The sequence below is a fragment of the Pezoporus flaviventris genome, unplaced genomic scaffold (assembly GCF_033815535.1).
Source record: "Pezoporus flaviventris isolate CSIRO_AGI_PZ_B2104156 unplaced genomic scaffold, CSIRO_AGI_Pfla_v1 ptg000013l, whole genome shotgun sequence".
Classification (NCBI taxonomy): domain Eukaryota; kingdom Metazoa; phylum Chordata; class Aves; order Psittaciformes; family Psittacidae; genus Pezoporus; species Pezoporus flaviventris.
Genome location: NW_026892561.1, coordinates 15,133,371 through 15,277,549, shown reverse-complemented (window position 1 = coordinate 15,277,549; position 144,179 = coordinate 15,133,371). Strand labels below are relative to the sequence as shown.

Below are 144,179 nucleotides of genomic sequence, written 5' to 3'. Positions count from 1 at the left end.
TTTCTAGACTACTGCAATTTTGGTATTACTGTCTGGAACACAAAAGAAATTTGTTCCAGTTAAAAATATGTATGAATATAGAGCATGTGAGATCTGGGAACTGGATTGCCTTGCACTGAACAAAAATATCATGGACAGTGCTGGGCAAGAAATGCTTGTGCACTGGCTCTGGCTGACTGTATAGACCTGTTTCAGGGAGACACAGAGCATGAGATTGAGGTGGGAGGTAAGATAATTGGGATAAGTATGGGCACTGATCATTTCTTAGGAAAATAGAAGTGTACCTTTTCATCCAAATCAGTTTGGGTTGTTTGTTGGCTTTCTTTTTTGTTCTCCTGGAATTAGTCCACACCCCCCAAAAAAGAAAAAAAAAAATTGTACAAGAAATAGGCGGGCATGAAAAACTAAAGCAAGACCTGAACAAGTTTGGGGCCCATTTTTTATCTCTTTCAAGGATGCTTACCTTTTGCATTCCAGCTACTGAAGGAAACACGTAAATCTACAGTTCGTGTTTTATTTGGAAGCCAATAGGGGTTTGTGGGAATGCCTTCCAATGTGAAAGACTGTCATTTCTATCATTAACATCTGCTTAGAGTAAACCCTGTTCAATTAACTCTTTCCATGCTTCTGTTTTTATTAATGTATCCCAAGTTTTTGTTTTAATCCTCTCACGTTCTTGACTTATTCTTCAGTTAAGAATCAAAGTCTGGAGTGAAACTAAGGTGAAAAGAGGGACTTTACATAAAGGTTAATGAGTGAGGACACCTGTTCACTTCATCATTCTGCATCACAGCTAGGTTTCTCTCAGGTAGGCCTCTGCTTTGCAAATTCTTTGTCAGTTGCCTGTATTATAATGTGGGTATAGGGCACCTGAACACTTCTTGGTAAGTGGTAAACATCAATTTGTTACAAAACGAGAGAGAAAAAGAATACAAGAATTGCTTATTAATAACAGCTAAAATTTAAAATCTCCACCTTATCCAGAGAAAGGTTGAACTCTGTTTTGGGAGGTGGCAAGACATGAATTCACATTATGTTAAATGAAAGTAATGAATGAAGCTTCAGCAGAATGGCTTCCAGAATTGTGTTTTGTTTTTCAATGAAGCGTATTAGACAATATTATTCTTTTCCTCATTTGCAAACTTGGTAGTCACAAATTCAGTCCTGCCTGACTAGTTCCTGAAAAACAAGCCCCAAATGACTTAAACTCAGCTCAAAGCGTTCTAGGATGAACTTTTTCCAAGGAGTATAGACGAATGGAGTATGAAGGACAACATTTTTATCCCATATGATAGTTTGAGGCAGAGGCAGAGGCTGACTCTGAAAATTTCATCCTAGCTGCTACCTGTCCCACTTTTTTAGGCAGCAAGACTTTTTATTAATTTTTATGGTGACTTTAAAGGAAAAGGCCACAAACAAGCTGTTAGTTTGTCAGCCATGCTCTGGATCAGATATATGGATTTTTTTTTTTCTTTAAAAGAATTGTTCAGAGACCTTGTTCGAATACACTCATCTGTGAGATTTTCTTCCTATTTGAACTTAGAATGGAAAATATTTTTCATTATTACTTGACTGAAGAAAACCAAGTTTTCTTTATTGGCAGCTGGCTACCAAACTTAAACTGTGAACTCCGCTATTGTGATTCAGTTCTCTGGGATTCCTTTTTTTAGTAGAGCCCTTGTTTTTTTTTTTCCCATGCAGCCTCAATATGTTCTTCATTTCTTATGTAGACATTTGATCACAGTTAGCTCTGAAAAACACGTCATGGGATTTTGTAACTGCTTTACAGAAAGAAGCATCAGCTGACATTTTATCTGCTTTTTATCTTCTCACAAAATGTCTGTAACTCATATTAGGGTAATTGCTTCTGTTATGCCTTTTATAATAAGCATTGTATATCAAAACAATCAAAAGGCTATCTTTCTGTGGAAAACCTCCACAGAAAATCTGTCCATACAGAGATTTGCAAATATTATGTTCCTCATTGCAGATGCTGGAATTTTCTGTTAACTACTTCCTGCTTAACTTTTAGCAAATTCTGTCATCCAGTCTCACACTCTTTTGTTCTGCAGCTGAAAGTTGGCTTGCTGTTATGCAGCTAATATCATGCTTTGTAATTTTCCATTGCTTTCCAGCAGGAGGATTTGAACTGGATAAAGGAAACAGAAAATTGTTATCTCATAATGCTTTTTTACATAAAACACCTCTTAGGGTACTGAAGTTTATTTAGTTTTATTCGTTAGTCCCTTTTCTCATTCAGCTTACAGAAAGTAAAGCATAATTTCTGTAAAAAAAGAGATTTACTTTTTTTCCTACAAAAGCATTTACCAGATCAATTTACAACAGTGAAAAAACTGCTGTTCCATCTAGTAAGCTCTACTTAGCAGGGTTTTGTAATGTTTTGTGAGAACGCATCATTTCATAAGGTGAGATGCCTTTAGTCACTACAAGAAGTCCACAGATCCTGCAGATACAACATACGTTTGTATCAAATGCTTAAATACAGGACCTGAACCCAGGATGTGATACAAATGCTCCTTTGTCATGTAGTCAAAACTCAGTCTTTTGTTATGGCGATGCATATCATACCTCAGATACAATCACTTCTCAAAGGAGAAAAAAGGAAAAAAAAACAACCCAGCAGCACTTTGGCATAAAATGCGTAAAACAAACTGTAATAGGGTTTACTGAAGAGAAGATTGAATCTAAGGCCACTTAAAACATTTATCCACATATGTAACTACATGCAGTGTATATAGTTATATGTTGTCCACATATATAACCATATATAATGATAAATTAACTGTATTCACAGATTACCAAGTGCTCAAAAGAAAAGAAAAAAATGATGCTGCACAAAATTAGCACTGCCTAAGTGCAGCTCATGTACTTCTAATGAAGACGTTTATCTGATGGGATGCTACGTTGTTTCCTGGAAGGCTTTGATATGCGAGGCTATGCAGATGTATAAAGTTCTGTGGGCAGTTACATCTATGAAGGTAGTATCTGAAGGGGGCCTATAGGGATGCTGAAGAGGGACTCTTCATTAGAGACTGTAGTAACAGGACAAGGGGTAATGGGTTAAAACTTAAACAGGGGAAGTTTAGGTTGGATATAAGGAGGAAATTCTTTCCTGTTAGGGTGGTGAGGCACTGGAATGGGTTGCCCAGGGAGGTTGTGAATGCTTCATCCCTGGCAGTGATCAAGGCCAGGTTGGACGAGGCCTTGGGTGATATGATTTAGCATAGGGTGTCCCTGCCCATTGCAGGGGGTTGGAACTAGATGATCTTAAGGTCCTTTCCAACCCTAACGATTCTATGATTCTATGTGATTCCAGTGATTAGGCAGAGATGGATTTATTAACTCAGACAGTTCACTGTAAGCTTCTGTCCTTAAGACAATGCTTAATAGAAGTATGGAGATATTTTTTAATGTGAGGCACACAACTATAACATTTCATCATTTTTTACTCTCTTAGCTATTGATGAGTTTTCATCAAGGTCTAATATATTACAATAAATTTTCTATGTGCAAAACTCACATGTGAAAAATAATTGTGAAAGTGCATGTGTACAGTGCAGTAAGAATTCGTTAGGGCTTTTACATTTTCAGTACATAATGGGATTCTGATGTTTAACAGCAGGATCTCACGAGGTGGATATACCCACCATGTGTATAGTAATATTCAGTGGAGATTTATTTTGGTGCAAATAAATGGATGCATGGACTGTCTTCAACTTGTCCTCCAGTTTTCAAATGCTGCTTTTAGTTGCTGTGTTGGTTGCTGTGATGCTGCTGTATTACTGTGATCAGCAAATTAATTTTAAAGTAACTCAATTGGGGGTTATAGTATGATCAAATACTAGTTAAGTAATAATATTCAGAGAAGAGGGCAGCTCCACTCTGTAACTTCTTGTTGTGAGCCTTCACTCAGTGCCTACAGAGGAAGATGCCAGCACAGTACATTCTTCAAGGACTAGATGTGGATTAAAGTGTTGATATTAAGATGTTGAGTTCACTAAAACTGGCTTTAGCTTTTCACAGCTGAGAGGCTGGAGGATTCATCTGGTGTCAAACCAACAAAAACATTCCATGACACAGATCCATGGCAGCCCTTTGGGGTGAACAGTGGACTGTGCCTTCACAAATTGTAGTAATAGTTTGAGCTGGGGTGGGGAGGTTCCTGGAGCATGTTGGGTCCAGTGCAGGCTACGCAAACTCCCAAGTCTCCTCTCTAGTTATTTCCATTTCCAGATGTAAATTGTGAGTGTTTTCCAATATTCTTGTAATGGCTTGCTCTTCTGCTACACTTCCAACACGCTCTTAACAATTGAAAAAAAAAAAAAAAAAAGGAAGAAATTAAGAAATAAAAAGGACGAAATTATATTAAATGAGCTGATTACTGGTGAGTGAAATGGACTCAGAGACCAGATAAAAAACTGTTGCCCATGATCCTTTTCCTTAAAAGGCCTTGAGAAAATCAATCAAGTGGATAACTTGGTGTAATTATTTGTAGTTACCAGTAGGAATTGAAGGCACTTTAAAACATTGCAAATTAAACCATTCAGGTTGTAACGAGTTTTAATCCAGGAAGATTCTGTCAAGAAAATGTACATCTCAGAAGAGAAAATCTGGAGAAATTCCTGCTGTTTTTCAAAGTGAAATTAGATGATTGCGAAGGAGACATCACATCATGTTATGTCTTGCCAAGACATATGACTCTACACAAAGACAAATAGTTTAGAGATTGTTCAAATGCTTTTATACTTTTTGAGACAGCCAATTATGTAATGACATAAAAAACTGGCTGGCTCACTGCGCTTAAAACTGAGCCTCTGAGGGAAATAATGCCATCACAATACTTATCAGGAAATAAAGTCTCACGGGTTTTAATTTCTTTTCCCTAGAATTTTCAATTAAGGAAAATATATAATGATCAAACATATAAAAATAGAAAATAATTAAGGAGATACAAACACTGCAGTGGATGTAAGAAATCAAGCCCACAGCTCAGCTAGTTTAGTATGTGCCAGGGAAAATATCTGACATTTCCTTTTAGTGCTTGAGCTGTTACAGGTTTCAGCCTGTGTGCTGTGAGCGGAATGTCATCCACTTATCGTTTCTATCTGTGTATATTAGGGAACCAGAACCTGGCAAACCGCAACACTGCAGAGTACCTTTTGCCCGTAGGAAACCCCCTTTACAAAAAGCAAAATAAGGGATTATCTATTGAAAGGCTGTTTTTTCAGAAAATGATATGTGTTAATTTGATCCTGAATTGTCAGAATACAGGTTAAAGGACTAACTGATTTCCAGCCTAACATTTCGGTACTGTTTGTAATAGCAATGCATATGATCTTGTGAACAATTTTTATTATTGCATTCCACATGATTCATCTTTTATCATGACTTTTGACGGCATTTCTTTGTGGAGGAATTGTAAACTTAGTTTAATATTGACATGACTCTCTTCCACTATTTTTCTGTTTATCCAGTGGTGGTCTCTAATCTAGTTTTGGGTTTATTTTTCATCTTAACACTCAGTGAAGACAAGATAAATCATACAAATCCAACTGAAAACATTTCAGCTTTCCTTGTTAGTTTTTTTTTTTTTTTTGCATCAGCTGTGGAAAGTCTGTGCTGGTGCCACTCTGTACCTTGCTGTGCGCTCCTTATAGGTAGTTCATTAAGTCAATGAGGGCTTTGCAACATGTTCTGGCAATGCATGTTATTTTGGGTTTTCATTTCACATGACAGTTTTCCTGGGATTGTTTTGGGGAGAGTTGCCAGAGACCTCAGGCCAGTCAGCCCTCAGCTTTGGCTTGAGGACAGGTTTGGCTGGAAATAGCAGAGTATGTTGCACCATTACAGGGTTCTGTCTGGGGAGCTTATTTTGTGCTGGTGCCCCCACAGAGCCATTGTTTCTTTGCACCACCCCTAGTTCCTTTGAAGCAACCGGTTCCAGACCATTGCAAAGGCTATCATTTTCTTGTGATAAGCCTTCAAGTGGTTTCTATTTCACCAGATGGTGACAGGGCCAATGGGGATTACTATTCCCTTTTGGCTCCCTGAGAGCTTTCCTTCTTTGCCTGCAGCTCCCTAAGAATTTCAGCTGCTGCTGAGTAAAAAAAACTGCCTGACATGGTGCAGTGTGTGCCTTTCCTCTTGACTTGACTTTTGTAGGGAAGGGCCATAGCTCCTATGCAAATAGCTCCCCCATGGCTCGTTCTAACCACAAACTCAACTCTCAAAAAGGCTCCTCCACCCCCTTTCCTGGACTCGGTAAACTCAGATGATTGGGAGTCAGGCCCATGGGCATCTTGGGGTAGCTGTTAATGGCAGTGTGGATGTGGCAAGCAAGACTTTGTGAACTTCCTCTTGGTGAACTCATTTTAAATAGCTGGCACTCCTGCCCATATCAATTAAATATGGAGCATTTCATGCAAAGTAGTTCTTAGGTGTTGTAACGTAGCTCTTGGGGATTTTTAAATGTTTATGGACTTTCCAGAGGGTAGGAAAGGGAAAATATTTATGTGTAGAACATTTTGTTGTTTCACTTGGCTGGTAAGAATGATTAGCCCCCTTGCCCAAGGCTCCTTGTCCCCTGCTCTTTAACACTAATGAATGTAAATTACATAAAGGCAGTACTGTGAGAAGTCATTTATTATTGTCACACTATGAGCAATACTGAATGGGGAAGAAAAAACCCCAACAAATGCAAAGCACTTCGCACAGCAGGAATTACTAGGTAATCTGGGTAACATCCTTTTTCTGTTGCTGTACTTCACATACTGCATTATGGTATCATTTGATTTGTTATCCACTCCCAAATAAGTCTCTGCAGCTCCACAGAGATTTACGTTGCAATGTTTTGGATAATCTATGAGTCTTATCCTGGGGATGGAATATTTTAGTGATTGTCAATTTTCACAGTTACCTAGAAGTCCTCCTCAGCACATGGCAGTGTAAGATTAATGTGAAAGAACTTACACAACATCAGAATTTAGACAGTGAAAATGTTTGTGGTGAATAGGAATGAAACAAGCTTCTAAGCAGAAATCAAATTCAAATCCAAAACATTTCTTACACTGATACAAGCCTATCAACTGGATAACACTAACCTGGGACCAGTTCCTATGCAAAAACTGTGACTTGAGGCATCAGAAGTAGGGTTGATTGGGATAATGTGTTTCATTTTACTCCCTAAACCTATTTGTATTTCATACAGGTGAAAATTTCAAAACTTCCACTTCCCAGGTTGTTCTGATTCCAGCTTAATTAGGATTGTAGTTCTAATTTTCCTCTTGCTAAACTGTTCCTTTTTCTTAGATGCTTAACCAAAATATTAACAAATTGTTAATCTCCTGAGGATTAAAAACAGGCTTTTTCACCTGGCATAGCTATTTCCTTGTCTTAAGGTGAATCTGTATCTCTCGCTTTGAATTTCACATTTCATACAGACATTTTAAACCATCTTCTAAAATTACTAGTGTCTAGCGTCAATAGTATCACTCCAGATACTGGGACTGTGTGCTGAGCCCTGAGTTCTAATCCTATTGGGTTTTTTTGCCCATGATCAAGCACTCATGAACAGGAACACTATTTGGAAGTCTGCCGTTAGCATATCCATATTCATATCCAGGTCTAAAAGAGTACATTTGAAGCTTGCAGAAAAACAGTGTATTCCTCATTTGCATAATTTTTGTTTAAAATACAGCACAGTGCTTTTTTCAAAACAAAGCACTTTGTTCTGACAAGAGCTGAAAGTGTGTTAGTCCAGCCTGATATACAGACTCACCCCTCTGCTCATTCCATGCCTCTGTCGTAGCTGAGAAGCATGGCTCCCTAGAGAGGTTTTTTAGGAGTCTGGTTTATGTTTTTTTGGTTGTTTGAATTGATGATGGAAGACAACGGGCAGTTAGGAAAACATGAAACCCAGAAACTGTACAGACAGATTTGGAAGAAAACTTGCCATTATTTTATGTCCAAGAGCACATTTAGAGTAGGAGAACTATTCCGGTATGGTAGTGCTCCATGGCTTTTCAGACACAAGCTGAACTGTGGCTGAAGAGCTTCCAAACTGACTTTCATGGATTTGTGTAAGGACTCACATAACGCATTTCATTATGTTTTGCACTGAATGGAGGATTTGAAGGATTTCTCTTGTCCTGTGCTCACAAAAGTTATGGAACAAGAAGCTGCTAGCATATTTGATGATAATTTGTGCCTGATTCCTTTGACGGATTTCATTGGCGAAGAGCTGGTTTATTTGCTGAATTAAGAACTTCAAAATTGAAGTTCTCTGTTCCTGCTACTTTGAGAACAAGTCATAATTTTGTTGAGTTCTGTACAAAATGGAATAGATAACCAATCTCCTTTTTTTTACAGCCTTCTAGGTTGTACCCTTATCTTTCTCCAGTGAGAAAAAGAGGAAAATAATGATTTTGAGAGTTAGCATACCTGCTGGGTGTTGCAGCTGAGGGGGAAGATACATATAAAAACCTGTAGGGGAAAAATAAAAAGCAAGCAAACTTTATTTAGGTAATTCAAAAGCCGAAAGATAATAATTAACATGAACAACACTAACAGAAATAAATGTGTTTTTTTTTGTTACTGAATAAAATAGCATTAGGCAAATCGGATTACAAATTTTAATTGACATGAAATTGCAGTAATGTTAGCCAACTTTCTTGTTCTTTGAATTCACACCACCTCCTTTTGCCCATATAACATGACATGGCATTGGAGTTGTGTGAAAGACGACTGTCTGCCTTCTCTAGTTACAAAGAGTGTTTAACTCGGAGGTTACCAAAATCCCCACCTCTTGAAAAGCTTGGGGATTATGGTGAGCTGCAAGCTCTGCAACAGCAGAGAGCTGGGGTAGTGTCATCAGCTCAGAGACGGTACTTAATAAAATATGGGCATGGCTAGCTGATAATTTTTGGCTTGCTGTTGGTCTTTGTCTGTTTCAGAGCCCAGAGAATAAGGGTGAAAATTTGGTAAGACCAAAAATTATCATCTGTTTGCAGGTCTTCTGCTTTTGTCTTCCCATTTCTTTTTAAAAAAGAAATATGTTGGTTTTCAAAATATCTGTGAACTGAAAGTACACAACAAGTTGCTTTTGGCTAGGTTTGTACACAGATGTGATTCAGGTCCCTTTTTGATGAAGTTCACAAGAGTGTACAAGTGTTGAATAGCAATGTGTATACATGCCCTCTTCAAACTCCTGTCTCTGGTTCTGACCTCAACAATCTCCTTTCTAGGTTTCCATTTTTTCATGTTTTATGAACTCTACTAGGCAAATATGTGTAAATTATTAAAAATGTATTTTTTTTTTCATTATCTTCATGCGTAACCTGGTGAGAATTGTTCAGGCTCCTGTGCTAAACTCCTAAGCAGAACAGGACTTGTCACCTTTGCCTTGTCTTCTGGGCAGGGGCACTCTTCGAAGTTCCTACAGAATTAAGCAGCACTAGGTGGCACACACAGTCAGGTCAGAGCACCTCACCTCAACAGCCAGGGTTTACCTGCTCTCTTGGCTAACCAGTTGAAATGACTGCACTGAGCCTGTGGCTTGCAGTCCAAGGCCCCTTGCCCAAGTCTTTCAGCTTACTGCAAAGAGCCAGAGATGCTGAAGCTGTTCTTGATGACAGCTGCATTTATGTGCAATAGCCATTTGCCACACCTGGAAGTTCTGTGCTACCTTCCTACAAGCACAGTTAATTCTACTCAAATTTTAAAATGAAAAGTCACCTTAGAGTGAGGTGCATATAATCAATAAAAAGCACTCTCAACGTGGAAGTTCATGCATTCTTAATTCTCATCACTTGGAAGATGAAGACTTGGTGGTCTGTGGAGTTGCTTAGATGCTGGAGGGTTCTTGCTAAGAGAAAGCTGTGCACAGTCTGTGCAGTGAACTGCTGCTGTAGCTAGGTGTGTGCAATCAAGGTGAGATCCTGGTGGGGAAGATCATTAAGGGATCACAAGTTAACACCACCACTTTGACAGAAGCTGTTTTCTGGCTCCATTACATGACATTTGCATTGTTTTCTTGTACCTTAGTTTACTAGTGCCAGTCTTGTAGCATACTTCAAAATAAATCCTAAAATCAACTAGGTTGGAAAAGACCTTTAAGATCATCAAGTTCAACATTTACCCAGGTGGGTAACAGTTGGGTAACTGCCAAGTTCACCACTAAACTGTCACTGAGGGCCTCGTCTGCACAGTTTTTGAACACTTTCAGGGATGTTGATTCCACCTCTTCCCTGGGCAGCTGTTCCAATACCTGGTCACCCTTTTGGTGAAGAATTTTTTCCTAATATCCATCCGAAACCTCCCCTGGTGCAACTTGAGGCCATTACCTCTTGTTCTATCATTTGTTGCTTGTCAGAAGAAACCAGCCATCTCCTGTGTCTGTCTCCCTTCAGGAAGTTGTAGAGAACAATAAGGTCCACCCTGAGCCTTCTTTTCTTCAGACTAAACAACCCCAGTTCCCTCAGCCATTCTTTGTATGACTTGTTGCATTTCTACTGAGTTTAGCTATAAAGACTTTTTTTTTGGCCTCACTATCTTTGTGAAGATGTGTATATTTTTGTTTTATACTGGTTGCTGCTGAGAAACTTGCAAAGAAACTCCCCAAAACTCCCGCACTCACCCTACCTCAGTGCAAAAGGGTGATCAGCATGAATCCAACAACTGCCAGCCAAATTTGCTGGGGGCTCAACATACTTCATTACTCATGAACAAAAGGATGGACCTAAAGGGGTGAAGAGCCAAGGTCTGCATTTTTCTTGGTTACTCAGATCAGTTGAATCTAAAGCTGAATGTAAAGTTGCAAATGAGTTTCTGATTATTGACAGCCTTGGCAAGATCTGGTACATGAAATTCAAAATAATACGTCTAAAGAGAATCTATCTTAACTGTACTTAGTGGCTCTCTCTGAGGCAGACACTATGGAGTTCCCATACTCTGAATATTTGAAGCCATAGGAAAAATTTAAGAATGTTTTTAAACTTAATGTAAGTGCCCTACCTGTGAAAGTATTACACTAATGTTTGTTCAGGTACATCTGTACTCAAACCCAGCTTGGTTTTTCAGACATATATACACATGACATTCATCCTTCCAGGATGACTGTTTGCTTACCTATGCTTACCCTGCTGCTTGACATGTTTTTGACAGAGTATGACCTCTGTTTTTTCAGTTCTGATTCATAGCCAACATATTTCCATCTGAATTTTTATGATCCTGATATTGATACCTAACTATTGACTTACGTATGTCTCACTTCCAGCAAATGTTTTAGCTGTGTCTTGTATCTTTTTTAGTGATAAACACAATGCAATGGCATTTGTGTCTCCAGTACGTGCCTGTCACTACCCAAAAGATCAGATTTCCCCAGTCCTTTAGGCAAATAGAGACAAAGGGGTGGCTGAGAGGGTCACAGCTAGGAAGCTATGAGATGTCAAGGTAGGTCAGCAGATAAATCGTCTGAGAGAAAAGCAAAGAATAAAGCTGATAACCTACTCAAGCCATCTTTCCACATGGTGAAGAGCTGGACAAGACTTTGTCTTGGGGAAATACCCAAAGATTGCAGGCTGGTGAACATTAGCAAGGTGAAAGTTAAATCCAGAATCAACAAGGACTCAGAGAATGATGAGTAAGCTGATGTGGAGACCTCTTTGTTATACAGAAGAGCAGCTTTACATTACCATTTTTTTAAATTGTGGTCATCTCAATTTAGATGTAGATTATTTGAAGCTAATAAACCAAGTGATCTATGTGGATGCAGAGGCTTTGTATGGTGCCAATAGTTTCAGAGTGTCACCATGCTCTGTGGATCCCATTTGTACCAGGTGTCTGTTGCACTCAAAGAAGGTAAAAGTAATGATGGCAAATCGATTCCCTGGCCTTGCTTCTCACCCTTTCCTCCGCATTTCATCCAATCACTTCAGTCTGTGGATGAGAAAATGGTACAGATATTTCTCTAATTTGGGAAGGAAGTGTAAGATATATCTGTGTGTGCTGGGAAGCATAATTGGAGGCATTGCAGAATGACATTTAAAACATACAGAGCTGCTCTGGAATTGCCAAAGTTGGCATCAAAGATAAACAGTGTGCTTTGCTAGAACAAACAGTTCCCTATTAAGACACAGTGTAAGCATAGGGATGTCCTCCTCCTTGAGATTCTTTCAATTCTGTGGAGCATTTATCACTGTGCTAAATTTAAATTGGAAATATAATTTCCATTTAATTATTAGGGAAGGAACAGTTAGGTTTTTCTACATAATCTTTCCTTGCTAATGACCCTCTGTGTCTGCTGGACTACTTGGTGTTTTCTCTGAGTTATTGTGCCTGTCTGGCAGATGAATAAAATATACCGCGTATGTATAAAATTTAAAAATCTACTGATAATGGGTATTCCTAGCATGAAATAAGGAATTTTGTGGGGGGTAGGAGTTAGTTATTTCCATGCAAGATTTTCCTAAATTTCAGCAAGCACATCAGGAAAAGTGGATTCCTGTTGGCAACCAGTGTTTTCTGACAAGAAAAGCAAGCACTATGAACCTGGATTTAAAAACTAAACTCAGTTTGAACTGTAACAGTTAGGACCTTCAAAAATGTTAGAATTATTGTTCAGTTCTTGGAAACACTTAAACAAATGGATGTTTTACACTGAAGAGTAAACATTTCAAAAGAAAAATGTTTAGATCAAAGGGGTCTGGATTCAGGATATATTTTTAAGACTTGAAAAGTGAATCAAAATTTCAAAACTTCTGATATTGTGTGGTTCAAACCTTTCTTCTTATGGGAGTTTTACAAAACTAGTAGATGAAGAGATGACAGCATATGACTGAAACAATGTTTGAGTGAAATATTGTCAAATGAAATAAAAATTAAATCTTGACATCTCAACTGCAAAACTCCTTGAAATTTCCAGTGGACTGATTATAGGCTAATGAACAGTAAATTAAAGATAATAAAAAATAACTGTTTTCTTACAGAAGTAACTACCTAGTCAGTTGTTATTAGTAAGTTAATTGTCTATAAGTGATTACAAATTAAATTTTGGGCATCTAGGAAAAAAAAAGTAGTAAAGATTGAACTGCTTTGATGAGTGTGGTTTTTCTTAAACTCATAAACTTCTTACTTGGTGGCTTCCTAAGAAGATGTTGTCCTTGTTTGAATTTTTGGTAATATAAAAAAGGGCAGAAACTGTAAAAATATCATAATATTTCATTATGGTTTCCTGCTACTTCTGGTTTTAAGCTTCAAATAGCTAAAGTGTTACAAATGTCTGTACATGGAGAAGCCTGAAATGACACGAAATGGCAGGAGCCTTCAAGACAGAAAGGCATAGAAGTAAACATGCTGTGGTGAATACTGGAGACATCATGACAAGAACATTAAAAATAAATATAGGATGAGAAATACAAAGATTTTCAGACAAAAGAATATTATTTGAAAAGTATAGAAAAAATAGGGAAAGAATTATTCCACTGAAATTATAGTGTAACAATTCAGAGCAAGATTCTCACAAATCCCCAGAGAAACCCAGTATGATTTTTAGGTTGGTCCCATTGCATACCAGAATGGGAGATAGTAATTTTTAGTGCAATTACACTTAGATCATGGCTTTCCTTCTGAGCAGAGGAGAGCTGGAAGAAGTTAAGAGCAGATGCAGAAATAAAAAAGGTAAGTGGCTGGAAGGTTTGGGTTATGAGAAGTTATTGAAGTAGATAAATATACTGCATAACTTGGCTAAGTGACAACTCACTGGATAGCTAACTATCTATGGACATTGGAAGGGTATATACAACAAGATGAAAGAACAGTTTCAGGTGTCTTCAAAAATAGCAGGCAACGTAACAGGGGAAACGTTCATCTTGCTAAAAGGTAATGTCTTGCTAAAACAGTAACGTCTTGTAGGCCATTCACAGTGGTGGAAACATAGGAGGGTGCTGAACAGCACATGGGGGACAAGGAATGGGAAGGAGATGGCCTGGAAGTGAGAAGTAAAGCAGGCATAAACAACAGGCAGGAGTGGTGGGAGAAATGTCCTGTTCTTTCCTCTTCCTAACCATGCTTGTCCTGTCCTGTTACTGCACTGGAACTGACTTCTAGAGGACAAATGTTCTGCTGAGCAGAAGGGGTTTAATCTGTTAGAGCCCTTCCAGGTCCAGCTTATTTGAGCATTTTATCTCAGTGACTGAGAGTTCATTGAGTCCTGCTTAGAACATACATTCCATATGAATGACAGTGGATATTTAGTTAGCAGCAGCCACCTTAATTGCCTTTTTTTTCAAGTGACTGGTAGCAAGGAGCTCTGATCTTAAGACAGCCTGAACTCAAGGTTGGCATGGGACCAGAGGGGATGCATGCCCATCCAGAGTAGTGAAAGCAAGAAATTCTCATTATGTACAGTGGAGAAGGACTTGGAGCTGTTAGAGCAAGTCCAGAGAAAGGCCATGAGCATGCTCAGAGGGCTGGAGTGTGTCTCCTCTGAAGACAGGCTGAGAGAGTTTTGTTTGTTCAGCCCGGGGAAAAGAAAGTTTAGGGGAGACCTTACAGCAGCTTTCCGGTATCTAAAAGGGCCCTACAAGTAAGCTGGTGAGAGACTTTATATAAGGGCATATAGTGATAGGACAAGAGGGAATGGCTTTTAAGATTGAAGACCAGAGATTTAAAATAGATATTAGCAAGAAGTTCTTAATTGTGAGGTTGGTAGGACACTGGAACAGGTTGTCCAGAGAAGTTGTGCATGCTCCATCTCTGGAAGAGTTCAAGGCCAGACTGGATGGAGCTTTAAGCAACCTGGTGTAGTGGGATGTGCCCCTGTCTGTGACAGGGCGGTTGGAAATAGATGATCTTTAATGTCCCTTTCAACCCAAACAATTCTATGATTCTATGATACAGTGACAGCAACTAACTGGGTAATTGTTTCAGAAATTATAATATTCCATGTCTGTTCTTTAATGATGTTTTATGGGCCAACAGAAAAGAAACCAGAAGGCTTGAGAACATAACTGGTAAGAAGGAATATGAGTGGGAGAGGTTTATGGCAGAAGGATTTGTTTGCTGACCTTTAGCCACTGGTAGTGTTAAAATAAATTCTAAGGAAATACACCTAGGAAATTGGTGTCTGAAACAATGGCCTGAAAGAGCAGTTTGCTGCCTTAGGCAAAGCTTAAAACCAAAGACGTAGTAAATTAATCATTAACCACAGTAATGATTTGTTTTCGACAGTTTATTATAAGAAAAACTATTTTAATGTCATGTCTGAGAATTATTACTCAAGATTTTAAAATTTCTCCTAATTAGGCTTAGGATAGTTTACACATACAGAATGGAGAAAGGATTTTGTCTTGAAAAATGAATGTGTGAGCACGAGAATTAATTCCCCTGAGGGAAATGCAAGATCCCATAGGATTTTGAACAAATGTAGGAGGTGGCCATCTGTGACCCATTTCACACTAGCCTTTAAGCATACAAGTAAAAAAAAAGCATATGCTTAAATTTCTTTGACGTCAGTGGGACTTCAACAAGGCTTAAATGATGTCCTGATTAGAGAAGCTTCCATCACCTGTGATTTCTGCTGATTTAAAACAGGACTGAAACGAAAGTTCTTCGAGCCTATGTGCCCTCTTATGGGTATTAAAGTTCTATTTGCAAATATATGCACAATAGAATAAAAATGCAGCTAGAAGTCATATTCAGAAACAGAGGTAGCTGGATTATTTATTGCAATTTTTTTTATCTAGCAGTTCACAAATTTCAACACAGGAAGCTTCATTTGGAGATGTAGAGAAAGGTGTTTCCTTAGGGGAGAGGCAGTAGGAAAGATATTTTACATTCATTGAATTAGATGCTGTCCTGCCACATGAGAAAGGAGGGAAGAGGTGAAGAGGTAGCCAGTAAGGAAAGAAGTTTTATTCTGATAAGCAGATAACCAGTGATAGGCTGGTTTGTCTTGCTGAAACATTTCACTGTCACATATTAACAAAAAACGTAGTTTATAATTCATAGACTCATAGAATCATAGAATCGTTAGGGTTGGAAAGGACCTTAAGGTCATCTAGTTCCAACCTCCCTGCCGTGGGCAGGGACACCTCACACTAAACCATATCACCCAAGGCCTCATCCAACCTGGCCTTGAACACTGCCAGGGATGGAGCATTCACAACCTCCCTGGGCAACCCATTCCAGTGTCTCACCACCCTAACAGGAAAGAATTTCCTTCTTATATCCAATCTAAACTTCCCCTGTTTAAGTTTTAACCCATTACCCCTTGTTCTATCACTACAGTCTCTAATGAAGCGTCCCTCTCCAGCATCCCTATAGGCCCCCTTCAGATAATGGAAGGCTGCTATAAGGTCTCCACGCAGCCTTCTCTTCTCCAGGCTGAGCAGCCACAACTTCCTCAGCCTGTCTTCATATGGGAGGTGCTCCATTCCCCTGATCATCCTCGTGGCCCTCCTCTGGACTTGTTCCAACAGTTCCATGTCCTTTTTATGTTGAGGACACCAGAACTGCACACAGTACACCAGGTGAGGTCTCACGAGAGCAGAGTAGAGGGTCAGGATCACCTCCTTCAACCTGCTGGTCATGATCCTTTTGATGCAGCCCAGGATACGGTTGGCTTTCTGGGCTGCAAGCGCACACTGCAGTCGGCTCATGTACATTTTCTCATCAACCAACACCCCCAATTCCTTCTCCGCAGAGCTGCTCTCAATCTCTTCTCTGCCCAACCTGTAGCTGTGCCTGGGATTGTTCCCACCCAGGTGCAGGACCTTGCAGCTGTCATGGTTAAACTTCATGAGGTTGGCATCAGCCCACCTCACAAGCGTGTCAAGGTCCCTCTGGATGGCATTCCTTCCCTCCAGCGTATCAACCGAACCACACAGCTTGGTGTCATCGGCAAACTTGCTGAGGGCGCACTCAATCCCACTGTCCATGTCAGCGACAAAGATGTTGAACAAGACCGGTCCCAACACTGATCCCTGAGGGACACCACTCATTACTGGTCTCCAGCCGGACATTGAGCCATTGACCACAACTCTTTCCATGCGGCCATCCAGCCAGTTCTTTATCCACCGAGTGGTCCATCCATCAAATCGATGTCTCTCCAATTTAGAGACAAGGATGTTGTGTGGGACAGTGTCGAACGCTTTGCACAAGTCCAGGTAGATGACATCAACAGCTCTACCCCTGTCCATCAGTTCTGTAGCCCCATCATAGAAGGCCACCAAATTGGTCAGGCAGGATTTCCCCTGAGTGAAGCCATGCTGGCTGTCACCAAGCTTCTTGTTGATTTTCATGTGCTTTAGCATGCCTTCCAGGAGAATCTGCTCCAAGATTTTGCCAGGCCCAGAGGTGAGACTGACTGGTCTGTAATTCCCTGGCTCATCCATTTTCCCCTTCTTGAAAATGGGGGTTATATTTCCCTTTTTCCAGTTGTTGGGAACTTCACCTGACTGCCATGATTTCTCAAATATGATGGCCAGCGGCTTAGCAACTTCATTCGCCAGCTCCTTCAGGACCCGTGGATGGATTTCATCAGGTCCCGTGGACTTGTGCATGTTCAGATTTTTAAGATGGTCTCGAACCAGCTCCTCTCCTACAGTGGGCGCAAGGTCTTCATTCTCACAGTCCCTGCATCTACCTTCCAAGACTTGGGTGGTTTGTTCAGAGCCATTGCCAATGAAGACCGAGGCAAAGAAGTAATTCAGAACCTCAGCCTTCTCCAAATCCCATGTAGCCAGTTCTCCTGAGAGCTTCCTGAGGGGGCCTACATTGTCCCTACTCTGTTTTTTATTTGCTGTGTACCTGTAGAATTCCTTCCTGTTATCTTTAATACCTCTAGCTAAGTTTAATTCTAACTGAGCCTTAGCTTTCCTATTCACTCTCCAATTATTTTTATTTCAGCTGCTTTACTTGGCAACTTCACAGGAGTAAGCCTTATTGTATTCATGGTAAATATGGAGCTATGTCCTTTAGGAGAATTTAGTTTGGGCATATCAGGGATATAAAGAATTATAATCATTGAGGACTAACCTGTGGCACCCATATAGGATTATGCTCTATCAAATAACAACATCCTCTACTAATTCATGTATAAGGTTTGTTTTATTTGGCAAAGTACTGTATATTCTTTTCCACTAGATAGTGATACTTGCAAGGGGCAAGTAGATTAAACGGGAAGTTATAATGTGTTTCAAAAATTGCAAGACTATCCTCTGATACATTCAGTCTGTATTTACTGAATTGGAGGTTTGCAGTCTTGTTCTTTTCCAGGCAAGAAAGCTGTTTCTCTGGTCTTCTGCATTATGAGTTTTTGTTCTCCCCCCAGACAGTGAGACTTGCAGTTTAAAAGAAGGATTATGGAAGGAGGCCCTCCCAGAAGAGTGAGAGACACTCCCTGGTGGGGTCAGGAAGCCACTGTATTCTATGAGGTTGTGGTGCCTTTGTTCACTGCCACCTCATTGGATTGGTCAGTAATATACGCCAGAGAAAAGAAAGTAAGAAAAGGTAGAATATCGTGTCCAGCATTCAGCAAGCAATGTTTTAAGAACTTACTGAGGCTGAGGTAATTCCTGTGACAAAGCATTTAGTGTCTGCACATGGACGTACCTTTCATATACTTCTCTAAACTCTTGAGTTTGCTTAGTATTTGGACCTTTGCAGTATCTTCTGTTAGGGATCTCCAAAATTTTCTTATGTGACAAAAAACTACCTCATTCTAATAGGATACAGTTCATTAGTATAAGATATAATAAGTGAAAAGCACAACCAGTGTTTATTTAGGAATCACCCATCTCAGAGATTTTAATTCTGTATTAATTTAGCTACAATAGTTTCCACCTGATCACTTTATCCCAGTGCAGAGCATGCATCTTTAGAGCTGCAGAACAAGGTTTGTAGGGCTGAAAGGCTTGTCTTGTGTTATACAGACATGAGCTGCAGCATTAGGGATGCAAAAGTGGGGTGTGGTGACCCACTTTTTGCTGTTACTGATGTATTGTTACAGTCTGAGGTCAGTCTGCATTCCACACTGCACAGCACTCCTCCCCGTTCTTGCCTCGTTAGACTAGATTATTTGAGGAAACACATCTGCTAGCTGTGTTTTTGGATGTCAGTCACACTGGGGCCTTACGCTTGGTGAAAGCCTAACAACTCAAATAACAACACAATAATAATAGAAATGACAACTTTTTAGAGGAAATATATATACATATATATATAAAAATTAATTTGACTCCAGAAACTTTCAGTCTGCTCTAGTATTGCATCAATGGCACAATGCACATGTTGTGTCAGTCTGCCTGCAGGTTGAAATAGCCTCTGCTGTATAGGTTCATGCTTTAGAGATTATCTCTAGAATTAAAAAATTAAATAGAAGTTTAAGAGAATGAGGAAAGCTATAGGAAAATTATCCAGAGTGTATTTGTAACTCAGCTGTGCAAAACAGCAAATCAAGATATTCCCAAGCCTCAGCTTCTGAGCCATGCAGTGCAGCCTTTTTCTTCCTATATTGGGTTGCCCAGGTTTGTCTGTAGGATTGTAAAAAAAATATTTCTGAACATATCATGTGTTTATCAGCTCTTCTGTGTTGGTCTCTGTTGCTTTGCATATTTCCAGGTTTTACTTTCATTTCTTAACTTCTACTTTATTTTGAGGAAAGTGACAGATTGCCACTGGGGTGATGTTGGTGATGTTTGTTTAGTTTTAATATTTTCCAGCCATTTATGGGAAGAGATGTCTTTAATCATTAGGATACTTTGCTTCAGAAATAAGTAACAGAAGTATTCATAACAGTACATATAATTAATTGCCAGGGTCAATTTGATAAGTAATAGCAACTCAAAAATTCAGCTTTCAAACAGTAAGAAGTCTTTGGGTTTACTCTTATTCTGGAGTGCCTTTGACCATTTATAAAGACAGGATTTCTTGGGTTCTCAGGAGAGATGTGCAAGTCTATATAATCTCTGAGAAACAGCTGGCTCCTGAAGTTCTTAGTTTTATTTATATATTAAGACAAACATCTGAGACATGTTTAACTTACAAATGATCTATTCCTAGTGGTGCAAAACAGAAACAAAGCCAGAAAAAGATACAATTTTCTCATTTTGCAAGTGTAAAAATTGATTACATCTGAGTGTATTCTACAAATTTGGACTCTATTCTTCCCAAGCTTTAAAAATTGCAGGTTGAGAGATTGTTCCATACAAGACTTATTTTGATTATTTGACACCTGTTACCAGATAGCATTTGTACATTGAAGTTCAGCTGTCCTAGAAGTATTTTGAAAATTCACATTCAGCCTCAGTACACCAAAACGCTTGGTTTCCTTGTAATGGAAAAGTAGTGCAGGTCCATAACTCTTACAGGTAGAACAATCTCCTATTTGAGTTTAACTTCTTTTATAGAATGCTTCTTCATGGTTAGAGAATATTCTTATGTGCTTTGCTATTGCCATAAGAGTATAATATATTTAGGGCATAAGGTTTTCTGATAGCTGAAGATTCTTTGATGGTATCTGGAATCTTTACTGAATATTAGAACGTATTCAAAAATAAAGACACCACTCTGCCTTGTGCAGTTTCTCATGTTGGTCTTTGGTGCAGGTTTTTTACGCCTAACTTACTTTATGGATATGAGAAAAAGTAATACTCAGGAGAATGAATGCAAACTAACTCAAATTGATTAAAGCAGAATGCATCAGCTGAAGATTCAATACTTAGCAAACACATTTCTCAAGAGCTTCTTAATTGATCTTGCATACCTGGATTCCTGGGCGGTGAGCAGTCCCTAGAGATGTCTCTGCTCTTTAGCAGCAGAAGGCACATTTTGGAAATAGCACCTGAGATTTTCACTACTCATGGGTTATGGTTATAAATTCTGATATAGTTGTAGAGTGTCTTCTTGTGGTCACACTAAAACTCAGATTGGTTTTAGTCAAAGAAGCAGCGGAAGAGTAATGGACATTTGGGGGTAGGGGGCAGGAGGAATCCCCTAAAAATCACTTTCTTAAATGCCTGAGCAAATAATTCCACTAAAACCATAATTGTATTAATCTGAATAAGAAATAAATTTCTGGAGTATTTAAAATGTTTAAATGAAACAAAGTATTGCAGAAGAAGAAACACTTAAAAAAAAAGAAAAGTCAGAAGAAAAATTAATGCCAAAATGAGACATTGGAGATTTTCTTACAGTGCAAAGTTACAGTAGTGGAAATTTTGCTGTAAATAACACAATGAGAATCTTTGCCATCAGAAAAAAAAAAAAAAAAAAGCAGAAAGGGAAAAAGGAAAAAGGCCATTATAATAGAAATGCACTCATTTAAAAGGGGAAATGTGCAAGTTACCCTTTAACTGGAGTGTTTCTTTGAAGAACCTGAATGAAATATGCAGAAAACCAGTGACCTGTGATGTTAATAATAGTGTCAAGAGAATGTTTATTATGCAATAATTCTCAAAAGGACAAACAAGGTTGTCCAAACACTGCTTTCAACTCTTTAGCAGAAATATTTTATCTCCTGAAAAGTGTTTCTCAAATATAAACTATGGATTTCTTTCAGGTTTTTGGTGATACTTATGTGAGTTCTTTGGAGAAATCATAATTTGCTTGATTGAAGCCTTAGCCCTCTCCAGTACTATCTGCTCAAGCACAGGAAGTGTTCAACCTGCTCCATTTTTTCGAAGTCAGAAACTTATTTTTAAAACTTCCTTTTTTTTTTTAAATCATACATTTTTTCCATAAATCCTCTTTGCACACAAAACACTTAAAAAAGTAGAATAGCAAATACATCCTGCAAATACCTATTGCCAAGAGTAGTAGCATTTTCTTTATTTGAATGAATTCCATAGGAAAGGTTTGTGATAAAGAACATGACTGTAAAGGACGGGACATAATGAAGTTGATTTGTATTCTTGTTATGCTGTGACAAAGAGAGTACAGCCCCTATGTGTACTTCTCTGCTTTTCACTGATGTGGCCTTCCACACTCCTGGATATTTTTCTTTGAATATTTTGAACCACTCTGCTGCTTAGTAGTGAGGTTGACTTAACTTCTTTTGATTTCTGTGTTGATGCAGGTTTTTTCAGATCACAAAGTCTTCATTAGTTACTGATTTTTTTATGTATTTCATATAGTTTTCTGCTTGCACTGTCTTTTTTAATTCTTTTAGATGCGTACAAGGTGTAATAGGAGCACTCAAGGATGATGGCAAATTGTAGGAAATCTAACTAAATTTAAAGCTCTGTCCACCATACAGCAGAAGTCAATGAGATTCCCACAGTGGAGTCATTATTCATGGGATGGGGTTAGAGGGAAGATCTTAGGAGATGAATTTTGGAACAGATTGATAGCAGAACTATAAGCGTAGCTCATGTAGCAAAATTACAAACTGCTAATTTGGACGTCACTCGATTCAGTTTCACCATGAAGCCAGTAACTGGTGTACTACTCATTTTTTTAACAATGGTTGTAAGGTAGAGCCACAAGATTTCAAGGGGAAATCATCCTTACAAATACACTTTGAAGATGTCAGCCACCTTTTAGGTGATCCAATTTGATAAACTGGGCTTTTTGAAAAGAAGGTAGAACATTCACAGTCTTCTTATGGGTTAATAACTGGTTAAAAGAAGGAAAAAAAGCATAGGAAGGAGTGTTGACTTTTTGTAACAGAGCGATAACCAGTGGAATCTCTTGCTGCAGCCCATGCTATTTACTGTATTCATTCAGGGGAAAAGAAAGTTTTAATAGTGAAGGAGTCAGCTTCATAGCAACCAGAATTATTCTCTGTGGCTAGAACAGCAGCACATATACACAGATGAATATTTAAATTCAGTATTATTATTTAGGAAGGAGAGCTGGTAATCACTGTGGCTAGCTCACCAGTCAGCAAAAGGAAAGCAGGAAGTTAAAAATAGGAAGGGAACTGAAAACAAACAAAGCCATTGTTATTGTATGAACTCACAGCTAGCCCATGTTTTGAATGACACACGTCATTCTACTCCACTGTTTAACAAAGAATATAGAAGAGAGAAAATGTAAATGGAAGACCAGTGATTTACACGCCTCAAGAAAAAAACAAAACATAGATTCTTCAGATGGAAAAGAGGTAACAGTCATAAGTCTGTAAGTGATTGGTGATTTGGAAAAAATGTATAAGAAATTACTTGCTGTTAATTGCAGCATGACAACTCAGCTTCCGCTAATAAACCTGTACACAAGCAAGGAAAAGAAAGTAAGCTTTCTATCAACTCAAGCTGTGGAATTTCTAGACATAGGAAGGTATAGAGATTGAAGGTATTCCATCAAAAAGATTAGATGGGTATGATAAGAGTAATGTCCACAGACAGATATTTAAAAATAAGGGTCCTGGTGCAACACAAAGGGGAGTAAGTCCTTAGGCTGCACTGTCACTGTCAGAGAAAGGAGCACGTTACATCTTTTCTCATTCCTACAGTTTTTCTTTAAGTCCCACCACTGGTCACAGTTGAAGATAAGGTACTGGAAAAGAAGGAAGGTTGGAAATTATAATAAGGACAGCAGATTTTCAGAGTAATGAACTCCATACCACTCATGTTATTAAAATGATTTTTTTTTGTTTATTTCTTCTTTTTTGTGACTGATTTTTGTTTAGATGGAGGTAACTTTATTTACTTCTATAACATAAATGGTACTCCATGGTATAATTTAATAAAATATTTGGTGGTGTTCTCATCTCCTTTAAAATGAATAGTCCTAGTATAAATAAAATCAGCCTTAGTGTATAATTATTCTAATTTTTTGGAAAGTCACATGATTTTCCTGTCAGGCATGTGGCAAAGAACCATGTATGAATTTTAAATAATATAAAACTACCTTGAAATATTAACTGCTTTGAGATTACTTAAACGGACCTGGTAACTCACAAACTGGCTACGTGCTCCATTCAGCTGGCCCTTTGGGTTCCACTGATTTGGGGGAATGCAAGTGATGTGTCACTTTGTGATAGACACAGCTGTTCACCAGCTCAGGATCTGATGTGAAGTAGAATAGCTCTGCCTGCTGGAAGGTGATTGGGAAGATGGAGCCAGGTCCTGGGTGGAGCCAGGTCCTTCACAGATACATGACTGGGAGACCTTAGATAGTGGGTGTGAGCAGAAACAAGAGGAGTATGTAATGGATTTGAAGAGAAACTTTTTCTCCAGAGATATTACAGCTATGGCACAGGTTGCCAAAAAAGGTTGTCAACCCCAACCAACCTTGTCTGACTTCAGAGATGCCCCTGCTTTGATCAGGAAGTTGGACCTGAAGACCCTTCCAGACAGAGTTATCCTACGATCCCATCATTTTATGAGGTCAGAAGTTACAGATATAATAGCAGACAATTACAGAGGCTAACTTCTTCCTTAATATGGAGGTTTCACCCGACGTGCTGTACTTCAGGCTCTCAGAAGATATTTCAGGATCGCGGGATTGTGTCTGAAAGTTGTGTTATTTTAGCCCTTCATGTTTGTTTCCATAACTGCCATGGGTGACTTGGCCACAACCCCAGAAAACCACCATGTAGGTGGAAGGAGAGACAGAAAGAAGGGGCTTGCCAAGGAATCAGATACCTGAGCAGAATTCCCTTAGAATTCAAACTCACCTCATTCACAGTGGAAAATCCTCCAGAACAGTTATTTTTTAAGTGATAGGAAAAATGTTTGTGTGTGGATGCAAGGGGCTAAATGCAGAAGTAAGCTCGCTTAAAGGAAATTTTACTTTTCTGCTGTACCCATATGCCTGATAAATCATCTTAGAGGAAAAAAATGGAAATTAAGAGAGCATTTATTCCGCCAAAATTTCAGTGATAGGAGATACTGGACAGCTGCTGTAAGCTGAAAATCCAGCTTTGGCCAGGGCCCCAGCAACACCATTTGAAGTTATGCAACTGATAAGCAAATGGCTATTTTTTACTAGAAACAATCTCAATAGTAAGATTTACAATTCCCCCTGTGGAGTTTGTAAGCTAGAGATCAGAGTGGTTTTTTTTTCTGATACAGTGTGAAATGTCTGTGCTTAAAAATGACTTGAAGAAAATACTGGATTTGTGCTAAGCATCTGACAAAATACCTCTGTTTACTTAGTTGCTTGTTTGTCCTGGTATGCCCAGTCTCACTATTCTATGGTTTCCCTGAAGCTGCATCTGAGCTTTGATGCTCTTGAGCAGCACAGTAAAACAGCCTCTGCAATTTCTCATATCTTCCCTTACAAATCTGCTTCAGAAAAGACCTTTGTCTGCTTTGTACTTCTCAATGTCATTTTCCACCCCCTCTAATCTGCAGTTTCCTCACTGCAGTTCATGGCTTGTTTCCATAGTGGACCAGTCACTGTCAGGGAGGCAGCTCATGGTCTGGGGCTTCTGGCAGATCAGAACATATGGAGCACATCTTGATCAGTGAAGGGCAGAAATGACATCTCACACCATGGGAGAAGGTCTTTAGTGGGTTGAAACTGCCTGAAATAAAAAAAGCAAAGCAAAACAAAACTTCACATAAAAGAGAATGGAAGGAGGATTCTGAACCCTTATCCTTCACAGATTAGTTGTTGAAGCACCCCACAAAATCTTACACAGGCACAATGAGTTAAGTAAGGACCTGCAGTGTGCTGGGAAGAATGAGAGATGGGGAAAGGCATCCGCTAAACTTGTTTTGTCATAGGAAAAAAGATATCATAAAACTCTACCCATAATTTTCTTGAAGACATAGTATTAGCACCAAAAATAACTTTCATAATATTATATGAAACAGCAGGAACAGTCATAATGTAAAAGAAAACTTTATTTCTTCTTGCATCAAAAGGGAAGAGGAATTTTTGCTCACTAGCTAGTCAGCTTCTTATCAGGAGTCTGTGTTATTTCTTTGGACAGGGAAAAATTATAGTTTGGCTACTCAGAACTTAAGTTAGGGAGTTTTAACAGAAATACTGGAGTTCCCCTATTTGTTGGGGTTTGTGTTTATTTTTTGTATTTGCTATCTGTAAAACTACAAAGAATATAAGCAGAGACATACCCTGGGGATTATGCTTTACATAAATTTAAAATGTCAAGAAAGAGAGTTGGAGATTAGCTTTGGTTTACAGACAACCCTTCCTTGGCACAGTTCAGGGACAGATAAATGTGCCTGTGAGCAAGATGTAGCTCCACGGAAGTTTGCGTGTGGCTGGAGCAGGACTGTGCCAGAGTGGAGATGCCCGAGACAAGGTCGAGCAACAAGACCCCTGGGAACACAGCTCATATCTGTGCTGGAGTGGTGGGTGCTTAAGGTCACCTCTGGGACAAAAGCAGCTTCTGGGAACTCTGCTTTTCCAGCACTCAGCAGTATGTAGTACATGTCTTGGACACTTCACAGTAAGAAAATCTGGGGGATTTAGAGCACAGGAAAGGTGATCATACCCTCTACCTTGCCAATCAATCACCAGTCAAAGGGAAGAAAGTAACTAACTTCCTAAGAAGCAATCAAACCCATGCCTCTTGTCATTTCTACATGTCTCAAGACCATTGTTGAGCTCTTCTGACACATGTTAAAGAGTACTTTCCTACCAAAACATGAGTTGACGGTGTTCTTCAGACAGTAGTTTACGTGGAAGTCAAAAAGGCCTGAATAATGACACCGCGATGGTTTTGCTGCATTTTTCTGGTTGATGTTCCCTCAAATAGGCACGATGAGGAAGTGGGTGAAGAGGTTGTCCACATCAGATAAGTGCTTTCTGAGCTGGCAGTCCTAGTTTTGTTTTCTAAACATAAACTTGCCCTTCTTTGTGTCGGTACTTACAGGACAGCACTTTCTTACCATGCCTGTTTTCCTTACAAGATTAGATGGAAAAATTGGTTGAAAGTAATGGGTAGAGTTGCTCAGCTCTTGCAGTGCATCATAGCAGGAGACCAGTAAATGGTGGAGAAAATGAGGTTTCTGGCTTGCATTGGTTTGCACGGAGGAGTGGCTTGCTGTCTTCTAATTGTGGCTACAGTTTAGTGCACATTAAGGAACCTCATTAAAAGAATGTGAATTGCCACTTATTTATCTCTCACTTGTGGAGATGTGCCCTTTGTTTTTCTTTGCTTTGAGGAGGTCCTAGTTGAGTCATTTAAACAATTTCCTTTATTTTTCCTTTATCTTTGCTTTTTTTATGGCCACATTTTCAAATTAGTTCCTATTTAGATAATAAGTATGTGCAAAGCCCCAGCAAATTCCCAGCAATTTCAAAAGAGCTCGATGTCAATATCAAAGTGAAACTCAGTCTTGTCTTTTGGTACATCTAGAGAACTAGCTTCTTTGAGTACACAAAGAGTTGTGGTCAATGGCCCAATGTCCAGCTGGAGACCGGTAAAGAGTGGAGTCCCTCAGGGATCTGTGTTGAGACCAGTCATGTTCATCTCTTTGTCGGTGACATGGACAGTGGGATTGAGTGCATTCCCAGCAAGTTTGCAGATGACACCAATCTGTGTGGTTTGGTTGACACGCTGGAGGGAAGGAATGCCATCCAGAGGGACCTTGACACGCTTGTGAGGTGGGCTGAAGGCAACCTCATGAAGTTTAACCATGCCAAGTGCAAGGTCCTACACCTGGGTTGGAGCAATCCCAGGCACAGCTACAGGTTGGGCAGAGAAGAAATTCAGAGCAGCCCTGCAAAGGGGGAGTTGGGGGTATTGGTTGATGAGAAAATGAACATGAGCCGGCTGCAGTGTGCATTTGCAGCCCAGAAAGCCAACCGTATCCTGGGCTGCATCAAAAGGAGCTTGACCAGATGGTCGAAGGAGGTGATCCTGCCCCTCTACTCTGCTCTCGTGAGACCTCACTTGGAGTATTGTGTGCAGTTCTGGTGTCCTCAACATAAAAAGGACATGGAACTGTTGGAACAAGTCCAGAGAAGGGCCACGAGGATGATCAGGGGACTGGAGCACCTCCCATATGAAGATAGGCTGAGGAAGTTGTGGCTGCTCAGCCTGGAGAAGAGAAGGCTGCGTGGAGACCTCATAGCAGCCTTCCAGTATCTGAAGGGGAGCTATAAGGATGCTGGGAAGGGACTCTTTGTTGGGAACTGTAGTGACAGGACAAGGGGTAACGGGTTAAAACTTAAACAGAGGAAGTTTAGATTGATTATAAGGAAGCAATTCTTTCCTGTTAGGGTGGTGAGACACTGGAATGGGTTGCCCAAGGAACTTGTGAATGCTCCATCCCTGGCGGTGTTCACAGCCAGGTTGGAGAGAGCCTTGGGTGACATGGTTTAGCGTGAGGTGTCCCTGCCCATGGCAGGGGGGTTGGAACTAGATGACCTTAAGGTCCTTTCCAACCTTAACTATGCTATGATTCTATGTTTCTAAGTTGAGAGTGCTAGATATGGGCAAGCAGCAGCTGAGGTTCCAGCCTGCCAGGTTCTCTGACTGACTCACTGTGAAGTCCACACACCCAGGTGGGAAATATTTTTTTTAATGTTAATGATGCAGCAAATAATACAATACTTCAATTTATAAATATGCTTCAGTATATTTCAAAATACTCCAATTTTAAATTCTTTAAGGAAAACAGAAAATGCAGACAGAAACTTAAAGGTCATCTTAATTGTTCACAAAGGGCAAAAAGTGATAGAATTAATAAATATTAATGTGTTGTAGTAAAAACAAGCAAAACCAGACAGCTGCTTTTCTTAATCCCCTCCTTTGCAATTCCCATTCCTCCAGGAAAAACCATTGCACGTAGCCAAAATCTTCAACTTTTAATTTTGCATGTACCACGTGGGAAGCCAGTGGCATAATTTGAATAAGGTGTGATGGGAGTGTTGTTCAGACTGAAATCTTTAATAATGCTGAAGTGTGAAGGGAAGCAGTAGCCTGACAGTGAAAAGACTTACAGTGTCAAGGAATGACTTCCATGTGTACAAGCTCACGTGCTTTGCGCTGGTAAACCTTAGGGTGGTGAAATGCTACCTTGAAAGTCAGATTCTGCACTGTAGAGGCTTTCTTATCACTGAACTGAAGGATTTCCATGTGGACCAAAACACAGAGACTTTGCTGGTAGCCAGCAAGCCCATGTGCATGGCTCACTGCAGAGCCATGCAGGTACATTAGGCTGGGAAGTATAGCCCTGAGTATGGGGGACTGATACCAAAATAATACACTGTGTCTCTGGTTGCTAGCATACACTCTTGATATACAGCTTCTGAATTCAAACTCCCTGCTTACTGATTTACCAGTTTAGGTACCTCTGCATGAAAGTGGGCATAATTTCATTCTGTTGGTCTCCCACTTTTGATGCCTTTTTTTTTGTAATTTAGGTCTGTGGAAGGGAGGGGAAGCATCACCTGACAGTTTTAAAAGGAGATTGTGATGAGGCCCTGCAGCAGGTTGCCCAAGGACATGGTCAGTGCTCCATCCCTGTCAGTGTTCAAGGCCAGGTTGGACAGTCGTGGGTGACATGGCCTAGTGTGAAGTGTCTCTGCCCATGGAAGGGGGGGTTGAACTACATATCTTAAAGTCTTTTCCAACCCTAACCATTCTATGATTCTATGTTGTGCTTGATGGACAGAATTGCCATTCCTGTCCATACCTCTGAGGATTCCGGATGCTTTTTGAACCCTGATAAATCCCTGGCGTAAGGCCTGAAACATATTGCTGGCTCATGGACAAGAGGGCTTGGGATCCTCCACCTGCATTGTGAAGCAGTCACAGGCTGAGGCGCTAGAAGATTTTCACTTGGGCACTCCAGCCTTTGCGGCACTGCTGAGGCAGGTACCACTGCCCTAATGCACTGGGACTGGCTGCTCAGCAGGGGCTTGCAGTGCCTGCTCCCACAGCAGCCAATGCAGTGCTGCGGCAGGTGCTTGGGGAAGCAAACAAATGCAGTATTGAATTAACACCTATTTATTTCCACAGGAATAGCCACAAGAACAACGAAAGTCGTGGACTTTTATTTTTTTTTTAGTTATTTCAATGCAAACTTCCATTCAGCCACCTCTTCGATATTCTTTTTCTTGGGGAGGGGGAGTGGAGGGGGGGGGGGGGGGGGAGGGTGGTGTTTGGCCACACTCGGTACCTGGTGGCTTTCTACGACTTCACCTTCACACTGCTCGTGAAAAGCCCCGTGGAGAAGCCAGTAATCTCCTGCCGGAGGACTGGCTGCTTCCCCTCTTTTCACGGGAGCGCGGCCTTTGGGCAGGCAAGTCGCCTTTAAGGCTGCCCGCCTGCCCTCGGGGTTGCCTTCCCATCCCCGGGGCAGTGACCACCGCCACCGCCCCGCCATGGTCCAAGCTTGCGTCCTACCCGGCCCAGGCACGGAGACGGAACCGAACCCAAACCCGCCTCGCAGCCATCCCGGCCAGCCGGCCGGTGCTTCGTGCCTCCTTAAGAGGCGGTGGTCAGCTGACGGCTGGCACCTCCCTCCCCGCGCGCTGAAAAGTGCCGAATGCCTGCAATGGGGACCGCGACCGTGCCTTAGCTGAGAGGGCTGGCTGGGCCCGCCGGACCTCAGGCAATTGTAAGCGCGGTGTCTTTTTCTTATGCGCTCCGCTCAACAGCGGCTCCTCCGCGGAGCGAGAGGGGAGGGATGGGGGCGTGCGGCTGCTGCGTCTGGCCCCGCGGGCAGGCAGGGTGCGGATGACCCGGGCTGAGGCGGTTGGAGCAGTTGCAGGGGAGGGCCAGAGCTCGGCGGTGAGGAGGGGTGCTCTCCGCCCTCTCTCGTCCAGGGCGGACGGCTGGTAAGACCCCTTCAGTGAGGGGCGCCGGGGAGGGCGTCTGGGGCCGGGGGACATCAGGACTCCGTGTCCAGCACCTGCCGCCGTCGTCTTGCCCATCCGGCAGCTCCGGGGGGCGAGGCTGTGGCTGCTGAGGAAGGCGCGCTACCCGCTGGCTTCCCTATCAGGAACGCAGTCGCTGTACGGCGTGCGCCCTGCCCAAGAAATTGCGCACTTAAAACGAAGCCTTCATAAGATGAAACAAAGGGAGCAAGGGGTAAAAAAGCGTTTGCAACGCTCAGGATGGGTGCCAGAGCAGTGCAAACGTGTGCAGCGAGGGGTACGAGGGCATGCTGTTGGTGATCGTGCAGCAAATGGAAAGAGAGACTGCCGAAGTTGCATAAACTGCATTACTCACGATGAGTCCCTCTTGAGGTGGTATGTTCACGCTTGCCTTGGTCCAGTGTGTCACTGGGACTGATTTTGGCAATGAGTATTGCAAACTCTCTCTTTTTCTTACCCTTGCGTAGTATGCATGATGAAGCAATCAATTTTGAAATGTATAGGAAGTAAAACTATACATCTGTTGAGGAAAAAAATTCATAAAATGCCTGCAATAGCAGATTTTCATTTGAGTCTGAAATGAAAAAAAAAAAAGTGCATAAGCTCCTGTACATGCCCTGTTATCATCGTGTATTTTAAGTATGATCACATGCTGTAATCCCTTGTTTTCATGGGGTTCATCTTTCTCTTTGGAACCAAACTTGAACACTTGCTGGTAGAGGTTAATTTGTTGTCCTGATTGACCTGTGGTCAGTTCTGCTGCATCAGTTGGAGAAGCTGCTGTCTCAGTGGTATGACCGTTCCCTCTGCTGGTGGTTGTGTTTCTCCTCTGCAGTAGTTTAGGGGTTTGTATTGGTGCAAAGTATGTCAGCTTCCCTTGAGCAGCCACTGACAGTGAGTTTGAACTACCGTGAAATGAAACTGCTGAGGCTCCGGCACCTGCTGGCTGTATGGCTCCTGCAGAGCTGGGGAAGAGCTGGTCTGTTGGTACCTTGTGTCATACCTTTGAAGAAAATTACTTTGTCTACCTTCGCTGTAGAGTGTGAACCTTTCAATTTGGAGCCTTCTTGCGATGAAGGCACGCAGACTGTGAAAACGGATAAAGATCTAATCCCAAGTGAGGAAACATGGTGCAGGTAGGACTTCTAATGGCAGTGGATGTTCCTGCAGAAAGATGGTTTTCTGCCCTTCAGTAGGCTCAGATGCTTACTGTAAGAAACAATCGATTGATAGGATCAGCTTCTTTGTGGTTACCAACATCAGCCTACTAAGAAATTTCAGAGAGAAAATGTGAACCTAAACCTGATGCCCTTATTTTTTCTTTCTGTTAGTGGGAGGTTTTGGATACAGTACTGTACATAGTACAGTATAGACTTAAGTGCTCCTCTGCCATTGTTGTTTCTCAAAATCTCCACATTGTCCCTTTACGACAACCTGTCTGCACTCTCTTGTTCTGCTATGGCAGGGATACATAATAAAAGAGAAATGGAAATATTTATTCTTGAATCACGTAATTTAATCTCCTCCTGCCTGGCCAGTTAAACTGCACTGGAAAAATATCAGTGTGACTCTTGGCACCAAGTGCTGCTTATGACTTGTTCCTCTTAGAAGAATTAGAGGAAAAAGAAAATAGAAACTCAGTGTGGTTGCATACTTGATTTCATCTTAACCTGAATTTGTTTTATTGAACATAGTTATCATAAGGTGCCCTCCTTGTACTTTCATGATCCTTTGACTAATTACTTTTGTCAGCTGGCTTAAAATAGCTAGAATGGGAAATGTTTCAGCCAATCTGGCTTTGCCTTGGTATACTTCACACCTTTTAGTCATACGTAGGGGAAAAATAATCAGTGTGGCTGAGTACTGTTTCCTTCAGAGCTATTCCTGCAAAGCCATTGAGCAAGCTTCATTGACATTTTGGATAACTTCTACTCTTCCCTGGCATGTATTCCTGACAATACCAAAGGACTCAATCCAATGCAATGTAGCAATGACTTTGCAGGTGCACATTACTTCAGGAGCAATAAGAATGGCTCTATTTGAGTCTATTTGAATTGACATGTCATATTTGGGTATATGACAACTTTGATGACTTCCCCATAGGTTGGAAAATATGGCATTGGCAGTAGCACTGACACCATTCTAGAAACTTGGGAACTATGAATTCAAATTGAATTAAGTAAATTGAATAGCTTGGGCTGGAAAATATCAGGGAGAGACTCATATAGCAGTGAGAGAAGGAGGTGTTTCCTGCTTGTACCCTGAAGTTCAAGCATATGAAAACTTAGTACAAAATATGAGAAAATACTTAGTTTTCTGTGGAAACTTTCTAGCACAACAGGTAGAAGCTCAGAGTACTGTATGCCCTGTGGTTAGTGTGTGGAGTTGAGAGACTGGAGATTAAATTCAACTTCATTCTTTACCTGATATAAAATACTAGTGTGGATCAAAGTCTCCTTATCGTAAGGGCAGTATCTGGGGAAGGGTAGTGACCTTGAGGCAGTAAAACTGAATTCTTGACTAATTCCTTACTTGACATTGTTGGGGAAGCCCATGTTTCAGTGGTTGCTTTAAAGACAAGTACATGTCAAAAAAATGTGACTTACAGTCTGGAGATGATTTAAGCAATAAAATCAAGTACTTTCCTGCAGCTCTGGTTCAGCTGGTGTTTCAGCTCCCAGATAAAGCCTGGGGGACCGGTCACAAGACATGCTTTTAAACTGAGTTTATAACTGATCTGTTTTTGTTTCATTTGCCTCTTTCTAAACAGAAGCTCCATGTAATCTGTGAAAGAATTTTGCTTTGACTTCATGGGTAGTGGCAGCAGAATTGGCTATCATCTTCCTGAGAGGTGATGAACTCTTGCATGTGTTTGCTATGCCTCAGTGATATAACTGCATCTTTCTCAGTAGTCTGAAAAACAAATCCCAGAACCTGTCTTAGTAATGGAAATGATCTCATCACTGCCCTGGGTTATAATAATGTGATGTAGTAACAGCATACTTTCAAAAGAACTCTCTTTTGTTTCTTTATTTAAAAAAAGGCCAACAAAATCAACAAACCAAGAAAAACCACCTCAACCCACCCTAGTATTCAGACTTTCCTGAGGGCTTTCATCTGCTGTTTACCTCAGAGAATTTATATGAATTTCCTGACTGTACCAGTTTCCAGTAGCCTGTGTGTCAATGTCTGGAGCAGGATTACTCAGCCCATGGTGCAGGAATGGGAGGTGGTCTCTAAGACATCTGAAATTGTCCCACAAGGTGAGAGCAAACAAAGCACCAAAAACCTAGAAGGAATGATTTTTTTTTTTTCTTTTTTAAGCAGGTTTTGAGAAAGTAAAAGGAACTAATGAACATTTAAACCTTAGCCTAACTTTTTGGAAATGGAATATATTGTGGCAATACTGCATGTGAGAATTGGTGGACTTCCCTTAGGAATATCAATTAATTCTTTATCATGAAAATATTGTGTAGAATGAGATGATTTCTATAAGAAAGACCACAGTGTTGGTGAGAGGGGAAAATATCAGATACATATTTATAGATGATGGGGCTATCACTGTACAAATTTTATTCCTTATTTTTGGTGTTCATAATGAAATCCATGGGCTGTCACCAGTGGGAACTCTGAAGCTTGTGTTGGTCCTGTATCAGCTGGCGGGTGTGGTGGGGTGCACAGACACTGAAGGCTTTCTCCCAGTATGTTTTCGTTTCCTGGAAAGATCATTGCTGGGATGACACCTCCCATCTCAGCTCATGCTTTTGCTGTGTGCTGGGGCTTCCCAGACTGTCAGCTTGTGTAGTGACAGAAGCTTCTGAGATCTGGATTGACAAATACAGATGTTGTAGAAGTTGACACGCGAGTTGTCCAGGTAATCCCTAGAGGAAAACCAGGGACTTCCAGGATGAAATTAGTGTGATACTTACAGCAGATATCTAAGAGGTCACATAAATATGTGCTAGGAATGCTTCTTTCGCAGCTAGCTAAGCACTTTGCATTTGAGGTTAAGTGAGGCGAATCCTACCTTGGGTGTCTGTGAGTGTGCTTTACACATCTCTTCCCAAGCTCTTTTTAAATTTCGATATGTAAGCTCCTCTCAAAAGAGTGTTACTGTTGGCAGTGATGCATCCTAGAACTTACAGCAAAGAATACAAAGCTTCTTTTTGTCTGCTGATAACAAAATTACTTTGGCAGATGCTTATAGGCTGGATTACTAAGGTAAATATTGCTTATTATTTATTTTCACCACTTTAGGATGCTGAAATGTTTTTCAAAATATAAAGCAGGCTGTTTGCAAACACGAATCATTGTCTCTCCATCGCTGCAGCTTCCATCCCTAAATATGCAGATTTAGGAAGGATATAGAAAATACGAGGTCAAACGCTTCCATATAGACAAGTTCAGAGCTATACATAGTTTGACTCAGTCACATTTGTGTTTTTTGTGGTTATCTGATAGTAAAACCACTGAACTGACTCATCTTTGATATTTATCTAATATTTTCCTTAAAATGATCTCAGCATAAATTAGTAAAACTTTTATTCCTTTTTCGACTAGTATTATCAGTCAGTTATAAGAATGCTTATATATTTAGCCAAGATCTGTAGGAATGTGTACTTTTATAATAAATTATCCTTTCATGTTTACAATGATTATAAAGCTATATGTTTGTATACACAGAGATTGTAAGATCATCTGTACAAATATGTATTTTCTGTCATAAGTGACAGTTGCAGCCCCTAAGTGATTGCATTTCTGAAGACATGCATGATGAACAAGACTGATAAGTGGAATGCCGGGTTAGATGGAGATTATGGAGTAAGCAGCACAGTGAATGTATAGACTATGTCATCCTGTCTAGTCCCTTGCATTGACCAGACTATTAAATGCAAAAATCTGGGTTTTGGAAAGACTTGCAGATTAAATGTATGGTTTTGGTTTCTTTTTGAATTTTATATATGTGTGTGTATATGTATAAATATTTATATTATAATTATATTTTTATAAATAATATATAGATTTATTTTTTAATATTTTTATTTTCTCCTCCCTGTCCATGTCTCAAGGTTATAGATTATATATGGGTCTTAACTACTAGAACTGTATTTTTAATGCATTTAACTTACTGGATGCTAAAAATAAATGCTCTGAAGTACAGGATTCATTTTGGCCTATTCCAAACTTCATTAGCACCAGTGGAAAAACAGCACCTGTGGGCAGTTGTACCAAACATGAAGAAGCTTTCCCTGTTGCCTGAACCATTGCTTTGCATACTCCGTCAGAGAAATTGTGTCTTTGTACTCAGCATGGAAAAGTATAACTTTATGCAAAATCAGCAGCCGCTGCCTAATGTTGTAGTCCTGTTAGGGGAAAAAGAACCCACAGAGCTACAAATCATTTTGAAGAGTAGGTGACTGTCTAGACCTGTGGAATATAACTAATTTGAAACTTTCTGATTGTTACTGTTGTATAATATCTTTTAAGAATAACCCATAATGGATAATTGTAAAAGATAATGTGTTTTTAGAGGCACTTCTATTTAAAGATTCATAAATATGGATGCCTGCTTAAATGAACATCTGGCAACCTAGGCAATTCTGTAAAATATGGAACTAGCCAGTCTTATGCTGCTTTTTTGTTTAAATATCTTTTTCCTCCTAATCCAAAGAGAATTGATAATGAGGTTTTAATCATAGCACTAAGTGCAACACCCCATTTTCTTTTGGTAAAGGCATGAATCTGCTAAGATTTCACAACCATGGTGTTTTTGGCTGTTGTCTTATGTGGAAAAATACTTCATGTAACCAAAACCCTGCAGCTACAAATCAAGGACCCTGTGAAAACGCTGTGTGTGTTCAGTGATGATACTGGCAGACTTGTTTTTTTTTTTTTTTCACCAGGCAGTTAAGGTTCTTAGAGGATGTTGGCAAGATGTCTGTGCCGACATTAATAATAGCCAGTTCTTTACTAATTGCAAAATCTTCCAACATCTTGCATTTCTCTGGCATTTTCCGCTTTGAATAGCACATACCTTCCTGGTAAATGACTGATTACATTTAACTATGACATACTTCCAGTATTACTTGGCTTTTTATGCTTAAATTGCTTTTTCAAAGAATCCCAAATTTATTAATTTAATGAGCTCTTCAAATTTCTTGTGGCCTAGTAAATATAGGTTTAATTTTTATAACGGTGTTTTTGATATAGAGAAATTAAATAGCTTCTTCCTAGTCATTAAATTAAAAAAAAATAAAAAAATATGTATAAAACACTGAAACCACTTTTCATAGTCTTCTCTTATGCATTCTCCCCTTCCAGAAACCACGCTGTTGTGAAAAAATAGCCACTATGATTACAATGAATTTTGTTAGGTGGTGTTGTCTGGAAAAAAATAAGATGTGGGGTTTTGTTTTTTGTTCTTTGTTTTTTGTTTTTTTTTCTTGGCTTATCTTTTATATGCTTCTGAGGATTATCTCTTGTAATTTAGGAACTAAAATAATGCAAGTATGAAGATGTTTGGTATGCTAAAGCTAAAGAAAAACAGGTTTTGTTGCCTGTAAAACTTTTTTCACCAGTGAGTGCAAAGTAAGAAGGATCATATGAACCCAGTCTAGCTTCTCTCTCCAGTTCCATCTCCTTTTTAAAATTGCTATTTTACATAGGCTTATGATCAGCTATAATGTATAAATGTTTCTGATAGAAACTGATGGATGATGAAGGAGCTAAGTAGACCAGAGCAGGTGAATGCTGTTTGTGACTCCTTATTGGATTGTTTGTATTGCATTCCAAGGCCACATTTAAGGTCTGGGTAGCTAGCAGTTATTGCTTTTTTTGTCAGTTTTACGGGTTTTGATTGTATGTAACCACTGGTGTAGCTAATCTCTTACTACTGGTAGAATCAGATTACAGTAAGGTTTGTTATACCTTCTTATTTATGATCAATTGAAAAATTTCCAATAACTGTATTAAATCAAAATGTTATTTTCAGTTTTAACACATGCCCAAAGCCATAGTTGGTAATGTTAATAGTAGCTTATATCCTTCCCCTTGTCCCCTCAGGGATTGACTTGCGTTGGTAACATTAGCTCTGGAGAGAGTTCTCTAAAAATTAAGAGTCACCCCATTCAAAGCTTTCTGACTAAATCGGCTGAGAGATTGCAAAAGAGCTCTTGCAGCAGCTTGGCATTTTTGCTGTTGTTATTCTGAACTCGGCCAAAATGGTGGAGCAGAAAACTCAAGTCCTTTCAACACTGCCACTATAGTCCTGTGAGGAGAGCAGGTACAGGCACTTGTTGGCTGGAGCACAGATGGCAGAGGTGACCAGGGAACTGAGAGCCTCAGAGAAGTAATGAGGGCATGGTGAAGAAAGAGGAAGCTCAAGAAGGGCCAGAATAATGTGCCACTCCCTTGTGCAGTCTCAGAACAAAAAGCTAGCCTGCTGCTTACCCTCTCCAGCTGGGAGAGGAGGGCTGTGGAGGAGCTGCAACAAAGTCTCACTTGAATTCTTAGACAAAATCCCTGAGCAAAGGCTTTGGTGGTGTATGTTTGGCTTCAAACACAACCTGGTAACTCCAAAGCTTTTTTGTAACTGCCTCAGATTCTAGATTGAAGGTCTCTCTGTCTAGAGACTCAGCTGTGTGGGGTCAGGCAGGCTTTGCCCCAGGCTGTTTGACTGTGTGGAGCGTGGGAGTTAGATGAAGACCACTGGTATTGATGCACTTTCTATTGCAAAAGCATTCAGCCACAGACTTCTTAAAACAGTTAGGACAGTTGGACTATCCTGCTAGGTCTAGTATTTATTTATTAAATCAGCTGATTATAAAATTACTTGTAGATGAAAAATGCAAAGTATATTCTCATAGTATAAGTTTACCACTTAGTCTTTCCGCTCAAGAGTATAATATATGGAGGAAGGATGCCTATAGTTGCCTTTGTGTCTGTGCTTGTGTGTGAAACATACATTTATATTACTCAAACTCCAGCTGGCAGTAGCCATAAAGTATTTCCATGTAAATTTTACTCACATAACTTAAAAGGCTGAAAAATCTCAGCATCAGGAGTTTATTCATGACTACTTTTACTAGAAAGTCCTGACAAATTTCCTTGAGTCACTCTCCTTTGTCATGCTTTATAATGTTATGACCATATAGACCAAAGGAAGTGTAGCACAATTATCCTCTTTATTGCAGACAGTGACCAGAGCTCATATTTTGAGTAAATGGTTCAAAACCAGAACATGAAAGTTTTGGTGGTGACTCATGTTGTACAGACATGATGAGTGTGAGATGGTGAAACAGACCTTCTGTGTGCAGTCCTTTATCCATCCCTGCAGAGCCAGCAAGGCAGTAGCTTGTGTGTGCTGGCTGGTGTTACAGTTGGCACTGAAATGGCAGGAAGTTCAGAAGAAAAGAACAGTTTGGATAGCTTACTCTGGATCTGGTTAAATTAAAGACCTTTAAAAGCTATTTAAAGAAAATGTAGCTGAAAGGCAAACATTTGTTTTATTGTAGACGTGTTACCTGAACAGAAGCCAGCTGTTAATTTCACCAGCTCCTTGCAATTTTTAGCTATTATTGAAGTTGTTCTGTGTATAACCACAGCATAACTGTAATGCAGAAGGATTGTCATCTGCAGTTGAAGCTTGAGAGCATTGGGCAGCTCTGTTTGCTTGTCTCTTCCCCAGAAGTCAAACATAAATACTTACATTAAAATTTATTCTAGTATTTTCCTAAAGTTTTGAGTGTTTTTTTGTTTTTTTTTTTTTTGTTTTATTTTATGCCATCCCTGTTTTACAACAGGGAAGCAATAAAAGAAATGAAGGAATAGCTAAGTTCAAGATATGTAAGAAGCAAAAATCTTTTACAGGCATTAACCTAGAGATATTAGAAGTTGGATGACCTCCCTGTTGTCACCAAGGAAGAGTGAGGGGTTTGGACTGAGATCTTTGGAGTCTAAATCTAGTGCCCTAAGACATTCAGCAACAATTCTTTACACAGTACCAATAAGGCTTCTTTTTGGCAGGCAACAGTTCTTGACCAGCACAGTAGAGAAAGTGAAAAGTTTTGCCAAAGGTCCAGGTAAGAATTAAATGCATTGGAGGTTTTTCTTCCATTCATGTAAGTGTTAAAGGAATATATTCAACAAGCAACTCTGTTCAGTTAGGTGTTGCACTGGAGAGGTATATGATTTAATTTTAGAAGTTGTTCTTTAAGTGTTTGCATTTTTTGCAATTCTTTTAAAGCTCCCACTGGTATCAAGCTTCTCTGTTTCTGAGAACTTAGCTTGAACTCTCAAATGTGCTAGGTACTTGGGGCACCTATTATCTTTAAACATGAGGTTTTGTTCTCTACTGCCTTATGCTGGCCTTCCTAAAGTAAGAATGCCTTTAAATGGATTCCTGTCATACATGAAATTCTGAAACCCTAATATATGTAAATGCTGGATACGTTTCAATCTTCCTTTTGCTTAATAGCAGAGTGCATATAACAAATAGCCTGCATGGACGATCTTTTCAAAATGGTTTCAATAATAGGTGGACTTGACTAGTGTACTGTAATTGTTTTGACAGGGAATATATCCTAATAATTCTTCTTTTTTCATGGAAATTCCACCAGATTTTTCACATTCTTCTTTGTGTTTTGGCTTTCTTGATGGAAAAACAAGCTAGCTGCTTCCCACATACTCTACAGGGAGTCGGACCCACGCAGTGGGGATTTACTGATCAGCTGCTTGAGGTTTTTTAACGAACTTTGAGGCTCTGCTATGTGAACTGTCTTGTGGCTTGGATTTCTGTAGCAAAAGACAGTGATCTTTGCCACTTTTAAAGAATACTCTTGGAGTCCCTCAGATGAACTTTTTTTGTTGTTTTTGTTTTTACTATTCAAGGGTGGTGGTGTTTTTTTTGTTTGTTTTTTTTTATTTTTTTTATTTCTAATTTTATTTCAAGACAAGTAAAATATAAGATGTTGGAGAAAAGCTAATTTGACTGTGTTAACTCAAGGAACTCATTTTCAAATAAAGTCCTTACCTTGAATTTATTCAGATCCACCTTCGCAGAATCACTCAATTCCCTCATCCAAATTATCAGTGAAGATGTTAACACTGGCCCTAACATCGAATGCTGAAGGGTGTCACTAGTGACTCATCGCCAACTAGAAGTGCTACCATTTACCACCACTCTTTGGGCTCTGCCATCCAGCCAGTTTCCAACCCAGTGCATAATACACCTATCCAGGCCATAAGCAGCCAATTTGTCCAGGTGAACACTGTGGGAGACAGTGTCAAATACTTTACTTAAGTCCAAATAGCCAATGTTCACAGCCTTTCCCTCAACCAGGTGGGTCACCTTTTTGTAGAAGGTGATCAGGTTGATCAGGCAGGACCTGCCCTTCATGAACCTATGGTGACTGGGCCTGATCCCAAATGTTAATATTCCTCTTGGTAAAGTCATTCCTTCAAGAATGTAAGATAGAGATTTTTATTTATTTCTGCTCTTTTAGGCTAAATTCAGCTTAATGAAGTGTATTACAGGAGTGTGTCTGACTTCCTCTGACTCACCAGTCTTGCCTCCTGTTATGGGAGGTTACTCTAATGTGGAGTTCTCCAGGAGGTGGTGGACAGCTTTATATAGAGAGCTAGCCTGATTGTGGGTTGTTTTTTGTGTTTGGGGTTTTGTTTGTTTGTTTGTTTGGGGTTTTTTGCTGCTTTTGTCTTCCTCACTTTTGGTCTCTAAAGTAGCCTCCAGCACTAGATGATAGGGTTGAAATTTATCTTGCTTCTGGCTTCTGCAATGTTTCCAGACTTTCAGCCCTGCTAGGGTATTTTATGGCACTTTCTCTTTACTGAAAGGAAATCTTAGTTACTCTGTATCCCATACTTTTAGTAATTGGTTACAGGCTAAGAGGTCATCTTTCAAGAAGAGATTCACAATCTCCTTCATCTACTACATCCTCTTTAGCAGGAAATCAAATGTGGTTTCCCAATCTCAAAATCTCCTGTCTTGCTATTTATGTTGTACCAACTTCCTTGCCAAACTTCACCCCAGAATGTGCTTAGAATCCTTCCTGCCACCCATGCTCTCTTAGCAAGGCATGGGAAGAGCAATCACTGCACATCAGCGAAGCATATACTTTTTAATTTGTGATGAAAATGGGGCAATGGGAGCTCTACACAGAGTTAAGAGGTGAACCTTGTTTCTTGTGTGGAAAGACCTAAATTAAGAAATATCATTGCAGTGATTTTCCAGGATGCTGGGTAAAATCATGTAGAAACAGATTATTTATTATTTCTGTTAAACAAACAAAGTTTCAATCTAACCAAATAAAATTGTGTTATCTGATATGATAAAAATGGATGGTGACATTCATACCAAAAGCCTGAGTCAATACTTAATTTATCCTGTACCCCTTATTCTTATCATATTAGATTAAGCATTAATGACTGTACCAGTGAGTCACACTTATTCATTTTTTTTTTTTTTAATTATCCAGGTCTTTTGATTTTCAAGAATTGGCCAGCTGGATATAACCAATCTCCTTATGATTTTTCCTCTTACAATATTGAGGATTTACCCTGGTGGTGATATTGTGCTTTACCTATTTTGAGAGCTCTTCCCCTTGGTGAGACTTAACTGTTGAGTAAGCTCATGCTCAGCATGAAATGGGAAAATCTCATTATTCTTCTTGTCCTTTTTCCTGGGCATATCCTATAAAACTGAAGTATCTGCAGGAATTTACTGAATCGACACAAAGGATGAAAATGTTGCAGTAATAATCTCTGTGTGTGTGTAACTCTTTGTGGAACTGCTCTGTTATTTGTTGGTGTTTTTAGAGACAATAATCTCTTACTCATTTCAGTCTGTCATCTCAAGTAAAAATGAACCAAGTTCACAGAAGTTTCTTGATTTCAAACAGCAATTCACCTATCCACTAATAGCTTGTTCCTGTTGATGTCTGAAACTGAAATTAAATGCTCTTTGATAAAAGTAGAGGTCACATTTGGATGAAAAGGAGATTTAGAAATTTAACAGAAAGTTGTCTCTGTATTACATGCCAAGCTAAATTGTAACCCTTCAAGAGGTGTGTTTGCCATGGTATTTTGTAAGCTTTGACATTTGTAAAAAAAAAATCAAGAAATTGATCCTCAGTCAGTCTGGCCAGCTTAGTTAATTTTGGTGATACTACATGAATTGACAGAAGTTATGCTTCTGTCATTGCAGAGGCACTGCCTGCAAGGTACTTCTGTTAGTGTTTTAGGAAAGAATTCTATAAGACCTGGCAACAGCATAGTTCACAGATGCTGCAGTATTACCAGATATCAGAGAAACAAAACAATGCATGTTAATAATGTTAAAATGTCTTTGGCGACTTGCTTAGAACTGCTGCTTCACCTGAAATCTGTCAAGGGCTGGTCTGCCACCAGCTTCAACTGGAGTTCAGCTCTTTGTGCTGGTGATATAGTCCTTAATTAGTTGACGATTTTTCTATTCGGCTTTGTGGAATGCACAGTGTATAGTAGTAGTGTTAGGTGAGATAATTTTGAGGTCGCAGCTCTTCTTACTGCAGACGTTTGAAGTAAACATTCCTCAAGACTTTCTTTGTGGTGCTTGATGAGTGTAATAGCATTTTCGCTCCTCTGCCACACTAAGATTTTTAGATGCAGAAATCATTAGTGTGCTACACTGAAATTCCGTTGATAATGTAGTACAAGCTTGTAAAAGGTATGGTGTAATTATATTAGGGTCATGTAATTCTGATTTTGGTTAAATCCACTGTAATGGACATAAGTATTCAGGTCACTCAAACATAGATGTCTGCTTCTACTTCAAATGTCCTGCTGGCTTCTGGCAGAGCATGGATACCTGTCTATTTGCCAGCCTCGGGGTGCCTCAGTGACACTTGCATGTCTGAAATAGCACTGAATGCCTGTCTTTGCCTCTGTATATCACATGTGAAAGACTGTAATTAAGACAGCAAACCAAAAGCTCCAATTTGGAATAATACCAGCATGTCTAGGGCTGGCATCTGTTACACTGTTGGTTAGAGCTGTATGGAAACCCAAGATACCAAGCTTTATGTACCACACCATGATCTACTTGCTCCCTGACCCTTTTCAGAGACTCTGGCCATAAATCTTTAGCTTGCTGTTTGTGCATGTATGTTTGTGATACAGTTGTTAATTATGTGATTGCATATTTGTCTGCTTGGAAACAGTTCTGAAGTTTAAGGCCTCTGGTACCCCCTGATTTCAGTAGAAATCTTCACAAAGTGTTGGGAAAACAGTGGCCCAGGAAGAACCTGTTTTAACTCCTCCCGGCTGGTTTGCAGTTTGCCCATCAAAGCGTCTTATGAATCTGTTGACAGCTGGGATGTCCAGTGAGGTTATACACAGCTTCTGTTGAATTCCCTTCCGAGGTTTACAGAGGGCACCATTGCTGCCTGTTTGTAGTTAAATGGGCAGCTGCCAAATGAACTCTCCCTTGCTGTTGCTGTGGATTAGACGCTGGAATTTGTTTTCTGTTATTTTCTTAGGTGCAGTTGGGTGTGACTTTGGGAATTTGCTCTTTGTGGAAAAAGCTTTCAAAGTGAACGTGATATGAAAAGCTGCGTTAAAAATGGCTAAACAGACCCTTACTATGGAGGGTTGCAGTTGTCTGGTGTAAGTTGCTAACTATTGTGTTTATGCTGTCTAACTGGCTTTTTAGTTCTAAAATTCATGTCCCTTGGGGTGAGTGCAGGACATAGCCTTGTACCTCACCTTGTACAGAACAGAGGATAAAAAGTGGACCTTTATCTTTGTCCTGACCGTGTGAGCACTTTAATACATGAGCAAAGCATGGGAACCAGGAATTTGTCGCTACTGTAAAAGGGCTAATTAATTAAACAGTGATTATTTTTTTTTCTTTCCCCCACAGGGATTGTAGTGTATGAAAGCATATACATTTGAATGTATGTAATAAATATAATTGCCCTATTCTTTTGTTTATCTGTAGAGCTGCTAAAAACACTTGGATGACTGGAATTCAAGACAATTGGTTCATGGTCTTATACCGAGGTAGAGAAAATAAGCACAGGAAATTTCTCTAGTTCAGGCAAGTAAGTATCTATACCTCTGTAGCTTACATTAAATTAAGTTCTTGGTAAACAAATAAATTGTGGAACCTTCTTAATGTCAGAGAACTAATTTGTTACAAAATATGTACAAAATATTTTGTTACAAAATATGACTTAAAGAGAACATAAGAATTTTGATTTTTTTTTTTTTTTTTTTTTTCCTTTATTTAACAGTTAAAGGATCTGTCATACTGAAGCCTGCTTTGACAAACAAGAAGCTTCTTCTGTGTTGGATTGAAATAGACGTTTGTCAGTTCTGAATAAAAGCTAAAGCAAAAATGGCTGTCATTGATCCTTATCAACATATAGTGGTGAGTAGCTTTGAATCTTACCTGTATTCTGTCTTGTATATACTGTCTGGTATAATGTACCATATGAGAACTTGCTTGAAAAATGCATGCAGCATTAGAGTTATTAATTCCTTAGAGAAATGGTAAGTGAAGTTAGAGTATAATGGAAGCGTGGTTAGAGAAAATTTCTTCAGGAATTTGATTGAAATTGGAAAGATTCAAGTTAGCCTTTTGAAAGCATGCCGTGGTTTTGAGTGTCACTGCTCATGTGTAAGTCAAAATAGAATACTGGCTCCTAGCAACCACCTCATGGATACGATGTTGTAGGATATTGTTCTAAAGGACATGCCTGTTCAAAGTGTTTCATCAAAGGTCCTGCAGCTGTCTATTTCACACAAGTTTTTGCATATGCATAATATACTATTTGTCAAACTGAAATGTGATCTACAAAAGAAACATCATGTGTCTTTCTCCCTTACAGTACAATTTTTTTCTTTTGTATAATTCTAATTATCAAATAACTATTTTTCTCTTTTCATTGGTCAGAGCTAAGTTAGAAATTTTGGGTATTTAAATTTTAAACTAGTGTGTATCAGTGATGTTGATTCAAAGAGAATTTTCAAACTATAGCCTGCAATCTCTTCAGTATCAGTGGAATGGCCTGTGCCACTCAACATCATACTGCTCCCAAAAGCTGCTGCTCCCCACTTCCCGCTTTATTCTGGTGTTCCTGCTGCATCCCTTGTACCAGCTATCAAATGCATGTTATTTGTGTGAGCTGAATTTGTGGAAAAAGTTGGCAAAGTTTCATTCTCTGCTGTCAGAACTGGCTTGAAGAAAGAATACATCCATGCGAGAACAATCTGCATAAATAGAGAAGTAGGGGCAAGGAAAAGAGAAGTGTGAGCAGAACTGCCCTTTGCATGGCAAGCCAGTGCAGTGGCTCAGCAGCTAGTTGAATGTTGGTTTCTGGCTGTAATATTCACACATATCTTTGCTTGAGTGGCTTTCCAAAGTAAACAGTGAAATTCAATTCCTACTCAAACTGAAATCTTGAAACAAGCTGGGTGTGTTCATGTGAAGCACTTTTCCTAACAGTCACATAATCTCACATCAGGAAAAGCGATATGTACTCAAAGTTACCATGCATTTGTTGTAATGTTGAACTTTTACACTGCTAAAAATACAGTGTATACTTCCTTGAACTGATCCCTTATCAATTATGTGGTTTTTGCCCCACACAGTCATATACTTTGCATGAATTTGTAGCCAGCAGATGTCAAACTGTTGTTTTACTCACTCCATAGTTCTGTGGATGCTGCTGTAAAGACCAGTTTCAGGTCGATGTCTGTATTTTAAGTGTTAGAACAGTATTCTTGCTCCTTTCTGCAGCAGTGCCCTCTTGTGGATGGAATGCTTCATTTGCTCTGTACTTCTATGGGTGCTCTGTGGCACTTATATTTCCTTGAATCATTCACAAAGATCTTTTTTTGCTACCAATGTATATATATACAATAATGAAGAAAATGGAACATACACACTGCCATATACTCTGGCAATGTTGAACTCTTGCTGTGGGAATGTTGTTAATGCCGGAACACTGCTAATGCAAGAGTTGATCCTATAATTGCTTGAAAAGTGAATGGAAATTTTCTTCATTTGAAAATTGAAATTGCTTATGAAAGACTTGGAGGAATAAAATAAAGCATTCATAAAGCTACTGCAGGTGCAGACAGAACTGACTGTATCAGAAATGTTTTTAGATTCAGAGAATTAAGAATAAGATGTGTAATATGCAAGTAACATTGATATGGGAGATAAATATTGTAGCGATGGGAAAAATCACTTGAAGACAAAATTTATGTGTGCATGCACGAACGTTTGTCTTAATTGTCTTACCTTGTGAAAGAAGACCATGGAATTCATGACAGTTTCTTACTTAAGAAAGCAAGGCAGTTGTCAGCTCAAGTGTCCTTAATGTTAACTCTAAGCAGTAAATACTTCTTACACAATCTTATCTATACCAGACCTTCCTGAATGGTATTTTGTGTGCAAGTATATCTCCTGATTGGGTTACATTTTGTGACTCAGCATTCTGGGGTATGAAAAATATTATATTAATGCATGCAAATCCCTTGCTTTCTCAGTAAGCACGGAAAGTTCATAGGTAAAACCTGATTGTGTCACAAGCGATCTTAGTGCATTGTTCTGTTTCCCAGTCCTGTTGTGGGGAAGGCGGTGGCATTTATGTACATACAAATAAAGTGAGATGTAAAATAGAGGAAACCAGAGAGTTAGGGAAATTCTACTGGGAGGAAAAAAAACAGGCAAAGGTGGGAAAGGAGCAAATGAGGCAGAGGGAGGAGTAAGAAGAGATGAAGAGGTGTGGTATGAGAACAGGAGATACCGAATCATGGCCGTGCAGGATACTAGGAAATTGAACCAGTAAAGGGTGAATACTGTCCATAGGAGTTTCCATAATTCAGAAAATCCATGTTCAGAGAGGGCATATTTTTATTTTTCCTCCTTCTCAAAATTTATGGAGAAAGAGGAATTGAAGCACATATGGAAAGCTAGAATACTTTGGGTGTTAGAAGTTAGGTTTCTGATTATGTTGTGAGCTTCTGAAATTTTTAATCTGGTTTAGATTTTTAAAGGTATGCAGATGTTGCTCCACTCAGTGTTGCAACATTTAAGTGATTTATGTACTATCATCTATTTTTTCAGGATAATTGAGGAGTTGCCAATGTACAGATTTTTATCAAGGCTTAAGGTGAAGTCACTTTACAAAATGCAGCTTTGTCATCTAAACTAGCAAGGGCTGGATTTCTACAAGTATCCATAGTCAGTACATTTCTTGAGGTATTTCCAGGGGGCATCTGACTTCTTTAGAACTCAGTCTTTCCAAAAACTAAAAAAAACCCAACTTTTGAAAGTTGTTCTAGCTGTTAATTTAGGCCTTGAGATACTTTCGGAAACTGGATCCTAAGTGGAAAATTGTCTTAATTTCCGTTCGCTTTTAAATTGCATGAAAAATGTTTATTTTGGTGTAAGAAAAGATCTAGACTCTGAGCTCCCTGTATATCTCTGTGTACATAGGTGGGTTTTTTTTTTGTTGTTGTTGTTTTACCAAGAGGGGGATCATTTATTTTAGTAGTGGCAGATTTCTTCCAAGTGCGTGATTATGGCCAAATATTAATATCTCTACTTATAAACCTCAATGTGTTATTTTAGGTGAGGCATTGGGAAAGAAGATACTGTTTTTCTGTTTTGCCAGACCTCTGTGTACTCGCATTCAGATTGGAGGATACCAGATCTTAAACTAGACTTAACTTTTTTGGCAAAACAACAGCTAGAATGATGGAGTTTGCTGCTTAAGTGAATAAAAAGCAGTTCTCACCATAGCGTTAGCAAAACTGTTATTGACCTGTAATAGAAGGTAGTGATGGTAGGCATTTTTATTAGTCATGTGAATTTCCTAAGTAGGACTAGAAGATGCAAGAAGTGCTTTTTGTCAGTGAGCATCTTGTAGTATCCTCATTTTATAGTCAGGACTGTAAAATGGGGATACTACACCACAACTGCATGAGTTCAACCTAAGAGCTAAGAAATAAATCCAGCACGCCAATGTCCCATACTTGTAACTTAATTGTAACCCTGTCCTCCTCCTTGTTGCTAAATGTTCAGTGATCTCTGATTTGTGGCCTCTAGTGAGGACAGGTTCTTTCTTAACAGCAAAGAATGAGGAGGGTGGTGTGTTAGTACTTTGGGCTATTTCTTTTAATTATAAGGTTGTATATGACAAAGGAACTACATCAGTCTGTGTGAACAAACTGAGGGCAGTGCTGCATTGTGAAACGGGCACTTCAGCGATTTGACATGCTTGTGCAGGTGTTGCACACTGATAAAAAAGCTTTGAGCACTTTCAAGAAGTGTCTGAGTTCCAGCTGTACTGCGGTTGATGAACCACTTGCTGTGCAATGACGATTTCAGTATACCACTTGTAATAGTTTCATTGCCACAGTTTCCCCTCTGCCTGCTTACTTGTTCTTTGAACCAGACAACTCCTACAGCTTACAACTTATGGCTATGTAGGTAAAGTGAAAAAGATGTGAGTTACTGATCTCTTCATTAAAGTTTTAACATGTGTTTCTTAATTTCATGTCTTTTTTACTTCCCTAGTTCATTCAGGTCAGATCTGCAGTTAGAAAGGCAGCTTCTGCTATGTGCTTATGCTTTGCAGGAAACAGGAAGCTCTAGAAGCTGCTTGAAATTTGCTTGTGAATGTTTTAACAGCCTGATTTTTTTCACCTTGCCTCCATTGTCTTAAGGACACTTGCACTTTGAATATGGGTGTGTACCGAAAGGTATATTCTTTGTATTACTAACTATATCCCTTGTGTGTGCAGTATGCATATATCTTTTCCAGAACATATGCTTTGAAATAATTGCACCCATTCTTTATACTGGGGGAAGGTAATTACAAAACCAAGTACACTCTAAAAAAAAAAAACCCTTTTAATTTTTTTTTTGATTACTATACTACATTGTCCCTGACTGACTAAATGCCTTAAAGCAGGCTCTGTAGAGAGGAGGAGTGTTACTCATTAAGATTAGTAGGTGTGGCTGCAGGAAAAACAAGCACTGACCTTTCAGTAAAGCTACAGGGTGCAGTTCAGCTTTAAGATGCTCTATCCAGTATGAGTTTCACTTACATTTTGACTGGGTGATTTCTCCGAGTTTTTGGACAAAATGAAACCTATTTTGGTAGGTTGTTTTTTGTTCTGGAGCTTAACCTTTTCTAACTTTCTGACTTCCAGGTAGAACACCAGTATTCACACATATTCACTGTGACAGTAAGGAAAGCCACAAATGTCACAAAAGGAACGATTGGTGACATGCGTGAGTATTTCTATTTTGTCTCTTTCTTCTTAGCAGACTGTTGCTATAGGCAGGGGGAGATGACACATCAAGCTTGTCATACATTAAATGATTGTTAGTGGGTTGGTGTTTTTTTTTTCTTGCTTGTTAAAGCTCGGGCAATGTACCCATGTCATTGCTCACTCACTCTAACTCAGAAAGCAGATTTGCCACTCCTTCTTTCCATTGATCCAAAAAGCTGAGCGAGTTGTAAACAATTTGCCTACAAGCAAGCAACACCTACATTTAGTCTTTTGGCTCAGTTGGAAGAGCTATTTTAACTATAGTGAAACTGGCAATTGCTGTATCTTCAAAAGACTGTGGTTTGGTGGTGGGAACACAAAAGAAAGAAATAAAAGCCCACAGCTCTGCTGAGTCAATGCAGAGCAAGAAGAAAAAAACAAAAGTCCCAAATGGGTAAGGATAAGCAGATCTCATGGTAGAGAGCTGTATAGGACACTAGCTGAATCTGTAAAGAGAATATTCTTGCTTCCTAGATTATGATAGTTTTGATGTCAGGTCATCTCTCCCTTTTGCTGATGCTTTATGCAAAGTGTTTCATAGCCCAAAATATGCAGGCTAGATCTGGGAGGATGAATGTGGTGCTACACTCCTGATCTCTCCTCAGGCTTGTCTGATGTGCAAGTGTTTCTCTCCCAGCATGATCCTGGTAACTGCTTTTAGTTCAAGCTACAGCAACTTCTCTGACACACAGCTTTGGTTCAGTGTGTTAACAGTTTTGGTTTTGGGGGGGTTTGTTTGGTTTGGTGGTTGTTTTTTTTTCCATAGTTAGTGTCAACTTGGGGATGGGGGGTTGGGGGGGGTAAGCAGGAGGGACAGTTGGAAGGGGAATGGTGAAAAACCAAAAGTATATGGAGAAGAGAGGAGAGCCCTGGCAGGAGGGGAGAAGGAAGCATCTACTGCAGGGTGAAGGAAAGGAGCATTCAGGCAAGATGCATGGGGTGCTATTCTGGTGGTCTCTGAGAGGGTCTTTATGTAAGATGATCTCAGAAAAAGGGCTGTGAAGAACAGAATAAGGCCCCACAGGTGTGCATGTGTAAGAAGATGGGTTAAATGGAAAAAGCACAGGTTCTCAGACACAGAGGTCGCTGTCATGAGACAGTGTGGGGAACATGGGAAGGAGAAATAAAGGGGCTGAAATGGGGGTGACATGGTATGATGTTAAAGGGAGTATGGAAAGGGTGAAGCAAGCTGGAAGACCATGGCTTTACCCCCAACCTCACAAGAAAAGTATGGTCCAGTGTAAATCCCATATATTGTCTATCAATACAATTGGATATTTTTTTCCAGACAAAATTCTTGCCTTACCAAATCAACAAAACCAAAAAAGCTACTCAGGAAGAACTTGTTGTTTTGATAAAATCTGACAGAACTATGCTCAAGAGCCACATAAACCTGCTTGGTTTCCTGTCTGAAGCAGCTAGGAGTGCTCCATAGCCTGAGGCACCTGCAGCCTGGGGCTTCTCTGAATGATTTTCTAAGTTTCTGGGGCTTGTTCATGGAGTACTGGCAAATCCCCTGAATTTTTTAAAAAACAAACAACTAAAACATTGCTTCTGGTTTTATTTGAGGGAAATGAAAAATGTGTATACGCATAGGAAATAAGAAGTTTGTGTTGAAGTCTGGAGTCTATTTGATAAAATCAGTAATCATGTTAATTCATACTGATTAAAGAGGTATAAAGCTGTGAGTGGTTGAGGGTCTTTACGTTTGATGGTGCCAGCTGATTTTTTTTTTCTTTTTTTCATTTGCTTTGCCAAAACTGTAACCTGTTAAAGGAATTTCTGAATTTTACGTTAGATTTTTGACCTCAAGGATAGGATTCACATAGGATTCACCCTCCCACCAGGGAGGGTGGCTGTAATACATAATTAGGTGTCTTGGGCAGAGTGGGTACCTGTGTGTTGCTCTCCCATGATGGACTCTACCAAACTATTGACTCTTCTGATGAGTTTCTCCTAATTTATTCTGTTGTTGCTCAAGTTTGTGTAGACAGTGACTGCTCTGTGGGCAAGAGAGATAATTTTACATTGTGGTGGTGATGGAGGTCCTGGGGAACATGAGAGATTTTGTATAATATTTTGCTTTTCATTTTTCCATATCAATCTTTCCAGGACTTTCTGGAATAGCTGTGAAAGACCTGAGTAAATCTAAGTATTAAATATGTGGAAGTGCTTATTATTTGGCTGTTTGTGTGGAGCATTTTGCATTTTAAGTGTTTCAGATCTACCTCTGCTCAAGGAGTTTTAGATTAGAGATCTAGTATGCATGGTGCCCCAACTCTAGGTGGGCACAGAGGGCCTAAATGGCATAGTTATCCACACCTCCATCTCCTCAAGCCTAGGCTTGGGACATCTGCAGTATTTTCAACAAGTTTTTTGAGATTTTTTGAGCTCTTCGTTAATGGAGAGTATAAATGGTTACATCATCCTTAAAACTAGGTATTGGTTGCTACAACTGTACTGCACTACACTGTAACTTCCACAGTAATACACAGTAACTTCCACAGGCAGTGTTTTTCCTCAAGTGGCAGACAGTTCACACAGAACACTGCTGATTCAAGACATATTTTTAGGCCTTGCTGATCTGGATGACTGGAACAATAGAGAAAGCTGGAGCCAGGATAGCTTCCCACCCTCCCTTTTTATTTTATTTGGCTGAGATTTTGTAAGCGGCGAGGAGAAGCAAGACAGGCCAACCCAATACGGGTGGTAAGCAAACTTCTACTTTATCTACTTCGCTTATATCTGTGTGGTGTTTAGCCACACCTACTAGTCAGAACAGTATTGGTCAGTTCTACACAGCTTCCTTCACACTTTCCTCCCACCTCTGGTATCTGGTTACCTGTGAGGCCTACCCCTTGCCTTGCTCGCACAAGGCCTCTAAGGCTCCATGGCCTGGCTCTTAGAGCCATTCTGCAACAAGATTTCCCATTGTCTCTTTAAGCTTTAAAATTTTTGTGAAGTGATCTGACTAAGACAAGCACTCAAATCTGTATCTGGGTCATACCAGAATCTGAGTAGCTAAGCTACAGTAGCTGCTTTTGTTTCTCGCTGATAAAACACATCAGAATAAACTAAATGGCAATAATTGCATCACAGAATGTTTCCCTGCAAATGCTTTTCATATATGAAGGAAGTTAGGTACTTATGCCAGTTTCTCATTCTGTGAATGTGGGGATGATAAATGAGAATTACTGTAAGAATCTCTACTCCACCCATGGTCCTCCATGGGCTTGCAGGGAGACAAGCTCTGTCACTATGGGGGAATTTCTGTGCTGGCACTTGGAGCATGTCTGCTCCCTCCTTCTTTACTGACTTGTTATCTACATATTTGCTTCTTTTACATTTTCTACTTTTTCCTCACATCTGCTGTGACGTGTGGCTTTTTTGGTGTTTTTGTGTGGTTGTTTTTTTTTTTTATTTATTTTTTTAATGCTTTCTTAAATACATTATCACAGAGGTACCAGCAGTGCTGCTGCTGTGCTCAGCCTTGGCTAGCAGTTGGTCTGTCTTGGAGACAGCTAAAACTGGCTTGATATGACATGGGGGCAGCTTCTGGCATCTTCTTACAGCAGGCACACTTGCAGCCCTGCTGCTGCTGAAAACCTACCACATAAATGCAATACAGGATGGAATATCTCAAAATTTGTATGATTTTGGTGAGGATTTAATTATCTAATTGGTTACCTTTCCCATGGTTGCAGGGGTCAATAGATATTTTAAAATCACTTCGCTGGAGGTTTTGGAAAAGAGCTTACTTATTAGAATAATAATCTAAACTTCATTATTAGAATAGTTAGGGTTGGAAAGGACCTTAAGATCATCCAGTTCCAATCCCCCTGCCATGGGCAGGGACACCTCAGACTCACATTGTTTCCATTGTTTAGTTTTGAATCTACTCCAGATACCATGCCATACTGTAGAGCCTTTCCTTAGTTGCATGTCAGTATAAGAACATATAGAAAAAGACCAGAATCCCAAACTGCAACATTCTGGAAGAGAAAGACTTGCAGGTTGTGGGATTTTTTTTTTTTTTTTTTTTTTCCTGAAGCATCTCTTCTTCTGCATTTTGAGGGGGCTTGGTGGAAACCGAGGCCAAAGGAAGCATCCTAATATTTGTCATAGATCTTTAAAGATCTATTTTTCTCCCAGTATACTGGCTTTCAAAGCAATTGCTGACATCTACAAAGGAAACCAGTTGTATGACTCTACTCTTAGTGATTGCTAAACTTGTTTAATCCTGCTTTGGACTTGCAGCTTTCATTTGCTTCATCTACTTTTGATGCTATAATGATAAACAGTCTAATTCTGGGCACTTTAAGGAAAAAAGTGTTTTCTTAAAAATAAAAACTTTTAAACTTTGGATAGCTAATGGAACTAGTACTCAGCTGCTATCCCATTTTCTTTCCACCCAGTTGGGATTAAGGATACGTTTCCTTAGTTGGGCTGCTCAGATAAACAAGTTACAGTACTGGGAGCAGTCCAGTCAACAAAGCTCAACCCAGATTGCAAAACTTGCCAGCAAGGATGGAAAACAGCTTCTGTAAGTGGCTTTTGGCACAATTAGCCCTTACTGCTGCAACCAGCAATAGATGTCCCCTCCAAAGTCAAGGAAGACATCCTTCTGCTGGGGCAGTGTTGCTGACATGCTTCCTGTTTGCCTTCTGCCTTATCCAAAGGAAACTAGGAATTGTGGCATTGCATAGGACAGGTATGCACGTTTCCCTGCCTGCAGCACCAGCTTGGTCCTGGCTGTAGGATCTGCTTTAGCATTGTGGAGGAAGGGAGGAGGTGATGTCCAGTGCAGTTCCAGTCCCTCCATTGGCCTTTGCCCTGGAGTTGTGTTCATCATGAGCCATAGGTCTTAATGTTGGCACTGGCTTATTTTAAGGCATACTCACAGTAGCCTAAGTGCAGTTTAGGCATATGTATGAGGTAGCTGAAAGGGAAGGAATTGGAGATTTGCCTGTTTTTATTGGAGCAGGGACACAAGAGTTTGTGTTACAGCAGCGCATTCAGGATTAATCCAGCTGTTCTCTGTATCACAGCTGGCCAGTCTTGTACCCTGACTTAGCTATGGTATACCTGAACTGAACTGTTGATGTGTTATCAGATAATGCTCTTCCTGCAAGGCCCTGGAGGAAAACAAGCCACACTCCTCCCCTTTGCCAGCTTAACAGGCTGGAAAAAGTAGGTCAGAGGTGGCCAATCTTTCAAGTCCTGCAGGCTGCACATGCAGATCTGCATGTGGCCAGGACCTGTAAGATGTACTGTATGCTTTACAGAGAAATGTTCCCATTTGGACCCATGCTGCTCCAGTCTGTGCTAGGGTGGCCTGGATGGGCATCAGAGTCCCAGGTTGACCAAGGTCTGTGGGCCTCAGCAACCTGTTTTGATTTGACTCTTTCTGGCAGCCCTTGTACCAGCCCTGCTGTTAGTCATGTCCTGTAGTGGTCCATCACCAAACATAGCAGCTGACTGTGGCTGTAGAGCCATAGGCTTGTAATGAAGCAGTGCTGGGAGGTGAAAATTTTGTGGGAAACAAACTCATGCGTTCCACAGTCAAACAACTGGTCCAGAAAATGCTGCTTTTTCCAGTTGCAAAAATACCTTTTCAATAAGAAACAAATTCTGTCTCTGAATACTTACCATGTAGTTACTGAGGCAGGGACTGTCTGTAAAACGTTAGTGCAAACTTGCCTTCATCCTAGAGGAAGGCTCTGCTGTTACTCTGTTACACTGCAATAACATTAAAGCAATTGTGCTGGCTTAGACCAAGGATCCGTGTTGCCTGATACTCTGAAGGATCTTCTTGTCTCTCTGCTTGAGGCTTTTGCCATGCAGTGACCAACTGTAGCCCCAGGAGAATGGCGCTTGATGGTGACTGGAATCTGGTTTTGTTTAATGTGCTATCATGTCTCCAGGTAGAACTTTGTGGTGGGGCTCTTCTCCAGAGAGTTGTGGACACCAGTTTCTCTAGTTTGAGCCTTTCTCTGCCTCCATTTAGGATGGGCCTCCCTCCTTTTATTCCATTTGTCCTCTGTAACAGTTTGAGTTCATCCTGTTCCCTTCCTTTCCCCCTCCCTCCTTTCCCCCTCCCTTTTTTTTTTTCTTCTTTTCTTCATCTCTCTCATCCCCCTTCCCAGGGAGGGCTTTGAAGTTGTTGTAGGGTTGGGCCAATCCCTGGTCCTAAGGGAGAATTGGGAACAGCATCAGTCATAGTCAGATGCAAAGGAAAACTATTGTGAGCATGTGATATTTTCCTCTGATAGTCTCCAAGCACTCAGCTGTCTTCAGTAAGGGACTCCCTGAGCTGGATATGCTTTTGATGTAACTAGCAGCCCTCACTGAAGTTTTCTTGCATTAACTTGACTGCTTTTACATGAATCCACATAAATCTTCTCATCCATAGCTCCTTTGATGACAAGAAGTTATGCAGATTGCTGTCTGCTGTATGGAGATGACTTCTTAAATTTGTTTTGAAATTATTTTGTTTTTCTTTAAGTGTGATTTGAAGCATCTTCTGGTTACTGCCTTGCATTTGCAGGATGCTAACTGTCCCACATATTAGTCTGTATCAAAGGAAACTTCTTACAAATAAATAAATGCTTTCATTTATGTATTTCTAAGTGAATGTGTTCTGAAAGGGAAGAGGAAAAAAAAAAGGCATCAGTCGTCTTCATCCCTACTGTAGAAAGGAACACTTTTAAAGTCTGGTAGTAGAAAATGATGCTCTATCAAATCACCCAGCTGACAGTGTTACAGGACAGTTGAAATACAGGGAATGTCTGCTTAATGCTAGGTTGTGCTGTGCTTATTAGGACAGATTAACTCACATGCACAACCATCCCTTTCCCTTTATGAACATTGATATCCATACGCTGTTCTGACTCAGTGCTTCACAATCCATCCTTCAGGCCTGTAAATGAAATACCTGTAATAACCTGACTGAGCAGTGAGGCTGAGGCAGAAATAATTCCCAGGTGTCACTTTATGGTTTGATTTCCTGTAATTGCTTGCAGTAGCAATGATGATGGTTTTACTAAGATGTGATGTTTATATAGTGAAACTGAGCCTATACTTATCTACTGTTCTGCCCAGTTAGGACAGCTCCAGGTTTTTAAAATGTTTCTGATGACTGCCTGAATTAAAAAGTTAAGGGAAGGACCTCTTCTCACTCAAAGGCTTTCAGGCTCTATTTCAGCAGTATAGTAAATCAAGCTCTAGGGCTGCTGCTAGAGGACTAAAAGCTCTGAAACCTCATGATACCAAACAGCTCCAGTATAAACTTGTTCTGTGGCTTCAGGAAGCATTGCCAGTTTAAATTTGTATTAGCAGACTTTTTGCCAGACTAGAAATAATCTATACTCCATCAACTAACATAAATCTGGAATAAAAGTCATATTGTGGGTTTTGACTAATTTACCAGGAATGTGATGATACACCTAAACCTGCTCTAGATCAGTTTATCACTGCCCAGATCTGGCATTACTGTGGACCTACAGTCATAGCTGAACTGAGCAGCCACTCCACTTGTTCCTTCTCTCCTGCTTGTGTCTTTGTTGGCGCAGTGAGACATTTCACAAGCAAAATACCAAAACTTTTAAGAGCTAGGCATTTAAATTAATTAAAACCAACCAAACAAAGCCAGTCCAAAATCCAAACCCCTTAGATTTTGACATGCTACTAGAAAAGCAGATTTTTCTCTGGGATATTGGAAACTAATGTTTCAGTCACTTTTCACTGCTGTCTGTCTGTCTGTCTGCAAAGGGACTGTATGGATAACCTACAGAAGTGAATAATTTTTTCATCTTGGCATTTCTACAGGTTTGGGACCTATGAAGGGTTCAGCTGACTTATTTGTTTGGGTTTTTATTTCCTTTCAAGTCTGGATCAGTGAAACTGCTAGTGGTGTCCCACCCCAGTAAACGGGGTGGTGTTGCAGTGCCAGTGCTGGGAGGTCATTTCTTTTCCTTCACTTAAGTAACACAGGAGATGAAAAGCGTCATAACAAAAGGCACTAATAATCTCTAATAAATATATTATGCAATCATCACAGGATTTCTCATAGCATAGCTGCTGCTTTAGGAGCTGCCTTACTCTGCTTGTAATCACCTTCCACTCTTGACATCTCACATTGCATCATCCTCTTTGCAAAATCCCTCTTGAAGGCCAAAATCCCTGGCATTCCCTGTACTATGTTAACCACAGGCAGCAAATAACCTGTCACCTCTTCCTTGGGACCCTCTACTGGTGATCTCTGTGGGTACTCCTGGATAGATTAGGTTCCCTGTGGCTTTCTGGCATGGGAGGCCAGAATTGATAGTGGACTCACCTCTGTAAAAATGGAAATTCAGAACAAATCTAAAAAGACAGATTGAAAGTTTGGCCTTGTTGCTGCAGTATCTTACGGTATTGAATTGAGGGCTTGTGATTGTGCAGCTGCCTCAGTTTTTAATGTAAAAATTATCTAAGGGTGTGAGGGGATGCTTTTGTATGTGGCAGCCTGACACAGCCAGTTCTGCTCCTGACATTCCCAGGCTCCACTTCTTCAGGCTGGAGAGCAACTTGGTTTCCAAAATCACACCACCAGCCTCCGCAGCAAGGACTCTACATACTTGTTTGTTGTCTGTGAATTGGCAGGGAGGGTACACACACCAAGCTGATGCCCTATGCTGAGCACCTAGCAGCCTAGTCGAACTGTTTACCATTGCATCTTATGGCCAGGTAGCACTGCTGGCTGCTATATGGAGAACCTTGCAGCTCTGCCTTTTTTCCATTTGTCCTTGCCTGTCTGATACTGAATTAATTAATCAATTACTGGTGCTTGTGTTTTCTCCTGAACACAGGAGACATCATTTTTTAGGCCCTTGATTTATGTTGTGGTTTAAGCCCAGACAGAAACTAAGCATCACGCAGCTGCTCACTCACTCCCCACTACTCCCCAGTGAGATTGGGAGGAGAATCGAAAAAAAAAAAATAATGTAAAAACCAGTGGCTTGAGATAAGAACAGTTTAATAATTGAAATAAAATTTTCTGTAAGTACTGTTTATAATAATTCCTTTTTTTAAAAATAGAAAATTGCATTGATCTGGGAAAACCCATAACTTATAGCAATATCTTAATCACAACACAGTTTCCAGTATTTTTCCTCTTCAGCTGAAGAAGGAAGTTATAAAAGAATAGATTTTCACTTTCGTAATTGAAAATGGCACAAAATAAACTTTCAAACATGAAAGGACAGATTAATTCTTTGCCTCAGGTTAAAAACGTAATGAATGCAGAGAGTGAGGGGGCAGCTTGGCAATAGGAATTTACAAAGAGTGATTTTTCTAAGTTTAGTTGTTCCATGCCTTGGGTTTAGTTTCTGTTTGAACACTTACTTGGAGTCTGTTAGAGAGGAAGTTAGTAATGGCATCTGTATGCCAGCTGTGCAGTGATACGGGGTTTCCACATGCTTCAGGATTTTGAGTACAGATAGAAAACCATTTGTTTTTTGTGTTTAAAAGGAAAAAAAAAAGAGTTTTGTAACTTATATTTAGGGCTGATCACATAGTCACATAAACAGTTGAATGGAAAGGGAAGTCATGATGTTTTGGCCAGAGCGCTGTTCAGTGCCAGTAATTCTGGTTAAAACCCAAGCTTTTGTAGGCATGTTCAGTCTTTTGGCAGAGCAAGTCTGTAGTGCTGTTTGCCAAAGTATCGCTCAATATCCAGACTTAACAGATGAGATCTTGTCAATTCTGATTTCAGAAGATATTCTGTTTAGTTTCAAGGGGCCTTGATTCCCTTCATTCTGGCATGATTTTGTCTAGTAATTCAAGGGAGTTAATGTATTCAGTAAAAAATTGGCAATTAGTTATATCTGCAAGTGGGAAACAGATTTAAATAGCACTTGGGGCTTGATCTCCCTGTTCCCCTTGCTTTAAATAAGAGACAAGATCAGACATAAATTCTTAGTAGCTAATAAAGATGGCTGTTTAAAGGCTTTCCACACTGATTCCCAACTTCAAATAGCTACTTGTTAATTACGCAGGTAACAGTGTGACCTGCCAAATTGTAGCAGCTAGCTAAGCCCCCCAGATAATGAAGCAAGGTCTAGAACTCCCTAAGAAATTCTGTGGTATTGTAGCAGTCCAAGGAAATTCTCACACAGTGAAATCTTTGAATCATAAAGTCATACATACAAAATTTTAATTGAGGGAGCCCCAGTCTGAGAGATTTGTTTAATGTCCCTAAAGTTTCCCTAGCTAGAAGAATACTTAATTCAAAGCTCTTGCTTGTTATTCTGCATCTCCAGAGATATGTGAAGTACTTTGTGGGCAAGTTCGGTATCTTTTATATTTGGTGATGGCATCAGAAGGCACATTAGGGCTGTCTGATGTTCCCCACTAGAATTTCTGGGAGGCCAAGTTTTGCTTCCATTCTGCCCTGATACTCATGCAGAACCTCCTGAGTGGTTTCAAACCTCCATTTTTGTTGTTGTTTCTTTTCCAAAATACAGTTGATTCCTATTTGAAACATCAGACTTTTTTGGTCTGCTCTTTTCCTCTTTCTCCCAGCTGAAATGAGTTATTAAAAATAATTTCCACTAACTGGTAGAAGCATATATATTTCAATAAACTTGAATCAGTCCAGTGCCATTCTGTTTGTTAAAGGCTTTTTTCCTCCCCTTTAAAGCCATGATGTCTCTTTCTTTTGGGGAGATTGTTAATATCATTTTATCATTCATGTCATTGTATTTGTTACATTTATAGTTGAATACTTTATGTCATAGACCATGAGGTGATCTGTAGATTTGCATAGTTGCATTCATTATTGCAACCCAAACTTGAGTTATACCTAACTTGAACATGTGTTTTGCTTTGTAGTTGACACTCCAGATCCTTATGTGGAACTGTTCATCCCATCTGCCCCTGATTGCAGGAAGAGAACAAAACATTTCAATAATGATGTGAATCCCATGTGGAACGAGACCTTTGAGTTCATTTTGGATCCTAACCAAGAGAATGTTCTTGAGGTAAATGACATGGCTGAGCTGCATCTTTGAAAATGGAAATTGAGCAAAGTCTGGAAGATTAACATAACAGTAGCTTGTAGTGCATGGCATTTGTTGTCTCAAGATTACAACTTTTTTAAAACATTAAAGGCTGATTTTTGCCTTAAGGCATGGTGTAAGAAAGAGGTGTTGTATAAATTATTCAAGGAGTAGCCTTGAGAGTCCTTATAAGATATGCCTCTGAGTCATCTCTTGGACTGCTCCTGAGGGCTAGTAGCTTAGAATTCTTTACATCAGCCATAAATTATTTTCTCCCTGCTTCCTACACTGATTCAACAATTAAGGACAGCAATTAGGTGGGGTAAGTCAAGTCTCTGCTCATTCCCTCCTTCTCCCTAAGGAGACAGAAAGTAGAAGCATGGTTCTGCTGTCTCCTCTATGCCTGGAGCCAAGGGCTGAGTAGCCCACCCAGTGATGTTTTGGGTACTCTTACTTCAATTGTTTCAATTTTGTCTGATAAAAACCTTTGTGAATTCTAACAGAAGTCCTGGGGCAGACTGTTTTACCTGTCTATTCGCAGATCTTGTGCTTCTTTGGAAGATCTGCAGGAGCAGCTGGCTAAATAGTTGATGTGATCTATGGTAGCTCTCATGAACCTCAAAAGATGAGTGGAATGGTAAACTCAGGAATAGCAAATCATACTTAAAATACAGTCCCTTGGGTTTCCTGGCGTTATATAGACTGGGTCTGAGTCTGCTTGCAGTTACAATTTAGCAGCTTCACTAGTAATATATGAATTTGTTGAGCACAGATTTTGGTTCAAGGATTTTTAAAGGATAAATTATTAAAATCACAAACAGCAGTGGCCGCTGGCTTATCTGCTGCCTTCTTGGGAACATTACTACCTCTTATACTCTTATCTCTATGTATTCTGATGTGAAGAAGCCAAGATGCTGGCAAGCCATTAGTTTCTTACTGCTACATGATCTCAGATATTTTTGACCACATGGAGACCTGACTCATTTGGTTCCTTCTGTGGTAACAATGTGACTAGCTCATTTCCCACCAGGGTGAGACACCCCAGCTACTAAAACATCTCTTGTAATTTAGCTAACATTTTGTGAGGTATTTATCAGGTTTTATCATGGTTTTATGCAGTCATTATGAAAATTTTATGAGCTGGCACGCTGCTGATTTCCAGCGCAGTATGGCCACAGCATGCTGCCAGGTTCTGCAAGGCTCACGTCCCCACCCAAAATCTCTTTGCAAATTCCCAAGCTCAGACAGACTCCACAATCCTCAACTCCTCACATTATTTAATCTAAATCTTTAACTCCATCCCAAGTACAGTTTTGACTCTGAAGTGTCAGATGCTTCTCAAAACCCATTAAGAAGTTTTTGCTATTGGTTTTAAAAGACAGCCCTCATGGACTGCAGCATGGGCATAAGGTTCTACAAGGAAATAGAAGAATGTAGATGCTATTAACATTGTCCAGAAAAGTTGTGGCTGCCCTGTCCCCAGAAGTGTTCGAGGCCAGGTTGAATGGGGCTTTGAGTAACTTGGTCTAGTGGAAGGCCCCTTCCAACCCAAACTATTTTATGATCCTATGAAAATAATGAGTTCTGTGCTAAAATACAGTTCATTGTTTCAAAGGGTTGCTTGTGGCACAGGATGAAGAAGATTCTTCACAGCTGAGAAGAGGCTGAACCCAGATGTAGGAACTAGTTATTCAAGTGATTGTATCTTTGTTCTATTTGTTTTCTGCAAAATATATGGCCCAAACCACAAACATGGTATTTTAGAAGACACAATTCTACCAAGTGGAAAAAAATTTGTAAGCCAAATGAGTTTGCAGAACTTATTTGATACAAACCATCTAAACAGTAACTTGAAATTCTTTCTGTATATTTTACTTGGGAACTTGGAAGGATGTCACTGAGAAAAAACCTGCTAGTGTAGATCCACACGAATAAAATAAAAGCAGTGAAGAATGTTCTGTGGTATCCACATACATCTTTGGATAATATTGCATTTTGAAAAGGTATGCTCTGACATGGAGAATATGAGAAGAGACTTGAAGATCTGGCTGGATACAGAGAAAATCTTTGTGTAATTTGGAATGCTGTGCTTTTTTCCAAATCATTGCTATAAAGATCTAAGTCTAAGATGTATGGATTCCCTCTCCACAGAAAAGTTGCTGTATGTTTTTTGGCATATCACAGTTAAAACTATGTAAGTTTCTCCGTAGAGAAGTTCTGATAACTGGAAATTTGAGGTAATTGTATATTTTATATGTCATTTTTGAAGTTATTATGTCTGCTTAGAAAGATAGTGAGATTTACTGACAGGAAGATGCTCAAATAAAAAACCTTTCCTAGATGGTATTGTCATACTCATGCAATTGAATGCCTTGAAGGTGCTACCTACACTATACATGAGCATATCCTGTTTTAAAAGAACACGTCTATTGGCACTGGGTGTTGACTGGGTTGGGTTAGGCCTATTCCTTTCCATATTTTTTTTTATATTACTTTCGGCATAGACTATGGAACTTAAAAGGGATTTATCAAAGTAAAATTGAATACCCATGTATCTTTTCTAGGTTACTTTAATGGATGCCAACTATGTTATGGATGAGACTCTTGGCACATCCACATTTCCTATATCTTCTTTGAAACTGGGAGAGAAGAAGGAGGTCCAGTTAACTTTCAATGATGTAAGTTGCAACATTCATAGCTTTGCCTGTATTGGTGCAGTTTTGAACATGATGGACATTTCTTGAAAAAACACCTGAACTGAGAGACCTAAACTGTTGTGTAAACCAGGATGTACCACAGGATGTGTCACATTTTAGTCTTTTATTGGGTGTCTGCATTTTATCTGTGCCACATTCTTGTTAGATAAAGCTTCTTCACAAATCACTAGAGGATGGTGCTTATAAAGACAAAGTTATGCGTCCTCATGACTCTCACTGTCTGATCTTGCTCAAGTATTCCTGTTGTCATTTTGTTGAATCATAAGAAAAGCATTTGGCCTACTCCTCAGAAGTACATGTTCCTAGATGAAAGGAAATCCAAGACTATTTCTGATCCCATCAGGCTACCTGTTTTCTTAATATAGAGCTAAGTTTTGAATTCAAGAAGGGATTGGAGGATATCATAGCAGGGATAAGGTTGGTGACCTTTCAGTCAGGAAATAGCTGAATATCTGGGGGCACAAGAGGGAGTATCTCAGGTGAGGATTGTTCTCTGCACACCCTGTTCTGAAGCTTAACTGTATATATGTTCTTACAGTCCTGCTGAGGGGAGAATTAAGAAAAAAAGCGTCACTGAATGCCTTAGTGTCCTTGTTGAGAGAATCCTCTAGAAAAGTCTAATTTCAGACTTTTGCTTGCTAAACCAGTTTCTGCCCTATTTGATTCAATTTAGTTTAATAGTCTTTGACTGACCTTTGAGGGGTTACACAAGTTTGCTGGTCAGTATGTTGCTTGTACTACTGATGTCTGTTGGTTCTGGAAAGCTAGCAGAAATTATTTTACTATTATATGTTTCCCTTTCAATAAATGGTTTGTTGTAATACAGCCCTGGTTAACATGAAATAATACATTTATTGGATTATTCTCTTTAAACATGTATACAAAACAGATGGACTCAGTTTAATGGTTATTGTTTGCCTGCATGTGACTCCTGGAAACTGTTGTTAAAGCTATGTGTAATTGAGCTTGTTCTGCTCATATTAGCATATCATCCTTTATTGGAGTAACATATCACAGGCCATTATGAACATACCCCTCATGTCTTGTCTGATGGAAGGTGTTACTGCCTGTGGCAGGGGTATTGGGGACTAGATGATCTTTAAGGTCACTTCCAACACAAACCAATCTATGATTCTATGATATACGTATATATTGAATGCACATAATATGTAGAATCATAGAATGATTTGGTTTGGAAAGGATCTTAAGATCATCTGGTTCCAAACCCCTTGCCTTGGGCAGGGACATTTCACGCTAAATCATGTCACCCAAGGCTCTGTCCAACCTGGCCTTGGACACCGCCAGGGATGGAGCATTTACTATTCTCTCGGCAAGCCATTCCAGTGCCTCACCAGGCCCACAGTAAAGAACTTCTTCCTTATATCCAATCTAAACTTTCTGTTTAAGTTTTAACCTGTTCCCCCTTGTCCTATTACTACAGTCCCTAATGAAGAGTCCCTCCCCAGCATCCTTGTATGCCCCGTTCAGGTATTGGAAGGATGCTATGAGGTCTCCATGCGGTTTCTCTTCTCCAGTCTGAACAACCCCAATTTTCTTAGCCCGTCTTCATACGGGAGGTGCTCCAGCCCCCTCATCATCCCTGTGCTTTGTCAGAAGCACTCGTCTGTCGGCCTGACCCAGTCTCAAGGGAGGTGTGTTGCCTGCCGGGGGAACAGATCAGGGATGTTGCAGAGAGGCTGCCTGCTCTAGTAAGTCCCGCAGACTATTACCCACTTCTAGTGGTACATGTGGGTGCTAGGGATATAGTAGTAGTAGATTGGGGAACATAAAGAAGGACTACAGAGCCCTGCGAGAGGTGGTTAGGGGCTCTGGAGCTCAGATAGTCTTTTTGTCAATTCTCCAGGATACAGGGGAGGACCTAAAAAAAGCTAGGAGGATTAGACAGGTTAACAAATGGTTAAAAGAGTGGTGTCATAGTCAGGGGTTTGGGTGTCTTGAACACGGGACCCAAATTTGTAGGCCAGGTCTAGTGGGGGCTGGTGGAGCTGGTCTGATAAAGAAAGGAAAGACCAGTTACAGTAGGAGGCTTGCCAGACTGGTCAAGGAGGCTTTAAACTAGATGTGCTGGGGGAGGGGGGCATCATTCCATCCCAACACACCAAGTCAGTTGCCAGCACTTATAATAAATGCTCAGAGCAATGTAGAGATATTCCAGCCACTCCAGCCAATGAGCTGGCTTCGTTTGGAGCTCGGCTCAGATGCCTCTGTACAAACTCCCATAGCATGGGGAACAAACAAGAGGAATTAGAGATGTGTGCACATCCATGGGAGTATGATATGATAGACATCGCAGAAATGTGGTGGGATGGATCCTATGACTGGAGTGTTGGAATGGAAGGTTACAGGCTCTTTAGAAAAGACAGGCCTGGCAGGTGGGGAGGGGGAGTTGCCCTTTATGTTAGGGATAGGCTGGAGAGTATGGGACTCTGTCTGGGGACAGGTGAGCAGTCAACAGAGAGTTTGTGGGTCAGGGTTAAAGGGAAAACAGCTATGGGAGACGTTACCGTGGGGATCTGTTACAGACCACCTGATCAAGGAGAACCTGCGGATGAAGCACAGATAGGAAAAGCCTCACGCTCACAGTCCCTTGTTCTCATGGGTGACTTCAACCACCCTGACATCTGTTGGAAGGACGGTACGGCCCGGCACAAGCAATCCAGGAGGTTCCCAGATTGTGTGGAAGACAACTTCCTTCTGCAAGTAATAGAGGAGCTGACAAGGAGAGGTGCCATGCTTGACCTCGTGCTCACCAACAGGGAAGGGCTGGTTGGAAATGTGACACTCCAGGGCAGCCTTGGATGCAGCAACCATGAGACGGTCGAGTTCGAGATCCTCAGGACAGTGAGAAGAGCGTGCAGCAAGCTCACTGCCCTGGCCTTTAAAAGAGCAGACTTTGGCCTCTTCAGGAACCTGCTTTGTAAGGTTCCATGGGATACAGCCCTAGAGGGCAGGGGGGCCCAAGACTGTTGGTTGATACTCAAGGATCACCTGCTACAAGCTCAGAAGTGTTGCATCCCAACCAGAAGGAAGTGCAGCAGGAGGGCCAGGAGACCTCCTTGGATGGATAAGGAGCTCCTGAGAAAAATTCAAATGAAAAAAGAGGCTTATAATAAGTGGAAGCAAGGACAGGCGGCCTGGTACAGGGATGTTGTCCAGGAAACTAGGGACCAGGTTAGGAAAGCTAAGGCCCAGTTAGAATTAAACTTGGCTAGGGATGTGTCGTGGTTTAAACCCAGTCAGGTAACTTGTTCACTCACTCCCCCCCTTCTTTCCCTCCCCCTACTCCCAGAGGGACGGAGAGGAGAATCGAAAAGAATGCAACTCCCACGGGTTGAGGTAAGAACAGTTTAGTAACTAAGGTATAACACAGATCACTACTGCTACCACCAGTGATAATAATGATAAAGGAAATAACAAGGGAAGAGAATACAACACCTCAGCACCAGCTGACCGATCACTCGCCCCCCAAGCCCGACCAAGCTCCGACCGATACCTCCTCCAACCCTGCAGTCTCCCAGCCCTTCCGGCTAACTCCCAGTTACATCCTGGGCATGACGTGCTGTGGTATGGAATACCTCTTTGGTCAGATTGGGTCAGGTGTCCTGTCTCTGCTTCCTCCTGGCTTCCCCTGCTCCCTGGCAGAGCATGAGGCTCACAAAGTCCTTGGCCAAACCAAAACATCGCTATCAGCTCTGTTCCCAGGCCAAAAGTCAAAACACTGCACTGCACCAGCTACCAAGAAGGAGAAAAATGACTGCTACTGCTGAACCCAGGACATTATCCACCCCTTATTCCATACCATTCACATCATGCTCAGATCCCACATTTTCAATATACCATCACTCTTATCTCAGTGCACTCTTATCTTAGTGCATGGGCCAGTCCCTATAAAGCTGCTGAGTCCATCTGGTCCATGATGCCAGGCTCCACCTCTTGTAACAGTCTTCCAGAGCAGGAGAGACTGTGTGCAGTGTTCACACTCGTGAATAACCTGGGCAATAGTGTCCATTGCTAAGTCCACCCCTCGATCATGAGTCCATCTCTATGTTGCATCTCTGCTCTGATGGCCTGAAGTGCCATGGGTCCACCAGGCTTAAAATAATTCACTGTCCCCTTCAGCAGTTTCTGCAGCTTGTTGCTGGGGACTCCATACAGCTGCCTTCCATCTCCGATGCTTCCAAAGCACTGGAGGGGCCCTGTGGACTAGATACTTGCCCATACTGTCCCACACACCCTGCCACTCATGACTGTCCAGCTTTGGGGAAAATCTCTTGGTCACCCTATATTGTCGTCTAACCCCAGACAAGACCCAAACCTGACTCTGCTTAACTTTTGTGATCAGACAAAATGGTTGTGGGTAGAACACAGTGTGTGTGTGTGCCAACATGCCGATCCCCATCACAATAAGCAGGCAGGTCCCAAGGGTACCCAAAGGCCATTCAAAACCTTCAGAACTCTCACACGATGCTGCTGTGCTTGTCACTGGGGCTGGTGTAGCTGCTGTGCTTGCCGGCTCTCCCACCACCAGCTTCTCTTTTCCTGAGTCCAGCTCTTCCTCCTCTGCCTTGCTGGGAAATGCTGCGTGGTCTCCTGCATCCTCCTGGGGCTCGGCGGGTGGCTGCCGAGGAATGCTCTCGGCCGTCTCAGGGCGGGGCTCGGCCGCCGGACTCGGCACCTCCGCGGGGCTCAGCTCCTCCGCGGGGCTCGGCTCTTCCGCCGCCTTCTCCCGCTGCTCGGCAGCCGCCTCCTTCCTCTCCTCGACCGCCCCGACCTCCTCCACCGGCAGCCGTCCCCTCGCGGCCTCCGGCCCCGCTCCCGCCGCCGCTTGGTCCCCAGGGCCGCTCCCCCTCGGCTCCCCGCAGACTCACGAAGATGGAGAGTAGGGTGAGGGCCAGGACGGTGAAGAGCAGCTGGACGGCCAGGTACAAGTCCACGGCCACGTCCGTCCCGCCCTGCTGCTGGAGCCCGCCCGTATTACAAGCCATTGCCATAAAGCACAGTGAGACGAGAACCTTAGCCCAGGCCCCACACTTGATAAACTCTATCACAGCAAATACCGGCTCTACGTAAGTTACAACGGTCTGAAGCTGTGAGATCAAGAAGAACAACTGTGATGCCCAATAAATCAGCATTGTGACGAGTGACTATTAATCCAGTCAAATCTGTCGTTATCTCAACCCTTCATGCCCCACGTTGGGCGCCAAAAAGAACTGTCGTGGTTTAAACCCAGTCAGGTAATTCGTTCACTCACTTCCCCCCCTTTCTTGCCCTCCCCCTACTCCTGGAGGGAAGGAGAGGAGAATCGAAAAGAATGCAACTCCCACGGGTTGAGATAAGAACAGTTTAGTAACTAAGGTATAACACAAATCACTACTGCTACCCCCAGTGATAATAATGATAAAGGAAATTACAAGGGAACAGAATACAACACCTCAGCACCAGCCGACCGATCACTCGCCCCCCAAGCCCGACCAAGCTCCGACCGATACCTCCTCCAACCCTGCAGTCTCCCAGCCCTTCCGGCCAACTCCCAGTTACATCCTGGGCATGACGTGCTGTGGTATGGAATACCTCTTTAGTCAGATTGGGTCAGGTGTCCTGTCTCTGCTTCCTCCTGGCTTCCCCTCCTCCCTGGCAGAGCATGAGGCTCACAAAGTCCTTGGCCAAACCAAAACATCGCTATCAGCTCTGTTCCCAGGCTGAAAGTCAAAACACTGCACTACACCAGCTACCAAGAAGGAGAAAAATGACTGCTACTGCTGAACCCAGGACATTATGTTAAGGATAACAGGAAGGGTTTCTACAGGTACATAGCAAATAAAAAACAGAGTAGGGACAATGTATGCCCCCTCAGGAAGCTCTCAGGAGAACTGGCTACGCAGGATTTGGAGAAGGCTACAGTTCTGAATGACTTCTTTGCCTCGGTCTTCACTGGCAAAGGCTCTGACTGCACCACCCAAGTCTTGGAAGGTAGATGCAGGGACTGTGAGAATGAAGACCTTGCGCCCACTGTAGGAGAGGATCTGGTTCGAGACCATCTTAAAAATCTGAACATGCACAAGTCCACAGGACCTGATGAGATCCATCCGCGGGTCCTGAAGGAGCTGGCGAATGAAGCAGCTAAGCCAGTGGCCATCATATTTGAAAAATCATGGCAGTCAGGTGAAGTTCCCAATGACTGGAAAAAGGGAAATATAACCCCCATTTTCAAGAAGGTGAAAATGGATGACCCGGGGAATTACAGACCAGTCAGTCTCACCTCTGTGCCTGGCAAAATCTTGGAGCAGATTCTCCTGGAAGGCATGCTAATGTACATGAAAAACAACAAGGTGCTTGGTGACAGCCAGCATGGCTTCACTAAGGGGAAATCCTGCCTGACCAATTTGGTGGCCTTCTATGATGGGGCTACGGAACTGATGGACAGGGATAGAGCAGTTGATGTCATCTGCCTGGAACTGTGTAAAGCGTTTGACACTGTCCCACACGACATCCTTGTCTCTAAATTGGAGAGACATCAATTTGATGGATGGACCACTCAGTGGATAAAGAACTGGCTGGATGGCTGCACACAAAGAGTTGTGGTCAACGGCTCAATGTCCGGCTGGAGACCAGTAACGAGTGGTGTCCCTCAGGGATCGGTGTTGGGACCGGTCTTGTTCAACATCTTTGTCGCTGACATGGACAGTGGGATTGAGTGCACCCTCAGCAAGTTTGCCAATGACACCAAGCTGTGTGGTTCAGTTGATACGCTGGAGGGAAGGAATGCCATCCAGAGGGACCTTGACACGCTTGTGAGGTGGGCTGATGCCAACCTCATGAAGTTTTAACCATGACAAGTGCAAGGTTCTACACCTTGGTGGGAGCAATCCCAGGCACAGCTACAGGTTGGGCAGAGAAGAGATTGAGAGCAGCCCTGTGGAGAAGGACTTGGGGGTGTTGACCGATGAGAAACTTAACATGAGCAGGCTGCAGTGTGCACTCAGAAAAGCCAACCATATCCTGGGCTATATCAAAAGGAGCATGACCAGCAGGTCGATGGAGGTGATCCTGCCCCTGTACTCTGCTCTCGTGAGACCTCACCTGGAGTATTGTGTGCAGTTCTGGTGTCCTCAGCATAAAAAGGACATGGAACTGTTGGAACAAGTCCAGAGGAGGGCCACGAGGATGATCAGGGGACTGGAGCACCTCCCATATGAAGACAGGCTGAGGAAATTGGGGCTGTTCAGCGTGGAGAAGAGAAGGCTGCGTGGAGACCTCCTAGCAGCCTTCCAGTATTTGAAGGGGGCCTATAGGGATGCTGGGGAGGGACTCTTCATTAGGCACTATAGTGATCGGACAAGGGGTAATGGGTTAAAACTTAAACAGGGGAAATTTAGATTGGATATAAGGAGGAAATTCTTTCCTGTTAGGGTGGTGAGGCACTGGAATAGGTTGGCCAGGGAAATTGTGCATGCTCCATCCCTGGCAGTGTTCAAGGCCAGGTTAGACGAGGCCTTGGGTGATATGGTTTAGTGTGAGGTGTCCCTGCCCACGGCAGGGGGGATTGGAACTAGATGATCTTCAGGTCGTTTCCAACCCTTACTATTTTATGATTCTATGATTCTAAGAGCTGTCTGACACAATCCTGAGCAGTGTGCTCTTCTTCATTACCCTGCTTGAGCAGGGAGATTGGACTAGATGACACCCAGTGGTCCCTTCCAACCTCAACCATTCCTTGATTCTGTGATATGTAAGATATAGGTATTAATTAGGGAAGTTGGAGTTTTGCAACAGTATGGGCTGAGTGCAGTTGCCTGGTTCTGCCAGGCACAGTGTGAGGTAGAGAGATAGAGCTGAGGAATAAGCTTTGAGAGCACAGTTTACAAAGCTCATGCCTATAATACGAGGCATTGCCACGTTACAGGTATGCTTTAACTTCTCATCAGCACCAAGCAAAGCTTTGTAGAGAATGTAGAATGGGATAAAAATTCAGTAAAAAAGGCCAAATACACTGAAATTTATAAGCAAATAGTGAGGGAACACTAAGTCAGGTTGAGCCCAATGTAGTCAATTTGTGTGCGCAACATGTATTCCTGAGATTTCTGTGGCAGTCTGTATAACATGTAGAAAATAGCATGCTGGTTCCCTATTGGAACATTTCACTTGAAGGGTTTATTTAGTACTCTGTGTGTACATTTTTTTTTCAACCATTGGATCACTGGATGATTTCTGAAGTGGTTTCTAAATTAGTAATATCAGGTGCTAGAATAATGTAATTGCCGCCCTGTCTTTGAAGTATTTCCATAAATGACTCTTCACTCTGTTTCTTCATGTTCTCCTTTTGTTATTTTTCTGCCTTTTCCTTTTTCCACCACCCTGTTAATTCACTGCCTCATTTACCATTTCCATTCCAGAGAGCAGTAGCAGAGTGCCAGGTTTACCTGGCCTGTTGGCAGGTTTGTGAGGTGTGGGAGGCCAGAGGCACCTTTGCAATTTTATATCCTTAACTATTCTAAGTGTCAAGCAAATGTTCAGCCTGAGGTGTTCTATCTCCATTCCTAGTGATCACATACCACAAACAAGGAGGATATTCCGCTTATAGCTACAGGCAGTAAAACAAGACACTGTGTGTGAGTCTGTTATGCTCCTAGAAGGCTGTACCAATGTGTAGATGGCCATTGCATGTGAGAGAGCTTCGGGAGATGAAAATGACTGTCCATTTTAGCAGGCTCCTACTCTTGGGTTTTGCCTAAATGCACTTGGTGGTTTAACCATATTTTTTTTAACCTTTGCCTGAGGCAGCCCCTTAAATTGCTCTATGAAAGGCAGAGGAGATCAGCCCGTAGCTTATGGGTCAGGTGGATCTGTGTGGTCTGCAAGTGAAATCATTTTATAGTGGCATTTATTAGTTTACTTGCATCTTTCAGAAACCTGAAAGAAATCACTCTTCCTGATTGATAATTTATTATATTAAACTGCAGGAAGACACTTGGTGACTCATACGGAGCACAGAGAATTCATTCCCTTACAAGTCTTTGTGTCAGATAGAAGTTGAGTATGAAGTTTATCCAGTGAACTGGGAAGCAAGTGGCAGAAAGACTGTGGCTGGTGGTAGAAGCAAAGGAACATAAGTGCGTGAAGACAATTAGATCCCTTCAGGCCAAAGATGAATCACGCTGTCAAAAACTGATTGTCAGTGGAAGAAAGCCAAAACAATGGGATTTGATGAATGAAAGTCAGGACCTAGCAGCATTTTTGACTGTATTCAGTGTTAGTGGTGAATTTTGGAATCACATTGTGTGCTGTAAAAAAAATAGATAAATAGAAAAGAAATTCATTCATGTATTTCAGAAATGTCTTCCTTTTTAGAAAAAATGGTCTAAATAAAAATCCTAACAGTAGTAGTTTCTGTTCCTGGTGTGTTGATGTTTTTCCCTCTCTAAATGGTGTAACCATATTTCAATATTTCTTGTTTAGGTCACAGAAATGACTTTGGAATTGTCACTCGAAGTATGGTAAGTGTCTCATATTAATTAAAAACAAAAAAGGGGGCAAAAATATGTTAGCAGCAAAGGTATTTTCTTATTTTACTCCATTAGAGTTTTCTTAAAATTGTATCAGGTAGACTACAAAGCTTCTTGTTTTAACACAGAAATACCATGTACTGTAATCAGGAGATTTTAAAATTGAAGGTTATTTTCACATTTTAATTCTATTGTTGACTTAAATACCATTACTTGTACTAACAACTGTGTCCTTTCCAAATATTTGCAGGAACAAGGCCATCATATATGAATTTCTTGTCCTGATTTATGTTAAGTGCTTTCATTTTCAAGGGCCTTTTCTCTAATAAAGTCATGGTTTAGCTGTTATCCTCATTATTTTACCTTCTGTGGTAACTTTGCATCTCACGTTAACTTTTAGCAAATATGGATATCATTATAAAGCTTCCCCTGAAATGTATTTGAATGTTAAGACCATGCAGTACTAAAGTCAAAGGTGAAGATCTCAGTAGAGGCAGGATTTCACCCTGTGTAAAGCTAAGCAGATGCCTACCTTTTTTCTTCCTCTCTAGCTGTCTTTCTCCCTCTTTCTTAGCCTGTCTAGGTGAAAGACCAAAATCATCTTGAGGCATAATAAGAAAAATAACTTTAGACTTAAAGTCTAAAAATTAATTGCTGAGAACAAGGCATTTAAAGAGTCCTTTTATTGTCTGTAACTGTAAATAGCAGTGCTGAGCACTGTAACTGTAAACGTAGAAGTCTTTTGTAATGATTCTGGTGACTGACAAACATCCCTTAGGGATAATTTCTCCTCGTTATTTTGTACTAGGAAAGATGCATATGTGGGTGGTCCTTGAGACCACCCCTAAACCTTGCAGGGTTTGTATATTGCAGGTATTTCATATCTTTGACATTAAATAAACAGAAGATGCTTGGCTATGTTTTGCTGTTCTTAGGCAGTAGGCTTTGAAATATGTTAAACTAAAGGATCTGATCAAGTTCTGCTCTATTACTCTCGGATGGCTGCACAGATTTTGGAATCTGAATGGACCTCTTGTTTATAGTTATCATACACACCTTTATGGAACATTGCTTCTAGGCAGTCTTTTCCCCCCTTTTCTTAATCCTATTATTTCATTGGATAATTTTATTTATTTATTTTTTTAATCTGAAGAATTATTCTCTGTGCCTAAATAGATCCATTTCACTGTTTTCATAAAGGACTCTTAAAACTGCTGCCTTGTAACTAACATGTCAAAGTATCCACAAACATTTTTACCCCATCTTTGTGAATATGGGAATGGCAATGAGGTGGATGGATAGCAGGTTGAATTTGTACACTCCTCACTGTGGTCTTCTGGAGGCAGTGCTGCTGGGAGCTGTTTTAGTTCCAGCCCTCCAAATGACATACAGGCTCAGTGAGTCCAAATGAGCCGACAGTTCAAACTATTTATCCTGCCATGATGCCTGAAATAAGAAATGGGAACTGAAGTTGTAGCTTCTAAGTACAGTATTGACATCTTTATGCAGCCCTATGTACATTTTTGATTGCACAATATGGAGAGAAAGCTAGATAAAAAGCCTTAGTTTTTCCTGTGGTCAGCCAGTTGAGATCCATAGTTTTTGATTGTAGGACTGAATGGATACAGAGTTAAAATTGTACTCTCCTCCCTAAACATGAACCTCAAACTTACAAAGAGTATGTTTTAGTAGGAATGTATGAAATTTTTTTGTTACAGTTCTTTGCAGGGAATTCAAATTTCTACACTGCAGATTCATAATTATATGAGTGGTGAACTCATTTGCTACATTTTAATTTAGTTTTTTTGAAGACCACATTATATAGCACTGAAGCTGCAAATTTTGCATTTAGTTTTCACTAGTATGAGAACAATGCATTTTCTAGATAAAATGCATAAAATGTCTTATAGATGCATAAAATGTCTTAAAGATGTAAAGATGCAGTGTGCCATTGTTCTTCATGTCCATCACCATAGAATTAGCTGATGCAATTGTGTCAAATCAATAATAATGATTTAATTTAATTTTATTTTATTCTATTTTATGTTATTTTATTGTATTTTTTATTTTTATCTGTTTCAGCTTATGTAAGTTTATTAGGATTTACTCTTACTTCCACTTATTTCCCCAGGTGTTATTTTGAATTCTCTTTTTAATTATGCCTTTTGTTAAAGCTTGTCTTTTTTGCAAAATAGCTCTTCAACTGATCTCCGGTTCAGCATGGCTCTGTGTGATGAAGAGAAGAAATTTCGGCACCAGCGAAAAGATAATATCATGCACAGTATGAAATCATTTCTAGGAGAGGAAAAAAGCAAGAACTTGACCACTTCCCGTGATGTAAGTTTGGAGAGTTCCCATCAGGAACCTTTGGAGTCCTGCATTTGTCTCTTAAAGGGATGCATAACACGTTAGGTAAAAAGGTTCAGTGTAAACACAGATGGCAGAACCGAAAAAATTTCTTTTTTTTTCAGTGCATACACCATTTAGGCTGGAGAATAATTTTTCTTGGGCTCTAAATTTGTAGCTTAAAGTTTACGGAGGCAAAATCCTGTGCCAAAATGAAGCTGCACTTATATAATAAGATATGCCCATTATGGACAAAAGGACAATATGTGTAAATGCCATCGTAAGATTGAAATCACAGCTTTTCATTTGCACTGCCACCTTAAATAAACTGTTGTGTCTTTTATCTGGTTCTTCATTGTTTATACACTAGCAGGCTGTGTCTAGGTAAAAATTGGGCAAAGGAGATTAGTCCATGGTTTTCATTTTGCTCTGTGTTCCATACTTTGTTAAGGTGTTGGTTCTGGGCTGAGATTGTCATCTGAAAAATGCCTAAGGGGTGTGCAAAATACCTGCTGCCCAAGAAGCATGTGGTGGCTCTGGGCACATGCCCAACTGCAGAATCTGCCCTTGCATGTTTGATATCCAGCCTGGGCTTTTAAAATGGCCCTGCTGTTTGGCCTTTGTGTCTAAAAGATGAGGCAGGAAATGAGGTGTTTCAATGTAAAGTAATTTTTAAATTCTTTTTTGTTTCCCTTTATCCCATTTTACATGATTAGGATTATGAAGTTTATTTCTTAGAGAATGTGAGAAGCTGCAGCTTTCATTAGCTTGCTGATGCTTTATACCAAGCCAACAGAAAGTTAAGACACTGCATTATTACAAGTTAATTAAGAATACACTTAGTACAGATCCACTTGTTTTGTAGTAGCTTTTCCATTCTCTTTCTTCCCTGCTTGTTCCCTTTCTAGTTCTGCTCCCAGAATTGTGACAGGAAGACTTGTGTGTAATGTGAGGGGTGTCGAGCAATGAACACTCAGTGAATTAATCTGGGTTGATTAATTCATGGATATTGATTTGTTTTGTACATTTTTAGTATAAGCAGAATGTGACAGTCTTTTGCAGAAGCTGGAACCAATACTGAAGGAATTTCTTTTAAATTTCTATGAAGTTTTGAGCAGGTGGTAGATGTGTTCATAGAATGCTTTAGGTTGGAAGGGATCTTAATGATCTTTTCATTTCATGCCCCTTGTCATGGGCCAGGACACCTTCCACTAGACAAGGTTGCTCAAAGCCCCATCCAACCTTGTCTTGAACGCTGCCAGGTATGGGGCAGCCACAGCTTCTGTGGCCAACCTGTGCCAGTGCCTCACCACCCTCACAATAAGTAACTTCTTCCTAATGGCTAATCTAAATCTCCCCTTTCTCAGTTTAAAGCCATTGCCCCTTGTCCTATCCCTAAATGCCCTTGAAAAAGTGTGTTATTATTGTATGCTTTTGAACTCTTGCCTAATAAAATGTGCTTGAGTGAGCTTTCTGAGGAAGATGAATGAATTTGATAAGTATAATACCTGTTTTATTTGTACTGTTCTAAATTGTACACATTGTAAAGGAACATTTTTAAGTTTTTTTTTCAGTTTGGATGTTCTAATCTTAACAAATGCAAATCTCTCAGAGTAGATATCTGTGAATATGACATTGGTTTGATCTTCTACAGCAGAATAATATCTTTCCCAGAAAGAATGCAGGTATTCTGCCAAGATCCAGTTAGAACTGGAGTGCACTCAGTGCCTGAAGTATCAGTTCTATGCAGGTGACGTGTGCATGAATTATTGTAAATACTAGGTAAGGTGCCATATTCTTTTTGTCATCATCTTCCCTTGGTATCCCTCACTGTCTCAAATACTGAAATATTATTAGTTAAAATGAATATTCCAAGACCAGACAGTAATCTCTAATTGTAAGCTTACCAACCCTAGGAAGGATTGAGGTAATGTGATCCTCTTGTTTTTCGTATGTCAGGTGTGTATTTCTGAGCTGACTTGTCAGAATTTTTAGCTGCTTCTAGTGACGAAAAAACCCTTTTTGTTCAATTTAAAATATAATTTAGTCTTTCCAGCCTGTCATTTTTACTTTTATTGCTGCAGATGAAAGATAGCAGGAGGATTTATAGGATATTTGTAGTCTTAACATGGCATCAGAAGTCAGGAGACATTATGAGTATTCTTAGCTGGCTATGAGTCGTTTAATCTTAGACAAGTCACTTACTCAAAGTTCATCTAAATTTCTTCATCTGTGAACAGCAACATGCATGCCTTGCAGGGATGCTATGAGACTTTAATGCCTGTGAGATAATTATATGTCCCTGGAAGGGGAAGTGAGTACTTCCAAATTTCCATATTTACTGTCAAGATATATTCTGAAAACACAGGATGAGATTTCTTGTACCTGTGTCATTGCTCAGTTTATTTTTTTTTTTTTGTTGCTTTAAACAATTTTCTAAAAATATTGTCATCAGTGAAAGAAAGCATACAATTCTCTAAGGCTGGATTTGAAGAACAATTTTCAAATAATCATCTGTGTACCCCATGGCAACATTTTTTTCTACCACAGGTACTCTTGTCCAGATTTTATGCACTGTGTTTCCAGGGCATTTGGATAGAACCATCTATACTACTCATTTCCAAACCAAGATTTAACATATTTTAGCTTTTTTATTTTTTCCCCAGATTGCTGGAAAATATGACTGATGCATTTTTCAGAGCTAACTTTTCTTAAAACATGTTTTGTTTCCCAAATCCTTTTCATTTGCATGCCTTGTTTGATGATGAAGCAATCAGCTCTTGCTGAGGGGAGGAGTTCATTGATTGAAGTGGAACTGTGTGGAGCCAAGCTTGTACACTGCCTCAATGGAGTTTGTTCATATGATATCTAAGCTGAGTCGCTCAGCATTGTGATGTGCAGACGGGCCATAGGAAGAAGAAAGTCATGCTAGCACAGCCTTTTGATTGTTCAGAACTGGGCACAACCATACAGAACTGAGTGTGGCAGTTTGGACAGGGATTAGAGCATTGGGCTTTTGTCTCCAAGACTTTTGAGTTCAATTCACATTTTTGCCATTGACTCCCTGCATCACTTTCTTGTGAGTCACTTACCCTTTGGTCTAAGTTTGTAAATCTGCTTGAATGGGTTTAGTACCTCTACCCCACTTTTACTGGGATTCAGAGGACTTGGGGTTCAGAGTACCTCAAAGAGTGGAATGTGTTAGCCCCAGCATGTGTACATGGAGAAGTGTGCACACCTTGGTATTCTGCCTTTTCTCCATTGTTTCTCAGTCGTGAGATGGCTTCTTGGTTCTTTTCCCTATCTACTCTGCTGCAGCTGTTTCCCCTCTCTCTGCCCTATTCGTCCTATAGGGAACCTGTCAGATGGGTGTGTGTAGCTTCAGATTTTACCATTTCTTGCCCTTAAACGTGACAAGAAAATTTGGAAACTGAATTGCAGATGAAAAGCTGGTTTAACAGACCTACCTGCTTGGAAATGTGCTCTACCTTCCTGTGCAAAGCTGGAAAGGGCTCTTAACCTTCACCCCCTGACAACTTGTATTCAGTTAACTGAAATAAATGAATGTAAATATGCAAGAGATGCTTCTCTTGAGTTAATTTTTCACAACTTAACAGCTTTATTTACCATGGGTAGCTTACTTAAGCTGCAGCCTCTGCTTTAGAGCTCTTTAGTTGAATTAATTTCTGGAACTGAAAGCAGTGATTGCAGCTCTTTGTACTTAGCTTTGGTATGAAGTGGAAATGAAGAGGTACTGTATATCCACCTAACTCTCCATATGCCCATGCTTCCCCAGTATAGGAATCTATGATTCCTAAAATGTCTGTGGATAAAGTATACAGGAAACATTTATAGTCAGGATGCTAGTGACTCCTCGACATTCTTTGTTGGTCCTTCGTACGGATTTTTCTGCATCCCAAAGAAAACTCAGATTTTCCCTTGTGCTCATGACACTTCACTGATGAATAGATTTGTTGAATAGTGGTGCTTTGGAAGTGTTCTCAGGCTTGCAAACCGCCATCTTCATCCTGTTGGGATTTGTCTGTGTAGGTTAATTAGGTGGTGTTTGTAAAGAGCTTTCAAAGCCTAACGTACATTATTAAATTTGTGATTAGTAATACGGCTCTTCTCTTCAAAGCAACTGCTCCGTTACTGGGGTGTTGGCTTAACAAAACAGGCATGTGCTAAATCTTTACCTTTGTTTTGTCATTTTTTTGATAGATAGCTATCTCTGGAGGTGCCTGATGAATACTAATGCCAGTAAATACCTGTGGTTTCTATTACTAAAGCTTAACACTTACGAAGAAGATAATAAAATAATCTTATTGCATCAAGAATCAGCAGTTTTTGTGAACTGGAAGCCTCAAGAAATGTCTCAACTTAACTCGTCATTGTGCATGTTTATTTCCATGTGATGGTGTTTTCAGTCCACAAGAATGTTTCATGGCTTGGAGTGTGGAATCTGAAGAAAGAAACTGAAACTCAGTAGTAACATGGTTTCTTTTCTTATAACTAATGCAATCCATTGGCACCTTAAATTGCCTTTTAGTGAAAATTTTGACTGGTTGGTTACCAGTTTGATCAGATAGGGGCTTTCTGCACAACTGTGTAATTCTTTTTATACTTAGTAACAACCAAGGGGTTGTTACCTTATCACCACTGAACAGTGGAACATTCTTCTAGTTTTTGGAAACGGAGCCAGATGGTACTTTCCTTAGTCTAAAACACTTGAGGATGGTAGCAAGTGAATTTTTGTTTCATTTTATTTCACTTATTTTATTTCTAGATACTTGAGGAAAATATGCAGTGGAAGGGAACAGCTTTGAAGTCAGGGCTGGGAAGTAAGAAGGAAATAAGTATAAAATAAAACCCCTGTAGATACATTTTCAATATGTAACTAGATCTGGTTTTGCTGACTTTGCTGTCTCTTGGTAGCTGAATCGGTGTGCAGGGTACACATACATTCTCCTTATCGCTCCTGTAGTTTTTGCAAGCTAGTTGTAAATTTAACACTGTTTTCATGCTATGTAGTAATATCAAATGGTTTTATTATAAAATGTGTTTTTAAACTCCTAATCAAATGTCCTGGGTTTAGCAGTAGCAGTCAGTTTTTCTCCTTGGTAGCTGGTGCAGCGCTGTGTTTTGACTTTCAGCCTGGGAACGGTGCTGATAACACCGATGTTTTTAGTTGTTGCTAAGTGATGTTTACCCTGACCAAGGACTTTGTGAGTATCATGCTCTGCCAGGGAGGAGGGGAAGCCATGAGGAAGCAGAGACAGGACACCTGACCCAAGCTAGCCAAAGAGGTATTCCATACCACAGCACATCATGCCTAGGGAGGTAACTGGGAGTTACCTGGAAGGACACAGGGTCTTCTGGGTCAGACTCGTTTCGGCAAGTGATATCGTATTCTCTTCCCTTGTTATTTTCTCTTATTGTTGTCGTTGGTGATAGCAGTGGTGATTTGTGTTGTACATTGGTTGCTGGACTGTTCTTATCTCAACCTGTGGGAGTTACATTCTTTCGATTCTCCTCCCCATCCCTCCAGGACTGGGGAAGTGGGGGTGGGGGGGAAGAAAAGAAAGAGGGAGGAAAGGGGGGGGAGTGAGTGAATGAGCTGTCTGGCTGGGTTTAAACCATGACAGTTCTTTTTGGTGCCCAATGTGGGGCACGAAGGCTTGAGATAATGACAGATCTGCCCGGATTAATAGTCAGTCGTCACAATGCTGATTTATTGGCTGTCAAAGTTGTTCCTCTTAATCTCACAGTTTCAGTATATTCAGTACCTTACTTTGAGCCGGTATTTGCTGTATTGGTGTTTTTCAAGTGTGGGGCTTGGGCTAAGGTTCTTGTCTCATTGTACTTTATGGTAATGACTTGTAATACAATAGAATCATTGATCATGAAACTGATCTGGCTTATGTTCCCAGTGTGGTCACCACCTTTATACTTTGGGAGGTATATAATAAAAGTGCTTAGCAATTACACATATTTTTTCTCCTTCTTGGGTGGTCAACCTGTGAAGGAGACATTCTTTTACCTTTCCAGTCCCACCCCCCCATACTGTTTACAGCATCATTTGAGAGTTTTGAAGTTTCTGAATGGCTTTTTAATACTGTTGAGACTTGTTTGCTGATTGTGAAGGGGATCACCATGTTGACACACATACAGAGTGTATTTTGCCCATGACCATTTCGTCTGATTTCAAGAGTTAAGCAGAGTCAAGTTTGGGTCTTGTCTGGGGTCAAATGACGATATAGGAGGACCGAGAGATTTTCCCCGAGGCTGGACAGTCATGAGTGGTAGGGTGTGTGGGATAGTATGGGCAAGTATCTAGGTCAGTGGGCCCCTCCAGTACTTTGGAATTTCACTACCGAACAACTGCAAAATCCAGAAGAATTAGTAAAACACTTAAATGAGGTGTGCGGTCATTCTGGCCATACCAGAGATGGACAAATCATGGCGACGTGCTGGGGCTTGGCCTATGCTTACAGGGCCTTGTTCAACATTATCCAGCACCTTCAAAAGGAAAAAAATGTTGGTGGATCTGAGGGCAAAGCAACAGTCAGCGCAGCTACTCCAGCTCCAGGCACAGCAGCTTCACCACCCCCAGCGACAAGTACAGTCGCTACTCAAACTTTGGCTGCAATGAGCAGCACAGCCACCCCAGCGGCAAGTACAGCAGCTACTCAAACTTCAACTGCAACAGACAGTGTGGCTACCCCAGCTCCAAGCACAGCAGCTACACCACCCCCGGTCCATCCATGAAGGTGTTTCCCACTCTGTTTGTCTGCTGGATTCCTTGTTTTCCCATGGACCGTCTTCATCAGCAAGCAAGGCTTCTTGGTCAAGTAGGCAGCAGTTTCGCTAGTGGTGCCACTTGACCCTGATAGCATCTGCTTGAACCATTCATCTTCCAGACTAGAAAAATCAAGTCCACAGGCATTAGATGCTTATGCCCCTCATTATTGCTCAAAAATGGGGCAAAGCACCTCTCATTTGCTTAGGGTCTTCTCTGTTTGTGTCACTGTTACCCACATGGATGAGCAGCAAGGAGCAGCATCTAGAAGGCCAGGTGAGACTCAGCCATTTCTACTGCTATCATGGATCTGGAGTCTGGGCAAGCAGCAGACCTCCCTGAATAATCAGTCTGACTGGACTGTGTCCCGTAGAAGAGGAAGTTATTGGCTACTGTTGCTTGTAGCACTGTTTCCTATCCAGTACCCTGAGGTATCTGGTCCAGAATCCTCCCTGACAGCATTCGTTCCTTCTCTGTCACCAGGGCTCTGAACTGAAGCTAAAAGCTGCAGGTGAAAAGGGAGACTTCTCTTACTGCCTGTAAGCCGTAGCAAGCTTTCAGCTCTCCCTCTTCTGGGAATTCATGCTGTCTTCCTGCTCTTATGTTGTCTCAGTCATATCTTCCTTCTTGCCTGCATGATTTTAAATTCCTTAAAATTCCCTTTATATCCCTGCATGCCAGGTGCTTTGTTATATGCCGTCTGTTTGCACCTCCTGGTTGCTAATGGTCCCAGGCTACAAGATAAATAGAAAGCTGGAAGAAAGTCTGCTCTGCCCTTCTGTGAGTGTTCCACCTTGGCAAAACCTCTCATGGTGCTGGCTGGTTCCAGGCTTCCGTTGACTGTGTTCAGCAGTGCTCTCCTCCCATGTCACAGTCCAGAAGTACTCCTGCCATCCAGCTCTGGATGGCAGAAGGGTACTGAGTATGACATACAAATATTGTACATCACTATTGGGCTTAGACAGCCTAGGGGGGACTGCTAACTTCATGGGTAGGATTACGATACTGTTCTGTTCTATGTACAGTGTTTAAAACTCATATCTCAAAGTGTTTCATTAAGGTATTTTGCCATTCTTTTACATACATACTGCTGAAAACATGCAGAATAGCTTCTTCTTGTCTTGCTTAGATCTCTTGTGCAGAGGTTTGGAAAAGCACATGTTTTTTCACTGTGGTGAGGATCTCTGGATGGTGACCTATTAATTGCTCAAGGCTGGTATGTTTGGCCAGTGATTGATGAATAGTGTTTATTTACTACTTTTAAGCCTTTATCAAAATTATTGTGGTGATTTGCTGTTCTTCTCATTTATGCAGGTACCAGTGATAGCGATATTGGGTTCAGGAGGTGGATTTCGTGCCATGGTAGGGTTTGCTGGAGTGATGAAAGCACTTTATGAATCAGGAATTTTAGACTGTGCAACTTACATTGCTGGTCTCTCGGGATCCACATGGTAAGGGGTTTTCTTTTGTTTTTCTACAGGTTTTTTTCGGTAGGTTCAAGAATGACTTTTCATTAGACTTGGCTTATTTCTAAGGTTATAATTCACAGGAAATTTTAGGCATACAGAGTCAGTATGAGAAAGACAGAAGGAGGCAGCTATCTTGCAGCATAGCAGGTCATTGGAGCAAGTCTGCTGGTGGAGGTGTTTTGGAATATTTCAAAGAGGGAGAGCAGCTCTATCTCCAGGTGATATTCCTAGGAGATTTGAGAGCAATAATGGATGAAAAGATGTGTTACATGTACGAGCCTACATTTCTGTATTAACCGCCAGTACTGTATGTATTAGGATTGTGTAACTGATTCTTTCATCTTGGTAATCAAAAATTAAGAATTCAAGCTGTTGATATAAATCCAAAATACTTTCTTGTGTTGTTTTATTTTCCTGAAATAAAAAAAAAAGTCTTTGCTATTTGAGGATGATGACTCATTCAGTCAAAAATTTTATACTCTTGGGGGACTTTTCAGAAATTCTCAAAATCACTGAAAAATCTTTTGGTCTGTCATAGAATCTGTAGTCCTTTTCTTAATAGATTTATTGGGGATGTCTATGACCTGTTCACTGATTCCTTCTTAAGGTAAGGAGATTTGAGCAGATACATTCCAGCTTTTAGGAAAAAATACTGACTGCCTGCCATGCTTCAGGGCATCTTGCTATGGATTGCCTTATATGAATCCTACTGTCACTGTTTAATTTGGAATCATAGAATCATAGAATCGTTAGGGTTGGAAAGGACCTTAAGATCATCCAGTTCCAACCCCCCTGCCATGGTCAGGGACACCTCACACTAAACCATCTCACCCAAGGCTTCGTCCAACCTGGTCTTGAACACTGCCAGGGATGGAGCATTCACAACCTCCCTGGACAGCCTATTCCAGTGCCTCACCACCCTAACAGGAAAGAATTTCCTCCTTATATCCAATCTAAACTTCCCCTGTTTAAGTTTTAACCCGTTACCCCTTGTTCTGTCACTACAGTCCCTAATGAAGAGTCCCTCCCCAGCATCTCTATAGGCCCCCTTCAGATACTGGAAGGCTGCTATGAGGTCTCCATGCAGCCTTCTCCAGGCTGAACAGCCCCAACTTTCTCAGCCTGGGAGGTGCTCCAGTCCCCTCATCGTCCTCGTGGCCCTTCTCTGGACTTGTTCCAACAGTTCCATGTCCTTTTTATGCTGAGGACACCAGAACTGCACACAATACTCCAGGTGAGGTCTCACGAGAGCAGAGTAGAGGGGCAGGATCACCTCTTTCAACCTGCTGGTCACGCTCCTTTCGATGCAGCCCAGGATACGGTTGGCTTTCTAAACTGCAAGCGCACACTGCAGCTGGCTCATGTTCATTTTCTCATTGACCAGCACCCCCAAGTCTAATATTTTTTGTCTAACTTTAAAACTTGATTTTCATGTCAGGGGGATAGGGTTTCAGTCGGGGATGTTACATCTTAAGAAAATGTTGAACTTTGCAAGGGAGTATCTCAAATGTTCCAAAATATGATTTTATCATAACTGTACCAGTTTGAATATCAGAGGATCTGAATCCCGTTTAGGGCCATCTAGTACAATAAAAGTTTTGACAAACTGGATTAATTCTATCAGAGTACCACCTAGGCAATCAGGGGATTAGAGCGCATGAGAAAGTGAGGTAGCTGTATTTGTTTAGCCTTGAGGAATAGGCAAAGATAGTGGTAGGGGAGGTCTCAATGTTATCTTTAGCTACCTACTGAGTAGATGTAAAGAAAACTCTTTTTGAAGATGCAGAGAGAAAGGACAACATGCAATGACCATAAGTTACAGCAAGAGAAATGTAATTAGCTATTAGGAAAGTTATTTTGCAGTGAGAGTGGTCAAGCAGTGGAATGTATTGCCTCACCTTTACTTGACTAGGCTGGGTAAAGTCATTCTTTCTCTGACTCAGTGAATACTTCATGTGAAAGCAGACCTTGACTGAACAAAGCCCTGGGCAACCTGATCTGACTTTTAATTTGGATCTGCATTGAGCAGGAGGTTGGAATAGAAATCTTGAGATTCCTTTAAGTCTAAATTGTAAGATTATGTGAATGTCTTATTTCTTCAGGAGTAAGGGAAAATGACTTTTGTTGGAATAGCTAAATATAAATGAGCAGAGAATCTGCCTGGGATGAGTTTTATCCTCTGGTTTAGCTCTAAGGAGCCACATGAATGTTGGTTCTACGTTTCTAAGGAAATACTCTAACCCTAAAGCTGTTGCCTCTTCTGAAACAGATAATGTACTTTTCTATTCCTTGTGTTTTGTTTTTTTTTCTATTATTTTTCACTTGTGTGAAGCTTGCTTCTCCACTTGCAGACTAGATAGAAAGCTCCCAAAATGCCAGAAGGTTTTGAAATGCCAGAAGGTGTCTATGATCCAGATTCAGAATGGACTACAGAATACTGGCATTTCTGGAACCTCGGTTTTCTATCACTAGTAGTTGGGGGGGGGGGGGTGTCAGATTTATGAAAATTATGAAAAGTAGACGATGTCGTTTGTCTGGATGAAGAGCAGTTGGATAGTGTAATGTAATGTGAAAAATTTTCACTGTGTTTCTAGCGAAGGATAGGTAGACTGCATTCTGAAAACAGCTGGCCATGAGTCCTTTTTTTCAGAAACCCCAGGTGTGAATACATACCTGATCTAATGTAAACCTATAAAATCTGTATTAAAAGAGCAAGATTATCTGAACTGGTTCAGTCAGAAACATATATTGGGAACAATTGTATTATAACAAATTTGCTTATGCTGTTTTGGTGATGTCACCTATTCAGACTTTCCTTGCCTGATGAATAAATAAATTGACACTTTGGCACTCCTTTTCTTCTCTGTTTTTTTCCATGCAGTCTATTACTTGGGAATAATGCTCTTTTATTTTTTTTTTCTTCTGAAGGGTGGAGAATTCCTTTCCTGGCGGTAGAGGCAGGTTTTCACTTGTTCCCTCAGAGGCATGTCTAACCTTATAGCAATGCATTTACCTCCCTGATTGCTTCTGTGATCTTGCTTCAACCTTGTACTGAATTCCTCATCCTGCATTTCCCTTTCTCTGCTCACGTGGAAGCTTGCTGCTGTGTTTGTACCACCTGTGAGCTGACTTGCATGCTAAGCTTTAGAGACTGCACGAGGACTAATGAATCAAGTTCTTAAACCATGCATGTAACAGGGTTCATCACACTGTCAAGTAAATTGCCAGGCAGTGGTCTCAGGGCCGAGCTTACAGAGTGTATATTTCACTGCTGTGCAAAGTCGTACCTGCAGTATGGAATTGTATACGTGAGCCAGTTAATTGAATAAATAATACTGAAATGGGCATCTAGTAGATTAGGACTGCCTATCTTGAGTCTTCACCAATAGTGAATAAGCCAGTCAAGAGCAGACCACATTTGTCTGGATCTGTGTCTAACTTTTGTTTTGGGTAAACAAAGCTTCAGTTTCCAGAGTTACTACTCAGTGACAAAATCAAGATTTGCCTCATAGGCCTCTTCTGAATCCTTACAGTCAATTAAATCTCTGCATGGGTTGTAATTATAGTGCTTCATCTTATTATGAAAGCGCCTAGATCCTGGAAAGCATACCGGATACTAATGTACTTCAGGAATTTTTGAATAGTGATAATGAACTGGAGAGTGACAGACAGAGATCCATTCTAGACTGAAATAACTGCATGTATGCTTATAGGACCTCCAGTCTAAGTATGCTCTGACAAGTTGAGAGGCTCTTTTTTCAGCTTATGATGATTCTGTCCATTATCCCTTAAACAGATAAATGAGGAGCACTTTACTTTTTTTGCATCGTACACATTCTGGAAATTTATGTTGAGTGTTTGATTGTATGCTTACATTTAGAACAAATTGTTTAGCTTTCTATGCCTTGAGGAAAAGGAAATGACAGTTTACTGTATAAATGTTGAGTAAATTAATCTGATTTAGTCAGTAATTGTATCAAATTATTTATGAGCTTATTGTACATTTCAGGCAGCTGACATTGAACCAGGCTTTGATACTTACAGATCCTATTTTCCATTGCAGGTACATGTCAACTTTGTATTCACATCCAGATTTTCCAGAAAAAGGACCAAAGGAGATTAATCAAGAATTGATGAACTCTGTCAGTCACAACCCACTTCTGCTGCTCACTCCTCAGAAAGTCAAACGCTACATTGAAGCACTGTGGAATAAGAAAAGCTCAGGGCAGCCTGTCACCTTCACAGATATCTTTGGAATGCTAATAGGTGAAACACTTATCCATAATGTAAGTTTATTTTTTTATGATTATGACAATTGTGAAACTATTGCACACTAAACCACTATCTTTTTGAAATGACTTTGGTAGCATTTAACAAGCCATGTTTAGTAGTAGGAATACTTGAAGTTACAAGTGAACAGATACTGGATAAAAAACTTGTAAAATGCTTTCCTTGCTCTGGGATATGTTTTTGAATGGTTCTTATTTCTTTAAGACCTAGGAAAACATCATGCATGTTTCGTGCAACAGAAATGAGCTCAGTCAGTAGGTACTTGCAGCAAGCTCTTAACATTGTTTATCATCCATTAAAACTGCTGCTCAAGCAATTTAAAAAAAAAATTACAAAGTGGTTGTCCTGGTTTTGGCTGGGATAGGGTTAATTTTCTTACTCGTAGCTGGTGCAGTGCTGTGTTTTGGCTTTAGTCTGAGAACAATGCTGATAACACACCAGTGTTTTAATTGTTGCTCAGTAGCACTTACCCTGATCAAGGACTTTCCAGTCTTATTCTCTGCCAGCGAGGAGGGGCACAAGAAGCTGGGAGGGAGCAGAGGCAGGACACCTGACCCAAACTAGCCAAAGGGGTATTCCATACCTCAGCATGTCATGCCCAGTATATAAATTTAGGGGTATTACCTGGAAGGGACTTATCACTGCTCAGGTCCAGCTGTGTATCAGTCAGTGGCTGGTGAGCAATTGTATTGTGCATCACTGCTGTTTGTTGTTTTTTTTTTATAGTTTTCTCTCTCTTTGTAATTTCCCTTTTCATTATTATTATTAGTAGTAGCAGCAGCATTAAATTGTACTTTATGTTAATTATTAAACTGTTCTTATCTCAACCCATGGGTTTTGTCTTTTTTCTGATTCTCCTCCCCATCCCACTGCAGGGGAGGGAGGGATCAAGCAGCTGCATGGTGCTTAGTTGCCATTCTTGGGTTAAACCATGATAGTGATGCAACCTCTTTATGCACATTTTGCTGTAAGACAGGCAGCATTTACTTAACAAAATACTAATTTCCATGTGAAAGATCCACATCTCTATTATTACTTGTTGTTTTTGAGAAACAAGACCATAGGAGAGCTTTGTACGTTTGTGTTTTATTACTGAATAATTGTATTGACTGAATCAGACACAAAGACTGCAAGTTCAAATGCATCAGGAGAGCAGAATTTGGATTTGATCTGATGGTAAGATTGAAATGTATTAACAGATTCACAGACATGTTTTATACATTTGTATCTTCCATGAGCATATATTGCCATTGGTTTTAACATTCTAAAATACTGAAAAACGGGCAACACAGCTTTTAGTAACTGGTATATCGAGTAAGTTTCCGACAATGAAGGGATATTAATGATTGTGAGAGGTTGATTAGAAGTCCCAGTTAAGAGGTTAAACAAATGCACAAATGTTTAGCTTACACCTGAACAATGGGTGAAAAATGGAAAAAAGTTTCTTGGGTACTCACTGATAAGACATCTTAGTACTGTAATGTCATGATGACTCTCATTCTTTCTTGATTGTAGACTCCAGAATATTTTCTGCAGGGAAATGCAGATCCTTGTTTAACAAGTGTAAGCCTCTTAAGAGTCCATTTGCTTTTCATAGTTATCTTTGCTGCCTTTTCAGAAAAGTAGTTGTCTCCCAGATATCAGCAGGACTTGATAGGATCCATTTAGATACCGTGTCTTTATTTTCATTCAGAGAATGGACACCACTTTGAGCAACATGAAAGAGAAAGTCAGTAATGCGCAATGTGCTCTCCCACTCTTTACATGTCTCCATGTCAAACCAGATGTCTCAGAGCTGATGTTTGCAGGTATGTTTTCAATCTGTGTATTGAGTCACTTGTGAAAAGAAGAGTGAAGTGTGTGACTGACAGAACAGCCTACTTTTTTAATACTTCTGAGAATAATTGTGTTCTGCAATTTGGCACACTTAGAAATTATTAGTCTTATGGCAAGGTTTAGGAAGGAATTTGCCATGATATAGAACATTCTTCAGGGCTTAACAAAATTCACATTGCTGTAAATTAAGTACAGGGAGATTTTAATTTGTAAAAAGAATAGGAAGTTGTGATGTTGAAGGATATACTGATCAGGCACATCATAAGGACTGTTCTGGTGGGTTTTAAAAGATGATTGGAAAATGGATGCATTTGTGTTCAGTGGCTTCTAGGAATCTGACAGTAGAGTCTGTTAATAAGAACTGACTTGGGGATAAGTGATCACATACTTAAGTAGGTGGATACTTATTCAATCAGTGTAGTATTTGCACCAAGATTACAGGGCTATGGAGAGCACCATCAAATGGTTGTATTCTTCATGGTATATAATGGAACTGAGCCATTTATTGGCTTTTAAGATGCATTTTTTCCTGTCCATTGAAAGGCAAACAGACTATTTTAAGTCAATGCCTTTTGTTTCTCCATCATTCTTGGGTTTGGAGACTTATTCTCAGACCATTTTGAAGCTTAAATTTATATTTATATTATAAATTTATATTTTAAATTTATATTTATTAATTTTTTTTTTAACTTGGAATTAAGTCTAACAACCTAACAGCCTCTTTAGGTTTCTGTGAAATGTTAAGTGATAGCCAAGTTTTATTCCCTATATGTTGCAAAACGAATTGTTTCCTACCAATTGACAAGAACATTGCTTATCCTTGAAGTATCTTAGTATTCTGTAAGAGTCAAGGTGTCTCTTCAGCAACAGAAAGCTGCTTAACACTAGTATATCAGATAGGTAAAGGGAAATGTCTTCAGCTGTACAGGATAATTACTCTGAGTGAAATCAGAATTGAACAAACAAATTAGATATATTATCTTTTTTACTTCTCGCACAGTGTAAAGTCCTGTGGGCTTTTGCTTTTATTTATTCCATGGGTTTTAATCCCATCTAGTAGCACCAGTTGAGAGTTGGTCCAGTTGTGCTAAATGCTGTACAAAGGATATGTATATGTACGTAGTTGCATATAAGACTGAGAATAGAAACACCAAGTGGCTTGCCCAAGGTTTATAAGTCAGACGTATCCATAGTTCCTAAAAAGATTATTTGGAAAATTTGTTGTCAAAACTTTGTGTGTAATGAAAAATGAGGTAGTAAATTAGGTTATTTTTTTCACAGGAGAATGTGAAACTTTCTGCCTTAGGAAACTGAAACCTTTTTGTTTGAGAAGTATTGTGGTTTTTGATATGCTTCTGTTCACTGATAAATTTTATTTGGGTTACTTATTTACCATTTTAAAGGCAAAATTATCTTTAGTTAATAATAGCCTTCTGTAAGCAAGACCAGAAGGCTGGTCTAATTTCTGTAGCTTTAGCAGTAGGCCTAAAATGTATTGACTCTGCCAAGGGATCTTGGTTTTGCTTTTTGAAGGCTATCACCTGTATCATTATATAGGATGCTAGATCTTGATAATTTCTATTGTAAGTTTTTGTTGGGTTGTTTGTTTTTTTTCTTTTAGAGCTGAACAGCTATTCTTGATGTGAAATATTTAGTAAATTTTGAATAGAAATATTTATACTTTCTTATTTACAGGGTTATAGATAGAGGTGAGCACTTTCATGTTGTTTCAAGTTGAAATATATTAATTATATCAGATAACATTCCTTCTGCGATGGTGCAAGATTTCATGCAGCTGCTAATAGCTTTGATGCCCCAGGCTCTGCATGTGTTTCCTACCAATAGCATTTCTGACCCAGGTGGTGCCGGCATACCCAAACCTGCAGTAATCATTTTGACTGAGCATAATTACTGTGATTTAAAGACAGTGGTTTTTGTTTTTTTTTATTATGATAGCTTCCTTAATGGTAAGAAATTACCTGAAGATACTGATATCCAGTGTTAAGGAGGGGAGTGGAATTTAATGTTTGGCTTTGGTATTGCATGCTCCCATCCCTTAACAGCCTTGTTCACCATCTTTATTGCTGCTGCAATGACAGACCAGTCAAAATTTGGATTTGGCAGTTTTGCTCTTGAATGTCACTATAAAAAGCTTATGTCTGCAAGAGGGTGAGTGTGTGTCTTGCTTTGTACCAATAAGTGCTACAGAATTTCTTTGGAAGCAGAGCTGCCTTGAAATATGGATTAATAGCACTGGGATCCCTCAATTGGTGCTTGGCTAGCCATGATCATCACACATACCAGATCATGCATGTGGTTTTAATTTGCCTGCACTCAGCAAGGCTGGAATTTGGTCTCAGTGTGTGAGTACAGGCCATGCATTTATGTGCCCAATCCTGAATCTACCAAATGCTTAATGTTAGCAAAAGATTCCATCTCTGTCTTCCCTCCTGAGAATGGGAAAAATCTGTTGCACCTTCAGCTGGTATGAAGCAGTTAGAATTATGATCTAAGTTAAATCAAGGCCACATCCAAGATGCAGTGAACACATATGAGAGGTGTTACTTTAGTATATTTTGGATTAAGCCAGACCCAGGAAACTAGCCTGATTTGCTGTGATCTAAACACTTAAGTATTTTGGTTGGTATAGAGTTCTTGTCTCTCAGGACATTCAAGTCCTGCTCATTTAAACGGCCACTGTCTCAAGGAACTTCTGGAATGGCCGAAGATAATGCTGAAGCCCTTTAATTTTAAGGCAGAGACCTTATTTCCCTAAGCAGGATATGTGATTTGAGAAATCATCTTCTTCAGTGCAAATATAAAATGAAAGTGGAAATTAATTCTAATTCTAAATTCAGGTTTTCTGTCAACATGGTTCTGAACAGTTATCTGACAGTTCCTGTTTATATATCTCAATGGAAATGCCACTAAATTTCTGGACTGGGTTTTCAAAGGAATATCCTTCTGCAATAAATGTGAAGTGTCTGAAAAGTAAGATGTTGCATTTGAGTTAGCATAGATAAGCATTGCCCCATGAAATAAAACTCTCAGCAGTCATGATTAAAACTTTCCTTTCGGAAAAAGTGATAACCTTATGCTTAACATTTCAACAGAAGCACTGAACATCTTGAGTAGTAGACAGCATCCTCTGACTTGTGGGGATTTTTCAATTCTGTTTCTTTTGCCATTCTATTTCAGAATTATTTCTAATTTGTTTAAAGAAGTAGTCAAATCTATCGCCAATAAAATACAGAAGATAAAATAGATGAATGAGTGAAATACTAGAAACAGGGTTTTTGTTTGCTGTTGCTCCCTTTCTGAAATGAATTCTCTGATGTAAGCAGCTCCACCAGTATCAAAGAAAATATTTCAAAACCAGCTCAACTCCAATTTCTAAAAATGTATGCATCATAGAGTGTAAATAACTTCTGAAATTTTTCTGCTAAGATTAGAAAATGTATTTAAATATTTTATTCTGTATTTTATTGAGCTCTCTATTCAGCGAAATGGCATATATTTTAAAAAATATGTTTGGCATTGTTTGCTATGGGTAAGTCTCTCAGCTGACTCTCAGCTTTACCCTTTTCATATGGGATTTCACTAGAAACTTTAGGTTTTGGTGCAATACAAATGCCTCTTGCAGAATATTTCATTTTGTGATATTAAATGAGTTTTCTGCCACTTCTGCCACTGCCCTTTGCATTTTGGTAGGGTCATTGTGAAAGAAAAGAAACTTGGAACTTTGTGACCCATGTTGCATTTCACATGACAGGGAATCATATTAAAGCATGAGATGAAAACCAGATGTCATTTTGTTTTTCTCACTTGTGAGTGCTAATTTTATACTTCTGGTTTTACAACCTCATATTTTTTCAGCAAAGTTTTTATAAGAGAGAATGAGAATTCTTCTCTGCTGAGACATTAGGCTGTCCTTCATTTAACATCAAAATTTTGACTTCTGCATAACCTAAGAGATATTTCTGTTGGGTATTTAACTTCCCATTTACCTAGGATATTTTTGCTTGGACAGAGATTTCATTAATTTATGTATTTTCACCCTCTGTTTCTATTCAGGTTGAGATTGCTTACTAAGTACAATTTGGTTTCTTATTTTGCAGACTGGGTGGAATTCAGTCCCTATGAGATTGGTATGGCAAAGTATGGCACTTTCATGTCTCCTGATTTGTTTGGAAGCAAATTTTTTATGGGGACAGTGGTGAAGAAGTATAATGAAAATCCTTTACATTTCTTGATGGGTGAGTATGTGGTTTATTTTAAAATACACCAAATTTCAGTAGTTCATGGACAAGGGTTTTTAAATGCAGCCACAGAAAGAGTGAGATGAGGAGTAGAGAAGACATCCATTTGTAAGATTTCAGACATGGACTGGCATTCTCTATTTTTTGGTTTCTGGTATTTACCTCTGATCTTACAGCTTAACATGTTCCAAAATCAGAGGTGTGTTCAGAAAGCAAGCAACTGCTTAAATAGTGCATTCTATGGGGGCTTGTTTTCCTTCTACCAGCCTCCATTCATTGTTTACTTTTTCCTTTTCAGGTGTCTGGGGCAGTGCATTTTCTATATTATTTAACAGAGTGCTTGGTGTCTCCAATTCTCAGAATAAAGGTCCCACCATGGAAGAAGAATTAGGTAATATTAGTAAATAATTCTTCTACTATGCAAGAGAGTTACTAGCAAGAATCAGTGCATACTCAGTCTGTGGAAGGATGGCACTCTGCTAATAGTCATTTTAAAAATCTGGAATTCAAGCAACTTTAATTGCTGACATTGCTAGATGGTGATGAGGTCAGAGAAAGAGAGTTAACAATTTTCTTTTACTTTTGTTTCTGATCAGTATCTAAGGTACTGAAAGTCACATGCATATATCCAACTGTTTTCATGAAGTTAGTAGAATCCAACTCCCTTTTTTATGTCATTATGCTAGTTTCTGGAGATCAGAAGTTGACAGATCCTTCATAATTCCTATGAATTCAGAAGGCAGCATTTCAGGGAAATAGATAACCAACAAATACGTTGTACTAGACACCAAATCTTTCTGAAGAGGATAGACAGAAAATGCAGATTGAGTTGATTTAAAAAACAAACAAACAAAAAAAAACCAAAACCCCAAGTTCCTTAGCTGCCTCCATCTCCTTTTTGGTCACTAATTTTGATTTTGACCTGTGTCCTGTGTCATTGCTCAACAATTTGTACACATTTGTCTTTGGTTCGTGTTTTCCCCTGATGGTATTTTAATGGTGATTGAGGACCCACTGAGTATTAAAAAAGGAAAATACGTGATGACTAAGCTCTCCCATCTCTGTCGTTATTTTTACAGTGTTGTACATAAGTCTAAGAGGGCTTAGTCCTCTTTAGGAAAAAAGCAATAGTAGTGGTCATCTGTACCCAGTATTCATTGCCAAGTGTAATGAAGCAGTGTTTTTTTACACTTTATACCATGGTGAATCTCTTCAATCTTCTCTTTCAGCCAGGCCTGCTTATAGGAATTAAATTTAGACTTAAATAAAAAGTGCAAAGTATAATTGCTATGTTTTGATACTGCATGTATAGAAATTACAGCATTTGTTGGAAATCACAGTCCAATGCAGGGTGTGCCACCAGAGACCAACACCTACATTATCATTCTATTAGAAAAAGATGTTAATTTTCATTTTGTTAATGATAAAAACAGTTAGTCGATAATATGTCCAAGTTCACTAGGAAAACCCCTCATTCAGTTTATTTTAACTGGCTTCAAATTTTAATTAGAGATGATTCTTGGCATACATTTTACTAGGGAATAAAGGGGTTTCGTTTTCTGAAGTCTCTCGGGTACATTTGCATCACTGAAATTCAGTGCCTGTCTCTAGTCTTTGTAGGATATAAGCTTCCAAGATGAGACTGCTCATAAAACACTGGAAATCTACAGTATTTCAAGAAAAGCTTCCCCCCCCCCCAATTAGCAAAAATAATGTAGTTAGCATATAATCCATTCTCACATGAGTTTACCTCCATTAGAAACCTTACCTTAGGAGTGGAATGTGTTGCTTTTTCAGTATCCATCTTGACTTTGAAATGTTTTAAGTTAGTAATGATTGATTAATGATTATTTCGTGGCTGTTTTGGAAACAAAGCAGTTACCCTAACAAAATGCGGATTTTTGACATAAAAGTTCACTCATTTCTGGTTTTACTTCTCTCATTCAATGTTATGAGATGAAAACCATTGTCTTTTCTACCCATGTAACTGTATTGGCCTTTATTTTTCACACATACTCTAGTAGAAGTTTCATAACTATCTTGGCTTTTTTTCCCCACAATATTTCTAAGGGTACCCACTCATAAATGTATGAATGAAGTGAAGGGTTCCTATTATTAAAAAAAAGAAAAATTAGCAGGTAATTAACAGAAATTAATGTTGTCTTCCTAGTTTACTAGGAGTTACTGAGAAGACAGAAGCTATATATCTAAATTTTAATCAAGGTGAATGAAATGTGTCAGATATGTGGTGCAGAGGTGAGTGGTAGGTACTACTTTAGTATTACATTTTGTTTTCTCAGCTCTTTCACTAATCTGCTTAGTGCAGAAGCTTTGCAAAAATTGCAAGCTAAAGCAAATGCATTCTGATCAGATACTGAACATAGAGATGTCCACAGCAAATCAAATTTCTTCTAGCTGTATTTTCTATTATGAAGACTATGATAAATTTATGACTCAAATTGTTTTGAAATTCTTAGCTGTTCTGGCAATTAAACCCTGGCAGTTTAAAGTAATTTTCTATTTCTTTCAACAGAAAATATTAGGCTAAAGCACCTTGTAAGTAATGACAGTTCAGACAGTGAAGATGAATCACAGCACCCAAAAGGTAAGGAAATCTTCACATTTTATTTCATAATTTACTTTTTTCATCAGCTTTTGTGTATTATGGTGAAGTTTGTGGATGTTGGAAATTAGCCTTAGCCAGTTTTCCTGAGTCTTACCAATAGTCTCTTATAACTGAGAACTCTGCTTTCATTTATATCAATGGTAAACTTAATTGCCTAGCTCAAGGATCCTAAAGGAGCCAGTGGCTCAGCAAAACAGAGAAACCTTGAAAAAGAGACCTCAGGAGGTCCTTTGGCTTGACTTCATGACTCCCACTCAAGCTGATGATCAAATGATTCTCTCACGTATCTTCAGTCTTGGTGTCAGCCCAATAGGGCTTCACAGAGGTCTGCAATATCACATACACCTCAAATGAGTTTTGCTGAGCCAGTGATATCCATAAGTCTGTTCCCATCAAACTGCTGAGCTCAGGGGCATGTTCAAATTACCAGCCAAGTAAACTAATGCTATCCATTGTTTTCAAGGGTTCTTTTAGGAAATATTTGCCTGAGAATAGTTTAATTTGTGTTTCTAGCATTCATATATGTCTTCCAGCACCTTTACAAATGACATCTGATACAGGAAATTCCTACTGTTTGGAACAATGTTTTAAACAATGCCTAAATCCCTGAAGAGGTACAACCACAAGGGGAGCACTGGGCAGTGGGAAGAAAAAATCCCATTGAAAATTATCTTTAGCTGCCTAAGCCACGTCAGGATTTCTGTGATTTTAGTCAGGATCTCTGTCTTATTCTAATAATGCTTTGTATTTGATGGTACATTTGGGAACAACAGTGATTTTCACATGAAGAAATTGGTTATTTTTTAAAAATGCAAGCAAAGATGAAAGTGCTATACCCAGTTTCTTTTATTTTAATAGTCCTTTATTTTAGTAGACCCAGAAATCTTGGGTTTATACTTTATATATTAACTATCTTACCATTGGTTACTTTAATTTTCCTTCTCAGGCACTGAAAATGCTGAGGCACATCAAGAATATCAGAACAGCAGCCAGGAAAGCTGGGTGCAGCGAATGCTGATGGCTTTGGTGGGTGATAGCACCCTTTTCAACACCAGGGAAGGGCGTGCTGGGAAAGTACACAACTTCATGCTGGGATTGAACCTCAACAGTTGTTACCCACTGTCTCCTCTGGCAGACCTCCTTACGCAGGAGTCCGTGGAGGAAGATGAATTAGATGCTGCTGTTGCAGGTTAGTTCACAGAAGGTCTACATTTCTGCATATTCATTAGTAAAACCAGATACAGCTATTCTCAGTGAGGCTCACAACAGCATGTACTCCTCCAAAGGCAGAACATGCTTGTCTCTTGATGAAGTGTGAGAAGTAGACATTGTCTACCTTGATTTCTATAAAGTCTTTCAATATGGTTTCCTACAGCCTCCTCCTAGAGAAACTGATGTGTTAGACTCTTGAGAAGTTGTCGGTGTGGTGGTTAGGGAACTGGTTGACTGTCTGCACCCAGAGGATGGTGTATAGCTCCTTTTCCAGCTGGTGACCTGTCATTAGCAGGGTCCCCCAGGGATCAATATAGGGTTCAGTTCTGTTCATAAGTAATCTGGATGGATCAAATGTACCCTGATAAAATTTGCCAATGATAGCAAACTGAGTGGGGAAGTGGACTGTTTGGGAGGGAGAGCCACCCTGCGGGATGAGCTGGATAGGCTGGAAGAGTGGGATAACAAGAACCTTATGAAGTTCAGCAAGAGGAAGTTGTGCTCCTTCCATGTTCTTGTGTAGTGGCACAGCACTACCAACAGCCCCTCACAGTAACGGTAATCACTTCAGCCGTCTATTCAGAGGAAAGAGATTGTCCTAGCTGATTATTATGCAATAGTAAATACCAGATGTCATTTAAAAGCTTAAGTAGCAGACGCTCTCTAATGTGTATTTGTTAATGTAGCAAATCCCTTTGAGAGGTTGTATAGTAATTTCCATCTGTACTCCACTTTCTAAATATTTTTATCATCTTAGAGGTGTTTACAACTGGATAATCTTAATATTTATAATAGTTGTAAAAGAGGCAGGAAAGCGGGTAGTAAATTTATGGTTGGAAAAAATGACAGTTGATGAGAATTTTGCATAATTAAGATGTGGGTAATCTTCAGAATCAACTATCAACTTTCTGAGGTTTAATTTCAATTGAAATTAAGTGCTGGTTTGACAGAATGAGCCTGTCCTTCTGAGAAAATTGCTTTTGAGTACCTGAAATTTCTTTGGGTAAAATGTCTGGCAAAAATTTGATATAACTGCAATTTTTTTTTAATGTTAGCTTAAGCCCACACTCATAAACTGGAGCTAACAATTCGAACCTAACAGCTATGAGTATTTGCAATATTATGGGCAAGAATAGCTAAAAAAAACCCTTGAAATTTCAATTGATAATATAAAATTTAATCATTCAGTAGTGTTAGAAGTGTATCCACATTTTGATGCTGTGAATTTTGCTACTATATGTAACAGCCTAGTTGATCAGAAGAGTAGATAGAAAGGAAACTTTAGTGTAAATTTAAAACACCGTATATTACCAAGGCACTGAATGCATTTAATCTTTGCGTATTTATTCCTACCACCAGTTTACCTATCAGCTTCAGTACAGAGAGAATTCTGAATTGCTTTATAACTTAACTCTCTTTTTCTTGCAAAATGCTCCAAAGTAGAAATAAATGGATCAAAAAGGATATAAATATTTCACATCTCCAGTTGTCTCAAACCTTTTGTAGACCCATTAAGTTGCACTGCAGAGGATGAGCTGTGGCAGGCCTAGGCCAGTGTTACAGTCATTACAAAGGGTTGAATTTAGGGTTTGCAGTGCGTACAGCAGAGATCCCAGAAAGATCTGAGAGGAATATGCTTGGCTTTACTTTACTATCGATTCTATTTGTGCTGAGCATTTTCTTAATTGGTCTCAAATATGCCTTAAAATTTTATATCCCTTGAATGATTTCATTGTGAACTCGGAGTTGTTCAACTGTTCAGTTTTCTGTTGTTCAGTTTACAACACACCAAAATCAGTTGAGAAAATGCCAAGTGAATAACAATAGGGAAAAAATAACTCATAATCTCTGCTTCCTTATTTCAGTATTTATGGAAACTGCTATAGTAGACACACGTCAGTAACAAATGCGCTTTTCATCTCCCATACTTCCATTGAAGCTGCCGTCTGTGACAAATTTTGGTCTCTAGAACGTGTTTTCTTTTTTATTTCCAAACAATTCTTAATTTCTATTTGTGTATCTGATTGCTGCAGATCAGATAGGCATGCTGTGCTGTACTTGGAAACATCTTGTGCTTCTTCCAGTTTGCAGTTTGATGGACTGAAAGCTTCTTGTAATACTTCATAGAAGCATTCCACATGGGCTGAAAATTAATGTCTCCGAGGCTCTCAGACATAAATACTCCATTCAGTCTCCATACTGTTTGATGAATAATGATCGATTCACTTAACAAAGCTGTTAGAGTATATAGAATGATTGTCCTGGATTCATGTGTTGTAAAGTATAAAAAGAACAAAGCTTCTTATTCAGTCCTTTAGAATAACTACAGCACAGATTATAGAGTATGTGATGCTTCTTTTATCACTGGGGTACTTATTGTACATTACAACTCTGCCAGGAGCAATTGCAGTCTCACCTGTAGTGTGCTGACCCACAGGTCAGTCTGCCTGCTTGCCTTGTCTCACCAGGGTATTGTATGCTGCTTCTGGCTTCTGGCTCTAGATCCTGGATAAATCAAATTACATGCTGAGCCTGCCTTTAAAGTCATGTCATTAAAATAACACTGCATTATATTAATTGCTTTTTGAATCCTGACCCCACAAAATGGACACATATTACATTTTGAAACTTTTCTTCTCAGTTCAAAGATTAGAAATGCACTTCTAAAACTAATTATGATAAAAAAACTTCTAAGTTGAATGTCTACTGCAATTACAGAAGACCACAATTAATAAAAGCAATCTGTGTCATCATTATATATTTATTGATGGCATTTTTGACATTTTATCATTGAAAATATAATAATATTATTATTATAAATTTGATTATGGAGTCATGAAGTCTGTAAGCAATAGGAACTGTCTTGTTCTTCAGTGCTTTTTTGGTAGGAGGTTTGTGTATACAGTAACACCCCTATCATAAACATTGTTATAGGTGTTTCTATATTTGTTTAAATGATCACTGTTGACTTTTAAATTCAAATTTTGTAAAATAAGATAATACAAAACAGGAACAAAAATGCTGCTGCAAGTTTTATAAATTCTGTTGAGAGCAAGGGTTAAATTACATTTAAAATGTCTTTTTTAAAGGAAATTATTTAAAAAAGGTAGTAGTCAATGATCTGAAACTGTTTTCTTCCTTAGAAATCAAGGCAAATATTAGGAAACAAGTGTCTCATTTCTTAGCAAAGTACCCTCTAATAGTGCCAGAAATAAGAAGTCAAAATATCTTTTTCTGAATTTATTTTTGCTGCTCATAACAATAATTTTTCTTCATGCATCCTGAAATTATAGGAACTATAGTTTGAATTATTATCGCTATTGCCAATAAGTAGGTGCTAAGAAATTTAATTACACAAGAAATAGTTGTCATGCTATTCAGCATTCCTTAGGTTACACTGCCCTCTACAGGTATGAGCGTTAGTTTTTACTCAAAAGGCAAAAACACACTGGAAATAATTTTAAGATCTAGAGCAAGAAAAGACTGTCAGGAGAAAAGTCTTAAGTACTGCAGGGATCATTTAGTAGTATCCAGAGACTTGGATAAGTGTAAAAGCACTTACTAAAAATTACTTGGGTTTTTCCTCAGCTGCACCCAGGGAATATTTGGCTTAAAAGGAAAAATTCATCTTCAGCCCTCAGTTTGGGCGTTAGAGATAGGAGGCTATTTTATACTGTACCATGACAGTGCTATCAGTAAGTGACTTACATGTAATTCTGCCCAGTATTTAAATTTCACATATGGATATGGGTTATATTTTCTTTACATTCCTACTATGAGTATGAAGTAGTGAGATTTGGTATAAGTTGAAAACCCAGATTTGATAGCCCTAATTTGAATGGACAGAAACAGATGTAGAATCATAGCATCATAGAATGATTTGGGTTGGAAGGGACCTTAAAGCTCATCTAGTTCCAGCCCCACTGCCATGGGCAGGGACACTTTCCGCTAGACCAGGTTGTTCAATGTCCCATCCAACTTGGCCTTGAAGACTGCCACAGGGATGGGACAGCCACAGCTTCTGTGGGCAACCTGTGTCAGCGCCTCACCACTCTCACAGGGAAGAACTTCTTCCTAATGGGTAATCTAAATCTCCCCTCTGTCAGTTTAAAGCCATTCCCCCTTGTCCTCTCACTGTGTGCTGTTGTAAAAAGTCCCTCTCCTGCTTCCTTCTAGGCCTCCTTAGGCATTGGAAGCTGCTCTAAGGAGCTTTCTCTTCTCTGCCCTGGAGCTTTCTCTTCTCCAAGCTACACAAGCCCAGCTTTCTCAGCCTGTCTTTATAGGAGAGGTGATCCAGCCCTCAGAGCATCCTCATGGCCCTCCTGTAGACTCACTCAGGCAGATCCATGCCTCTCTTGTGCTGGGGGCCCAAGTGCGGGATGCATTATTGCAGGTGGAGTGACATAGACAAGCGTCATGCAGGAGCCAAACCACTTCAAGGATTTTTAGGCAAATTTCAGTTATTTGGGGAAGAGGAGCTGGGAGGAACAAGGGATTGGGAGGGAACCTGGGGAAGATATTTGGGCAGGTTTGTAGGACACTGAGGGGATGTACACTATAAATCTGTCTCTTACCATCCCATGAACACTTTCTTTTGTGTATTGGTTGTTAGGGATGACAGAGTAAAGATGGGAAGGTTAGGGTCAAACCTGGGCATTTGTCCCTTTTGGTTTGGCCTCGAGCTATGTCTGCTTCTGCCTTGGGGCATGATCTGCTGAGGTCCCTTCCAGCTCTGTTTTTTTCACCTCATTTTTTTAGTTGTTAAGATAAGCGTTAAGGTTACACATGAGTTCATGGCATGTTTAGCTGGGATACTGTACTGTTTAAAGCCTGTGGAATCTTCAGTACTTGGGGAAACACTGAAAAGCCCAGTACCATTTTGAAATAAAAATTTCAAAAAGTTCTTAACGCAAGTGTTCTTGGTTTGTTTTGGTTTCATTTGTTCTGCACAGATCCTGACGAGTTTGAGAGGATATATGAGCCACTAGATGTGAAGAGCAAAAAGATTCATATAGTGGACAGCGGTCTTACATTTAACCTCCCATACCCACTTATTTTAAGACCTCAAAGAGGCGTGGATCTCATCATCTCTTTTGATTTTTCAGCGAGGCCAAGTGATTCCAGTCCTCCTTTCAAAGTAAGTGAGATAAGCCATACCTTTCTTTGTGTTCATAAATTTAAGTTGTCTCAGTTGCATTCTTCCAGTCAGGTTGGATGCACATCTCATGGTTCCAGAAGGCCTTAGTGCTACTTTATCGACAGCATCAGAGGAATTTGTTTCTACGTCAAGGCAGAATGTTGCGCTTTGCCTCAGTTCCTGTTTACATGACTCACATGAGGTGACTGACACAAAAAGGGCTAATATGACTTATTTGAAATATTTGCTCTGTTGTTTTTATGGAAATCTGGCATTCACACTGAATTGCAGAATTTTATTTTATGTCAGTATTAAACCATTAACTCATTTACCATTGTGCTAATGCTCTAGCTGTTCTCTGTGATGCTGTGACGTAAATGAATGGTTTTCTGTCATCATCTTGCAGAAATGTGTCTCAGTCACTCTGGTATTGCTAAATACATAACATTTTGGAATTGGAGCTAACTGTTCATTTACATCTCACTAGGATAATCCCAGTACTGGTTTAAATAGGATTACTGAATCCATTCAGGACAGGCCAAAACAACAACACAAAAATACAAATGAAATGGTTTTCTTTCAGTAGCAGATGTGTAAAGCACAGCTATCAGTCTCTATAATGGGTACAACCTCTGCATCCAGACAGCTCCAACTGATCAGAAAGGCTTAATGCTGGATCATTTTGGTAGCTGGCACAAAAAAAAATGCAGCACTTATGAGACTATTGTGAGGTTCTCAAAAAGAGGCAATATTTATTTGAAACCCAAGTGGATTTTTAAAAATTGTTTTTAAGGAAAACAAGAAAACTTGCCTGTTTGAGAAACAACTGGCATTCTTTGTTGCGTTACAGACAAATTTCAATTAGAACACTTTTTTTTCCTTCCTCTTGCTATCAAGGGACAACCCTACCAGCCAACATTAGAAAATAACAGCAGTAGCAAAATGAACTCTAGATCATTGTTGTCAAATGCAATTTAAAACAAGTTCAGGAGAATAAAAAGGAGGAAAATGACTTCCGTAATCTCTAGATTTCTTGGGAACTACTTTGAAGAATACAGGACTGAGAAAACTATTATTAGTGCTGAGATCCTTCATTTTCCTTAATTGACTGAATCCCACAGTGTGTTTCTGTTGAAGAATTTGCCTCCTTTTTATCACAACTGAGTATTTTCCCCATCAGCTAAATTTACTGACACTGCATTGCCATCTCTGAAGCATTTTCTTTGTTAATCTTCTGCACATGAAGTCTGTGCAAAAGGCTGTGTATCATCTGTGTTATTCTTAGCCTATGCATTGAAGTTTCTGTCACCATCAGCTACAATTTTCTGTGTCATTTTAGGTAACATACCGTAACATGGGGAGATTGATAGGAAGTCAGGTGGCATCCTGTATTGTTTTCTGCAAGCTGTAATTTTAAACAGGAGAAATCCTTTTATGCATGAAAAAGTGGTAGGAAAATTAAATGGTGCCGTAGGTTTTAATGAAGCCAGTGTTGAAGGGAATTGTTCATTATTTCTGAAATGCAAACGTGTGTATTAAAATGAGTGACGTAGCTCCAGCTAATACAATCCACAAGTATAGGCTGTATGCTAACAGCCTGAAGGACAGAAACCAGTTTTGTTTACTGGCTGTGCAATCCCATTGCTTTTGCTTGCATTACAAAGGGTAAATGCCAGTTCAAAAGTTTGCCAGTATCTATAGTAGCACTCTAATGTACTTTTGTTACTCCAACATAAAGGGAAATCAGCCAGCTGAAGTCTATGACTCTACTTTTATTTTATCATTTTACACCCACTATGTTTTAATCTCTTCTGTATCCAAAACAGTTGCCCAAAGAAGGGTCCTGTTTCATTCAAAACCAACATTAAAGATGTTGACCTTCCCTCTCCTCCCTCTCACACACCCTCATTACATGCTTTTGAGTCATTATTTACTAAATATTTTGTTTACTGAGTTGTCATGAGTTTGAAAAAGCCTGTTTTCCAGATTTACTTCTTCACTTAGCATACTTTCAGAAGCTGTTTTGTGCTATGATGTGTATCTGAACATAACAACACGTGGACTGATGTTTATTAACTCTCATTGGTTTCCATAGCACTGGTACTCAGTTTGCAAGTAAAATTACAGATGGTTTTTTCTAGCTGTCAGCTCTGTAAATTCACCACAGATTTATGTGACAGACCAGCTCTTTTCTTCCTGTGAATCATCTGAGGCAGTCAAATTTGGGCAGGCTGAATTACATGCTCAGTTCACCGTACTGGGTAGTCTATACAAAGATTGGCCTAATCAGTCCTTCTGTGTAAAGAAGGGTGCATTAATAAAACTTTTTCCAGTAACCAATTTGACCGGTGTCTCTCTACATAAAATCTCACTTTGCAGTGGATGCTTACATGCACTTGTTATCTTTTCAGGAAATTTTGCTTGCTGAAAAATGGGCCAAAATGAACAAGCTTCCTTTTCCCAAAATAGACCCAAATGTATTTGATCGAGAGGGCATGAAGGAGTGCTATGTTTTCAAACCAAAGGATACCTCTTCAGAGAAAGACTGTCCGACTATAATCCATTTTGTTTTGGCCAACATCAATTTCCGGAAGTACAAAGCTCCAGGTGAACACACAGTTTTTAATGCTCAATCTAGCTGTTCCTTTGAAGCTTTGTAATGACACAGTGATTACATACTAGAAATGGTTTGTCTCTGAAATAACTCTTAAGTCTGTCTGTAGTAGTTAGGAGTTCAAAAGAGGCATGAAAAAATAAGATGATAAGTCCTCAGACCTAACATGTAAATTGTATTTTTGTATTTGTTCTGTATGCAGGTATTCCAAGAGAAACACAGGAAGAGAAGGATTTTGCAGACTTCGACATTTTTGATGATCCAAATACACCATTTTCTACCTTCAACTTCCAGTATCCCAATGAGGCTTTCAAGAGGCTTCACGATCTAATGGAGTTCAACACCCTCAATAACATAGATGTATGTATGACAGTGTGGAAGGGGCTTAAAGGCTTTAGGTTGTTACATGGGAAATAGGTGATGTGAGTAGAGCCCTAAATCCACCATACAAACCGTACAGGGGTTTACTTCAGTATTTGTCTGATAGTTATGACATAAAAAGTGCTTCTTGCATTCGGTTATGCCCCTTGCTATTCTTGAAGTTTAGGTTGGATTGAAGCCCATTGTAGAAAGTGGAAGGGAAACTGCTTGAGGCATAGAGATAACCAAGTTAAGTTCTTTATGAGCTGTGTACAAGCATGCACAAACTCAGGCAGGGTTAACTTGTATCCTTCCAGCCTTGGAAGGAAAGAAGAGTCCGGTCACTCTAGGTAACACAGTGGCTGGAGTTACCTGAAGAGAGCTGGATGAGATACACAGTGAGAATCACGTGAAGAGAATTTGGTCTCTTCACTTGACCTCTATTTCTGAAGTACTGAAATATCAGTGTTGAAGGAAGTATTACTGTATATCCTCTGTCAATAATAAACCACTAAGCAAATATGCTGCTGAAAAAGCCAGAGGAACTTTCCAGTGGGGGAAAAAATGAGAAAAAGAAGTCTAAATAGTATTTCTGGGGCTAAGAAGATTGATATATTACTGTGGTCATCTTCCAAATGGAAAAACTACTAGAGTGTAGTATGTATGCTTTTCGCAGTGTTTGAGCCTGTGCTTGTGAGGATCCATTTCAATTCATATCCTTTTCTCATTTGGTTCCTATGTTGTTTTTTTCATTTTACCATCAAAATCCCTGCAGGGTAACTAACTTAGCAAAGATGCCTCTGTAGGATGCAGACATTATGTTCAGGATTTTATACTAAGTTTTTATATATGATGATTTTCTAACTTGAAAAAAAAAAAAGGAAAATTGGAAATTTTCTATAAAATTCTGTGGAAATTTATAACAACTCAGTAATATTTTTTTTTTAATGGATGCAAGCTGTAACTCAACACCATTATGCCAGCATCTAGACTGACTCGCCTTATTCACAAGTGTAAATGATCAGCCCAGATAAAGAAATACTTTATTTTTTTCTTAATATAATAAAGAAATCTTGTTACTTCAGGACAAAGGAAGCAAAAGTGAAGATTTATTCTTTCTCATTATAGTAATTATTTTCTATATCCTTTAAGTATGGATGTTCTCAATTTTGATTTACCCTTCAGAATTTCACTAGGACTTGGTTAGATGGTGTATATTCTTTTCTGACTTCTTTGATCTTGGTGGCATCCAGTTGTATCTTTATTAACTACATTAAAATCAGTGTTTTATATAATCAAGAAAAAGTATTCATAATAATACTCAGCAATCACCTTGTTCAATGATGGAGCTATGTTAAAAGTAGGAGAAATAGTTGCTAACATCTGAAGGAGTCTTTTCTATCAGTTAATAGATCATTAAAGTGTTAGTTATTTCCCTGGCAGACATGTTGTTCGCTGTTTTCAGGTGATCAAGCAAGCTATGGTGGAAAGCATTGAATACAGGAAAGAGAATCCATCTCGCTGTTCTGTGTCCCTCAGCAGTGTTGAAGCAAGACGATTCTTTAATAAGAACAATCTTAACAACAACCACACATAGAGGATAAGTCATAGGTCCTTCTCCTTCAAGAAACTGGTTCTACCTTTATAACTGGAGTCAAAAAGACATTATCAAAATCACTACTGCTGAACAGGGCTGCACAAAACTCCTGAAAATGTTTTCTTGTGGATTTTCAAGTTTCAGTATAAATTTTGTACTTTTTTTTTTTTTTTTTACTAAAAACATTGAAAACATTTCAGTATGCTGATATCCTTATTTTTAAAACTATGGAATTAGTTTATTTTGACTATGGTTATTGGATTCAGTGTCTTTTTTTTTTCCTTACAAAATAGTAAACACTGGTTTCTTGTGGGGCAATTGTCTGATGTTTAATTGATGTAAACTGGGCATATTGTGAAACAGAAAATGGAATTAGAAACACAATAGAATAAAATTTAGTAACAGAGGCAATATATATACCTGAGCTTGGGCCCAGATTCCAGACTGCTTTCTATCAATGAGATTTCCTCTGACTTTGGTTTGAAAAGTCAGTAATTGCTGACTGCTGCTAGGCAGCAGCAGCTCCCTAGTATATGAAGTTGCTTAGATGCCTATTAGTTCTGTTAAAGTTGATTTCTCATACTGGAAGGGGTTTTGCTCACTAATATCCATTGTCTATATTGGCCTTACCAAAACTCCATCATCAAGCTATGTTTTAAATTTCACTTTTCTTGCATGAATGGTGTCTCTTTAAAGAATTAACAAACTGCTGATAGGAAGCAGGTATTAAAGAAGTAGGGTTTATACATCTTCGATATTATAAATAGGATCCTTGGTTGGTTATTAATGCTAGCAGAGCTTTTGTAACTGATGCTAAGAAGGATCTCCTCTTGAATCTTTTAATCTCAAGTATTTTCACAAAAATTGAAGTCCACTTTACTGCTGTTTAAGAATGTATATATCCACTCAACAGAAAATCCAACATCTTACATTTTCTTTCTCTTGTTCCACAAAATTAGATTGCTTGAATTCTTGAGCTAGTAACACCTGTGTGTTATCGTTAATTCATGTATTTCTGACCAAAATGTTGATTTATAAATTAAAAGTGATTTTACTTATAATCACTATTAAAACCATCACATTTCTGCAAAGGGGCAGTGGCAATTTTTACCTGGGGATAGATAAAATGTTCCTAGGTAAGAATGTGAGATAGTTCAAGTATTAAGGGCTATTTTAAAATATCTATTTTTAGTACATTGAATAATGAAAGACTGTGCACAGACATATTTTATTGTAGCAGCATCTCAAGAAGTGTTGCAGTAACTCCGGTGGTGTCGCACCTCTGAGAACTTCCAGACTCCTTTGAAATAATGTAATCAGCAACTGTGTAACTTGGGAAAGAGGAAAAGGAACTGATGTGGGCACTGAGAGCCACGCACTTTCAAGGCACTTAGCAGGCTTGTTTTTTAAAGTCTGTGGGATTAACTGTCAGCAAATGGTTCTGGCAGTCCCAGCACTGGGTCCATAGCTGCTTTATTCTGAAGTTTGAAGAAGGTAGTTGGGGCTGAATAGTTTAGCTCTAGGTAAGATTGCTGGCTCTAATGCAAAAAAAAACCATAAAAAGGTGTTCACAGAGGTGGGAGGGGAAGAACACATCCCCAGTTGCCCTGCGGACTGCTTGTCCCATGCTCCACAGCAGATGGAGTGAAAAAGCACTCCTTCCACTAGGATTATCATCATGGTGGAAACAAAGCATGTTTTCAGTAGGATTCTTTGCAGTCTTATGGTCAGAAGGCATACATATTTCTCTTCAAGAGCTGAAGTGGAATTTTGGTCTCAAAATTTCTGTTGACGTTAATACGGTTAAGATTTCCCCCTCTTATCTTGTGGATAAGGCTATCAGGATCCTAGCAAGTGCAAAGATCATGGTATCGGAATGCCATCTCTTTGTGCAGTCTATTTGAAGCGTAGCTGATCTTCTGGTTGGTAATTTTCTGACAACTTTCACAATAACTGCTGATTTATCAGCTAATTCAGTGGCTGGTCCTTTTATTGTGAATTATTGAGCTATTTTTAATTCTAAAATCTGTAAGCCTGTGAGAAGTAATTATAATGCATTTCTTTTAACAGCCACTGCGTCATCCCTCCTTAAATCTACATGCAATGTTTCATGATTAATAACATTTTCTGTATTGATCAATAGGTTTTATTTCTGTTTGAGTTAGTATACATATAAAATCAAGAGAGAAAATAAAAGTAACTGCATAATTTAAACATTTTCAATAAATTTTGGTATACAGGAAGAAACTGGTACTGTTATTTTGTTGTAATATTTTCTTTTTTATGTTTTTATTTTCCTTTTGTTATTATATTTTTTATTTTATAATATGTACCTACTCTTATGGAAGTGCTTCATCATGCTTTATACAGTTTATGTTATCACAGTGTTATCAGACAATAAAAAGTAAAACAACTATATTTGGCACTTACTGTTTTCAGACAGTTTAATCATTTGCATGGTATTTTCACTTTTACTGCGAAGAGATGTAGAACAGCTTGATGGTGTGTGGAACCTGGTAGGACAGCTCACAAGCAGGAAATTCAAGGTTTTGCATGTTGCTTTGATTTTAGGTGTTAAAATTAAAACTTTTTTGAGCAGTTCAGTTTGTGGGCACAGCACATCCATCTGTTTTTATTCCAACTGACATATTTTGTTATCAATACTCTGCCAGTATTTTGTGCTGTTCTGTTAAGAGTGACTACAGCAAATTACTGTATGGATGTTGGGTCTTTGCTGGCCAGATTAAAAAGCAGATCAATAAGGGAAGTTCCCTCGAAACCACTCGGATCAAATAGCTGCTGGCCTGTTGCTTCTCTTTGCTGAAAAATAGCAGCGGTCTGACATTTGCAGGTACTTCAAGATGCAAAGGCGTCGTTCTCTATAAATAATGTGTAAATATTCTTCTCCCATTACTGTATGGTGAATATGGCTACAAGTCAGGATTGACAGTCTCTTGGATCTTGTCCTGATTTTTTTTCCCCTCCTGGTTAAGGGTTGCTAATATACAGAAAAATGTGGTTTTTTTAATTTAATATGTTGCAAACCAGCATCAATTTAATTTAATCAAACCGTATTTTCTGAATATGTGTTGTAAGATCCAAAGCTTCAGTAGGTTTCAGTATTAGTTACAAGAACTCTGCAGGGAGACTTTTTACAAAGGAATGTAGTGACAGGACAAGAAGGAATGGCTTTAAGCTGACAGAAGGGAGATTTAGATTAGTTGTTAGGAAGAAATAATTCTTTACTGTGAGGGTGGTGAGGCACTGGCACAGGTTGCCCACAGAAGCTGTGGCTGCCCCATCCCTGGCAGTGTTCAAGGCCAGGTTGGGTGGTGCTTGGAGCAACCTGGTCTGGTGGAAAGTGTCCTTAACTGTGGCAGAGGGTTGGAACTGGATGAATTTTAAGGTCCCTTCCAACCCAAACCATTCTATGATTCTATGACCAATAGGTCTAAGAGTAAAGTATTAGAGGCATCAATAGCTTGCTGTCTAAAGCATCTGTGGACAGAGTAATAAGTGTCCCAGTATGCACCAAACTCTTGAGCCAACACTGCTGGGACCTTGCAGTGCTGCAGGTGCTGGTATGAGCTTTCTTGTTTTGGAGCAGTGTCTGTCTGTCAGAGGAGGCATACCTCTTACAGAATCAAAAAAGTTGGTCCTTTGTTCCTTATTTTCCCCTCCTTCAATCCCTGGTTCCTCTTGTTTATTCCTGCAACTGAATGTGTTATACCTAGAAGGCAGCAAAAGGTGAGTTTAGAGAATGAATTATTTCAGATGTCAGAAATTATTTTAGGTGATGCCTGCAGGAAATGGAAGTGCCATCGTGCAAGCCCGAAGTGACTGCAAAGAGCTCAGCATTGCAGGTAAGCGCTGCTCCTGAAAAGCAGATGTGGACAATGTGTCTGTCCCACTCCAGGGAAACCTGGCACCAAACCTGGCCCTGAGATTGCATTTTTTGTCTGTAAGACCTTTGGGCAGTCCTGCTGGATAGGCATCTGAAACTCTACTTGCCTGTTTCCTTTAATAGCAGAAGTGAATACTTGGAATAAAATCCTATTGACCCAGCAAGCATGAGAGCACTGACCTCAAGAGTATTTGCATCAGTGAGAAGAAAATTCATTTTGGCAGGGAAACAGGGCTGCAACAAACGTGCTTTTTGGTTTGACCCGGCATATTTTGTCACTGGGTTGAACCTTGAGAAGTCAGTATGAGTGGTTTGTGGTGTCCTCTCTAACACAGCTCAGATCACCCACAGATCTCTGCATTTACAGCACCAATAAGCTCAGTTTTGAGGAGAGCTGTTCAGCCACTCTAGACACATGAACGGATGTGAGATCAGTAACACTGGGGAGCAAGTTGTGCAACCCCATGCATTTACATAACATATCTTTGCTCTGATCTCACTCAAAGCAAAGGCATGTAGATGTTTCCTGAAGCTGTAAATTCACCCATCACTCTTACTGCTTTTGCACTTCACATACGGCCTAGATTGTGTACTGATGTGACTCAGCCAATTAAGTTATATATACTGGCCCTTCTCACGCTAGGTAAAAAGTAAAGACCGTCATAGTTCACAGGCAGGGAATTCCCCATGACAACAAAACATCAGACTGTTTTGCATGCAAAGAATCAGCAGTGCAGCAATGAAGTTGCCAGAGTGCCTTGTTAACTTTTAGACTGACCAAAAAGTACAATATTCGATACGATAAGAACAGGAATTCCCTGTGTGGCCATTTAACCCTTGAATGCCAAGCCATGCAAATTTGGTTCAAGCAGAAATTAGGGACCAAAGGCCAAGCCAAAAGAATTCTCTTCTCTTCAGGTTTTCTGAGGATACGTATGGGAAGAGAAGACCCAAAGCAGGCAGCCATGAGCTAGGGCAGACCCCAGTATGAGAAGAGTGACCTGGACCCCAGGGATGTCACAAGTACAGCCAGGCCTTAGGAATGGGTGGAAGCAAATGGACCACTGGGAGGGAAACCAGTGACGAGGCCACCAGGTATATGCTGATGCAAGGACTGGAGTAGAAGGAATGTCTGATGTCTGCAGAGGGGCATCATCCTGACAGAACTCTGGGCTTCTCCTTGACTCTGCTCCTGGAGTCATCTGCCCTGTTTGTGGGATTTTCCCTAGACTTGCAGAAAAAGCATAGGGAATTTAACATTGACCCAACTTTATATCTAAAACATATTTTGCCTTTAACCAGAGCAATGCTTTTCCAGCATGTCCTCCTTGAAACCTGTGTCCAAGCTAGAAGCAGAAACCTGAGTGCTTTGGGATGGTTTTGGCCTTTGTATTTCCATCTAATTCTCAGCCAGATATATTTTTTTAGGCAACTGAAAAGTGAGCAGGGAAAAATAAGCAGCTCTGTTCTTTTTCAGGTGTGAAACTATAACTTCTGCCATTATAGAAAAGCTACATACGCAAAGTTATACAATTTCTTTGTTGCCATTTTCTAATTTAGCTTCCTCACCCAACTTTCTGAATGGGATCACAGAGATGGATGGCTGGGGCCAGCACTTGATCTTCACAGGATATGGAAACTTGCCTCTTCTGTAAAGCAGATCATTAAGTGCTTACGATGAGGAAGTTAATGTAGGAGGCACATTCCACATCCAGCTTGTGCTGAACACGCTATAGACGTTTTGTTGCCAACACATTGTTTAGGGTGTGTTCTGGAAAATATGAAATGGAATTCATGTGGTGATACTCAACAAAATTCAGGCAAGTGTTTTGCCAGCGTAATTGGGAAGTAGAAACACTGATACTTTGCAGCTGTGGATTTATACAGATCCTTCCTCCTGGTCCTGTTTTGCTAAACGCCAGGGATTTGCTACAGGACATTTTTGTATTATGGTCAAACACTGCTAGCCTTGCTAGCTGTCAATGGAAATAGACACAGCCTGAACAGCTGAGATGATGGTATCTGTGTGCGGGTGAATGCAGATGTGGAAGGCCCTCTGTTTGTCCACAGCCCCAGGGCTCTTGCTTTTAGCCAGGATGCCAGGATGGCCAGGGTGATGGCTGCAGAGGAGCTGTGACCTTCCTTACCTGTGGATCTCGGGGCAGGATGAGCAAATGTGGCCGGACCAGAGGTGGAAATGAGGACTGACTCAGTGGGCAAAAAGCCTTGTTGGTGCTGAAGTGGGACTCATGCTGTGGGCAGTCTCCAAAGTTTGGTTTTGCCATCCTATTGCAGCATTCACAGCTGACGATTAAGGTTGGGAGGAACCAACCGCCTGACAGCCTGCACAGTGTTTAGCATTTTCCCCTTCACCTAATAAAGCTGCTGAAAAACCAATTAAGTAGTTTAGAATCCAGTAACCTCTTCCGGTTTTGAATCGGTGTTTTTTTTGACCTTGCAGAAGTTTCAGAACTTAATAATGCCGATTAACTATCATTTGCTCTTCCTCCGTCAGCTTCAAGTCTCTTTTAGCATCTTGTTTAAAGCCACATACCCTGCCACTCCCTCCTCCCTCTCTCCTTCCCACCATTCCTTTTTGAGTGGAGAAATTTCTTTCAAACAGGTTTAGAGCAAGTTTCAATAACCCACTGGACCACAGACCTTTTTCTGTTATTACATGTCTGTGTGTCTTTCTGATTTTTCAGGCAGTGTGGGACAAGGAAGGGCTTGCCAGAAAATAAATGAGATAATTATTTTGCATCTGAAATGGTCACTGTGTCTCTGTTGGTTGCTTCCTTTTCTTCTTTTATTTTTATTTTCTTTTTGAGCCTGAACCATTTCTTCCTTAGGCTGATGTGCTATGCCAAGCAACTCCTTGTCTGTTTGCCAGCAAGTGGGTGGTGACCCTAGGAGTGATGGCGTGCCAGCAGCGCGTGTTGTGTGAGGACTGTGTGTCCATAGTCTTCGGCAGTGAGGTGCAGAAGCTGTTCTCCAGTGTTGTATGCTCCTCATTCCCCAGGAGGAGCATCTGTGCTCTCTTCTCCTTGTCACACTTCACTGCATTTCAGAAAGAGGATATGGAAATGCCTAGATTAGTGAGATGCCTGTAATTAGTGGGCTTCATTAAGTTGCTAATGTGTAATGGTTGCATCAAGCAGTAAAGGAGATAGTGGAAACCATGGGTCACAATATCAAATGTGAGCAATAGAAATAGCAAAAGGTCACAGCTAATTTTTCTTCATTCCACAGAAGAATAGCTTAAAATTCAGCTCGATTCCCTGGTCAACTCAGCAGGCTCATCTTCCTGCTGCCACTGTCTGTTTAGATGTCCTGTGTGAAAGCAAGTGGGCAGTTGAATCTGCTGAGACCCTCTTCTCCAGAGCAGCACAAGGGCCAAGGGAGTTTTGCCTTTTTCTGATTTAGTTGCAAAAAGCTCTGTAACACAGCTGTGAGCTCGGGTAGCCAGAAGACCAGAAGATCCAGCAGCAGGGTGCAGGGTGGTGTGATGGAGCACCAGGCAGCTTGCCCGGTGGCTGACCGGCTCCGACTGTGATCATGGCAAAAAACCCAAAACAAACCAAAACAAGACAAAACAAACTACAACAAAAAAAAAAAATTCTGGTTCACCAACAGTTTTAATGTTTTGCAACTTGCTTTGAGTATGGAAAATTCCAAACAAAAGGAAAAGCATCTGGCTGGACCATTGGCCCTGCAGCCACCCTGGAAGCGGCCATTCTCCATATTTTTTTTGCTGTTTCTAGCTCCCCTGATAAGCTGCTGGAGCTATGTCACCCCCTGCCCTGATCCAGACCCTCTGGATGCTTCAGCCCTGGCCCAAAACAGGCAGTTGGAGTCCTGTAGCTGAACCACTTGTAAACAGCCCACTGTGGTAAAGTTGTAACATTTCACTCCAATGTAGAATTCCAACATTTATGTTCTACAGTGTGATGAAAGCTGACTTTTCTTCTATGTCGTGTAATGTAATAAATGTCAGATTAAAAAATCTGACTTCATTGAAACATCTTTTTTATAATTGCCCATGATGTTGTAAGATGCACCTAGCATCTTAATGGATGCAACTGAATCACAGTTTTCTAATGGCAAATTATCACAGCGGAAAACAGCTTTTGCTAATATTATCCTAGTTCCCTCTGTGGCAGAACACTCTTGCAGAAATATCTTGTAAAACACAAAACTTTGCCTTATGAATCTATAGGTAATACCTGAGTGATGGCCTTTAGGCTTCTAAGTAAACACATGTTGTTTAGGAAAAATAATTTTAAACCTGGCCTTCATCTCCCAGCAGAAGGAGGAAACGGTGCTCAGGAGCGTCCCTAACGCCAACTTTGGCTCCTTCAGTGTCTGCATCACCACCAACATTCCCCCTCCTCACTGCTGTGGGCTCATGATTTTTAGCAGATTGATGTAATCCAGTGCTGCAAGAGCAGTCCCACAGAGCAATGCTCTGCTCCTTGGAAAGCCTGTGCAAGCTCCAAACCTCACTCATCCCGCAGAGTCCTTCCCCAAGATAGAACAAGGTGCTAAATGCAGTGATATATGAGCTTAATGAATGGGGATTTAATAATTAATGAGATTTCTCCTGGATGCATGAGCACACTTTTTGCAGAACATTAAGTGCCTCTGAGCAATCTGGTCACCCATCAGGTGAGGAGGATATAACCTGCTGAAACTGAATGAGTCCCTCCTGTGACTTAAGGACAGGCCAGCACATAATCAGTCCATCAAGCTGCAGAAAAGCTAATTAACCTTGGAATAAGAATTATTTCAGCATAAAACTGAACATGTTTCAGTCTTCCTTTACGGTAGGGCACGTTTGCCAATGTGTGATAAGATTTATTTCAGCAACCTTATCCCAAAACATATTCTACCTTCAGTGGTATTGTAACAACCGCAAGTCTGTTATTTTTTTTTCAGTATAATTCTGTATATGGATACAAGACATTAATGAATAAGTTGTTGAACAGCTTTGCATTTTGTGGATTCTGTAAAATTTAAGGAAAACATGGCGAAGACATTGTCAGTGCCTCCATGCACTGAGCTGCTGAGTTTACCCTAGTTCACTGTTCAAGACTGTTAGTCTTGTTAGAGTATGGTTATTTGCTAAGTAACTTACATATCAGTCCACCTGCTTCATAGCCATCTGTGGCTATAAAATCCTTGGCAGCCTGCGACTCATGTTATAACAAGGACAACTGTATGTAAAAATAAAAAGAAAATAAATCTCTACTTCTAAAAGTGGGCAAAATCAGATTTCTGATGGTCTTGTGGAAGCAACAAATCAAGGAAGAGCTGCTGGCCCTTTCTCTTATCTAGAAGAATTGCAAGGAGTCAGTATTCTTGTATGAGAGTGGCCTTGGCCATTTGTTGATAAGCACAGCGGGTGATCCTCACACATCTCTCTGCTGGGGCCATCGATATACACGTGTCTTAGGCTCCTGCCATATCTGCATGTGGGCCACTGAAGGCCAAGCGTGTCTTCTGGGGTTTCTGTTTACAGCTGTTTAAAAGAGGTTGATTCAGATGTAGATTATTTACATGTACTGATAATATGATGGGACGTTTGATCTCCAACCGTTTTTTCCCCAGTACTAAAAATTCCTGCTACTATTTCCTAAACTCTCTTGCTGTTCTCTCTCATATTTATTTTTGTCTGCTTCTGAAGGTTATGAATTGAATATACCACCTGGTAGCCTCTGGGACTTTTTATGTTTTGTAAGCAGTAGGTGAAAATCTCTGATTAAATATATTCTTCAGCAGAATTTCAAAGTGGAAGGAGTCACACAGATGCAGGGATGGGGAAGAGCAAGAGGAATGGAGGCCGACCAAGCAAACGAGAATAAATTTTAGCATATCTTCCCCATCCAGCCATAGATATCTCTAACATCTGGACGACCATCAATGACCAATGGAAGTCATCCTGCCTCCCCCCCCCTTTTTTTTTTTCTAGTTGCTACCTAGTAATGTTTTCAAACTACTCCATTATTCAGCCAAACAGGAATAGTAATTATCTGTCGTGTTTTTCCCAGGTATGTAAGCATTGTTTTAAGCTTCCAACCCAGAACTAAACAAACTTTTAGTTCCTTCTTAGTTAATATCTGCCTGTGCAAAAAAAAAGGCTGTGATTATTTCACAGCTTGTCTTGTAATAGTTACCTGGTTTATTTTCTCTTCCTGTCAAAGAATTACAAAATCCTGAGGCTGGAAGACAAGGAAAATATTGCATCAAACTGTCGCTCATATTTATCTGGATTTCTGCTTAAGGACAGTCACACAAGGATGTGTATTTTTATCCGAAACAATCCCTCTCCAAGTAATAGCTAAATTTGTTTTGGAATTCACAAAATGAGTCCATAATGAGAGTTGTTCCGGAATTTAAGGAAACTTTCAGAATTGTGTAAAAATGACTAGAAATGTCTCCAAAGGCAATGAATTTTGTAAGGGTGAGAAATTTTAACAAGTACTTCAACAGTTTCTTGGTTTTGTATTAATACAGGATATTTTTATTAGATGTAAAAAGAAAAAGGAATCCAGATAAATGTTTTGTTACTTCAAATAGCTTAATTTCAAATTATGTTTCTTAATTTCTTGTTGGATAGAGTTTGAACCGCTTAGGCAGTTGAGGGTAAGGTTTGGTGCTGAAAGCCCATGTGGTTAAGATTCTGCGAACAACCACAACGATGAAAGAAATGATGTTATTCCCTCTACCATGGAAGGAATTAGTGAACTTTTTCCTGAGTTAGTACTTTGACTTGAAGATGAGGCTAGTTCACCCTCATGTGCTACTGTTAGAGCAGTGAAGGTTTTCCTGAGGCAGGGAAATGCCATTTGCAGCACAGAGCTGCTGCTGAGGTCTGGGCATTGCCAGAGCAACGGAGACCACCCTCCACACCTATAAAAGGCAGCCTCAGGAGCGTGAGCGACCAGCATGTGGCATGACCTGTAGCCCAGGAGCAATCCAAGAGAGCGCGGGTAGTGCTGGTGAGAGGATCAGGGGTGCAGGGTATTTTCTCCTCTCTCTTTCCAGCTACATGCAGTGACATTAGAAGAAATAGACAGACCCAGTCCTTAATATGTTGCTCTGTGGCTGGTGTTGCTGCCACAGTTCCAGGTTTTTGGTATGGGATGGCCTGTATGACACCAGGTTTGCTGGCTTTGGATGGGATTCACCTTTCTTAACAGGGGAAAAGGGTGTTTGCTCATGAGCTAGTGGGGCTCATTGAAAGAACTTTAAACTAGATGTCATGGGGGAGGGGGGTGGTATCAAGCTTACCTGTGACAAGCTGTGGGATGAGATGCCAGAGTGCTAGTGAGTACCATTGCCTGGTAGAAGGGCACCTGAGGTAATAGGACACAACATGCAAACACAGGTAAAACACTCCAAAGGAAATTAGGTGTTCCCTTACTAGGGTGATGAGACAGACAGCTCAGCTGAAGTGCCTCTACACATAGCATGGGCGAAAACCAGGAGAAGCTAGAAGCCACTGTGAAGCTAGAAAGCTATGACCTCATGACCATTACTGAAACTTGGTGGGATGGCTCCCATGACTGGAGTCTGGCTGTTGATGGCTACAAGCTATTTAGAAGGGATAGGCAAGGAAGGAAGCGTGGAGGGGTTGCCTTCTACATCAGGAGATGGATAGAGTGCAAAGAGTAGTCTCTGAGGAATAGCCATGAGGAAGTTGAAAGCTTATGGGTAAGAATCAGAGACCGAAACAACAAAGTAAACCTTGTGATTGGTGTTTAGTACAGACTGTCTAGTCAGGGCAGGACTATTGATGAAGTCTTCTTACTCCAGCTACAGGAGGCATCATGCTTTCAGGCTCTTGTCCTGCTTGGGTTTTCAATCACCTTGACATCTGCTGTAAAAGTAGCATGGAGAGCTATAGGCAGTCCAAGAGATGCCTGGAGTGCATTAAGGATAACTTCTTAAGCCAGGTAATAGACAGCCCTATCCTGGGGGGTGTGATACTGGACCTGATGGTCACCAATGCAAATGAGCTAATTGGTGACATCAAGACAAGTGGCAGTCTTGGCTGCAGTGATCATGCACTTGTGGAGTTGCAGCCCTGAGAGAGGTGGGACAGGCAAAGAGGACTCTGAATTCTCCGAAAGCCAACTTCCGCTCTTCAAGGTGTTGGTCAATAGGACCCCTTGGAAACTGCCTTTAGGGACAAGGGAGCAGAACAGAGCTGGCAAACTTTTAAGGATGCTTTCCACAAAGCCCAAGAACTTGTGATCCCCAGGTGTAAGAAATCTGTTAGATCCTATGCTTGCAGCAATGTTCAATTTTTGCTCCTTGTCCTCTTAAACAAAATGATTCAGTCATACTACTGAAGTAGTATGGCTTGAAGGTCTGTCCAGTTGACCCTTCCAAAAGTGTTCAGCTGTCCTCTGTATGTTGTCATATAAATCAGCATGATAGAAAAGATAAGGCAGACCCAGTATACGGGGAAGGAAGGAAATACGTATTTTCAAGCCCTGTAAAGACTTTTCATTCTGTTACGTGAAGTGTTTAAATTCAAATGTCATTTTTGAGTACTTTCAAGAAATTTGTTTATTTGTTACACTGTAACTCACAGTAAATGCTGTAAATAAATACAGAGCATGCACTATGTTGGATAAGAAATTAATTTCCTTGTGCTTGAAAGATCTTATGGTGAAGACAGAGTGCTCTTCTGAAGTAATTTATGCCCAGGAGAAAAACACTGAAGGCGCAAAAAGTGGTAGTTCTACACTGACTGCTTGCTAGTAAGAAGATCAAGCAAATTACAAAGGCAGCTGGAGGTGACTTTAGACATAAGTCAAAAGAAGTATTCTATAAGGAATGGAAGAATATAATAGGCTTTTGCCATATTAATAAACGCATGAAAGTCTCCCTTTTTAAGTGAAATAATTCAACCATTATTATTGAGCTTCATGGGGAGAATAAATATGTTCTTTCATTTGCAGAATTTCCAGTTAAATCAGAACCTTGCTGGCAAACTAGCTACTTACATCTGTGTTGGTTTTTACTGTGGTCGCATGAAGATTGCCCACTGTGTTAATGGCTTTTGAGTCTGTTGTCATCCTGCTGTTAGGTGGAGAGCAATTGAAAGGGAAAAATAGGAAAAGAAATTGTATGCCATGCAGGCAGAGAAAAAGCCTAAGCCACAGGATGAAAAGAAACTCATAGACCTTGCAGAAATTATGTATAAAGGAAAGAAGACCACGTGGCTGTGGTCTTCTTTCCTTTAATGCTCTGTTGTTGTGCTATTATGCCATGAAAATACTTACAGCACTCCAGAAGGAACATGGCTTTCAAGCAGGTGTATACAGCATGAAGTCTATAGCGTGAAACCCCCAGAGTAATTTTTCCCTCTTCAAGAGACACAACAGGGTCCATTGGGTTCAGTGGAGAATGAAATCTTGGAGTTTTCTCAAAAGTATGTTTAAATATTGCCAGTTCCACCATCCCCCCATAACCTGTTTTTTTTTTCTTTTTAGGCAAGTGATAACTAGAGGAAGACTGCTATGAATCTAGACAAATACCCTATAAATGAAGCTGTTAAAAGATTTCTTCAGCTTCAGCCCCTTTCCCTTGATAAAATAATGAGGTGATTTTATGGGATGTTTTCCTTTCTGCTAATTGGTGTTAAGCTTGGTATGTCCTTCATTTGAGTTCAGAAAACCTTTAATACAAGTAGCTATAGTAAAATATAATAGTTATAGCTTAGTTAGTGACTTAGCTCTGAAGTACTGGCTTATCAGTCTCTTAAAATCCTGCAAGTATTTGTTTCTTTGTATAAATCTATTTTTAAAAGTTTATGATGTCTTGGCTTCAGTGAATGTTTTCATAGTGAATTTCACAGACAAATTTTAACCAGACCTTTCCCCCATATTTTTTCCCCCCTCTTTCAATGTACTGTTGGTCATCAGCTTGTGTTCATAGCATGAAAGATCAAGAAAAAATAGACTTGTTTTGTTTAACTTCACTAATTTCTACACTAAAATGCTTATTTTTCTCCATCTGGGAATACACTGAAGCTGCAAGTCAGGCCAGTTACCTCTCCCTTTACCTCCCTTATTCAGGAAAACTGAGGCATTTGGTGATGGAGATTTCCCCATGGTGGTCTGGCAGCAGAGACCACAAATTTAAGTCTTCCACCCTATTACTAATGTTGAACTCTATTTTCTGATATTTACCTTGAACAGTCTGTCTTTTTGCCAATGTGTTTTATGCACCTATGTTTGTTTTATCCTTGAATGCTTTTTTTTGGCTATTAGTCTCTGAAGTGGACTGTATGTAAATATATTTTAACCAACCATGTCCATATTCCAATGCCATGGTATAGAAATTCAAGACTGATCAAGACATCGACAGCATTCAAAGCTTCAGTACAGTAATAGTCAAGCTCTGAACTTCAGTAGTTTTTGCTTAAAATGTAAATACTGGATATTCTCTGCTAACTTGAAACCTGAGAAATTTCAGCCTAATGAAAATAAAAAAGGTACTGAAAATGCCTATAGGAATATTTAATATGGAATTTCGCATTTATTGTGCGCTCTTCTAGGGTGTATAAAACTGAAGCTGGAGCAAGTAGAGGAAGTCAAGAGCCTCTTTTAAGTAAATCAATCAGCAAAAATGTGGGAAAGGAGCAGACTGCTTATTTGGGCTATTCGAGGCTGCAGTAACCCAACATGTAGGTGCTTGGAAGCTAACAATTCAGGAAAGTTGCCGATTCAAGAGTGGAAAGGGCTGCTCCTTTCCTCTCTTCGTATGTTAAAAAAATAAAACCAAAGCACAAAGCACCCCTGCCGGCTTCTGCTATTTGCTTTTCAACCTGTCTTAATAAGCCTGACACAACCTGCATTCTGCTGGGCAGATCCCTCACTTCAAATCAGTTCCACAGGCAACATCTACTGGTTTCTGGGCGCCACCTCTTGGTCCCACTGGGGATGGGTCACTCCTGCTAGGCTTGTGAAATTTATTATTGTCACGATCTATTAATTTCTGGCTGGGCTTTCAATAAAACAATGTTAAAATAAATGCAAGTGAGACTCTCAGAATTGGTTCAAGACTTGGTTAAAAGCAGAGTAATATCGCAACAGTGCTTTACAACATCGTCCTCCAGTAGCTTATCTCCTGCGAGGACTGGCAGCAAAACTTGAAGGTGCTGGTGAGAGCTAGGTCATAATTGTACCATTTCAATGCATTTCCCATATCCTGCTCTTAAGCTTCCCTGTATGATGCTGAGATGTGGGGCATGTGGTCAGGTCTCCTCCATTTGGTATTGAACATGGGGCTGGTGGATGGGCTCTGCTCTGGAGTTCTGTTCATTTGTGAGGAAAGCCATAAATGTGAGTGGCAGCAGCTCATTAGAAACATCCCTGCAGCATCAGCTGGAAGTTTAGTAACATCATACCAAGTAAATGGGAAAAATTTGCAACTCTGAAACCATTTCCAAAACTGCCTCTGTAAACCATACATTTGTGAGCAGAAATAGTCTCTAATGTTTTTGATCAGATGATATTTGTCTAGTTGCATTTTTTGTTTCTTTGGGTTTGTTTTTTTTGTGTGCGTGTGTGTTTTCTGCTTGGTTTATTTTGTTTATTTGTTTGTTTGTTTGTTTTACTGAGTTTATTATTATTATTTGATTTTTTTTTGTGGTTTTTTTTTTATTCTGTAAGAATAGTATGTGCCAGATCTTTCAAAGAAACCCACTATACCCTCTAGGGAGAAAGTAGTCTAATGTGAAAACATCAAAGGATGAGATTCAGCATCCTCTTTATTCACTCACGGAAGCACAGGTGCAGTTCTCTGTTGCCTTTCTTCTCATTCATCCAAACTCTTGCATAACTGATGAAAGTTTCAAGAATCGATGAAGACAATGCATTTCAGTTCTTTTGTTATTGTTCTCAGGAAAGCAAACTTTCCCAGCATGGCATGTGTTGGAGGGTTTTACATGATGGTCTATGAGCCCCTGGTGGCATGCAGAGAGAAGTCTGAGCAGATGGGATCTTGCGTTAACATTTGGACGAAAAGCTCATTCGTTAGTTCCTTAATGTTGAGTGCTTGAGTGAATCTTGGGCATTATCTGAGGAATTGCAAATGAAGGAGGTCTGCATAAACACGGGTGGGATGGAAGGTGAGGAATTTAGCTTAAAATGAACCTTTCTGGCCCTGTGCCTGCAGTATGCAAGCCATCATAGTATCTGAGCCTTTCAATGTCATCATCCCCTGAGGCTTTTCATCAAACAGGTTTACCTCCCTATTCTAAAACTAAATGCACTTCACAGACTAATTAAGGGACTTGTGCCTTCGAGCTACTTTCTCCATTTAAAGAGAAGGAATTGCGGCACTATTAGTGGTGCTAATTAGATAAATAACAGTTTTATAGCCTGCCTCAAGTCCTTGAAAGAGGAGCAGAAATGGAAGGAGTTAACTGTTGCTGCTTTTTACAACAGGAATTTGGGCTGTGGAGAAAAGGTCAAGAGAAAATAAAGAAAAAAAAGGTAGAAATTGTTAGCTAAAAATAAGTGATTTCCATCTTCTCTTTTATTTCATAGGAACCTGGAAACAAGCTGAATTAAAATCACTAATTATAATTGTTTAATCTGGATATTAAAAAGCTGCCTGAGTGCCAAAATTTCATTTGAAATAGAAATTTCAGGTTAATACAGTGAATTTCTGTCTTGAGCAAATGAGAGACAAGGCACTGGCTGTGGCAATTAGTTAACCAGTGTGAGATTTTGAAAGTTTGAGTGTAAATTCTAGGCTGAATACAGACTGGAATTTTTATTCCACTCAGTTATTTCTGTAAGGAGTTAATCATGAAAAACTGAAAGTGGCTTAAAGGGTGGTTTAACCAATCAGTGCTTTGATCTGATCTTGCAAAGTTGAATTTTGAAGGAAGTATCCCAAGAAGTCAATATGTATGCATTTGTATGCGTAAAACACTCTGATAATGCTATGAATTTCCCTTTCTAATTTTGAACTCAGTTTTGACAATGGGTCATAATTTTAATACAGACAATAAATGAGAAAAGATATATAAGAGGCAACCCGTAGCCCAAGTAAGCAGTAACAAACTGAATCAGTCTTATGTTTTTATTTTATTGATAATGTCAGCTCATAATATCTTGATCAAAATTATATTTTCATTTCTTTGAGGGGAGGGAGTCAGCGAGTTCGAGATGATAATGATGCTAATGTGTCACTTTGGGGTCTAGCAAACCTGCACTGAATACTGGGATATAGATGCTGTTGGATAAATTCTCATTTGCACGTTTATGTTGATAAATTGCTCTTATAGTAAAAGAGAATTTTTCCTTTTCCAGGTGTCATATCTATCTTTAAAGCTAGAGGAGTAAAATGTGACACACAGCTGTCCCTCAGGGCTGCAAAGCATTTCAGTTGAAGAACCCTGAATATTAAGTTGGATGGTCCTAAAATGGTGTGTTTGGGGATTTTGCTTTCAAGGTTGTATTATTAGTCAGGCCCTGGTTTGCATGAAGTACCTGAGGCTGCCTCCAAGGTAATATAAAGCTTTATTGCTTTCCCAGTGGTTGGAGTAGTAAAGAAATGCTCAGCAGGAATATATTTACTTGCAATTTGCTTGGTTATCATACTGTAGAATGCAATTTTATTCTTTTTTTTAGAAGTTAAAAAATGTTCAGTCTCTTCGTGGTGTCTCTTGCTCGAGGTAGTCTTTAACTTCAGTGCTTTTACCAACCTCTCTCTTCTGGTAGCTTGGTCGTCAGAAATTCCCCAGACCCAGCATGTTCATGCAATGGGTCGCCAGACACCCCTCCTTGGGCAGATACATTACACTGAGGTGAGAGATGGTCTGTCTCATGGGACCCTGCTGGCTGGCATAGATGACTGTTGTTTCTGAATGCTACTTCCAGTTTATTCCTGACTTTAATTTATTTGTGGCAAACTTAGCAAGGCTTTTTTTTTCCCTCTGGGAAACTAAAAAAAAAAATAATATTTTATTCAAAGCCAGTCTAATGTATTTTTAGGTATGACAGGAAGAAAGCAGAGGGAAGGAGAAGCCACCTAATGTGTTATGAGCTGATATGGAAAATTGAACTGTGGGGATCTGACTTCTCCAGTAACAAAAAAATATAAAGAAGGAACAAATCCCACCATCGATTTGATTCCTGGCAAAATCACCTCACAATTCTGATGTATTTAAGAGTTAACGTGAGACAACATAGGTGGAATCCAGTTTTCAGGAGAAGCTGCTAGAAGCTGTTAATCATGTTTAAACACATATAGAACAGATTACCAGTCCTTATGGAGGCTTCTTTTAGCACAGCAGGAAACTGCAGAAGGAGCTAGAGCAAAAGCCAGAGTGAAGAATAACAGATATTTGGGAAGAAGAATAAATGAACCCAAATCTCATGGTCCTATAAAATTTGCCCCAGAGAGGATGAGCTGAGTTATTTAAATTTAGTTCTTTAGATCTTTAAATACAATTTCGGGTAACCATTAATTACAGTTGGCAGGGAGGTGTAAAGCATGATATGAAGTGAGTAGAAAGTATGTCTTCAATTGCCAAAAATATCAAGAGCTACTGGTAGTACAGTAAATTAGAGATGGTTGGTTTAATGTGTGAGTAAGAGAAATGTAGTATTTCTTCTAAAGCTTGTGTCTTTCCTTCTAGCTCTTCACCAGAAATTACCAGCAGGAAGGAAGCTTCCTGCTATGAGCTCTCTAATGTGGGAGTCCAATATGTCGCATAGAAGTCTTGATGGTATAACCTTCAAACTGTTGTAGTTATTATGTTATTAAGATATGGTTACCAGAGCAGTGTTCCTGCACTTGCCTATGTGTATGTCTACCTTCTAATGGATGGCTCTTCTTAGAGTCCATAATTCAGTGACCCTGGATCAAGATTGTATGTACATGTACCCTGTGCTGATACATTATTTGCACACAAAAATAGAAGATTATAGCAGGGGGTCCCCAAAATACAAGCATGAGATGCTAGAGGCCTTGAAAGTGTGGGGCACAGAATGGTAACTACTTGTAAACACGTGCCAGTCGTTACTGGTGCTTAACGGATGTAAGCGTGGGTACTAGATAAAGCTGATCTTAGGTATAACAAAGAGAAACAAAAAAAAAGTATTCAACATACAGCAATTCTACCACATATAGTAAAACTTTATATAGCATGGAATTTATGCACCAATGAGGAGAAAGTAAGTAAGCAAACCATTAGGGAAGTAATAAAAATAAACCTGTGTAGACTCAAGAGCGAAGAGGAAGAAATCCCATCATCAGCGTTATAATCCTCCTTGTGAGGTGTGTGGGATGCTGCTGTTGATGTAAAGACATTTAGTGAAGGGCAGGTGTAACACCAGAAAAAGGGGTAGCTGTCAGAGTTTTCCATGTATGGATTTTAATTCTATCATCATTGCAAAAGAGCTGTTATAATTGGATGCTTTGGATTATAAATGTTTTTATTGCAATGAGATTTATTGTATAATTCTTGGATTAGATACACTGATTGTCGTGCTTGATGGAGCTCCTCATGATGTGCCACACACCTTTCCTAATGTGGACATAGTCTTTGGGACACAAACTGCCCAACATTCCACCAATCTGTATGTTAGAGTAAGGTAGAAGTCTGCATTTCTACTTTTAGCCCTTTTCTGAAGTCTTGCAATTTGCAGCAACTGCTCCCTCTACAACTTGTGTGCTTATTCACTTTTCCTATGGGCTTTGAGGACGGAGGTCTTTGTCTAGCATCACACACCCACAACAGTTTAGCGAAATGCTGGGTAATTCTGCTTGCATAGCTGTGCATTGTGTCAGTTATAATAATCTTATTTCATAACAAATAATACAGCAGTAAATAATGTTAAAGTATAGTGCTTGCCTTAGGGGATGCTGCATTGAGCTTCCTATACACTTGCAGCATGGGCAATAATCTACTGGCACTCTATAAATTCAGGGAGCCACTCATATTACTTTGGTGTGGAAGCTGAGCATGTGGGGACTGATTTTAGCATTTCCTACCAGCAATCTATCCTTCTCTCCCCACCTGCTTGGGAGTTTGTGGAAGTTTCTTGGTGTGGGGGTAGTTAATTTGCCCCTCTCATCAGCAGAAATGGCAAAATATCCCATTTAAATTTGGCAAGATGGCAGTGAGATTTGACTAGGGCTGTTTGAGTTGGTGTGCGCATGTATTTTTAAAAAAGGGAAGGGGGGTAAGGGCATACCCTTTTTTTCTCCTGAAGTCTGTCTCCAGTCTTCATGGAGAATGCAGAGGAAGTTTCTCCTATATCCACTAGATGTTACTATTGCTCTGTAGAGGTGAATTATAGCAGCTATACTAAATTCCCTAACAAATCTTTGCAACTGAGTGTGTGGAGACCTTTCTGTGTCAAAGCCTAACCCATCACCGGAGACCAACCTCCCCCTTACCCCCTACTTTTTCGATTGTTACTGTCATGTTTGGAATTTACAAAATTGTCACTTAAGAGTAGAAAGTGACAATTTCTTTCTAAATCTCCAAGTTGTGGAGACCTCTCTTGCCCTTTTTCTAAGCACATTAAATGCATGTTGCATGGCAACACTTTAAAGAGCAAACCAGCAGAAAGCAAGGCTATCCTTTTTAACTCTTCTGTGAGTTTGACTTCAATCTTGCAAAAAGTTTCTAATTTTCTTTAAGTAAGTTCTCCGTTATTGGCATGGAAATTAAAGCAATATATTGTGAAGTTTGTCATGAATTTTAATTTTGGGTTCTCATCTTTTCATTTTTGTGTTGCTTTGTTACATTAGCACTTAGGAAAATTTGTTTATTTTTAAAGATAAATGTGTTTTGCATCTCTTCTGTCATGTTTGTTCTCCCTCTTTCCCCTCATTTAAGATATAGCCAAATGAGGAGTGCTAATGCAAGCCTATCTGCTTACTTCCATCCTGTCACACGTGGTCATGGCTTCCACTGCACCAGCTTTAGCACTTTACTCATGCATGTGATTAATCCAACAGCAATAACAACAACAACAACAAATAATTCAGAAAATCCCTTGCAAAACTAGAAAAAAAGCAGAAAATCTTCCTGCTGATGAAGTGAGCTTCGTGGTAGACAAACATTAGGAGTTGGGATCAGGATTTCATCTTCCACCTTTCTGGTGGTTTTGCTCTCCACTATCTGTGGACACTAAGAAGCAGCTTTGGGAAGGAGTGAGCTTATTGCTTTTGGCGCTGTTGTCCTGCTAGATAGGCTCAGACCTAATTCATTGTAAAACTCCTGTATTTTATTTTGCAAGCTTGACTTCTACTCTGTTTCTTTCCATCTGATTAAGACACCTTCAGTAAAATACGCTAGTGCAGAAAGTCCCTAGTAAGCTTTCAATCTACTATCACACTGGGAAGTTTAGGGAGGGTAAACCATCAATATACCCCACTGAATTCCCCCCAAATTGTTTCAGGTTCAGGAAGGTGATGTTGCATTGGTAATTCTTAAATCACAAATCAATAGCTATCTCTGCAACTAAAGCACTGGAGGACAGCAACAGCTTCTCGGGTTGTTCCAGGGTTCACTGTGCAAAGAGATACTGGCCTTAGCAGGTTTAAGCTGTTTAAAACACAAGCTGCGCTCCTATTTCAGGCACTTGCTAGGTGTCCTCAGCCTTGCATTTCCTCTCCAATCTTAGTTTTTAACCGCCAGTATTTCCTTTGTTATCAGTGTGTGCAGTGACCAGGGAAAAGGGCTTGTAGGCTCAGCAAAGTGTGGCACAAACGTTAATCAATAATAGATATGCTGTGGAAGAGCTGGTTATGTGCAATTTTGAATGCTCTTTTCAAAGGCCAGAAAAGGCATGTACACCAAACACTTCATCCAGCTCCTCCAAGGATGGAGATTGTTTCAAAGCTGGGAAGTGACTTTGGACAACAGCCATAAAATATCTCCTTCAGTAGCCATGACTACATATGTATGGTGTAAAGCCTGTAGTCTTTACATGTACGTGATTTCAAAGGGAAAACGCGAATGTCTCAAAGCAAATCCTGGCAGCTGTAGTTGCTAATTATTCTAGTTATTTCTGCATGTGCTATTTTAAAATGTTTATATGCAGTCTAATTAATCCACAGTTGTTCACAAATTGTAACTGCCTGTAGTAGCAGCTCCATAAATTGGCTTGACCAAACCAACCGTATCTCTTAAAGAAGGTATTTAATGCCTGGTAGCATTAGGACAGAAGTCACAGGCAGATGTGATTTGATAGATTGCTCCTTGGCTGTGGAGGCTGTGACGGAGGTGGACAAGCAGAGCAGCCTGGGAATGCTCGTCCTGCCCCAGCCCAGGCTGTGCTGGCTCTGCCTGAGATTTTCTATGATTGGCAGAGAAGGGTCACAGCAGGACCATGGTGAAGTGTTTTTTGAAATTAAAAGTCTATGGGATCTTTCTCCCATAAAAGCCGTCTGGGGAAAAGAGGTAGGGCTCATTATTAGCCATGGCAAAGGACACTTTGGCGCAGCGTTCTTTTCTATCTGAAAGTTTTTCAACTCACGCGTCCAAGAAAAGTACTTTCATCACTAGGCTGGTTTTCTTTTGTGGTGCCTGGAAGCTTAACTTCCCCTGTGGGTAGCCTTAATGTCAGTATTAGTTGACAGTCACCACCACCATGGTATCAAAGGCACTCAATTTCTTAATTTTTTTTCAAAAGGACAGAAGAAAATGCACAGGCCAAACAGTTCTGTTGGGCTACCAGCCCAAAATGATTCAATACTTACTGAGGTGAGAGAAGTGCTAAGCATGTTAGTGCTAAGCTAGTTAGAGCTCTTTCTGGTTCCACCCTAAAATAATGAGTTGCACAATGTCTCTGACATGAACTCAGGAGCCTGTTACAACACCTTCCCTTCCTCTCCACCACAACTCAGCAAGCATGAACCAAGAATGTGGACAAGTTTCTCTCCTTACATGATGTGTTTATGAAACTTTGTGGTGTGCCTTGTCCCAGCTTAAAATATGAAGTGTTGAAAACCCTTCAGTTTCTTCCCTTGTAAGATATTAATTCCTATTTTTGTTTCCTGGCTGAGAATGCAATTCTTTTCTGAATACTCTTGGGAAACAAATATGCAAAGCTACTGGAACTCTTCTCATCACCAGTCACTTCCTTCAGAAGATCATGAAATAAAAGAAAGAAAATATAGTAATTCAGAGATGCTCTTTTATATCTGTAACAATTCCCTTTTAACCTCCTAACTGCTTATCTCACCTGTGCCTGGTTAAACAGTGCATGCGGTCTGTACAAACTGAGACGATCACACCTGCAGTTGCTGAACTGACCTTACAGTCTCAATTTCCCTCAAAAGAACAAATTGAGTGATTTTGGAGACCTGCCTTGCAGAGACAGACCTGGGAGCCTTTTTCAGATTGCTGTTCTTTTGCTTTTACTGAGGTTTTTACTGGATGTGCCTGTTTGAAATCACTCCAGAAGGCATTTTATACAGGGTGTAAATATGATATAATAAGTAAGAACTCTGATATTTTGAAGTTGTGTACTTCCATGTGGCTGTTTTGTAGGTATAATTTTAATTTGGTTTGTGTCAGGAGTTGGAATTATATAGGAATTTCATTGCTACAAATGGTGCCTTTACAAAAATCTTTGGTTTAGTACAAGTGGAATAGAAATTTCCAATTATGCCCATAGGTTTGAAAGAGGAGAATCTAAATCAGTAATGCATCAGGTATTGTCTAGTTGCAATTCCTGTTCCCTCATTTGGGTGATATCAAGCATCCTATCAGTTCTGGACTTGTGCAGCTTGCCTCTGGTGTGTCAATGTCAGCAATACCTTTTATTTTCCCTGAAAGGTAATATCTCTGCATATACTTAAACTAAGGTTCAATCTGAATATCAGTCAAGGCTTTATTAACTTTTCTTTCTTTGTCTTTCCTTTTATAACAGCTCACTTTTCACCTGAAATGAACAAAATAGGCTTTACTGGTGCCTATGCTTAAGATCATCCTAATTTAAAACCTTCATTCCAAATTTCAGCAACTCTTGGCTCTATTATTTAGAGACCACGAAGTATCTTGATTGTCTTAGATAGCTTGCCGTTCCCTCCTCATGAATTAAAGGGAAAGTTTGAGAATAATTAAATTCCCTTGACTTTGCACAGGAAACATATCTGCATATTGTTAAGATAAGGTAGAGCAACTCAAAGCTTCCAGGAAACTATCATGTTATTGACTTATGGCTAAACTGGTTCAAGTAATTACGTAACCCTTTCTGAAAATTTTATAGATAAAGGAGCTTTATCTTGCGAAACGAAGTGTCCTCCAGCCATTGTCCTACAAGGAAACACCTCCACCATGCTCATGCAGTAGCCAGGCTACTCATATGTGCAGAGCTAAATATATGTATATGGTGCAGGTCTGGAGTCTGGGTCCCAGCAGAAACTTCAGGTAAACGAAAATGATTTGCAAATTGCTTTGTTTGTGTGCTTGTTTTGTATTGCTTCGTTTGGTTAATTTGAAAGAGATAGACAACTGTAGGTTCTGAATCGTCCTAAAGGTTATTCATTTCCCATTGACCCCTTCCTCCCCAGAATGAAATTAGTTTTACTATCTCCACAATGGCCTCATATTGCTTTTTTGAATTGGAAAAATTCCCTGATATCAAAATTAGAGTCAGAGAGAAACTTAGTTTTCTGTGTAGATGTTTTGCATGATTGTAATGAAGAATTGAATACATATTTATGTATATATATAAATAATACATAAATATGTATTCAATTCTTCATTATATGTTGTTATCTTTTCATAGACAAAAAAGCCCCAAAAGGCAGCTGATGAAGACAAGGGTTTGTCAAATTGGTATTGTGTCCAGTAGCAAATGTTACTTTGCCAACATCCTCCCATTTTTCACCCATGGATTAATGCAGCTCTGTAAGATGGAAGTTTGTTTCTTCCTGGTGCCTTCCAATGATCACTTGATACTACAGATAAAATTGCTTCTTTGGAAAGTTATTGCTACTTGGAATATGGGATTTTATTGCAAATATGGGAAAAAATGTCAAAGGCAATGTGAAAGCCAAATAATGAAAGGTGGAGAGAGGTAGCACATGCTGTGGGGATCAGTGCAACAAAGGAGAAATCACAGTGATTATAAATATTAAAATAAAACCAAAATATCACTTGACATTTCCCCAAGAACTGAAACAAGAAAATGTCCTGAAACTGGTAAAGGAGACTGTAAGGTCAGTGGTGTGTCTGTGTAGACATGGAATTCACTTTGTGATTCTTATTCAGTGAGTCTCCACAATTTATTATTCAGAGGAGACTATGCAAATGGTTGGTATTAGCATTTTAACACATAGCCATGTTGAACTACTTTAAAAGAATGCACTGAAGCCTATGAATGCAAAAAAGAGTTTTTCTCATCATTCACCACTATCCTGTTTTATCTGGTATTTGCAAATTTATTTTGCACAAATGTGGACAGGAGAGAATGTCTAATATTGGAAGTTGTCATGATGGAGCTATTTTTCCCAAGGTGTACTAACAAAGGTTATTTGTTAACCAGGAGGTTGTTTATCCTTAAATACTCACTATGCATTTGAAAGATGAATCAAAAGTCTCAGTGTTTTTCCTAGTAGACATCCTAACCTCATAGAAATAAAAACCTGAAAGGGTTGACATGAATTGATCATCTTTCTAACTAACACTTCCTAACAGTATTATCTGAGAATACCGAAGCTGTAGACAAAAGTATCTTTCTATTACTATAAATTATTTACATAAATTTTGGTAGTTCAAAAGAAATCCTATAAAGAAATGGAAGACAATTTTATAGTATAACCAATTCAGAGCAATTCCTCACCTCTTACACCAGTTTAATGGAAAACCTACCTTAGTTAAAGAAGTTGCACTAGGTTTGAGGAAACACAAAAATGCCAGCCTTAATTGCACTATATAGATACTGCAGTGTGCATATAGAGGTGCTGGTCTAAAACCCAAGATTTCACAGTCTGTTCCATGTTTTGGGAGGAGAATAAACAATACTGAGGCAGGTATACAGCATACGTACATGTATATATTTTTCACACATATAGAGTTGGCATTTGACTACTACATAGGTCTCAAACCATTCCTTTAAATATATTGTAAAACAGATGTGCAGAGGGTGGACCATTGAAGAAAAGGAGCTACATAGCTCTTAGCTATATTCTTGAAAATCAGGATGAAATTGCTTTCTACAATCTGAAAAGATTGTTTGTAGAAACCCATTGCTCTGTGTTGATTAACTCAAAACATAAGCTGTTGAGCTGGTCTTTATTTGCATAATCAGTAAGTTGTTTTTTTTTTTTGAAAGACCAAGACTTGAGAAATGCTACCTGGCACTCGACATATTGCTGTCACAAGAAAATAATGCACTTTAAAAACACTATGCAGGGCCCACCTGAAAGATCCGTAAGTGTCTCTGATGATGCAAGGTATAATTTCTGAGACAAGGAGTGGGATTGGCAAGCAGACACTGAGAATGCACTGTTCAAAATGGTTGCCCTGTCATGGTTTCAGATGTGACTCAAGAAAACACAGAACAGCTGACCTTCATCTCTTTGAATTTAAATATATTGATGAGCAGTTTAGATAAACAATGATAAAACTTCTTTATTTCTTGATATTTTAAGAAGAATTCCTTCTCTTTTGCTCAGACTGTTAAAACTAAGTTGCCTAGGTAACACAGGAAAGGAAAACTGTTAGCATGCATCTGTGGTGCTCAGTGCAACCTGGTGATCTGACAAACAAATGTGCTCCAAGGAGAAGCAGCCTTTCAGTGTGTGCTTAGATTTATTTTGCTAGGTGCTAAAATCTGCAGAGCTGCAAGATAAAAAAAGGACAAAAATCAACCTTCTTCACTCCAGCGTGGCTCTTATCTCACCCCAAGTATGAACTTCTTAACAGCCCCATTTTCCTTTGTATTACAAGTTCTTTTCTATGGTTAATCTCTTTACAATTTCTTTGCAGTTGGTTAACCTTCTTTTTTCATGACAGAGAAGAAAATCAATATAAAAACTTGATAGCTCAAATTCAGTTTTACTTTTGGAAAATCCTAAAAAGCCATGATGAAAGAGGCTATAGACTGAGGCTGACCACCACCCTGTCCTTGTACCATTCCTTACTTTTACAAATTCCTGTTCTGGGTTTTGCCGTTCATATCTGTAGCAGGTACACCTGTCCTGACAAAAACCCATGAAATCTTCTCACCACAGACAAGAGCCTGGGAACACTTCTCGCATTTGCAGCTCTTGTGCCACCCACATGGTGGTGTTTGGTGGGTACAGGAGCCTGGAAGCTGCATCCGGAGCGCATGGTGGGGCTGCATGACCATTTTTGACCACAGCTCAGATTTGACCAGGATATAAAAGGAGGCCAGCTGGGCAGCTGTTTAGAGTTAGTCCTCCTCAGAGCAGCAGGCCTTCTGTTGGGCACTCTCCTTTTGGGTCAGAATACCACTGAAGAAAACTTCTAGAGGTTGACAGTCCTCCCTTTATTAGGTGAGTGACTGTGCATTTTGGATCATTGACCATAAACTTTAAGAATCAACAGTGTAGTGACAAATCTATGTGATATCCTGAATCTGTAGCTGATGTTGGTGGAGCTTTAATTGAGTTTGAACAATAAACATCATTTTGCCTCTATTTATTTATTCTGTGACAATACCTAAGATTGGAACTAATTTTAGAAGTCAAAGAGCTTCTCTGGCTGTCTCTCAGAGGGATAAACTCTTATGTTGAGAAAATCTTTAGATTTAGATTTAACTAAGTTTTATCATTCCTGTGGACTTCCAGAGGTCACAAAAAAGGCGTTATTAATTCTCAGAAACTCTTTATATTCCAGTTCAGTGATATTAAGCAGAGGTTTATTTCAATGAAGGTAACAACCCTTTCCAAGTGGGACTTGTTTTGCACAGAGCTGCGGATTATTTCTTTATCTCTACTACAGATGCAACTCAAAAACTTACTGTACAAATAATTATTTTTGAACCTCAAAAGTGGTACTGAACTCAAGGCCCCAGATGAGTTCTCATTTAGGAAGTAAAAATATCCTCTGAGTTTACCTCTTATGAAGTTTTTTTTTATTTTATAACTGTTTAACGAGAAATGTAAAGATATGCATCTGATCAAAGAAAGCTCCCTGATGTTTTATGCAAACAGTCTGCCTTTGACTAGTACAAAAAATAGATCTGAAAGTACTTTAATCTGTTGAAAGCAGAACTGTACAGCATGCATCAGATCTCATTTGCTTTAAGTGACTTAGGATTTTCTCTTCTGACTTGACATTATTTTACTTCATTGTTCATGTATTTAAGATAAAAGTAAATCATTACTATTTTAAAGTTAACACAAAGAAAGTAGTAATGATCAACACCCAGGTTTTCAATTCCTTGTTTCTAGGTTTTCTGAATTTTTTTTTTTAGTGGCTTTCTGTATACTTTTTATGTACAGTTACATATTTATGTTAAGTTACTAGTAAACTGCATTATGGTACTGACAAGTTGGAGGACAATCCTGCATAAACATCCAAAACTCTGTCAGGTCTTCGGTTTGCAAAGCCGGGCTTGAATTCTTCATCTTTTTCTAATTACTAGTGTTTTCTGCTCTTGACTGTCATTTACACACCAATTGGGCAAGAAGCCTTCAGTAGAAGTTAGAAAATTATATACTTCAGAAACTTACTTTTGTCTTGAGATTGTTCAGCAATTCTAGTTGAGTTATCAGTGTCTGTTTTACTGATTCTCAAGAAAAAGAATTTGGAGGTCTTTGCCTTCCTTCTGACCATGTGGAGCATCCAATCATTGATGTTCAGTTGTAAGATTTTCTTTGTGTTTTGAATGTTTTCACAAATTCCCAGAAGACCTACTTTCTGAAATATGGATTTTACATGTAGGCAGTTTATTTCCAGTCATTGGTCTAATACTTGTCCTATTGCTTCTATCTCTTCCAGGGATCTAAAGCCAAACCTGACACTTACAGTCCTTTTCAGGCTCTTCTGACTAGTTTTGCTGGTATAACATGCCACACAAGCAGAAACTCCTGTGCAGATTCCCTGGCAGCCCCAGGTATGTAACTCCATGCTGCAGTCTAAACAAGTGAAGCATGAGCTTCGACTGTTATAGGTAGCAGCTCGAATGCACCTCCCATCCTCAGTTTTGTCAGATTACTAACTGAAGGTTTTGTTGGGAAGAGAGTAATGGAAATAGCATGCAGGTTGCAGTACTGAAGGCTGCTAGAAGATTTGAGGGGAGACTGAGGCCAGTCTGGATAAGTTTGCCTGGTACATTGGCAACATCCCCATTAATGTCATCCCTGCCGTGGACTTCAGAGGAATAGTGTGTTGCCTGTATCACAGATCTGCTGTATCTTCTGCTTTTCATGCTACATATTTATTATGGTTTTAGGTCACAATAAGAACCAGGCACACTGCTCATGCTGTTGTGAAGGTCAGCTACTGCTTCTTGAGGCTCTCTCCTTCCTTTTCCCTCATTTTCTCTATCAGCATTTTATTTGAACCAGTCATTTTGTCATGAAGAAATATTACATGACAAATCCTTCCTTGAAACTTGTTTCCTCCAGTGAAAAGTTCTGATCTCAAAAGGTTTGCAGTGAAGGAAAACATTTTGCCCAAAATCATTCTCTTTGCTTTGCTCTATATTTGGTCTTTGGTTCATGTGTTAGCGGCCTGTAAACACATGCAATTGGCCTACAAAACAGTCTGCAGGGTCTGTCTGCCCAACACAAGGACACTGCATCCTTTTTCATGACAGTGGTTTTCTTTATGGACGATGACTTATTCATGTCTAGTCTTCGACTGTTGTTGCCATCAAAGGGAAGAACCTACTTTTGGTACCGTTGTGCCAGCTACAGTTCATCATCTCAGACAGTTCTAGTTTTTAAATATTGTTCCTCCTCTACAACTGCCTGTGTGTAAGGACTTTCTGATCTACCTCAATCAAAATCTACTGTAACTTATTTAAGTAGTTTTTTCCAGGTCCTTGCTAAATTATATAGGTTGGAGAGAGAGAACAGAGAAACTGCAGAACAAAAGCTTCTTCAGCAGCACAATAATAACTAAAAAAAGAACATATGAAGAGCATTTAAATTTCCTTCCCTACACCTTGTCTAGAGAAGCAATCCCTGGCTAGTCCTGTGAGCTTTACCATTTCTGTTTTGGTGTGCTTTAGCTATTATTACATAGGGTTTTTAGCATGGGGATTCTTTCCCATCAGAAAGTCATTATAATCACAGACTGAAACATTAAATGGAACAACAATTGCAATTTTATTTTTTATTGCAAGCACATGTTTTTCTCCTGAGTTTTGAAAGATGTTGCTACTTCTTCTTCAATTACAGAAAGGAATGAGCCATGACTTTTCTTTTTAATGAAGATACTGATCTACTCTTTATCTTCATAGAGCTAAATGAAAAGTTTCAAAGGTTGACTTGGTTGAATACATTTATGGTCTATCCTGTGAAATGTACTGCTTATGAAAACTTTGACATCTTTTTTCATGTTTAGGTTGTTTTTTAAAAGGCAGGGAGAGCTGAGCCTGCTTAGTATTTAATCTCTTCCTGGGTCTTGACTGACTTGTGATAGATGGTTTTATATTGTAAGAAAACCTGTGTTGAACAGTGAAGCACGTCTGCTAGGGATGTTTAAAATGCTCCTTTCCTGCCAAAACAGAAACAATGTTCAGGTTTATTAAAGGGGATGGATCATTCAAAATGACAATGATGACAACTCCTGTGTGGTTTGTTGTCCTTGTTTAAAAGAAATCTTCCAGTATGGTTCCTGTTTTTTTGGTGTGTGTTCGTGTGATTCAGTGTTTTTTTTTTTTGTGTGTGTGTGTGTGTGTGTGTTTGGTTTTTGTTTTTTTTTTCTGGGGTTTTATTTTTTTTTTTTTTTTGGTTTGTTGTTTTTTTTTTTTGGTTGTTTTTTTCTTTGTAAGGGAAATAGAGAGACAAAACCTGGTTTCCTCTGACAGCTCCCTTTCCCATCCTTCTCGCCTGCTGATGCTTCTTGGAAGGATGGTGGGGATAAGCATGGCAAAGTCTGTCTTTCTTAGCTGAACCAGCTCTGGACCCTTTGGTAAGTGGGACATCCCAAGTCTCAGTCTTTGCTTCATGTTTCCCTATACTGTGCTTCACAGTACACAAGGAGGCAAAGCCAATGCCATCATCCCAGCTCCTCTAACACTGACATGGAATCTGCCAACCAAGCCAGTTCTCTTACGATGTTCATAGCTGGTTTCAAAAAGAATATTTAAGGGTTCAGCAGTACCTAATATTCTGCTGCTTGCAAAAAACGTAGTTGCACATATTAGTGCAACAGCATTTGCTCAGGGACCAATGTGAAGAGTGCTATTTAATACCGAATGTTAGTTGGCTCAGAGAGAGTGGGTTTTCAATAAATAAAACATTTACCATGATAATGCTACAGCAGGCACACACTGCCAAATGACTATTAAAAATAATTTGTGGTTGGCATGGGAAAATTGCCATGTGTAAAGTTTCATAACAATACTAATTTTAAGGGTAAGTACCCAAAGTACTTGAGATTGTTTGTATTCTATTCAAATAAGTTCTTTCATGGTCAATTATCAAATATTAACTGAGAAGGTGAAAAAAAAGCCCAGTACGTTTTGTATTCTTCTGGCTTAAAATTCAAAGCTTTCAGTCTTAAAAAAATAGGAAGGTTGAACTATAGATTTAGGAGCCTTGAAGAAGTTTTAAAAAATAAAGTCAGTGCAACAGGGAAAAATATCCCTCCTGAAAGATCACAATCCCTCGCTTTCCCTGATTTCAGCATATTTTTATTTTGAAACTTCTTGCTGGTGTAGTTTAAATTATTTCTGAATCAATTTTAAATAATTGCAACAACTAGGGGTAGTACCTTAAAGGAATGTGCAGGTTTTGGTATCTCACTTTATTTGTCCTTGAACTTAAATTCTCATGTGTAAATGGGAATGTCATGAGACTTCTTAGGCTTTTGAATTTCAAAGAAAAACCTTGTTTTTCTGGTTTTTCAGTTCTAGCAGTTTTAACTTTCTTTAGAGAATTTCAGTTTTTGTCTCCGTCTTATCGATATAATGATAGAAGTTTTCCTTCCTTTTTGTCCTTTCCTTGTCTCTTTTCCTATATTAAATTTTGCTGTAGTAGATTCTATTTGTGTATGTTGTGAAGGCAGCTTTTCAACTAGAGGTGGTTGGAAGCAACTAGAATGAAATTCAGCCAGGCTGGGTCCCTTGGTGACCATTTTTGAACATTGTACTTTTAGTCAATGATGCAATGTTGCAATATCCTGGCTTTTTAGACAGCAAGCAGAAACCTGCTAGTTCTTTGAAGATTTTCATTTGCTGGAAAAATATGACCAATACATCACATGTAAGCAATGTAGCTCTGTAACCACTTTTCCCCTTAATTACTGAATAATAAGAAAAGAAAGCTCCCCCACGTTTCTGGAGTTTCAAGCTACGGGATTTTTCCTCCTATAAATCTCCAGTTACTGTATTGTACAATTCATGCTTAATGTAGTTGTTGCCAGCTAGAATGAGGTCACCTATTGTACTTTCCTGTTTTTTTTTTAATCTGCTTTCTGCTTTAATCCTAATGTCACATCCACCAACGCAGTAATTCAGATAACTTCTTGAATATCAGAAGACCAGCACCAGAAACAGGTTTCAGACCAAGTATTTCCTAATTGCATCCAGACTTAATCACCGCACCCAGAAGGGTTTAAGTGAACAGAACAATCAAAATCTCCACAGATGTAGGCCAAATACTAAGATACTCTTCCATTTAATGGTAGCAAGACAGTACTTACCTATGCAGTAGTGGTACATAGGTGAGACAGCAGTTTGGCCCATTCTGCCCCTCCAGTTCTGAAGAAACAGCTAATGGCACTTTATTATAGCTTTAGATGCCCAGTCTAGAGGTAGCTCCACCTTTGTGGTTTGTATAGTCAACTTCTATGCATGAATGAATTATGTGATTCCCTACTCAAGGTTAATTGGTTTGCAACAGAAAGTTCCTTTTTCCTCAGATCCCATGACCATGAAAGCTGTATCCATCACTGTCTCTTTTCTTAAGTAGCTTGTTTCTCTTTTGGCTGTCTGATTTTGGTGTAATTTTCTTCATATATATATAAATATTCCTTTAAGACGTGATTGTCTTCTTCCTATTTCCAGATATGGTTCTGCATGGCCTTAAAACATTCTTGCTCACACATAAATTCTTACTTCAGCATTTCTGTATTTCTCAGCCCTTAAGATTCAAATTACACAACCAGAGATAAAATAATATATTTTGGTATAGGTATATATATAATATAGATGCAAATTATATAGATATATGTCATACTACACATTTAATAACTTTCTAAGTACTTGTTATTCACATCTTGTTAAGCATCTGGGTATGGCAATGTTAACAGTTTTAGTAGATGCCTTTATTTAAATTCATTTTACTTTCTTCAAACCACAAAACCCTTTCATAGGTTTCTTGTCTATCCTGTTGTGCTCAGTTACAGCAGCTGTCTTGCACCTCTGTCTCCAAGAATATATATAAACCTAGCAAATGGGTAAAGGAGATTTTTGAAATGCATGGCTTTACTCATAAGTTATATTTTAGCTAATTTTTACCAGTTTGCTTATTATCAATAAATAACTCCAAAGGAAGAACTTTAAGAAAGTAAAAGTGCCTTTTGTGCCAGTTTTATGCAAGATGACACTTCACTGTAAATATAGTACTGCAAACCATGGCATAAATACCAGACCACCAGACTACAGTCTAACTTGCAAGTAGTGATATACAAAGAACAATTTCATCATAATAATTTGACATAAGAAGTCCATCTTAAAAAGTCTAGTTTTGTGGGCTAAGGTACTAATGCAAAGCAGTACTGCTGCTAGAATCTGACCCCACTCCAGTAACTGTTACTAGCAAATACATATTTCTAATATATTAAGTATACACATAGCCCATTATTTCTCTTAAGTGTTACTGCTTCTCTTTTATGTTAGGTTTTGCACTGCTATTTGCTGCTGTCATGCAGTAAATTATATTTCTGTTATACATTAACCAAGTTGCAATACTCGATCCTATGGGCAAATCATGATGTATCTATACTCGCAGATAAGGGTGGCAATGAATGATGACTGCTTTGTAAAGCAGAATGTCAAATTGATTACATATTGCTGTAGCTGGAATATAAAATATCATACTAAAAATTCATAATACTTTATGTTGTTTAACCCTGGGAGAATTTTTTTTTTAACAAATAAGGTAGAAGGGATTCTGGTGGGATTAATAGCTCTGCAGATGACATAAACTCAACAGCAAGGTATGCCAAATTCTGTCCTTATTTAGTGAGAAATCATCTGTGTTTGCAGTTTTCTGTTTTCATCTTGCTCTAAGATGGTACTTCCTTTTGTACAAATGGTGGTCCACCCTATTGCATATATGTGGTGGTGCACTAAAATGGATATCCTCTGATCTACACAGAGAGAACAAACATGTCTACTAAAGGCGAACTAAGTATTTAAGGACCTTAGTCATCCTAGTGGACTTGCAAGTTCAGGTTAGCTTATGTGTGTTTTCACTGAGACCTCCAGAGATCTTGGTGAAAGCAGAATGTGACATTTCACTAAGACTGGACCCAGAGGGCCCTCTGCCTCTTTGATAGCAAGACAGTTCTACCTTTTGTGAGGTCCTTTGTGCTCTACAAGTCCTACTTTTTGAAATTAGAAAAAGAAATGTTTATTCAGATCCAGAAAAACAAAAATTTTTTAAGATTTCTATTCTCTCTTTTGGAATATTCCCAAAATTCTAGCAAATTCCAGCACCCCAGCTTGCACAATCTTCTTAAGTCCTGGGTTTATGTTTTATTTGGAATATATTCCTCCATCCTGGTCACTGCACGAGTAACCATCCTTGTTCTTACATGATCCTGTTGAGGGTCCATTAGTAAATGAATATGTCAGATTTTTTTCCCTCATGTAATATCATTTGACAAAAGGATAATGCTAATACAGAAGTGAGTGGAGATCTCTGCCTGAATAAGAAGCAGCATTTCATCCTCCTTTACAAGTAATTTCAATGAACACTTTAAAAAATGCAACATAAAGAGTAAGAAGGGAAAAATACTTTTTACACATCATCCTTAGTCTAAATTTAGAGCTTTTTACACATGGAACAGAAAGTAGAAGGTAAAGTAGCAGCAAAGTCCTAGAGTAGGCCCACATCAGATGTTTTATGAAAATGATATGATGCAAACAAGCATCCATAGCTGATTAATAGTTAGTGGACTTGATTTGCCTTTATATGCAGTCACTTTTATAGTGATGCTATGTTTACAAAGTAATTTTAAAAAAATAGGTTTAGGGCTGCAAATGTGTGAAGTCACCTCAGTGTAAATTGGACCTAATAGGGTTCTCCAAGTTGGGTTTTCAGACAGAGCCTGAGCGTCAATACCCATTTTGGCTGCTTTTCACGCTAGGAAGACATTCCCAACAGAAATATCAGAGGTGGTTTTTGTAGATATGCTGGATGGCTGTCCCCCACCTCAGTCCCAGTTTAAATCTTCCATTTGTGGAAAGAGCAGGTAACCGACCATACAACTCTTTGCTTCCAAAGATTTCCACAGCTCTCACAATGTTTATGGCAGCATTATGAATTGGAATGCATGTTCCATGCTTCCCACTGCCCCCTTACAACAATCCTATTTGTAAGAGATTTTGTAAGAAAAAGATACAAGTATAGTAAGAAAACAAATTAACCAAAACATGGTGCTAAGATTTCTATGGAGTTGGTTAGCCAAATAGGAGGAAAACGATAAAATTTGCAATGGTGTAAATGTGCTGCAGAGAGACATGCATTTAACTAATGAATGAACGTTTATATTTACTATATGACATTGTGAATGTAAACAATTTTTTTTACAGATAACATTCAGCTTCTATGAATGGATTATTAGATATTACCAGCTTAGTGGTATATTTCAGAGCTAAATAGGATAAATGAAAATATACTTGTAGAACAACCTTTAAATTTTGCAATTATATTACAATCTTCTGACTGGCCTCTCTTGCCATTTAAAAAAGGAAAAGTAGTGGAAACAGCACAAGAAAATGTCAGAAACATATAAGTAGGATAGAGAGACAAGCTCTACTTTCTGCCTAGCTCTATTTATATGTTTAATTTATATTAGGTTAGATTTCACCTCTAAAATCTTGACATTTTCTAGAATCATCATCAAATCATGGTTGCTAAATGTTGGGAGTTAAATGTAAATGCTGAAATTTGGGTTGTTTAAGTGCTGAAA

General features: G+C 39.7%; 1 protein-coding gene across 1 annotated transcript; it reads left to right on the top strand.

Annotated features, from left to right (window-relative positions):
* Positions 1 to 45,053: 45,053 nt before the first annotated feature.
* Positions 45,054 to 108,102, top strand: PLA2G4A (phospholipase A2 group IVA). The gene is made up of 17 exons (XM_061451752.1): positions 45,054 to 45,191; positions 49,991 to 50,068; positions 60,982 to 61,130; positions 63,713 to 63,826; positions 73,343 to 73,380; positions 75,585 to 75,726; positions 83,849 to 83,985; positions 88,067 to 88,289; positions 89,987 to 90,101; positions 94,248 to 94,385; positions 94,687 to 94,779; positions 96,922 to 96,993; positions 97,961 to 98,203; positions 103,179 to 103,363; positions 105,775 to 105,970; positions 106,180 to 106,337; positions 107,803 to 108,102. The coding sequence occupies exons 1-17, from the start codon at positions 45,155 to 45,157 to the stop codon at positions 107,932 to 107,934; spliced, it is 2,250 nt and encodes a 749-aa protein (XP_061307736.1). The 5' UTR covers positions 45,054 to 45,154; the 3' UTR covers positions 107,935 to 108,102.
* Positions 108,103 to 144,179: the final 36,077 nt, after the last annotated feature.

Bases quoted from the DNA above. Each gene is read 5' to 3' on its own strand.
- PLA2G4A (XM_061451752.1), top strand. From the start codon at position 45,155: ATGGCTGTCATTGATCCTTATCAACATATAGTGGTGA. The intron at 61,131-63,712 runs GTAAATGACATG...TATCTTTTCTAG, and splicing joins ACCAAGAGAATGTTCTTGAG to GTTACTTTAATGGATGCCAA. The intron at 63,827-73,342 runs GTAAGTTGCAAC...TTTCTTGTTTAG, and splicing joins TCCAGTTAACTTTCAATGAT to GTCACAGAAATGACTTTGGA.